Source organism: Narcine bancroftii, chromosome 9, assembly GCF_036971445.1.
Source record: "Narcine bancroftii isolate sNarBan1 chromosome 9, sNarBan1.hap1, whole genome shotgun sequence".
NCBI classification, from domain to species: domain Eukaryota; kingdom Metazoa; phylum Chordata; class Chondrichthyes; order Torpediniformes; family Narcinidae; genus Narcine; species Narcine bancroftii.
Genome location: NC_091477.1, coordinates 36,553,582 through 36,697,760, shown reverse-complemented (window position 1 = coordinate 36,697,760; position 144,179 = coordinate 36,553,582). Strand labels below are relative to the sequence as shown.

The following is a 144,179-nucleotide window of genomic DNA, read 5'->3' as shown; positions in this document are numbered from 1 at the left end:
TGGGCATTAACACATACCTAAGCAAAGATCTGCACCCACTGTAATTCACCTACCATCACAATCACTCCACAGCAGATGCAATATCGCTGGGTCTTCATTCAGCTCTGGATCACCTCGAAAACAGCAATTCATACATACGGTTGCTCTTCACCGACTACAGCTTGGCCTTCAATACCATTATTCTCTCAGTGCTGGTCAAGAAGCTACAAACTCTAGGCTTCTGTACCCTTGACATTCTCACAGTCAGCACAATTTGGAAACGTCTTATCCTCATTGATTATCAACACAATACAGTGGGTGCAGATCTTTGCTTAGGTATGTGATAATTCTGGCTATGACCAGCCTCTCAAAGCATTTCATCACAGTAGAAGTTAGTGCTACTGGGTGATAGTCATCGACATCATAGGCACCAGGCATCAGTCCATCAAGGACATCTACATGAGGTGGTGTCTTAAAAAAGCAGCCTCTATCCTCAAAGACCCACCACCAAGGCCATGCCTTCTTCACTCTGCTACCATTGGGGAAAAAGTACAGGAGCCTAAAGCGGCAAAAGGACAGCTTCTTCCTCGCTGCCATCAGATTCCTGAATAATCAATGAACCAAAGACACTGCCTTACTTTCAATGCACCTCTATTTTTATTTTTTTTCTTTATATTAATGTTGTAAGATGGTTATAATATGAATATTTGCAATGTGATGCTGCCACAAAACATTGAATTTCATGACTTCTGATTCTGATTATATGTGTACTTGACTGAGTCCAGGTGTTGCAGACATCTGGATGGCTGCTTTGAACAGTTCATTTAATAAAAATTTAATGTTGATACATTCACATTGAATCATGTAATGCAAATCAAATTAATCAAATCATATGTTCTTAATTGACTTAATGATGCAGCAGATTGAGTGACTGATGTAATACCTTTGTATACCACCATTTTGTAACCCAGTAAAAAATTAATAATAATACCCGTGTGATAGAGGCACACACATTTATATTCACTTCCGATCCAAGCAAAAAATAACAATGAACCACACCAGTTTAAACACAGTAATAGAAACATTAAAATATTGTAAATTGTCAAAGACAATTTCATTATTTTGTTAAATACGAAATAAAATATTTGGTTCTGAATTTTCAATTGTAAATTGTTGGGGTTCACCTGCATTATATAGAGCAACTTTAGGAATGTCACAGCTTGAGAAACCTAAAGTAGTTTCCAAAGATTTAGCTCTCCTTGAGAACTACATTTTTGGAGCCTTTTCCAATCAAGGGAAATAATTTGAATTCTTGTACATTTAAGATCTTTACAAACTAGCTCAAAAATGACTCAAATGCATATTTTGTTACATGTAATTTTTTTAATGATGTACTCAGCTTTATTTATTGATTGGCAAACTTTGTAAGTCTAAAGCCAAATGTTACCTTTGTGTATTTATATCACAAGCACATGGTTATAAAATAAAATAGATTTTAATTTTTAAAACGTAATTTACACAATATTTAGCTTTTACCTTAATCATGGGGCTACTGTATGTTCCCATCTTTTTATAGGTCTGCAAATACTTTAAAAAAAATTAAAATCTGCTTTTGTTATTGGTCTCTATGTGAATTCTTCAAAATAATTGCTTACACAATCACAAAAATAAAATGTTGGAAACATTCAGCAGATCAGTTGTGACAGATTATGTTATATTTTATATTGTATATAGATGATGTTTTAAATGAGTTAAATTGTGGCAGGTTTTTTAGTGTAGGTCACATACAAATACTTCATAACAGATCTCATTTAAAATGCCAAAGCTCTGCTCATTCTAGATAGGCCAGGCTCCGGGTGCCTTTGCAAAAACTTTGAAGGATGCCTATAAGGGAGTAAGTGTTAATTGGACATGGTGTGGAGTAATGGATTATTGTTTTGGGAAGCAAGAGATGAACAAACACAGAAGATTGGGTCTGGAGCCGCAGTCTGTCTGAGTGCAGTTGGCTATTCTAAGAGGGTCATATGGATTTCTCTGAGAGAGAGAGAATTCAGTTCTACAGTTCAGCAGCAGAAGCTGGGACTGGAACAGGACAAGCTGGCAAGCTTGTGGGAAAACCCCATTTTGAAGCCGGGTTGTGAGTTCTTAGTTCAGCCTGGTCAAAGCCCTTGTGGTCCATTCAAGAGGAGAGGATTGGCTGCCTAAGGTTTCATTTGAAATACGGGAAACAAAAAGGAAATCTGTGGTGACCTGAAAGAAAGAGGTTATCATCTGGAAAACCCATGAGCAACAAATCTCTCCCTGAAAACCGACAAGAACCTTCCTGACCGGTAACCATTTACCTTTCAAGCACCAAAGCCTGGTGAACTTCATAAATGTTAAATTCTGTGCACTGTATAAGAATTGCCTGATACCGGCGAACTTGGAGGAGTGAGAAGTGAGATTGGACTGTGAATCAAAGAACTTTTTTTGAACTTATACACGTGCGCTCAGAATTAGAAGGGGGGTTAAGTGAAGTTAATAGTAATAGGTTAAAGTTTGATCCTATTTTCATGTTTAAAGATAATTAAAAGCAACTTTTGTTTCAGTAACCATTTGTCTTGGTGAATTTCTATTGCTGCTGGGTTTTGGGGTCTTCTGGGCTCATAACACATGCAGCATCGGTGAATCTGGAAACAGAGTTAATATTTAAGGTTAAAGTTCTGACAAAGCATCTCCAACTCAAAATTCTCTTTCTCCAGAGGCAGCTGATCGACTAGATATTTCTGGCATTTTCTGTTCTAATTTCAGATTCACAGTATCAGCAATGAGCATTTTTAAATTTTGTTTTGTTTCTTAAGGACAAGAATTTCCCTGAATTAATGCTAGATAGCAATTGATGTTCTAAACCCCCTTTCCCTGCAGCTTCTTGCTATCCCTTTCATCGCCAAGAATCACTCGCTCGATTTTCTAAGCAAGCTCTAGCTTTTAAAGAACTTGTCATTGAAAGTGGATTGAAATCAAGTCAAGGATGTTTGCGTTGGATTGGACAGGGAGAACAGCTTGTGGTATTGGAGTTAGTGCTGTGGGGAGAGATGCTCACAGTTGTCATCATATTTCGGTGGGTGATGTGGTGGAAGCATTGGCGGAAAATGAAGACCCGAGGGACAAAGTTGCATCATTGAGTGGCATGGAGGGGTCATTTCTGAGGTTTGTTCGGGGATTGAGTGTAATAATCAGTTGTCATGGATTTGTGGATCATCAGAATGATGGCCAGATCCAGGCGGGATGAAAATATTGTCGCTAGCCAATGGCTGCATGGATAGGTTGCTGTAAACTTTCAAAAATAATATCATTGGGCTACTGCATAAAACTTGGGCAACCACATTTGGAAAATTTAATTTTAGTATTTACTTTGTATGTGATACATGTGATAAATTTGAAGATTACACAGAGACTGGAGATGTAGTGGACAGTGAAGAAGTCTCAAACCTTGCAGAGGGTCCTGGATCTCTTGGAAAAATGGCAGATGGAATTTAATGCAGACAAGTGTAAGGTGTTGCAATTTGGAAGGACTTACAAAGAAATGACATACATGGTATATGGTAGGGCACTGAGGAGTGTGGTAGAACAGAGGGATTTGGGAATACAGATACAAAATTTCCTGAAAGTGGCATCACAACAAGATAGGGTTGTAAAAAGAGATTTTGGCACATTGACCTTCATAAATCAAAGTATTGAGTATAGGAATTGGGATGCATGATAAAATTGTATAAAACATTGGAGCATTGTGTGCAATTTTGGTCACCTAACTACAGGAAAGATATCAATAAGATTGAAATATTTAGAGGGAAAGATTAAATAGGTTTGGACTTTATTCTCTCAAGCATAGAAGAATGAGGGGCGGTTTGATAGAAGTATATAAAATTTTATGAAGGATATAGATAGAATAAATGCAAGTAGGCATTTTCCACTGAGATTGAATGAGATACAAATCAGAAGACATGGGTTTAGGGTGATAGGGGGAAAGTTTAGGGGGAGTATTAGGAGAAACTTCTTCATAGCCGCCAACTGAAGTGGTGAATGGAGGCTCAATTTTAACATTTCAGAAAAGTTTGGAAGCAACATGGATGGGAGAGGTATGAAGGGCTATGAACTTGGACGTCAGTGGGAAGAGGCAGAATAATAGTTGAGCACAGACTAGAAGGTCCAAAGAGCCGGTTTTCTATACTGCAATGTTCTAAGGTTCTATGATAATATCTTTATTTAGAAAACCTTGTTCGGAATAATGCAAAGATCCAAGAAATGAAATTGACTTTGTATAGAAAGTGACGATGAACATAGTTTTATTGAGGAACATTCTATATCGAGAGAGATGTATCGGAAGACCTGAGGGACAAGGATGCATTACTGAGTGGCATGGAGGGGTAATTAAAATAACTGTGGGGATACAAGATATTTTATTTTAAATCTGGTTGTTCAATAACCTATTATGAACATTGCCATGGCTTGGCAATGTCACTGGCCATTAAGATGATCTCACAGAAATATTAATCTCACAGAAAGTGAATTTAACCACTAGGTTTGTTCTTTCAGTAATAGGCTAAGCCTCTGTAGCTTATAATAAGCAGGATCAAGAAATATGTATTGTTTGATGAACTACACATTTTAAGCATTGCATCACATTTTTGTTCCCATAGGAACCCCATTAAGCTTATGTCTCATTTTCCATCAAGTCAGCTTTTGGATTTTGGTCACATGCACGACTACATTAACAGGACACTACTTGTGTACCAACATTGACCAGATGGTTCACTGTATCACTCTCCTTTCCATGTTGCATATTCTGCATAACTTATTACACTCCTTGATAAGTTCATTGGCTTTATCACTCTGCACTACCAATGACCCCGATCACACTTTGAAAAAGGATGCCCTTCCCTCTTCCAGCCAGATACCTTTCCTGTTTTGGCTTATCTTGTATCTCTGCTGCAACCAGTGAAACATTTATGTGACCTGAGAAACCTCTGCTTAAAATAGCAACAAATCCTTTCCATTGCTTTGAAAGTAACAAATTAGAGGTTAAAATTCTGCAGCTCACCCAGAGCTAAAAGCGATGAGCTGGGATAAATTTGTAAATTAGCAATACAGTGCTTTTCATTGACATGTTTACATCTATTTTATTTGTTTTATGTCTTACGGGAATATTGTGCACCAAGGAGCTTTATATTTTTAATGAAAAATAGATTTAATTTTTAATTGTTGCCTAGGCTGATTGCGTCTTGATAATATATGCATAAAGTTCTTGTGTGTTCTGAATATAAAATAAGTTTTCTGTTTCCAATCCATTGACAATTTCCCTGTTGACTGCAACCATTTTTTTAAATATATTTACTAATAGTGGGCAGAAGAATAAAAAGCCCTAATTAAAATAAAATGTTCTCTGTACCACTCAAAAAATAATCTCATATTCTATTCTCCATAAACATTGACAAGAAAACAAATGTCACTTTGCATTTTAAATTTAAAATCTTCAGTGCATGTTATGCTTCAGTAAGAAGTCTAATAAATTATTATTTCAAAAATAGAATATCAGTCAAAAGATTTAAAGAAAGTCCTTCTGACAATAGCACAAAAAATAGTGCAGATGAATTTAGGTTTTAAACCACAGCAGAATAATTCGATTTAATACACAAAAGTGCTTGAGAAACTCAGCGTTCTTTACAGCAAAGATACATGACCAACGTTTCAGGTCTGAGCCCTACGTCAAGGTATGAGCAAGAGGCATGCAGGGACCTGAATAAAGGTGGGGGGAGGGGCAGAGGGAGGAGCACTGGCCCACAGGCAAGAGATCATAGATGGATATGGGTGGAAACAGGCAACTTAATCCTTACGTTCCAATGTGATCCTAATTGGCACTAAGAAGATATTTTCAGTTTCACCCTTCACCCCCCCCCCCCCCACCCAAGAATGATATCAATAATGCCTTTTAACCTTATTGGTCTAAAGAAAATCAAGCTCTTATTTATTCATAGAATAATCATCAATTACCAATACAGTTTCTCGAGATTCTCATTTAAAAGGCGAGATTGTTTCAAGCATTCCACTGTCTCCTTGCTTACTCTCTGTTGTGTTCAGACACAACACTGGCCCCTTTCTTACATCTTCAATGGCTTTTCTGCACTCTGAATTGATTGCCCTTCGAAATTTATCTGCACCCAATACTAGCTGTCATGAAGACTGACTTCGACCTGTGGAGGTCAAAGTCAGTCACTGACAGCTTCCTCATCTCAGCATTGTTACAGATCACTGCTATTGGTCTTTGCCATATCTCACTGCTGTATAAGAAAGTTCCTTGAGCTGCACACACAAGCAGGGAAGACTGCATCTACTTTTCCTTCAGCCACAAGAGCAAAATGAGCAGACATGAAGATTTGGTGTCATTGTAGGTTCCTCAAAATACAGGCAATCATAGGCTTCAACTGTGTGGCATTCCTCCCCTCAGAGATCTCCCTGACCTCTGAAGGAAATCTCTGAAGGCATTAAGAGCAACACGGCTGGTGTAGCTCTTAGTGCAATGCCTCTACAGCGCTAGCAATCAGGACTGGACGTGGGTTCGAATCCCATGCTGTCTGTACATTTTCCCAGTGTCTGCATGGGTTTTCTTTGGGTTTTTTCCCACTATTCAAAAACATACCAAAGGTGTAGGTTAATGTCACAGGCAGAACCTGCAAACACAAGACAGACCACATCCAAAGTCAGGATTGAATCTGGATCTCTTGTGATGCAGTAGCTCTAAGAGCAGTACCACGGCTTTCTGACACAACATGACCTTACACTGGGAAACGTACCCTGACTCTTCATGGAACCTCACAAACAGTCTGCAATCTTCACATGACCTTGAAAAATAGCATTAGAATAAGATTTAATATAGTTTTATAATTGCTTTAAAAAGTGGCAGCGTTTTGTAATAGGATTAAAAAGTAGGAGAATTTTGTAAACAGGAGGGATTTCTTTGACTGCAGTTAGTTCAAGGATTTCTCTGAGGTCAACATTATGATCATTGAAGATCCAGTTGGCTATGTTGGGCTTGACATGGTAGTCACATCCTGGTAACTGACTCCTGGAATTGATGCTCTATTCTGAGTTCAGTCATAGGAAAAGATTGCCAGGCAGACAGACAAAAATATTTCAAAGACTGGCTCAAAGCTGTGTTTAAAACAAAATGCAGCCTCCCCAGTGACGCCTGGGAAATTCTGGGCAATCAAAGTGAAGAAGCAGCTTTCAGGGTGATATTCAAAATCTCAAGCTAATGCACTGGGAGCAGAGAGAAACTGTGTAACTGGCAGAAGGGATCCACTAAATAACAAACTAGCCTTATTCTGCCTTATTAACCTCTTCCTGCCCCAGCTGAAGACAAGTCTACTGTTTCCACATTGGCCTCATTAACAACCTTCACAACATGTTCAAGTGTAGTGGAAGCAAGTTATCATTATATTACACACACCTATGCACTTTAATGACACTCCAAAAAACCCTTAACATTTACTCCCTCCACAACTTGTACAGTGCACCATTTGTCAAGTGCATTACAGTTGCACCTTCTTGCATTGTTGAATGTTAATACCACAAAAAGCAGGTGCACGAGAACAATAGCACCTGCAGATTCCACTCCAAGGCAGAGATCACATTAATTTGGACAATTCTTGCTCTTCCTTCAGTGTCACTGAAATTCTCTTCCCAAGATGATCGCTCAGACTGCAGTAATTCAAATAGACAACTCATTTCAAGGGCAACTGGAGATGAGCTTTGTCAGTCATTCTGTGAGTAGATTTTATAAAAATCTTCTATGACTCCCCCTGGAATTTCTAACAGCTATTTTATGCATTAAGCTGTCAGTGGTGACACAACAGTTACATGTGAAAAGATGCAAGACAAGGATTGTACTTGGTACTTACTTCCGATGAGAGTATTTGAATGCTTTTCTTGGGAACTGTACTGGGATAATCACATTTATTATTCTGAAATATTTAAAAAAATCAATATTGATAAATGGTAAAAGATAAGTTAGTAGATGGAAAAACATTTCCATAATACATCATTTTAATAATCCATCCATATCTAGTGTTTTGGAAGAAGCAAGTCATCTTCAAAATATTTTCTTTCCCTGTAACTAGAGGGCAGGACATTGACCTGCTTCTGAACTTTCACATGCCCTGCTTTTGAAGGAAATGGACAAATATGCCTTCTTCTTCTGAGGTTCCCGGTCCGATGAAGTGGAAACCTGTGCTATGCACTCAGCACTTTCAGAAAGGGCCTTGGGGGCACTGAACTAATCAATGGTTCAAGGCATGAGCCAAGGTCAAACGAATGCAGTCTGTCATGATTTGGACTCCATTTAATAAACATATTGTTCTGCTTTCCAGTACATTTCTTGTTTATAAAAGTCAAGATTCATAGTTGTGGAAAATATTTGATCAATATGATGGTGTGTATTGTTTCCCATATATGTTCATTTATACTGTACTAAAGAAGTCTGTATCAAAATGTCAACAAATCTGCTGTTTCTTTCCAGCTGTAATCAGACTCTCGAAGGGATCTTTTACTGTTTAACTGTATTTTTCTCTTTAACATTGTATCCTGCAATTCTGTTTTATTGTAACATTATCCATTGCTCCTTTGTACTTATTCTTGTATAATCTATTATTATAGAGATTGTATGCAAAACAAAGCTTGGCACGATATTACATTGCCCATGTGTTGTGTGTGGAGGAAATGTGGCCTCCCTGCCTGTCTGGAATGCGGGTGGTCACATGTCTTCCTTGTCTGGAACTTATTTGGAAGTCAAATCACCTGTCTATCAGGGTTGGACTCTAGCCACCCATTAGTGCACATCTTGCCATTAGCTACTTTAAATCATCTAGGTCATTATTGGCTAGAAGCACAGATTAGCACTTTATATAGTAACAGCACACACCACATTCTCTCTCTCTGCGTCGTAGTCCATGCCCCAGACACCGCTCCATGCCAGCTCACTACTGTGGACATTGCTGGAAGTATCACGGGTAAGGCGTGCACTACACTGAAGCTGAGCCATAGTATTGCGATAGATCAATACTTGCAGAGAGGTGCACCCCCGTTGGTAAGGGAACCAGATGTGTGTAAGAGTCTTTGTTTGTAGTGTGTGAGTGTGTGTACTTAAGTGTGTGAGCATGTCGAATATGTGTTAACTATTGATGGCGTCCAATCTAGGTCCAAGGTGAATGTCTACATCGTTGCTTAAGTGAAATAGTAATCGAGTACTGTTTAATGTTCTACCCTGTTGTGTTAATTAAAGTTACATATGATTGTAACACTTGTGTCCAGACTCGTCTTTCTGTGAACCCATCAAACCTGATACTGTTTCTCAACACGACAATGTGACAATAAACAATTTCATTCAATTTCCTGGTACTAAAATGCACATAGTTAAATTGCGCACAAGTTTAAAGAAGACATACCTTATTAAAAATGCAACCTTTCATAGGATTAGTCAAGAAAATATCAAAACAATGAAATTTAGCTTTATCTGACAAGGAAAGATGTTCTAATTTTAACAAATGTGCAAGATAAATGTGAGAAACATTTGCAAAGACACTTTTAAAGGTTTTACAAATTCCTATAATTTCTGCGTGTGCTCTGTCTGCTGACAATACAGGGCGGGCCAATGCTTCCGACTCATCCATATCCCTGGTTTAGATGGTTCATATTTCTGTTCAACTCGTCTCCTGTTCTTTCAGAAATGGGGTACCCATCAACTCTTCAGCTTGGCCTCTGTTCACTTCCCATTCTGTGCTATGGAAGACTTAACTTGAGCCTGGTTCTGGAGTGCTCTTGCTGTTGGCCTTGACATTATTTTTTGAGGGTTTTTTTTGATCAATAATACCGAGATGCAAGCCAACAACTTGCTCAGTGGAATCAAATGCTTCAGACCAAACACGCAAGTTCAGGCCCTTGCCGCACCTTCCCTGCACTGACAAATGGTGAAAGAGAAAAGAATGCACATGCATTGAGGGGCATTGCTAGTTCAGCAACAAGAGTGAATCGAAAATTTTAAACCTACCTTTCAGATAGCACCCCTAAAAGGCTGCTGCAGTATCCCATTCATATCCTGAGGTGCCTCGTAGAGCCCTCCAGAGCTGATGGAGGATGGGCGACTGTTGCACAGCATCACCCATCACAATACATGGCAGAGCAATGGTCATCTTCTCATGCAGCTGGAACTACTCTGTGGTTCCCATAACAGTTCCAGCTGAGTGGGGGATTATGGGTAGGGAAAACAGCCATTGCTCTGCCACATTTTGAGCTGCAGAGAGTGGTCCCAAAGGCCGAAGCTGCCCCTTGATGGTTCTTGCTGCCCCGACAGCTCCTGCTGTCTCGTCAGCCCCTGCTGACGGCTCCTGCTGCCCCGATAGCTCCCTCTGCCCCACTGCCCCAACAGTCCCCGCTGCCCAATGGCTCCTGCTGCCCTGCCAGTCCCCGCTGATGGCCCCTGCTGCCCCAATGGCTCCCATTGTTCTGACGACTCCTGCCCACCGCCCCTGCCTTGAGGCGATCATGCAGGGAGAGGGGGGTGAGTGTGGAGATGGGTTGTGGGCTGACGACATCATCAGCCCACCCCTAACCAGCCACTTGCAGCGGCTGTACATTCAGGTCAGGCGGCGGAGCGGTATTATCCTTCCCTGAGAAGGGTTGGAATCGGTACCTCAGAGCCGGCTACAGTGCATTCAGGAAGGTACGTCTTTAGCCAGAAGGGTGAAGAACCTCCGCTTTTCTAGATAAGTGTTTTCCCTGCTTGAAAGTGCCTTATGATTCTCATTTTGCCCTCTTCAGTTACGTTGGAACCCACAAGGAAGCAAAGCATCCTCAACCACAAGGTACCACGCAAGTGAAAAAGTCACAGGATATTCCTTTGATAATACTGTTGACTTGAACTTCTACAACAAACTCAGACATGATATGAGGGGATCGCCAAGGAGCAATCAAATTTATTTTAAGGAAAAAAACATGAGAATTCAAGAGTCACTAATGGTTACACAACTAATATTAATGCAAATTTAAGATTGCAGCTATGTCACAGTTAAGCAATATTTCCTCATGGATGCCAGTCCTTTGCATTGCTTAGATAGCTTTGCTTTTTTCTCTCTCCTTTGATTTGGTTAAATATATGATTAAGTAAACATTTTAAAGTTAATCCATCAAAAGTAGACATGCTGACATACACGGTGAACCATTCAGCAAAACAGTAATTTTATGTTTCAATACTGCAGAAGGCGAGTACATTATATCAGCCATAATTTAAAAATGTTAAAAATATATACTCCATCATGTTGATTTCTTTTTCATTTTCAGTGCTGTGTAGCGTGAAAGCAATAATCCAGTTCATTGATTCTTTATTCCGTGACCTGCATTGTATTCACACTCATGCTGATACATTGGAAGAAATCAGAACTTTGTGAAAATGTGAACCCTGTCACTGGCAAATGTAGTCAATGTGGTAGAGAGAAATATATACCCGTCAACAGCTGAGTAACACACCATGAAAGAAAATGACAAAGACCATGTAAATGTACAGAGATAAATGCCATATGGCACCGCACACTCTCCACTGCCTACAGCAATATTTTCAACTGGATGGTCTTTCAATTCTATTTTAAAATAATCTATTTTGAGTTCTATTTCAACAAGTAACTTATTACTTAAACTTACATAGGAATACAAATAGCTTAGGTAAGAGAGCAAAAATCTGGTGAACATGTATAATACAGGCTTTGCAAAATTATCCATTTGACAGGAAATGGTGGGGGGTGGGGGGGGGGGCAGGGAAAGAAGCACATTACCAAATTAGTGAGACATTGCAGAGTGCTGGGATTTAGAGGGATTTTTTTTTGTGTGGCCTGACATCTGATTCACCAAACATTTGTAGTCAAATACAGCAAATCAATAGAAAGGCTGTTTTGATTGAGCCTTACTATTTTATACATTGGCAATATATGGGATTTGCTGGCAAAAGTTCACCTACCTGAAAACAACATTGGACTACTTCTGTGGCCTATTATTTGATGCAGTTTAATGATTTACTGGGCCTCTTTGGACTATGTTGGTGTAAAATGAGAGACAGGACTCAGCAGTGTGAGATAAAATCAGCAAGTTTGTTTTCCTGAAGTATTCTTTAAAGAATTATAAAACTGTTAGAGCACAGGCAGTGGATATTCTAGTCATCGATTATTTGTAAGCTAATCTTAGTTATCCCAGACCCAGTTCTATCTTCAAAGACCTGGAGATGATTCTCTATCATCCAATTTCCTTTGAGATTCTGTACTACAAATCAACCATAAATTTTTAATGAAAATCATTCTCTTTCTTAGTTGTTTTCAATAACATCAGACTTTAATTATTTCCATGTCCACATTGACATTGGAAAGTACATACAACAGTTTGACAATGTTTTTGAATGTCTTCCACAATCCCTGACCCCAGATCCACACGCTATCAAATCTTGGCAGTTTGCCAAGAATGGTGTTAACATTTTCTATTTATCTTGAAGGATATGAAATAGGTATATATATGGGGACAAATACAGACACAATTGTGTAAGAAATAACTGAAAAAAATTTATAGAAAATTTTCAATCAAGTTGTATATTTAAAGTATATTTGATCTACATCTTAATATTCAATTTATTCCTTAGACTGTTTACTAAATGCACCACTTAACCAGTTATATATTCTAAAAGGGAAAATTTTATTGTCAGGCACCCAAGTCAACATAATTCGAAAATTACGGTACAGCAAGGAATTCAATTGCAGAGTAAGGATAGTTAAAATTAATTAAATGTACAAAACAGAATAATGTGGCCCAGAAATTCTGTTGGAAGGTGTAACTATACTATGATCCATACAAGAGAATTTAAGAGAAACTAAATGCCAAAAAAAAATTGAGTAGTCCTTGTGCAGTACTGAACAGATGTAAAATTACCTCCATAGATTTGATATGCTTTTACATGGAGATGCCCAGGTATGAATAGTGGACGTTTCTCATCAGAACATCCCATAATGTGGTTCAGTGTGAGTCAGTATTATATTAACGCTCCTGTAAAGCATCGAGGAATGTGCCAGAGATGCTTTAAAATGTGAGTTCTTGCTGACTAATAACCCAGAAAATGAGAGTTTAAACCTCTCTATGGATCAGTTTGGCATTTGAATTTAGTTTTTCAAGAAGTACAATATAACTCCGATTATCCAAAATCCTGAGGATTCTTTTGGATCTGGAAATGACATCTGTTTGGCTCAAAAAAATATTTTTTGAATAATTGAGGATTTCAGAAAAATCAGGTATCTTCCTTTATCCAAAACATTTCGAAGGTGAAATGGCATCATTTTGTCTCTGAAAAAAAATTTGATAAATGAGGATATCTAAAACAATCAGAAATCCTCAGTTACCCAAACTTTTTTCAGAGCTGAACTGATGGAAAAAATATTGGAATTCTGGAAAAGCCTCAGAGTAGAAGTTTGAGTTTTTGATGTTGGATTTATCTTATTTTGTTCAGGTTGTTTTTTGGTGAGAATTAAACATTATTTTGTGCTTTAAAAGCCCTCCCTTGTTGTTTGTTTTTGTTTCAACACTATTACAAGTGATTTGCTGTTGCTACTGGGCTTTTTAAAAAAATGTACAGTTACCCCAAAATATTGTTCATCCGAAATAGGCCCGGTCCCAACCATTTCAGATAAATCAGAGTTGTAGTGTAATTAAAATTTGTTTAAAATGTTGTGTAAAGTTATCAGATTATCTATGTGCAAAAACCCTTCTGATGAACAAACCTTTTGTTCAATATCTGGTTCCATTCTCACATCAGGTTTTTTTTATTCTCTGAAATGTATTAAAAAAGTCAATGCTGAAGAAAGTGTTTCTCTTCACCACATAGACAGCAGGTGTTCAAGACACACGACCACCTTTCAAAGCCATTAGGGAAGAACAATAAATGCCAGACACAGAAAATTATTTTTTGAAAAGGGCAAAATGTTTGAAAGGGAGCATTATAGCATTTTAAGAAAACTTAAATCTCTCTTTGATTGTCCAGCACACAAAGGAAAATATTATTTCTCCATTTATTATGGAGTGTTAATAGGCCCTTTGAACCACAAGAACAGACAATTATCATTTATCTTTTGACAGAGGGGCACCATCTTTGATGATGCTGACCTCTTGCAGAACTGTTCTATTATATTCTCATGTGTGAGATTTGAAATACAAAATCAATTAAATTGCAGCACTCACCTGAATTTAATATGCCTTGATTCATACTATTCTTACAAAATGGGCATCATTAATACTTACCACTCCACAGGCAGAACTGACTACATGGACCACAAAATAGTTGACAAGATATCAATGCTCATTATTCCAGCTGTGCAAATTCACCCAGATAAGCCAATCTGCTTGGCAATGGAAATTATTGTATTTTTTTGCATTATGTTCTAGATAATACAAAATTACTTTATCAAGTAATTATTTGAATTAATTAACCATATTCCTATTATAGATAAATCAAAAGAAGCCTTTTTCAACATTTATTTTGGCTTTGGCTCTCTTGGGATTCCGCTCAAAGTTTATGGGTCCCTTCCCTCTGAAGCAATCAAGTTTAATTGGTTTCTTCTGTACTCTCCTACTGACGACATAAAAACAATTAAAAAAAAATACGATTTCAGTCTGTGGCCCCTCTAAAATATGCCGTGGCTTCCCCAGCAGGGGCCGTATGGTCCTCATTGAGAATGGCTGATCAAAAATAATCAAATAACTGAAGAATGCAACTCAAATCACAACTCTTATGAAAATGATAACTGCATTCAGGAATCTTATGTATGTCTATGATCAGACATAGTGCCATTAGTCTTTTTACAGTAGAGGTGCTAAAGGTTTGATGGTTGGCTATTGTTGTATAACAGTAAAAATGCAAATAGGATACATTTGTTTGTTAACCGGAGAATGGAATATAAGAGCGGAAAGAATAAGATGGGATAGGGAACAATACTAATTAGGCCTCAGAAATTGAGTACTCCATATAGTTTGGTCACCAGATTATAGAGAAGATGGAATTGCGCTGGAGAAGTGTGGAGGAGATTTGCCAGCATGGCAGAGGTCTAAAACTTAACACAAGGGTGGAGGGTGGAGGTAAAATTCCCTATGACATTTCTTTCTTTTCAATTGTTTTTATTGAGTTTTAGAAAGCATAATAATAATAATAAGTATTCAACAAAGTAGATCTACTATTACATATGGCTATAAATAACCTACGATACATTGAAAAAAAAACAAAAAAAGAAAAAAAAGATGCAACATGTAAAAGTTATGCTAATAACCTAACCCCTCCTTGTGAAGTTATTGGTTGAACATATGTGTTCCACTAGTGTAAAAGGGAAAACAGCTAAACCACAAAAAGGAATCTAAATAATCTTATAATTATTTAAGATAAGGACCCCATAAAATGACAAAGTTTATTTCAGTAGTAGAACATCCAATTTTTTTTCAGTCAGGCATGCCATCACATCCGATAGCCATTGAATATGAGTGGGAGGGACATCTTTCTATCTCATTAATATAGTTCTTCTAGTTATAAGGAGAGCAAAGGCAACTACATGGGATTGTAGCCCGGACAAATTCAAGTCAGTTGGCTTACTCATTCCAAACGGGGCAAGAAAAGGATAAGGAATCAATTGAAGTTAAGAACTAAAGGCAAGGTATGAAAAATACTTTGCCAATAGATGGAAAGAGAAGAACAAGACCAAAACATATGAAGCAATGTACCTTCTTCAGACTTATATCTGTCACATTTTGAAGAAATATTCAAGTAGAATTTAGCCAATTGAACTAAGCATAAGTAAGCTCCATGTACTACTTTAAATTGTAATAATGAGTGTTGGGTACATAGAGAAGATGAATTAACCAATTTCAAAATAGAATCCCATGTAGCATCAGAAAATAATTGTTGAAAATCTTACTGAATTCCCTATAACATTTAAACTTGAGAACAGAGGAGAATATAAGAGTGACCTCAACGAGATATTGGATAAGATGAATAACTGAGTGAGAACTTTTCAGATTAAATATAATGTGGGAAAAAGTGAAGTTATCTTGTTTGGTACACAAAATGGAAACAGAGTATTTTTCAAATGGTGAAGGAAGATGTTCAAAATGTCTAGTGTGTCCATGTATACATGTCACTGAAAGCCAACATGCAGATACAATGAGTGATTTGACCATAGAAGCAGAAAGAGGTCATTCAGCCCATTGAGTTTGTCGCACCATTTAATCATAAGCTGATCCATTTTCCCACTCAGGTCCACTGCCCGTCCTTTTCTTCATACCCTTTGATGTCCTGGATAAACAAGAATCTATCAGTTTTTGCCTTAAGTGCACACAATGTCTTGGCCTCCATAACTGCCTATGGGATGTCAAATGACACATTGGTTATTACTACAAAATGATTTGAGTACAGGAATTGTATAGGGTCCTACTGGAATTATATAGATTATATTATATACATTATATTATGTAGAGACCATAAATGGAGTATTGAGTATAGTTATGGCATATTTAAACACAAAATTGATTCCAGTAATGGTGTGGGATAATGTTAGAAGCTGGCTTTGAGGGTCAAAAATAGCTGCAAAAATCTTGAGCAACACTTGAACAGGTTCAAGTTCCAAGTGAGATCTTCTTGCTCCTATTCCTGATGTTTTTTAAAAATTATTTTATTGAAGATCTACATCCTGCAGGCCTACGGCTTGTGCTGAAAGGAGATGAGGTTTTTTTTTCATCTAGCACAGACATAGCCTCCTTCTATTTAACTTAGTTAACTTTATGAACTTCTGCCTAAGAAAATACAGTTGTGTGGTGGAAATTGTGCTGACCAGATGCATCATGGTCAGGCATTGGGTCACCAAATCTCCCAGTTATCATAGCTTAGTACCCGTCTGGCGACTAACTCCAGTAATTCATTTTGAAGATCTTGTCCTGTTCCTAAAATATATCTTTAATTTTTCTGGACGAAGATCCACATCATAGATCCATAGAACATTACAGCACAGAAACAGGTCCCTTTGACCCTTCTAGTCTGTGCTGAACAATTGTGTTTTTTTGCCTCGACCCACTGACCTGCACCCCATCTATAGGCCTCCATACCTCTCCCATCCATGTATCGGTTCAAATTCTTCTTAAGTGTTAAAATTGAGCCTGCATTCACCATTTCAGCTGGCAGCTCGTCCCGCACACCCATCATTCTGTGTGAAAAAGTCGTGTGAAACTTCACATCAAATTTCCTGATCTCTCTTTGCAGGATCTCATCACCCTAATCAATATTGCAAGCATTTTGAGCTTGGGGGTCACCCCTGAGTACTGAACAGAAGCAACCAGAATTGGAAAAATTGACTTTAGAAGACAATGTATCTGAAAGTGGGAAAAGTAAATGCCTTGAAGATGGACAGTATTCCAAAAGTTTATTACCTGTTCCAATCATTACCAGTGCAAATCCTATGAACATATTTTAAGCAATTTGATAAAAATAATTAAAGCTTTATTTGGAATAGTAAACAGCCATGCTTGAACTACAATTTCCAGTTGAAAAGGGGACTTAGTTTTGCCAAAGCTAATGTACTGTTATTATGCTTTTACTGTTAAGCATTTTGCACATTGGTCTGTGACAGTTTAAAATCTTTTAATCCAATAGTCTGATATCTCTCAATCACAATTTTGGAGCCATCTTCAACTGCATCATGTGCTACACACAACTTTTGGTTCTACACAGCAATCCCAGCAAGTTGCTATGATACTGTCTACTGTACTGGCTGCATATGGTAAAAGCCATGAAGCCTCATTTTATTAATCAGCCTTAACAGAAATCTCAGGGGATAAATTTCCATTGGCTTTTAAAAGAACATGGGAAATAGACCTGAGCATGGTTTTTGACATGGAAAAATTGAACAAAATTTGTAAAAATATCAATATAATGTCAAGTGACCTGAGAGTCCGCCTAATTCAGTTTAAGATTCGGCACCATTTTCACTGGACTCCAGCAAGGTTATATAGATGAGGGTCAAAATGCTGAATGCTGGTGGTGTGAGGCAGATAAAAGGGACTTAGTACATGCATTTTGGTCTTGTCCCAGAATTCAAGAATTTTGGATTATGTATATTGGTGAAGTTTCAGGTATTCAAAATCCTTTTTGCCCCAGAGACACACTTGGTTTATTTGGGGATAAATACTTCTCAAATTTGGATTCAGACTAGAAAATGGGAGGAAGACAAATTATATTTAGAGGTTAGAAGAATTTGGGGGGAAACCATAATTTCAGGTGTCGGCCACAGAAATGGCCAAAGTGTCAGCATTTGAACACGTCTTACAAACGGTTTGATAAATTGGAATCTCTACACAAAAATGGGGCAAATATCTAGGTTTCCTGGGGATGGGGGAATAGTGGTGGATGTAGTGTTGAAGCATATTACGAATGGCAGTTTTTTCCTGTTATTAGAGGTCTAAATAGACACATATGGTTCTGGAAAAACAACCAACTGGAAAAACCTCACAAAGATTAGCGTATACAGAGCCGTTGTCATACCCACACTCCTGTTCGGCTCTGAATCCTCTACCGGCATCACCTACGGCTCCTAGAACACTTCCACCAGCATTGTCTCTGCTCCATCCTCAACATTCATTGGAGCGACTTCATCACCAACATCGAAGTACTCGAGATGGCAGAGGCCGACAGCATCAAATCCATGCTGCTGAAGATCCAACTGCGTTGGGTAGGTCACATCTCCAGAATGGAGGACCATTGGCTTCCCAAGATCGTGTTATATGGCGAGCTCTCCACTGGCCACCGAGACAGAGGTGCACCAAAGAAGAGGTACAAGGACTGCCTAAAGAAATCTCTTGGTGCCTGCCACATTGACCACCGCCAGTGGGCTGATATCGCCTCAAACCATGTATCTTGGTGCCTCACAGTTCGGCAGGCAGCAACCTCCTTTGAAGAAGACCACAGAGCCCACCGCACTGACAAAAGACAAAGGAGGAAAAACCCAACACCCAACCCCAAACAACCAATTTTCCCTTGCAACCGCTGCAACCGTGTCTGCCTGTCCCGCATCGGACTTGTCAGCCACAAACAAGCCTGCAGTTGACGTGGACATTACCCCTCCATAAATTTTCGTCCGCGAAGCCAAGCCATATGGTTATTATATCGACATTTTTTCCCTGCCATGTTTGTTTCCATTTTATGGATTAGTTCATGTTTTGTAACTTATGGTTTATACAACTTTAACAATGACTCAAACCTTTAGGGAATTTTTTTTAAAGAACTCAATAAAATTTAAATCATAAAAATTATGAAGTCCAGATTCATCACTTATGATGGTAGCTCATTCCACACTCCTACCACTCTCATTGCAATGAAGTTCCCCCCTTAAGTTTCCCCTAAACTTTTCTCCTTCACTCTTAACCCATGTCCTCTGGTTTGTATCTTACCTACCTCAGTGAAAAAAGCCTATCTAGATTTACTCTGTCTATCCCCCTCATAATTTTAAATACTCATCAAATCACCTCTCATTTTCTATGCTCCAGGGAATAAAGTCCTAACCTCTTTAACCTTTCCATGTAACTCAGTTTCTGAAGTCTGAACAACATCCTAGTAAAACTTCTCTGCATTCTTTCTATCTTATTGATATCTTTCCTGTAGTTAAATGACCAAAACTGCACATAATAAACCAAATTTGGCCTCATTAACGTCTTGTACAACTTTGCCATAACTTCCCAACTCTTATGCTCAATACTTTGATTTATGAAGGCCAGTATACCAAAAACTCTCTTTACAATCCGACTTACCTGGGAATTATGTATCTGTATTTCTAGATCCCTCTGTTCTACCACACTCCTCAGCGCCCTACCATATACCGTGTATGTCCTTTCTTGGTTTGTCCTTCCAAAATGCAAAACCTCACACTTATCTGCATTAAATTCCATCTACCATTTTTCTGCCAATTTTTACAGCTGGTCCAGATCCCTCTGCAAGTTTTGAAAGCCTTCCTCGACGTTCACAACAGCTCTAATATTAGTGTCATCTGCAAATTTGCTGATCCAATTTAGCACATTATCATCCAGATCATTAATATAGATGAGAAATAACAATGGTCACAGCACCAATCACTGAGTCACACCACTAGTCACATTTCTCTAATCTGAGAAGCCATCATCCACCACTTCTCTCTGGCTTGTTGAATCCAGTTCACTATTTCACCATGAATACCAAGGATCTGAATCTTCCTGATTAACCTCCTATGTGGGACATTGTCAGAGGCCTTACTAAAGTCCATGTTGACAACATCCACACCTTTATCTTCATCAACTTTCCTTATAGCATCCTTGAAAAACTCTTTTTCTTTGGCTTGGCTTCGCGGACGAAGATTTATGGAGGGGGTAAAAGTCCACGTCAGCTGCAGGCTCGTTTGTGGCTGACAAGTCCGATGCGGGACAGGCAGACACGGTTGCAGCGGTTGCAGGGGAAAAATGGTTGGTTGGGGTTGGGTGTTGGGTTTTTCCTCCTTTGCCTACAATATTGGTTAAACACAACCCACCAAGCACAAAGCCATATTAATGATCCCTAATCAGTTTCTGGCTATCCGATTACTTATATATCCAATCTCTTAGAATATCTTCCAGTAACTGATCTACTACTGATGTCAGGTTCACTTGCCTATCATTACCAGGGTTACATTTGGAGCCATTTTTTAAAGAATGGAAAAATATAAGCTACCCTCTAATCCTCTGGCACTAACCCATGACTAAGGACATATATATTTCTGCCAGAGTCTCTGCAATTTCTTCCCTGTCCTTCCTTAAGGTCTGTGGCAATATCTTATCAGGCTCTGGGGATTTAGCCACCCTTATTTATCCACCTGTTGCTTTAAACAACAGGCACTTCCTCCTCTTTAATTTGTATAGGTTCCATGACTTTGCTGCTTGTTTTCTTTATTTCACACAATTCTGTGTCCATTTCCAGAGTGAATATGATGGAAAAAAAACACTTACTATCTCCCCAGCTCATTTGGCTCCATACAAAGCAAGGCAATCTAATCTTCAAGGGGACCAATTTTGTCCCTTACTATCCTTTTGCTCTTAATATACCCGTAGAAACCCCTACAATTTTCCTTCTATATATCTCTTATTTTCCCCAAAATAAGTGTAAATGAAAATCATGTTTGGTTAAAAAAAATAATAGAGTGTAATATAATCAAATATCATCCTTGTTTATTAATTTTAATTTTTGAAGATAGGGAAAGTTTCTGTTTAATACCTTTTACTTGGGTACTATTAGCAAATAGAATGTTTTGTGCAAACTCTCAAAGGAAGATTGTGTGTACTTATTCAATGACTGCATATGATGCCTGATTTTGATGGCCATGCATTCTGTGGGTAAAAATATCACAAGTGTCTGCAACGTGTTGGCATGCATTTTCAATAAAATACTTTTCTTATGTGCGACATTATCAAAGGATGGCTATATTTCAAAAGGCTCTCGGGAGGATTGCATGTCCTGTACAATGAAAGGAGCTATTCGGAGATTGAGTACATGAAGATGAAGTGTAAATGTAAGGAAGCTTGCTATCCTCACATGGCTGTCAAGTCTGTGCACCATCATGTGTTGAGGATGACACAAATGCTGCCTCCCCTGGGTTTTCCAGATGCCAGTGTTCGGTCAGAGTGATGGAGGGTGTAGCCATTGGGCTGCAGTGCCATGTCTGGAATATCCACGTTTAGCCATGATTCTGTGAAACACACCACACAGCACTCCCTGATGTCTCTCTGATGTTGAAATCTGGCTTGGAGTTCATCAAGTTTGTTCTCCAAAGATTGTACATTGGCTGAGAGGATGGTAGGGAGCGGAAGCCTCAGGTCCCAGCATCTCAGCTTGACCTGTAGCCCTCCCATGCGTTCATGTCATCAGGTCTTCTTTCCCTAGCCCTTGGTGTTTAAATGCTTTGTGGTCTGTCCCTTTAAATCACCTGTGATATTTAAATGTGCTGAATGTCTGCTGTTTTCAACTCACGCAAAGTTTACATGGCCCAATCGCTGGCTGTTTAAAACTCCTGTGGTGTTGTTGTACTTGCTTAAGCGCCGGTTGTTTAAAGGTCCCGCCAGCTGATGGAGACTACTGCTGATTCCAAGGTCTGCCCATGATCTTAGGGCATCGATATTAATGGGTAAGTTTGACTTTGTGTTTCTGGTTTTGTGTTTGATTTTTAGAGCATGGCAACAGGCCATTTTGGCCCATAACTCCGTGCCACCCAATTTACACTGCACCCCCAGTATATTTTGAATGGTGGGAGGAAACTGGAGCTCCCAGGGAAAATCCATGCAGACATAGGGAGAACGAACAAACTCCTAACAGACAGTGCAGGATTCAAACCCCAGTCCAGATCGCTGGTGCTATAAAGGAGATGCGCTGACCACTACACCGAACATGCCCCCTTGAAACAGCCGCAGCACCTTTTCCAAAATATAACTGGCAAAGCACAACCACATAAAAAAAGGATTGGATAAGAATAACATGACTAAGTTTATAAATGTAACATATAGGCTAGTTCAATATAACTTTTTACATCAGTTATTATTTGGACTCTGAAAAAAATTAAACAAATGAAATCCTGCTGGATCAGATTTATGTTTTAGATGCAGATCTGGGGTTTGAACCTTTTTTTCATTTAACTTGGCAATGTCCTAAAGTTAGACAATTTTGCTTAGGAGTAGGCAATTTTTTGGGACAAATTACTGGTGTCAAATTCCTGCAGGACCTAATGTTATTTTTGCTGAGTAATATTAAGGTTATAAGGCCAAAATTACATTTAAATATTTATCAAATTGAATTTGTGTTCATTGCTTTAGCAGTTGCTAGGAAATGTATAGCAATATCATGGAAGTCAGAAATAGATTTAGGCATGGAAAGATGGCATGCAGAACTTTGTAATTGTATACCATTAGAGAAAATTACTAATAATCTGTGAGATAAATATCATAGTTTTTGCAAAATATGGAGCCCATATTTACAGATTTTTGGTTTGCACGTATGATTGATCTCACTTCTTGGTAACATCCATAGATTTACTGTATAAATGTTTTATTTCTTGGCATTCTCCAGTTTTTATCTTTTTTAGGGGTGGGGGGGGGGTTGGGAAGGTGGGTTGAGGAGGATGGGAGTATATAATTGAATGGTATGTAATTATAATGTGATTATAAATAAATTATTCAAAAAAACCTACAACCACATAAACCTCACCTGCAACTCTCCAAGCTGTCCATTCTTCTGTTGCCGGCACCACCTCCTTTGCTCTAACTGCCCCAACCTCCTTTCCTTCCATCATTGCTGGCCATGCCTGCTGACATAAGGAATCCTATGTGCCACAATGCCCTCTTTAAACACACTTTGCCTCTGAACCATTTTTTCCTCTATTTATTGTATTTTGGTAACACATTTATTTTACCGAGTGTTCAAGTAATTCTCTTATGATCTCCTTTATATACCTGGGGCCTTTATTTACAAGTTACAATCATGTGAAATATTTTGCTCCTTCAAAAGAGTAGAACTTCATCTTCCAAATTTAAAAATACTCGTTTCCAGAATTTGCTTTCAAAAACTTCAATGGAATTTCAGAAACAGAAAAATGGCGTTATGTCACATGTTCAGCACATAGAGTCATGAATGGATTTCTGCACCACTTCCTGGGTAAAAAAAAAAATTGTAGCATATGTATATAATTTAAATTAATGTCATTGATATTGAGGGTCAATTTCAAAGTGCTTGCAGAAAAAAACATAAATTCCTGATGGTTCATTCTGATTTATGACGCTAATGTATGCGCGTGATGAAAGGAACATAGCCAGAAAGTCAGAAAAGAAACACCAGAAAAGGAAAAACGGTTTCTGTGTCGGTGTGAATGATTGAGGGGCAAAGACTTAAATAAATCAGGAATTTGAAAATTCAAATACTTTTTTAATATAAATTTCGACGTAACAGCATGGTGACAGGCCATTTTGGCCCATGAGTCTGGTCCGCACAATTTCTCCTTCCTACTCTCAGCTTGATATCTCTGCAACCTTCTCATGATGCACAACAGCTCCCCAAAAAACCTATAGACTTTTGATTGGAACACAATATGTTTTGCAGCTTCAGTGTTGATCCCAGTTGAGTTAAACAAGAAAGTCTTCAAATGCTGGGGTATTGTACTAACTAATGATCCCATTTTCCAAAACAACAGATGGTTTTTAGATGCTAATTACCGTGCTATTGCAATTTGCACTTTCTCTGGAAACACCATGTTTTCTTTCTTTGGCTTGGCTTCGCGGACGAAGATTTATGGAGGGGGTAAAGAGTCCACGTCAGCTGCAGGCTCGTTTGTGGCTGACAAGTCCGATGCGGGACAGGCAGACACGGTTGCAGCGGTTGCAGGGGAAAATTGGTTGGTTGGGGTTGGGTGTTGGGTTTTTCCTCCTTTGCCTTTTGTCAGTGAGGTGGGCTCTGCGGTCTTCTTCAAAGGAGGTTGCTGCCCGCCAAACTGTGAGGCGCCAAGATGCACGGTTTGAGGCGTTATCAGCCCACTGGCGGTGGTCAATGGGGCAGGCACCAAGAGATTTCTTTAGGCAGTCCTTGTACCTTTTCTTTGGTGCACCTCTGTCACGGTGGCCAGTGGAGAGCTCGCCATATAACAAGATCTTGGGAAGGCGATGGTCCTCCATTCTGGAGACGTGACCCATCCAGCGCAGCTGGATCTTCAGCAGCGTGGACTCGATGCTGTCGACCTCTGCCATCTCGAGTACTTCGACGTTAAGGATGAAAGCGCTCCAATGGATGTTGAGGATGGAGCGGAGACAACGCTGGTGGAAGCGTTCTAGGAGCCGTAGGTGGTGCCGGTAGAGGACCCATGATTCAGAGCCGAACAGGAGTGTGGGTATGACAACGGCTCTGTATACGCTTATCTTTGTGAGGTTCTTCAGTTGGTTGTTTTTCCAAAAAACCTATAGACTTTTGATTGGAACAATATGTTTTGCAGCTTCAGTGTTGATCCCAATTGAGTTAAACAAGAAAGTCTTCAAATGCTGGGGTATTGTACTAACTAATGATCCCATTTTCCAAAACAACAGATGGTTTTTAGATGCTAATTACCGTGCTATTGCAATTTGCACTTTCTCTGGAAACACCATGTTTTACTATCCTTTTAATCACAGACATTCTCACTTTTTGTTCTTTCCTGCATAGTTTCCTTTTTCCTGGTTCTGTACTTGTTCATAATCTTTTACATCTTTAACTACTTTCAGTTCTGATGAAAGATCATTGTGTCTATGTTTTTTTCTGTACAGTTGGTCTCTGACCCATGGAGGGCTTCCAACATTTTTCTGCAATAATTTCAACAAAGAAAAACCATTGGCTTTAATTCAAGAGAATATTTTTCCATATTAAGGCACTCTTAAAGGTAACCACTTCATTGTTTCCTGATTATCTTGGACTTCTATTCCCAGTGCCATTATGGAGAATCGCAAAATCACGCTTTCCTTGGTCTTAAATCTGCTCTGCAATTAACATTGATGTTGGTTGGAAAACAGTATGCTCTGTTAAACAAGTGTACTGACAGATTAAATGAACTATCAAGTTGTGTTTTTAATGTTATAAACACATTTGTCTGATTATAAGACACAGGAACAACATCCACAAAATGAGATAAATCAGGTACGGGTCATATGACTCAAAACAGAACTGCACTGAAATAAGAAATTTACAATACCCTTGTTGTTGTGAGGTTTCTTCTTAATTCAGGAATGCATAACTCAGAAAAATTGCAATACTATTTATTGCAAAGGTCCCCTCCTGACAAAAGAGGAGCGACTGATTTATACTGAAATGATACTGATGATGTCTGAATGATATTTGAGTAACAAATGCAGATCCAATGTAAAAATAAAAATGCTAGTAAATGCAGAACCTTTGTCATTGAGCTGAAATGTTAACTCTGTGTCTCTCCACAAATACATCTTGATTTCAGTTTTATTATCACATGTCATTAAACCCTGAGATTCATTTTTCCTGCAGGTGTGGCAAAATTACCACTAATTCATAGTGCAAAAAATAAAATGTACATAACATAAAATGTAAACCGCAAAGAACTGTAAACAAACTGACTGTGCAATACAGAGAAAACAAAAAGAATATCAAAAAAGTGCACAAGGGTCCTTAAATGAGTCTCTGACTGAGTTTGTTGTTGAGAAGTCTGATGGTGGAGGGGCAACAGCTGTTCCTGAACATGGTGGTGCGAGTCTTGTGGCACCTACACCTCTTTCCTAATGGCAGCAGTGAGAACAGAGCATGTGTTGGGTTGTGAGAATCTCTGATGATTGCTGCTGCTCTTAGACTGTAGTGCTCCCTGTAGATGTCTTCAGTAGTGGAGAGAGTTTTGCCTATAATGTCCTGGGCTGTGTCCAATACCTTTTGGAGGGCTTTATGCTCAGGGGTATTGGTATTCTCATACCAAACTGTGATGCAGCCGATCAGCACACATTCCACCACACTTCTGTAAAAATTTGCCAGGGTTTCTGATGTCATACCAAACCTCCGCAAACGCCTGAGGAAATAGAGGTGCCGGCGTGCCTTCTTCATGATGCCATTAGTATGTTGGGTCATGGAACGATCCTTTGAGTTAGTGACTCCCAAGAACCTAAATGTGCTCACCCTCTCCACCTTTGATCCCCCAATGATCACTGGATTGTAAACCTCTGGCTTTCCTTTCCTGAAGTCAACAATCAGCTCCTTAGTTTTGGTGACATTGAACGTAAGGTTGTTATTGTTGCACTTTTCAGCCGTTTTCAATCTCCATCCTATATACTGACTCATCTCTTTCCTTTATACAACCTGCCACCGTGGTATAATTGGCAAATTTGTAGATGGTGTAATTGTCATTATTACCGAGCTACATTATTGTAGGTGTAAATTGAGTAGAGGAGGGGACTAAGAACACACCCCTGTGGTGCTCCGGAACTAATGGAGATTATGGAGGAGAAGTTTTTACTAATTTTCACTAATTGTGGTCTGGCAGTGAGGAAATCCATGATCCAGTTACATAGTGGGAGTTTGCTGATCAGTTTTGAGGGGATGACGGTGATAAATGCTGAACTGTAGTTGATAAAAAGCATCCTGATGAATGCATCTTTGCTGTCCAAATGTTCCAGGGCTTTGTATAAAGCCAGTGAGATGTCATCTGTGGAGACCTGTCACTATGATAGATGAAATGAAATGTATCTATGATAGGCAAATTGGAATGTATTCCTGACCTACTGAATATCTCCAGTACGTTCTTGTTATTTTCAGTTTCTCAGCGAATGTTTTCTTTCTCTCTTTTCTGATCAGATTAACTACAGGTACACAATCCTTTATCCGGAACCCCTGGGGGACAGTGTGTTCTGAAGTTTGGATTTTTCTGGATTTCGGAAAGCCCACCCGTATCCACTCCCAACCGCCGGTCCCCTGGCCGCCTCCCCCAACCGTCTGTCCCCACTTGCTGGATTTTGGAGCTTTCGGATTTTAGATGTCCGGATAAAGGATCGTGTACCTGTACCTAAAATAACATAGTAATGTATTCGAAGATACAAAGTGCTAGCAGCACACGTGCATGCAATTACTGTGCAATTTGAAAATTAGATGAGTTGTGACTCATTCTGCTGTACAAATACCAACGCAGTTCAGGTGGATCTCATTCCCAACACTTGAACTAACTGAGTAGTGCAATGAGAGCTGGTAGAAAACAAATCATTATAAAGTCTTGGCATCAACATGCAAATTTTTTTTTAAGTAGTCACTGCATTATCAAGCTATTTTTAGATTTCCTAACCAATTAGACTGAGTGATCATGAGAGCACAGTGAATGATGCAATTTCCTCAACTCAATTTAACTTCATTGCACAAAATTTGTAGCAATCAACCTCAGGCTGCATCAGTTCACCACGATTCTTCAAAGTCACGCTCAGGGGCTTTGCTTTCCGTTGTTGCTGTGTGACCTGCTCAGTTTCTCCAACACTTTTGTGTCCTGCATTAGACTTCAACATCTGCAACTTTTTTTGTTTACCTCCAATCAATATAATTTTTAAAATCTCCCCATCTGGTGATCATCAAGCTTCTCAAATGCAAAAAAAAACAATTTTTTTTGCCCCAACTATGATCTGTAGTATTGAGTTCCGCATTCTAATCATTCTTTGAGTAAAGATATGGACGTTGACCTCCCTATTTCATTTATTACAGGCTATCTTATTTTTGCGCTCATCTGTAAATGGCAATATATTTCTTATTTTATCTTCTATTATTTTAATAGTCTTTATGAGATCAACCCTCTGTATTTTCTCTTTCAGAAAAAAAGTTTGCCAACTTTATCAAAAAAGACATACCTTCTCAATTCTTGATTGCATCTTCTCCAGTTCATCAAAAATGTATCATCCAAATTGCCACAACTCTACAAAACAAATAAATTTGTTCTAATATTTTTTACATGTCCTTGGTTAATGCTTAAGCTTCAAACGTAACAATGGAGTGCATTAGTACAAGATGGCTTCTCCTTTTATAACACCTCATCTGACACCACAGATCCATCTTAATCCCAGGAACTATACATTTCATGGTACTCAGGAAATCAAGATGTACCACCCTCTACTTGGTTCTACTGATCAGCATGAAATCCAGTGTCAAGCGTGGATACTTTTATGTTCTTTGTCAATTAATATGCAAAAGTTCCAAAGCCTTGTATGTTAAGAATAAAAAAGGGAGAAGTGCTGACATCAGCAGAAAAAGCGACCAGAATCTGGACTCTCACAGGATGGTTATAAGTGCACCAGCATCTTTGCCGCTGTGCCTTATTTTTATTCACAATGACAAATTTTATAAATCAGTTTCTTTGATTGTATTTTATTAATGTTCGAAATAGATGTTCATCAAAAAATGCATGTTGGTATTTGTGGAATTCAATATAGGCTGACTTCTTTTGTTTCAAGTCATTGAGTGATATCGTGTGGATATGCTTGAGGATGCAAAAGTTAAGAGTTCCTATTCATACTTCCTGTTACATTTACAAGGGCTACAGACAAGATTGACACACAATTCAGAATCCCCACAGTCTCCTGGATGCGTTCAGTGCACAACCCTCAGCACCATTCTTTGAATGATTGCAATTCATAAATAAGTTTTGCAGCATGAGAACATGTGGAGGTAAGAAAATGAAGTGCTGGGATGGAAGAGCAATAATTCCTCAAATTGCAAGGGTCTGCCAATAAAATATAATGAAGTTGAAATTGAGCAACATAACAATTCTCCCTCTTAAACGATTTTGCAATAGCCTTTCTAAAAATTCACCTCACCACCATTTCAATCAATATTTTGAAAATAAATGGAACAAAGTTCTTCTCTGCTAAGGACTGGAGTTGATTGTTAGGTTGTGTTTGAGAGAATAAAATGCTGTGCACGATTGAGTACCATGTTTTCTATGCATGTTGTTTATGGAACAAAAGAGCAAGGGATTAGTGCTGGGATGGAGAAGCGCTACGGAACCTTTCCTCATAAAACAAAATTAGCTGATGGAATTTGCTCCATGGTATTACAATGTGTGGAAGGAATTAATTTTTACGGGGCAAAGGCTTATTTCTCATGTACTTTCTTGTATTACTCTCAGCTTAGCTTAAACCCTTCCTCTTTCTGAAGGATAAAAAAGAGATCAGATTTTGCGTAATATATATTTGCTTTTAATTAAAAATTATTGTCTCAAAACTGATGAGATAATAGCTGGAATAGTGAATTTGAAGTCATATTATTTAAAACAATGTGAATGTTCCAATTCACTATTAAAAACGAAACAGAATATTTTAATTAATTTTTGGATCATGGGATAAATTATTACTTGCTTTAAAAGTCAATAGTGGTCAGGCAGTGCTAGCTGTGAACAACTCACATTTTGCAATCCTTACGAAACCAACCTGTGTGAAGTTCATAGTTTCTCTGCAATATATGTGGTTATTTTGGTGTGAGTACAATGGCCAAAAGAGCAACAAACAAAGTAAGTATGAGTTCAATTAGCGTTCACCAAAAAGTCACAGGATCACAAGCTCTGAGAGAAAGGTCCTCAACACAGTGTGCTGTCAGCAAAGAGTGCGGTTTTGTGCTTTTTCCACTTTACCAAGCTGTCAGCAACATTTAATCTGCTGCGCAATATCATTTTATCCTGACGCCAAAGATAGCTGTATTTAAAAGTATATCAGGCTGGCAATAGTTTTACGCCACTTCCGTTTTTTTCAGAAGTAAGCCGTTAAAAGTTAGGTTGCTGCATCGATACCCAGACTGCTTCACAAAGCACAATGTAGTATTGATGTAGAAGTTTTACACTGGATGTAGGATCTTTTACAGTGTCTGATATTTATTTTTATTCAAGCAACTTTTTCAGCAACACACAGCAAACATTTTTAGGACATTTTTCAACCACAATCCATGATGGTTTTGATGTGTCCTTTAAACCTTCAGCCAAACTTTGGTTTAATTTTATTAATTCACACGTCTGAGGCAAAATAAAACATTGAGCTAAACAAGAAAATCTGCAGATGTGGGGTCTAGTGCAATGCACAAGTGCTGAAAAACCCAGCAGGTCAGGCAGCACCAATAAGAATGAAAAGGAAGTCAACCTTTCGGGACTGAGCCTGAGTTATTTCTGACAAAGAGCTGAAAACCAAAAAGTTGACTGCCTTTCATTCCCTATGAACACTGTGACCGGTTGGGTTTCTCCAGCAATTTTGGGAAAACAAAGAAATCTCTTGGTGCCTGCCACATTGACCACTGCCAGTGGGCTGATATCGCCTCAAACCATGCATCTTGGCGCCTCACAGTTCAGCGGGCAGCAACCTCCTTTGAAGAAGACCACAGAGCCCACCTCACTGACAAAAGACAAAGGAGGAAAAACCCAACACCTAACCCCAACCAACCAATTTTCCCCTGCAACCGTGTCTGCCTGTCCCGCATCGGACTTGTCAGCCACAAACAAGCCTGCAGCTGACGTGGACATTACCCCTCCATTAATCTTCGTCCGCAAAGCTAAGCCAAAGAATTTAGGTCTAGGAATGTTCTGGTATTCAAGGAGGGGGCGGGGGGCAGGGGGATCAGAGAGGAAGGCTGAATGGTGTCGAAGCAGTAGAATGAACGAGAAGAAGGTCAATCATGAAGGAGTACTTCTACATGAACTTCAAGGAGCAGTGAACCAAGTGACATTACTTGCCAAGCAGTCTGTCAGCAGGCTGTATCTAAGGAGGCAGTATATCCCACTTTTACCTCATTGGCCACCTGAGAATACATAAAATCAAAGTAATTCATCCTCTTTCATGAGGGGTTGGCTTAAGAAGAAGTCTTGACTTCTCTTTCTTTTTAATATATTTTTATTAATTTGAGAGAGAGTAATGTTACGTATCATATGTAGAACAGAAAATAGTCATCAGTCTTAAAGCATTAACATATAAAATATGAATTATAAGCTAATTGTGCAGAGTAATGTATACATTAATCATATTAATAATTAAAAAAAACTAAGGAGCTTCAGTTCACATTCTAAAATAAGTTGACTATATAAAGTAATCTCTTCTGTGTATTAAAAAAGCAAAAAGAAAATTGGAAATAAAAGGAAAGAGATAGAGAAAAAGAAAAAAAACACATACTAATCCTACCCCGCCCACTAAGCACAGTCAACCACATAGGAAGGGTTTGAGTTTTGACCTCCACACAATGAACAGATAGTACCCAGAGCACTCAAGCCTATATGGTCAAAGTGTGATAGTAATCCATGAATGGGTCCCATGATTAGCCAAAACCAATCATAGCTTCTTTAATAGTATATCTGATTTTTCTCCAAGCTCAAACAAGACATGATATTTTGTATCCAGCGCATTTGTCGGTGGTAGACCATTTCATTAAAATTGCTCGTCTGGCCATCAACAAGGTAAAAGTACCAACTCTTCTCTGAGTTAGGTTCAAGGAAATATATTTTCTGTTGAGAATAGCCAAATAAAGCAATACAGGGACAAGGATCGATCTCGATTCTAAGAATCTCTGAAAATGTCTGGAAAAAATCGTCCCCAAAACTCTTTCAGTTTTGGACACTCTCAAAACATATGAATCAGTGATCCTTCATGAATTCTACATCCATCACATATTGGATCCATTTCAGAATTTAAAAACAGAGATAACCTTACAGCAATGCATTCTAGAAACCTCTTTGATTTGTAATAAACAATGTCACGCAGAATAGTCTTGACTTTTATACGACAGCTTCCCCATATTTAGAAGATGGCTGCCTGAACAACTATCAATAAGTGATATTCATATTGAGGAAGTATTTTGAGAGGCTGATGTTGGATCACATCATCTCCTGTCTGAGTGGTGACATGGATCCATTACGATTTGCCTACCACAGCAACAGGTGGCAGATGCCATTAAACTGGCTCTTCACAATATCTGGACAACAAAGATCAGGATGCTCTTTATTGACTACAGTTTGGAATTCAACACCATTATCAGTCAACTCCAAGACCAGGGCCTCAACACCCCATTGTGAAATTAAATCCTGGATTTCCTCACCTCCAGACCCTGATCAGTATAGATTGGCAAAGTCATATCTTTTCACAATATCCATCAACACTGGAGCACCACAGGGCTACATACTTCGCCTCCTGCTCTACTCACATTTGATCTATGATCGTGTGTCTCAGTACAACAGTAATACCATATACAAGTTTGTGATGACACACAATAGTGGGCTGCATAAAAGGGCTTATGACTCAGCAATAGAAGAGGGACATTTAAAGCTTGGCTGACTGGTCTACTAACAACAACCTCACACTTAATGTCGCCAAAACCAAGGAGCTGATTGTAGACTTTAGAAAAGGAAAACCAGAGATACACGATCCACTGATCATTAGGGGATCAGAAGTGGAGAAGGTCAGCAACTTTAAATTTTGGGGGACCTATCTTGTCCTGGGTCCATCACATTAATACCATCGTGAGGAAAGCATGTTAGTGCTTCTACTTCTTCAGGGATTTGCAGAGGTTTGGGATGTCATTGGAAACATTGGCAAACTTCTATTGAGGTGTGGTGGAAAGTATGCTGACTGGCTACATCACAGTCTGGTATGGGGACACCAATACCCCTAAGTGTAAATCTCTGCAAAAGGTAGTGGACACAGCCCAGGACATCACAGGTAAAACTCTCCATACTATGGAGAAAATCTATATGGAATTCTGCCATTGGAGAGTAGTGCAATCATCAAGGATCCACACTGTCAGGACACTCACAGAACCATCCTTCTTCCTCTGTTTAATGGTGAGCCTTCCCTCCCTTATCCACATATTACCTCCTGCCTATGGGCTCTGCTTGCACCTTCCCTTCCATTTTGCTTGGGCCCGGCCTATATTTTTTCATACTTTGATGAAGGGCTTAAGCTTGAAATGCTGGTTGTGTATCTTTATCCTTGCTATATGAAGCACACTGTTTGACCTGCTGAGTTTCTCCAGCATTGTGTTTTGACTTCAATTATGGTGTCTGCTTCCGACACAATAATGGGATAAAGAGGATAAAAGATTATTTCTTAGGTTCTGTTTTCTTGCCTTTTGAACAAATGAAAGAGAAATACAATATACCAAATAAAACTATTTTTTCATACTATCAGCTTAAATCATATATTTTTTTTTAAATTAGGCATGAATTTTAGACTTCTGGAACAGAGCCCATTTGAGTATTTAATAATTTTTCATTTATTACTAATATGTATATACAATTATAAGACACAATGCATAAAAAGGAACTATACAAGAATATAAAAATGGGAAAAAGATTTAAATATACAAATTCATGATGAGGCCTGGTCAAGATTGTGCTGGAGTGCGTAATTAATACAATTAACATTAGATATCAGATGATACAATATAATTTTTTACATCCATTATACTACACTCTATATAAGTCACATGGACTTAATTCAAATGGTCTGTCAAATATTTCAGATATAACAGAGAAACAGGAACCTTATTAAATGCAGTTTGGTCTTGTGAAAACGAGGGAAAATTTTGGGAAAACTTGAATATATTATTGGGACAAATTATGAAGAATCAGATACCAAAAGATCCCAGAATATTTTTGCTTGGTGATTTATATGATACTGATACTAAATTTAAGTTAGACAAATATCAACCAAAAATTTTGAGTGCAGCAATAGCAGCGGCATGGAAATGTATGGCAATAACATGGAAGTCAGATAATTCTATAAGGTTGGATAGATGGCACACTGAAATTCAAAATTGAAAATCATTGGAAAAGATTACTTATAACTTAAGGAATCAACCTGAGAATTTTTGTATGATTTGGAAACCATATATGGATTTCATCAGTAAGAGTCCACCCACATTGTCCATGACACCCACTCCTCCCAATTAATATGTACAGGATAGAATAATATGTTCGGAATACACAAATAGTGAATGATAAATAAATTCAAGTGTTTTCTCTTCCTTTTTTCTTCTGGGGATAAATAGAAAATAATTATATATAATTTTGTATCTTTTTATTTCATTGTATTGTTATATGATGACAAATGATGTGTATTTATTGATGCAAATGAAAAAAAAAATTTTTAAATTATGGTGTCTGCAGACTTTTGTGTTTTACTACTGGTTCTTGAAACTGAAGCATTGCACATACATATCAAATTTCTTGACAAATATTTTTCCATTCAGGTGATCTGATCAAAGATTGATAACCTGGTTGCTAGAGATATTATATTTCTGTACCTGCGGAAGCTGAGAATCAGCAGTTCCACTCTGCCCTGCTCCTACAATTCCTGGTAAACATTCAGATGTATTTCATTCACTCTAAGGAAAATAGTGTGAAGTAGATATGTAAATCAATCTCTTTATCTAATTGACAGGACCCATCTCATTGAGGTAGCAGCTTCAACAGTGAGCTGAAATTTTGTGTCCACAAAGGGCGGCATGGTTAGTGTAGAGGTTAGTCCAACACCGATACAGCACCAGCGATTGAGACTGGGGTTCAAATCTATGCTATCTGTAAAGAGTTTGTACATTCTCCCCGGATGGGTTTTCCCAGGAGGGTCTGGTTTCCTCTCACCCTTTGTGGTTCGGGTTTGTGTGGGTCCCACAGGTTAAGAACCAGACCAAAGTTGAGGTATAAAGCACACGTTTATTTCAAGGATGCAAACGGGACAACAGGGTCAATATACTAGGCAAACCTCTACACACATACAATTCACAAGGGGTAAATATACATTTCAGATAACGAGGGAGGAACCGACAGAAGACTGGGGGAAATTACAGGAACATACACATTCAATAGTCAGGATCAAGGTAATACTACGTGCCCCCACACCTTGACTGGTACGGACATGGTTCTTGCTACCTAACCTAACCAGTGCGAAAGGTACTACTTATGTGTCACGAGGAATCCAAAGAAGCAGAACAAAGGGGCACATGTTCCTTTATAGTTCTGCAGGCAGTACTGGGGGGGGCCAATCACTCGGGGCAAGCTGGGCCCTTGTTGGCTGATGTGGCCAATGGCTTGAAGCCAAGTGCAGGGGATGAGTGGGGGTCAGCCAAGACGATTCACCAGGGCCAATTGGGTGAAGGTCAGGGCTGAGTCTGCGCAAGCTGCCTAGACTGCAGCACCTGGTGATTTAGGTGGGCCAATCGCAAGGGTCATCTCGATGACTTGGGGTGAGTCTTCGACCTTGATTGGCAGGTAGTGTGTCCTCTGAACAGGAGCGCAGCAGTGGCACCAGGTGGTGGATGCTGCCAGTCCATTGCACCATTCAAACTTTTGAATTTATAGTGAATCTATTGACCAATCTGTGCTGACTTTGGATTGCAAACCCAGTGGTGTATACTACTTTGAAATGAAATTGCTACAGGGCAACTGTAAAAATGATGTCCCTTTGGAAAATTCTACTGTACGCCAAATTAAATCTTTTCAAACCATAATTCTTTTTGGTTTGTGACATAGATTCTCGGTGATTAGTAAGTTCAATGATTTAACACGAATAATTCCCATCAGTAAAACAGTAATAATGTTCAGAAGGTTCTTTTCAAGTTGACCAAGGAAAGAGAGAAATCACAATTCTTCATTATTTTTACCTTAATTTGTGAAATTAATGCTTCAGGCTTGCCTTGAAGTAAGTATTATAAATGATAAAGTAGCTTTGGTAAATTTTATTTATGAATTTGCTCACTTCTCTTCTACTTGGCTTTTTATTTATGGAAAATTAAATGTTTGTACAGAGATATGCAGTATTGACAGTTCAAAAGTAGAATACAATTAATGTTCACCATGAGTCAAACCTTGCCCCACTTTTTGCCTTAGCCTATGCATCTGTGCTTCCTCATTTGTTAATTTACTTTTCTTTTCAGTGAGTTTATGCTTATCAATCTGGCAGCAACATTCACATTCTAACCATCCTCATCTAAAATATTTTTTCCCCCAATTTGCTATTCAATTTATTAGGGGCTCACTTATACTTTCTAGTTCTATTCTCGTCCACCCACACCTCCCACTGCCCCTTGAATCCACCATGTGAAAACTTTTCTTAATCTTAAACATTGATCAGATTGTTCTCCAGCCTTCCTTCATCTAGTACAATATATTGATTTAAAACATTTCCTCGATGCTGTGGCTTAATTCAAAATATCGCCTTTGTGCGTTTCCATTGGCTCTTAACCAACGTTCTTATGATATGGGGATTCATATCCATGGTGTTCAGGCAAACCCGAAAGAGTCTTGGCTCAGAGACTGTGTCAGGTGAACCAGTAAAAGGGAAAGACAGAGTGTGAAAGGAGCTCAAAGGAGACAATAACACGGTGCTCAAGTGGACCTGAAAGGAATATAGCAACAAAAAGCTCAGGCAGATAGGAAAGGTGAAGGCAGCACATTGCTCATGTGGACCTGAAAGGAATATGGCAACGTGAAGCTTAAGCAGACCGGAAAGGGTGAAGGCCCAGAAGACTGGTTAAAGTGATGCCAAATTGACTGGCTTTGTTCCAACATTATAATAATAACCATGCTTGAAAAGAGTACTTAATTGATTGTGAAGCAGTTTTGACATCCTAATGCAATGAAAGCTGCTGTTAAAATGCCAGTCTTTTATTCGTTCTATTTGTGTGATTAAAGGAAACATTACACAGACACCATGAGAAGATTTGCTGGACCTTGTGCACCTGGAATGTGAGTTTAACAGAGCTGCTCTGCTTTTAGCTTCCATCCTTTTAAAATGAATCACAGGATCATTTTTCCTTTTTTAAATGTACTCTTTTTAAATCTTTGGTTTCCCTTTAGAGGTTTATGTATCTAATTTAGGTATCGTTCTTCTGCTAACCTAAGAAATAATTACTTTCCATGGATAAGCCATCTTCTTATCTCCCTTCAAGACATACCTCTGACGATGTAAAACAATATTTTAATGGAAAAAAATCTATGGCATTAATTTCTTAAAACTTCATATGCTCCATATAACAATTATTCATCTCCTCTAATACAGTTTTCATAATTTATGTCAAAATAGTCAATAGAACCGATGAGTCTGTTTTGTAAATAGTCATGGCCACTTGCAACGTTTTTTTTGTTTTTTTTTCAATAACATCAGTAGAACAGAGGAGCTCTTTTTTGAGAAATGGCTTGTAGCCAGATGAAAGATTAAAAATGCAGACTACTATATTTATCATCAGAGAATTTAGTCTGAAACAGTACAAAAGCGGTGTGAAATATGTTGAGGAAAAATTAGTTAAATAAAATATTAATTTGGTCCATTAACCACAGCTAACAACAAGAACCAAATGTTATTATGTAACCTAATGAATGTTGGCATTGAAATAACATAGAATGATTTCATCAACAACTAAAGCTTTCTTTAAACTAAAATTTATATTTCAAATTTAGACATACAGCATGGTAACGCCCTTTCAGCCTAAGACCCCATGCCAGCTAATAACACCCAATTGACCTACACTGCCCGGTATATTTTGAATGGTGGGAGGAAACCATAGCTCCCAAAGAAACCCCAAGTAGACACGGGGAGAGCATGCATCCCTGAAGTCAGCGCCAGATTCGAACCCTATATACTGGTGCTATATAGCGTTGTGCTAACCATTACTTGGCTGCCCTATGCTATGAAATGTTATGACATAAATTTGCTGCTTTTTAATCCTTTCGGCTCCAACATTTTTTAACAAAAAAATACTTAATGTAATTTTCAAAGTGATGAGCAGTGTAGAGAGTTTTTCTAATGGCCATGTTATTTCAAATCAAATAGGATCAATCTGGATGTTTGTTTCTGATGTTTTTCTTATCTTTAATCAGCTTGCCTGCATCCAGTTCCTTGAATCAACATCCAATTATCCATGACATGGTAGCTCTGGCCTCTGAGAGCCATGAAAGCCTGCTAGGCTCCTGGAGAGAAATAGGATAGGACATAGTTACTTTTTAGCTTGAGGGCTCTTTTCAGTCCACTCCCTATTCCTGTTGTCATGGACAAAGCTCACTACCATACCTCAGTCAGAGCAGCAAGGAAATAATTATTACTCTGATCTAAATGATCCTGTTAAAACTGGCCTGCACATACAAAGAAAATATGTAGTTAGTAATGGACAAGTAATCCTGCTGCTGTCTGCAAAGGAAATATAAATTGGAGACTGTGCTCAACTGTACCAGGACAAGGTTCATTCATGTCCTATAGTAGAGCAAGTCTGCCATCCTTGCTTCCTCTGGCCGAATTATGACTCCACATCACCACATGTGCTGATTAAGAGGCTTCTGAAGAGGCCTATCAAGCCTCCTGGTTATCCCATTATTGTCATACTTAAACAGTGGAACTGCTAAAGACTTAGCCACCAAATCTAAGTATGGAAGAGCCCTTTCAGCCCTGTCAACCTTGCACATTTTGATACATTTGCACATTTCACAATTATGTACTTGTTTATATTTATGTAAATGTATGCAGGATATTTATATGCATGGTCGTGCATTATCTAACAATGGGAAAGGTGCTGGAAGGTGTTAAGCAAACACTTGATACTGGAGTGCATATTGTTTTGTGACACAGTGGTCAGGCAGTTTAATGCTGCACAACATTTGTGACCCAGACTCAGTCCGAATTTTGGTTGGTCTCTCAGTGGAGTTTGCATTTTCTTTCTATGACTACATAGTATTCCCCTGGATATTTTGGTGCCTGTCCATTTGCCAAAAGGTGGGAGGTGGAGAAATTGGGGATGTTAGTGGGTACATAAGAGAGAACGGGTGAGGGAAATAAGAGGAATAGGGACTGATGACATTTCACCGAGTTGGCGTAGACACTTTGGGACAAATAGCCTCCAATGTCATGAGGAAATATAAAAATATAAATATGAGTGACAAATGCTGCTATTTCCAAGAAGTGATTAAATCTGTGATGTGGTTCTACAAACTAAACCAATGGTTTTAAAACTTTTTCTTTCGACTCACATACCATTTTAAGTAATCCTTATGCCATAGGTGCTCTGTGATTAGTAAAGGATTACTTAAGGTGGTATGTGAGTGGAAATAAAAAAAGTTTGAAACCACTGGATTAAACTAATGGCATTGACAGAAATATCACTTACTTCTCTCTCCTAAATTCATGCAAAGAGAAAATCTGTTATGTTCCTAAAGAGTGAGGAAGTTTATTCAGTGAATGGTTCTGTCACTAAGACAAAGAAGATGGGGCACTGAATCACCTGTTATGATTCACTAAATGTCAGAGAAGTGTTACAAGCCCAGAGGTCTCAAAATCCCAGCAGCAATAGAAATTCACCAAGGCAATGGTTACTTAAACAAAAGTTGCTTTTAATTTTCTTTAAACGTAATAATAGGATCAATCTTTAACTTATTACTATTAACCTAACTTAACCCCCTTCTAATTTTAAGTGCAAGTGTATGTATTGTGTTCATGTTCAGGAACATTCTCTGTTTCACTGTCCAATCATTCACTTTCCATTTCTCCAAGTTCACTGGTATCAGGCAATTCTCATACTGTGCACAGAATTCCACATTTATAATTTCCACCAGGCTCTAGTGCTTAAAGTTAAATGGCTACCATTCAGGTTTCAGAGAGATATTTGTTGCTCATTGGATGCACACACAAACTGATTTCCTCCAATCAGTCACTTCAGTGTCCTGCTAAAGAAACTTGCCCCATCATGGGTTTTCCAAATGATAACCTCTTCTTCCAGGTCACCACAGAGTTCCTCTTGTTTCCTTTATTTCAGGAGTAACACTCCAGCCAGCCATTTCCTCTTGCAAGGACTACAAGGGTTTTCAACAGGCTGAACTCAGAACACAACTGTCTTCAAAATGGGGTTTTTCAACAACCCTGCCAGCTTGCCATTTTACAACCCAAACTGCTGCTCTAGAACTGACTTCTCTCTCTCTCTCCAAAAGAGAAATCACCCGTTTGTTTTTTCCTCTTTCTGCTTGCAAAAACCAAATGACCTCTCCAAAGGCACAAAACCCAATTTTTGAACTATCTGAGCCTGGACTTGATCAACATTATATTCCATTTGCACCTCCTTTTGAAGTCCTTTCCAAAGCAGTTCCATTGTCTCTGCAAAGTCACTGGTGACACAAAGTCTCACTTCAGCAAAGCTCTTGCATTTTAAATGAGATGTCTTTTGTGAAGTGTTGATCTGTTTGTGAAGTGTAATCTAAACTAAACCCTCACAATCTATCTCTTTTAAAGACATTTTACTACCCATAGCTGTTCTAACATATCCTGTAACGTAAGTGTTTCCCTTGATTTATAGCTTGGAGGAGGTTATTTAACATATCTGCATCTAAGTGTAGTTGGAAATTGTGGTTGGAAACGTGCATGCTTAGTTTTGATCATCAGTCAAGGAACGGGTTAAACCAAAATCTTTTTAAAAAAAAGCAATTACCTTTAGTTGCAAAGTGGCAAAGCAATTATAGTATGAAATGTCTTAAAGGAAACAAGTCAAGCATTTTACATATTAAGCAGAACAATTTATATTTATCAAAATATACAATTGATTTTTAATCACAAAACTAGCAGCAGGTTAATTATTAATTGCTGCAATTGGATTCCATTAACTTTTAATTCATTTATCTCATTCATCCCTGTGAGATTTAGGATAAGTTGCCCAACTATAGAAGGCAACTGTGATAGAAAAGCACAAATAAATTGCCTTGAGATGTAAACATTCAGAGATGAATTTGTCCTCAGTCTCATCCATTGCCAAGGGAGATCAAATGTAAACTTGAGGAATAACATATTATATTCTTCATGGAAACCTTTCAACCCAATGACATGAACATTGATTTTAGGTAACCCCCACCTCTTTACCTACTTTTATTCTGACTTTTCTCTCTAATTTTACCCCACTCCCAGTGGTCTATCCCTCTACCTGTCTCCACATCTCCCAACATCTGTTCAAAAATCTCTCCGCTAATCCCCACCTTATTTCTGCTGCAATATTCTTGATATCAGCCTTTCCTACTTCAGTCTCAATAAAGGGTCCTGACCTGAAATATTGATGGAACATTTCTACCCATGGATGCCATGTGATCTCCAGCATCTCATTGTTCACTCAGTTTCAGTTCATTAATAGGAATGGTACATGATCATTTATGTGACATTCTGCAATCCTGAATCCAAAGTCAACAGCAGTAATTATTGCACCATGTTAAATACTGGAAACAGAGTCTGGGGATAGCAGCAGGGGAATCGGGAGCACCAGCCTGTGGGCGGCTAGGACTGAGATGAAAACCTGCGATGAAAGTGTCAGGAGTTCCAGCCTGGGGGTGGCTAGGGCTGGGATAAAAACTGCATTGAAGGTATCGGGAGCATAGGCCTGTGGGCAGCTGGGGCCAGGGTGGCGACCCACTTCAAAGGATGCAGAGGCTGCAGGCTCAATTGTATCAAGCTATCAATTCAGTTAGTAAGAAGCAGTTAGAGAGAGAAGAAAAATCAATCAGAAACATAAATGGACAACACATCTGGGGAGAGAGGAACAAAATAAATGGCTGTGTGAAATTGTTAACTTTGATATCAAGAGCCAAGGGCTATATTATTACTAGATGAAAGATGAGGTGCTGTCCTTTAAACATATTTTGGTATCTTTGAGGCAGTGTGGAAGGTTGATGACACAAAGAACAAGGAGGATTAAAGTGACTGGTACAGCTCATTATAAAAGGTATAACATTAACAAAATGGTACCAGTGATTCAGGACTGTCGATTTTATACATTATATGTGATAATACACCATCACCAAAAAGGTATCACTGTGGTACAGCTAACAAGTTTAATCCTGACCTCTTGTGCTATCTGGATAGAGTTTGCACATTCTCTCTGCATCTGTATTGGTTTCCACCAATTACTCCAGTTTCATCCCACAATCCAAAGGCTTGTGCCTGGGTAGGTTAATTGACCATTGCCAATTGCCTCTAGTGTGTAGGTCAATGGTTTAAAAAAAAATGGGGAACATAAACATGGGATCAATGTAGCATTATTGTAAATGGATGGTCAGTGCAGATGCAGTGGGCCACAGAGCTTGTTTCCATGCAGTGTGTTTTAAAGCAGCATTTGAATATTTTTTATGTTGATTTGAGGCATGAATGAAACCTAACTGCCCACACTGCTACACAGCATTCACAGAGGAATCACAGCTGTTCCAGACACACTCCCTAGGGCAGGCAGGGACTAGCTATGTACATTTGGATTGGGTGAGAGAGAGAGATGAGAAAATGTCCTGGGTGCTGAAGGAACCAGGAATCCCACTAGGGTTGTGTCAGCAGGCTTAACCCGAAGTGCTGTGAGCTGGCACCTGGTCAGGTGGGACCCATTCAGTAATAATGAAACAAGTACACCAAATATTGTGAAGACGTGCTTCACCTGATTGTAATGAACAGTTTGTATAAAAAATACTGGTTGTGATATTCAGGAGTGAGTCAGGCTTACTAAAGTCCCAGAAAGGAAATCACAGCATGCAGAAACTTTGATTTTTTTATTTGGACTTCATTCTACATGACATGATCCCATTTCTGAACAATTAAATTAATTTAAAACTATTTTAGGTACTTATGTGGAAAATATAATTTCAGCCTTGATTGCTTATTTAAAAATTCTGTCAAGATTTGTTTTAGAATTGTCTCATTATACATTCATTAGTTACTTAGCTGCTCATCACATGGATGTGACTTTGCAAACCATTTTTCCGTTAAAGTGATTCATTTGTTTGCATTTCTAATTTCTGCTCCTCAATAGCTTGTCAATTATTGTAAGAATCAAAAACTGCAAAATATATTTGGAAAGTGTTTGAAATGTTTGACAAATTAACATTATATCAGACAAAAGATCAATGAAAAATATTCTAATAATTATAATATCTCTCTGGGTTAAACCTGAAAGTTACTTAAGAGAGAATGAAACAACAGAAGGCTACATTTCTTACAGTTCTTGTCAATAGAACATTAGTCTTTTAGCATCCTTGTTTCAGGAAAATTGGGTTAGTGAGTAAACCAAGGTTGTTGTTTTAATATCAATGAGGCTGAAATCATCTGGATTTATGACTATTTTGGTGTTGCAACACTGTTAATGTCAATTGGGGTAGTTTTAAACCAGAAAACCAAGGCGCAGGAGCAGATGAAAATCCCATTGAAATGTCAGGGGTTGAATTTCCTCCTTGGTGCTAAGATATCTAGAAATGGGCATAATAATGCTCTACCTGGATTAAATCTATTATCAGCTGCACTATTTAGTAGTTGTGCAAAGTGAAATTCTTGGCCATAAAGAATGAATACAGCATAATGGAAATACGTTGAACGTTAGACTCTCTCTTGTTGGAGATGGTCATTGTATGAAACTTTTGTGGCACAAGCATTGCTTTACAATTATCAGCCCATCCCCAAACATAATCTAGATCTTGTTTTATGGAAGTGTGCCTGTTTCTTCATCTGAGAAGTTGTAAATTGAATTAAACATTGAACAATCGCATGAACATACCCACTTCTGATCTCAAAAGAAGAAAGGACATTAATGGAATTGCTGAAAGTGGTTGGCCGAGGACACTGCCCCAAAGAGTTACTTTGATAATGACGTGGGTGCATTCAATGCTCTCAGGCAAACACAACCTTTATCAATGTATGATTCCAATTACTGGGTTTTTTTTTGTTTGATGCCCATAACATCAAAGACACCTTGACTTTTTGCTATCACAATCAGCTCTGATATCAAGGATAACCATAGAATAGCAAAAATTAGCTCTGCTTTTGGAAGACTGATAAGTAAATTCAAAACATATGAAGGGTTGTAGGTTCATTGGGTGTATTTTGGCGGCAAGGGATCCTGGGCCAGAAGAGCCCGTAACTGTGCTGAATGTCTAAATTTTAGAAAATTAAAGCATGGGCACAATGAAGAATCAGTCTGAAGACCAAGTTGTTGGTGCATTGCGTTGTCATTGTGCCCATCTTGTTTTATGCTTGACAGATATGCAGAAATGCCAGATATTGCATCCACTTACAGAAATGTTCACACAGAATACTTTATATCAAATGAAAAGGGAAAGTTCCCGTCACGCATATTCTGTCCCAAACAAACCTCTCCAGCACATTTTATGAATCAAAGATCAGACAGGCAGGGCATTTTCGGAGGAGATCTGGTGAATCAATATTAAAGCAGCTATTAAATTAAATCTTTAAATTTAGATATACAACACAATAACAGGCCATTTCGACCCATGAGTCCATGCAGCCCAATTTACACCCAATTAACTTACATCCCCAGTATATTTTGAACAGTGGGTGGAAACCGGAGCCCCCAGGGAAAACTCATGCAAACTCCTTACAGACTGCATGGGATTCGAACCCTGTTCCCGATTGCTGGTGCTGTAAAGGCATTGCGCTAATCACTATGGCAACCGTGCTGCTCCAGTTCATGGAGAACTGATTAAGGCAAGTAGTCATGTGGTGGACAGAAAAAGAGATTCAAATACTCTCTTAGAACATTCCTGAAAAGTCTCAACATTGATGCGCTCCACTGGGAACAATGAGTATTGGATCAATTTCGAAACACAAAGCAGATGCTGAAATCTTGAGCAAAAGAATTGCTGGAGGAACTCAGGAGGTCAGGCAGCATCTATGGGTATAAATGGTCAGTCAAAGTTTTGAGTCAGACCCCGTTATCAAAACTTGATGAAGACTTGAGTCTTGACAAGTCATTCAGACCTATAATATTGGTTGATCATTTCTATCCATGGATGCTGTCTGATTTGCTGAGTTCCTGTAGCAATTCTTCTCGCACAAATTGGATCATCCTGTTTGGATGCATGTTCATGTGAGGAAGCTAGAATAAAGAATTGAAGAGAAAAAAATCTTTCAAATCGAGAACCCTCAAACAACATCAACCCGATACCTCTGCCACCTGTGTGAAAGGAATTTTTGAGCCCAGATTGGTCTAGACATTCAACTTCATGCACATCATAATATTAAAAACTAGCTACATGGTCTTACAACCAAAATATTAAGTGACAAAGCATGCTCATCCTGAACTCTGTTTTAGATGGCAGAATTCATTGCGACAGATGTATTTAAAGCAGAGGTTGATAGATTCTTGATTTGCAAGGGCATCAAAGGTAATAAGCAAAAGGCAGGAGATTTGGGTTGCGAGAAAAAAACATATCAGCTATGATTTGAATGGCAGAGAAAATCAATGGGCTGAATGGTCTAATTGTACCCCAAAATCTCATACAATATCCCACTCCTGATAATTTGTATCAATGGTCACTTAAAGTCTAATACAGGGTATGCCCTCTTAATGCCTTCTCTGTCCTCTTTATGAGAGTTTCATTAAGGATTAATTAACATCCACATTCATTGATTTTCTCCCCCTGCATAGTTACAGTGGCAAAGAATCAGAATGTCTCATATTTAGTGGTCGGTTTCTATAATAGCAGGTTTTTTTCTCTCTCTGAAGGTTAGTTCTCATTTGAATTCATGCTTGTTCCATCCAGATAATTCCATTAGCCATGACAGCCAAATTATCCTCAACAAAGAGTAAAGGATGTTTTAGGCCATGGGGTTAGAAATTGTAAGGATGTACATTTCTGCACTGCTGACGGGCCACAACACTTCATGAAAGTTCAGTTCTTACTTGCCTGATGTGTTATGAATCTATTTCACTTCCCAGACCACTGAATAGAGGTTACTCTCAACATGAAGGGACACCAGGATTTCAAAATAGTATTTTCTAACAGTTTTATCATGGACAGATACATTTACCAGAGACAGATTAATGAAGATGAGATCAGGTTAGAGTCCCAAAGGATAAGCTATTAGTCATCGTGCTACAAAGATGGCCTTAATGATGGACATAGAAGTACCCCCTCTCTCCACTCCCACTGTACATTCTCTGCCCTTACTTCTTTCAATGCTTCTTTCAATGGTTGTTCAAAATAAACAGCACTGAGTTATCAGGTGAGGGAGGATAGTGGGTATTAAACAGGAGGAGATTTCATGATATGTTTGATCTGATAGGTGAGATTCCGTGGGGATTGCTGTCACTGTTGAGGATACTGAGGGTTACTTGCTCCCATCTACACATCACTGTGTTATAACTTTCAATCTGTCTTACAGGCTGGCAGGATGGGATATTCCTGGGATAGTAATGGAGGAATTTGGCAATATTGTTCACAAGTAAGACGATATCAGGCTGTTTCATGACTACTCCAAGGGAAAGCACTCACTTGTTCCACGAGAACGATTTTGGAACATCAACTAGGTTGAGAGAGAGTAAAAACACAATGCTGGAGAAACTCAGCAGGTCAAACAGAGTACTTTATACAGCAAAGATTTTCTTTGCTTGAGCCCTTCTTCAAGGTATGGGAGAAAAGACTTTGATGTGTTGGCACTCACTGTCTTTCTCAGTGCTAGGACCTTTCACTGTTTCATTCTTTCTCTTGTTCAATATAATGATCACAGGTACTGCTGAGTAGTTTGTTAACCTATTTTATAGACCAATCACATTGGTGCAATGAAGTTGCCAGACCAGCTAAAGATAGCAGATTTCTTACCCTGAAAGGCATTTTAAACCAAATGACAATTTATTAGTTTTGTAATGACTACCACTTCCCTTTTTTAAAAAAAAACAGCAAATTTACAAAACTTACATTTCACAATTTCTTTGGTGCGTTTTTTTCCCCACGGCTATCGGGATTGCTAGCCCAGGCCTCTCAATTACCTTTCTGGCAACTTAACCACTACACCACCACTGTACTCCAAATTATATGCTGAAAACTATAAAAAAGATGATTTTTTTTAAGGCCAAATCACGCCTGTCAGTTGTATCAAATCCAGAGTAAAAAATTAATACATAGATACCAAGTTGTCTTTTGACCACACTAATTGTTATTCCATTGTAGTCATTTCGGCTGCAAAATCCTTGTGATCCATCGTGCCTAAAAGCATATCCTGGCAGTGAAGATTAAAAATCCATAATCTTCTGGCCTCTCATGCAAGATTTATGTCCAAGATTTTAATAATTTTAAACTTTAATCTCTGCTCTCCATCTGAAGTCCTCTCATCACAAGAAGTGATGACCTTTTAAAAAGTTCTTCATCATCCTGAAGAATATCTAACTTAATCTGCTCAGCCAAGCAAGATAAATGTTGTTAAATGTTCCTCATTTCCTGGTAGAGAATAAACAATTTTCTGGTTCAACAGTGAGACCTAGAAGTGAAAGATGTTGCATTTGTTCAGCAGGTGTGGAGTCAGAAACAGCATGAAGATATCAAGTCAACAACCTTTTCTCAGAACTGAAAAACATGAGAGAGAAAAACAAGCCTTGGGCCACTGAGAAACAACAGAGGGGATGAAAGAATCTGTCTGGGAGCCAGGAAAAATCATCTGAAAAATAGGGATAATGGGATAATACCAACTGGAAAGCTCTGGTATGGGAAGTGTAAAGGGCTAAAGGAGCTGAAAGTAGGAATTGTGTATCGGCACTGAATCCAAAATTCATTGAAAAGTGAAGTCCTGGGAACTCTATTGCTCATTATGATATTCATGTGTGCCATCAGGACAAATGTTTTTGGAATACTTATTGCACATACTTTGTGTACCCCAAGGTTTGCGACATGAGAATGGCAAGGGGAGACACAGATACATGAAGATATTCAATGAGGTTTTTAAGAAGCAGATGCTCCTTGCCATTGTCTGAAATCTAAATGTTTAGTAGATGTGATGAAAATATACATCTGTATTGTGATGTTTCTTTTATTGTAATAAAGAAACATAGGTTCTTTTATGACAGCTATAATTTATTAGCTTTAGAACTCACAACCTCAAGGAGGAATCTATTTTGAATTTACACCTAGCTGCAATAATTCATCTGACTTCCTCTAATGGTCAGGATTATCACTAGAACTCAATCATTACATCCCTTTTCCTTGAGATATTTAATAGAAAAATGAGCCACATTAATACAGTATTCATTTTGATTTGAAGTTCAACACAAACGTAAACAAATCTCAGCAGCACAAACTTTTTTAAGGTGCAGTTCTTTTTCTTTTAGGGATTCAGTCTAGGTGCTTTGATAATGCATATGGATCTTCTTAACAGAGGTGCTTGTGTTGGCTCTGTGGTCCACTACTGTCTAGCACTGGTGGTGATTCCTCTGTTGCTTTACAGGTTGGATCCTCTGTATTAGTCAGTTCCTGCAGTGGTTTGTGTTTCATCAGGCTCTTTCAATTCCTCCTCAGTATTTGACCATCCTCTGTTCTGACAGTGTAGGATCTTTATTTGGTGAACAATGTTCAAACATCTTGATAAACTTGTTGAACTTTCCCTGCACAGTTGCCTCAACCAAAACAAATGTATTGAAAACCTCTAGTGCTCAAGGTCCCACCACAGTAAGCATCAGGATTGTTATAGAGACCAATTTTTTTCAAGTACAACCTCCACTCGTGGGCAACATTTCCAGTCCAATTTATAGCATCAGGAGGCTTTACACACTCCATATTTTCTGCTATGGTTGACTGATTCTCATTCTTCACACCCCTGGTGTTTTCCTCTCCTGGTAGCTCACACTCCTGGTACCATGTGATGTTTCTTTTCTTGTAATAAAGAAATTTGGGTTCATTTATAACAACTATAATTTATTTGTTTTAGAACTCACAACCTCAAGGAGGCATCCATTTTGAAGCTACATATAGCTGCAACAACTCATCTCCAACTCCCTCTCATGATCAGGATTATCATTATTACACAAACATTTGTTTCAAGATGATTTACCAGCTGGATACCACACTCCAGAGCTATTAGCTGAGCAGAAAAACTACAATATACACGTTTAATGCTTAACCCAAGTAGCATGGGAAGGTGGCTATAAAAGCAGAGTGGTTGACAGATGCAATTTGATGTAGAGCCATGATATAATACTTTGAAAGGAAAACATGGAATGGGAGCATAAATTAAAAACAAGATGTTGAAGCTTGTGGAGAGAATTGAACTTTATTGTAAAATTGTAATGACGTTTTGAGTTTTAATAACGGATTTAGTATACAAGAGCTAATGACACAAAATAATTTTGGGGGAGGAATGCCACCACCAGTCCATTTTTGACCCTTCCAATTTTCTTTTCTCTCAGTGTTACTGAAAAAGTAAATGTATTAGGCTATAAAATAGGGTGCTGGATTGCTATAGTTTATTTGTGTACCAATTCTATCAAGGCAAATTTATAAATGACAATTGTTAAGAATTTAGAAATTTGGGTGTAATTTTATTAATATTTTTCATAATATATCATCCAACCAGAAGAAGTGAGAAATGCAAGAATAATAAACTTGAAATACTTCAACTTTTTGCATTTCAGTAGTTAAGGTTGTTCAATTTAGAATTAATAAGTTAGTTTGGGCACGAAAAGATCATTTCCACTGAGTGTCAAAAACAGCATACCAGCTTTTTTTATTGCCCCAGAGAAGAGTAAGAAAATATTTCCAGCAAATAACCAGGAAGTGGAATACATTTTCAATGCTGAAATCCAAGGCTAGGGTAAAACATCCAGACATCTCCATAACTTGCATGTCTCCTATTATTTTCTTTGATTTATGCTCCAAAGCTTTGATGCAAAGCAGAGATTTTAAAAAAAATCTAATTCCTGTTTGGCAGTTTGTGCGGGGAGCTGTTTTAACCAAACTTAGAGTCATTGGTCAATAATTAGTTTCTGCTTTAGTTTTTATGTTTACAAAATTCAATACTCCAGTCTTGAAACTTCCAATGCAATTTATTTGCTCATTATTAAAAGTAAGGCTTTATTATGCTGAGATACTTTCTGTACCATGGGCAAACCTCCATCAATTGAGAATAAAACAAAATACAAAAAGGAGCATTCATTTAATTATGATCTCTGTCAGAGTTATTTAGGGTTAACCGTATCATCTGATATGGAAGGGTGGAAAAGTAATTTTAAAATGGCAAAATTCAGTGGAATGCTTGTGAGATTACATCTCATTTCTCACCTACTGCCTTTAAATTCTGGATAAGAAATCATCTTAAAACAAGATAAGCTATTTAAAATGTAGGTTCTTTGCACTTCTCGATTCAGTTCTGATCGTTATGACTGATCCATTAAAACCCTTAGCACAAAGGAGGAGCTGTATTTCACCACTCACAGCTCTTATCCAATTCTCTAATCAAGAAGAAAATTGCATGTGTCTAAAGGCTGTGTGGCTCACAACAAAAAATTGCTCCTAATTTGGAATTAATTCCACTAGATTGCTCGTGTTGTGCAAAGGGCCACTGACTGGTACTGGAGAAAATGGAAAACTATCAAGTTGGCTCAGTAGGAGATGTCCTAAGTTTAGAATGGAACTTCACTGTGGAAGCGGTGTAATGTGAAACTTGTGTTTTCATCTAGTTTCTTTCTGTTGTTACCAAAATGGAAAAAAAAAACTTTTCTGATTTTTATTAAGGAACAAAATCTCTAATGGTAATACATGTTGATGACTGAGAAACTTCAACTGAAATTGAGACTGCAGTGATCCTCTCTGCCGGTCTTATGGCCCTGTGGATTGACCTCCAATCCAATTATCTACATCAGGGCTTCCCAAACTTTTTAGCTTACGGAACCCTTGGAAATTGCAAAACCCCAATCATCAATTGCAGTTTAAAATACATATTCAAGAAAGCAAATAAACTCACTATTCTCCACATTGAAATTATTTGTTGCCTCCAATTCATATTTAATGGGATGATTGAAATTGTTTCTGGTCTTCACAGATCTTTTAGACAGCTGTATCCTTATGTCAGGAAGAACATCAAGCTGGTTTCTGTATTTTGTGCTCATTGCTGCATAGTACAAAAATCCAACCTCTCATATACAAGTCATGGAAAACTGTAATAGGCAATACACAGCAGATTTGCCAAGGATGGATATTATTCACTCAGGCTAATCTAGAACTTAGTCACTGGAAAATCTTTAAATCTTTGCGACAACTGAAGTCGGATGTCTCGTCAATGAGATTTTCATATTCTTGCGCTGATAAATCGGCGGGTTGTGACAACAGAAGGATTTTGTACCCATCTCTTGTTCTTACTAGAAATGTTGGGAAAATACTCATCATGTGTAGAATGTAAAGTAATTAGGTGTTGTATCATTTCATCACGTAAATCTTCATCAATACTCACATCGTGGCCCATCACAAAGTTTTCCAGTGAGAAAAAAACAATCATAGTTTTTTCCTTTCACCTTTCAAATCCACAAGTCAATTTTTTTTATAGAAAGTGATGAAATTTTGTCCTTCACATGAAAAACAGTTATGTTTTTGCCTTGTAGGCCCATGTTAGTTTAATTCAGTTTTGTGACTATCTCAGCAAGATAAGCAAGATGCATTAACCAGCTGCCACTTAACAGGCACTTCAAATTTTCATCATAACTTTGTTTCTTTATTATAGAACTTGATTTTTCCGATGTGGTGGCACCTCTGTATTCTCTTCAGATGAATTATCCAGTCTCCTATACTTACTAATACTTTTCCTCGGGATAACCATCTCACTTCTGTATGCATAAGTAAGGCTAGGAGTTGGCTTCCCATTTCTTCAGAGTTTTCAACAAACGGGACTGTCGGGGCCGACCTTTGATATAATCAACAATTTTGACTGCTTCGTCGAGCACTTAGATCAGGTGCACAGGCAATTTTTTTCCACTACAAGTGCATGTCTATGAAGGACACAGTGAGAATTGCTACAATTTGGTACAACCCATGGCTCCAGCAGCTTTCCCTGTGGAGCTTTAGTTCCATCTGTGCACACGTGTAAACACTTTTTCCATGGAATGGCATTCTTCATCATGTTGTTAATGATGTAGTTAAAAATTTCTTCCCAATTGTGTGTCCTTGCAAAGTTTCATAAATAAGCACATCTTCCTCAATATCCTTCTCGTGTACATATCTAACGAAGACTAGCAGCGTTGAAAGACCTGCTACATAGGTTGACTCGTCCAGTTATAATGAAAAAGCATCACATAACAGCAAACGACCAATTAATTACCCTCTATGTCCTCAGCTAGATCTTTACCATATCTTGCAACAGAATTATTTTACATTTTCCTGCTGAACTGCTCATTGAACATACACTTCACCATGTCCTTTGTACAAGGCTTAATGATAGATTCTCCAAGAGTGTGGGCCTCTCCAGCAGGGACAATTCGATAACTTTCCCTATAGGAAGCTTCAGTCGCATTCTCATTCTGTCTTTGCTCTCTTTACGGTTTCCATCGTAAAACCTTTACTGGTTCCAAGTGAATCTAGTTTTCTTTTACATCCTTATCTTTGTGCTGGGGATGATTGGTTTCCAGATGTCTTTTTAATTTTGTTGGGGCCAAAGAACTATTAGACAGAATTTTACCACATGAAACACATGGTGCATCTGCTGCCTTTTTATTCAGGGCCGAGGTGAATCCAAACAACTAATTTTCATCATAATTTTGTTTCTTTATTATAGAACTTGATTTTTCCAAAGTGGTGGCACCTCCGTATTCTCTTCAGATGAATTATCCAGTCTCCTAGTTTATTTTTTTAATCCAATGATCCACAGCTCTTAATATTGCAAACGTGGAATATCTTTAAATTTCACGCCAAATGAAATCAAATTTTCATTGGTTGAAAATGATGCACAGTCCTGACATCTGCTCTGCTGATTCAGGCCTCATGACACCATTTTGTTTTCTTAGGGTGGAGGCAATTGTTTTACTGCTGTCCTGGAAACAAATTGAATTAAAGACAGAGGTAAAAAGTAATTTCATGAAAAACAGGTAGATTGTTATTACTCCCTGTCATTTCTTCCACGAAACCCCTACACCTTACCATGGAACCCTAGGGATCCATGGAACCCAGTTCGGGAAACCCTGCTCTACAGCCATATTACCACACCGTGATGCATCTGACCAGTGCATTCTTGATAGAGCTCATGTAGGATGTTGCCAGGATGGTGGCCGGTTGCCTTGCTCTCTCCCCCCCACCCCAGTCTTTTCGGAAGTACAGTCACTTTTGTGCCTTCCTGGCAAATGAGATGTTATGTGTCCAGGATAGATCACTTCTTAAGTGGACCCCAATGAACTGTGTTCTCTACTCTCTCCACTGCTGCAGTATTGAAAATACAGACCTAGTGTACTATTTCAATCATGGCCCCCAAACCATAGTGGCATGGTTGGTGTCGTGGTTAGCACAACACCTTTAGAGTGCCACCAGTCAGGACCAGGGTTTGAATCCCACACTCTCTGTAAGGAGTTTGTATGTTCTCCCCGCGCCTATGTGGGCTTTCCCTGGGGTCTCTGGTTTCCTCCCACCATTCAAAACATACTGGGGGTGTAGTTTAACTGGGTGTTAAATGGGTGGCAGGGACTCATGGGCTGAAATGGCTTGTATGTCTAAACCTTTTTTTAAATTAAAAATTAAATTTAAAAAACTCTATTCCCATCATCAAAATTTGTCTACGAGACCTTTCAAATCTCTATCCCTTCCTCATTGAGAAGATAACCTCCCACCTTGGTAAATCACAAAAAGGTGTAGATCCATGGTTGAAGTAACCTCCCACTTTTGCCTACCCCCACCCAACCCCATTCCCCAGCCCCTCATCCCTGTCAATACACCTGCCACAACTTTCAAATTGAACCAATGCCGATTGTTGTTCTTTTGTGCCATAAAGTGAGAGAGGATAGAGAAAGCTCTTTGAGCACCTTAATTGCTTCAGGCCAAGTCTTGTGCACTCTGGCTTGTACTTTATAAGTAACTGCAGAGGGTTGTTAATGTTCATGGTGTACTCCCAATTTATTGAACCTTGCCAAGCATATTTATCGACCAGCCCATTTTTATTTATTTTTCTGTCTGACTATTTTCTCTAAACCTTTCATAAACTTATCCCTAATCTTCATTTCACTTTCTGTGCAAGATTTCAGTCAGATTTAAAAATGATTGGTTTGACCATTTTGATTTAAACACCACAGGGGAAGGGAGATTAAGTTAGCTCAATGTTTAAAAAAATGATTTGTTTATTTTAATGAATAGTTAACTCATCCTCATTGTGTGTCGAAAAGACATCCTGTCAACCTTGTGGTTCTTGTTAATTATCATGGTCTTCGCATGCTGTTCAGTGTATGTGCTTAGCAACTGAGTGCGCAAATTTATTACCTTGAACCATTTAAAGCAAGCTTGTAGCACATTAAAGTGAACAATATACCTTGGAGGTTGTTTATCATGGATACCAGATAATAAATCAGGAGGACTGAAGATGACCACCCTCCACTACACATTAATAGTGCAGTAGTGGAGAGAGTAGCGAACACTGTTTATTGGGGTCCACCTAACCTGGACACATAACATCTCCTCATGTCAGGAAGGCACAAAAGCAACTGTACTTTTGAAAACACTGAGGGTGGAAAGGCAACCAGCCACCATCCTGTCAACATTCTACATGAGCTCTATTGAGAGCATCCTGGCCAGATGCATCACAGTGTTGTATTGCGGCTGTAGAGTACTGGATTGGAGACCAATTCACAGTGCCATAAATGTGGCAGAGAGGATGACTGGAGTCTCCCTCCCCCACAATCGATGTGATCTACCGGGATTGTTGTTTGAAGAGGGTTCAGAAAATCACTGAGGACCCCTTCCACCCTGCATAGACCATCTTCCATCAACTCTCACCAATTTCTGTTTACCCCCTTCCTCAGTCAGTCTCTTTCATTCATGCCTGTCTCCATTCCTCCAGTCCCCACCTCTTCCTTCCTTTTCCAATCAGAGAGCTATCTTTCATAGTCCTCAGGCCTCTTCCCCTATCACTTCTCATTTTTTCTATTCTACCCTCTCGCCTGTTAGCCTGTTTTCCTACATTGATTCCACCCATCCCCCCACCATTTTTTTTAAAATAAATTCAGGTAATCTGCCTGAGTTTTGGCACTCCTGAAGAGTAGCTTAGGCTCAAACGGTCAACTGCTTTTTACTTTATGGATGTGGTGTGACCAGAGTTTCTCCAGCACTTTTGTGTACTGCATAAGACCACAGCATCTGCAGATTTTCTCGTCTTCCTATCAGTTTGGTCTCTGATATAGCATTCACTGGCATCATCTTTCTTTCCTACATATTGTTCTCCAGATTAACACACAGTCTAATAGATTTTTCAACCATAACAGCTCACCAAAACACATGCAAGGAGCACTGATAATTTTTGCAAGGAAAACAGAAGAGTGCCAGGTGGAGTAAAGTTGTGCATTCTAGAGAATGAGTTAAACTGTTTTACTGCCTATGTATCTGATGTTAATTGGACACAAGCAGTCTATAGCACACAGCAGCTACATGCTGAGTGACATGTAGGCTGAGTTCATGAAGCATAGGTTCAGAGGAAAAAATGACTCCCTTAACTATACAGAAACCGACAAAAGGTTTTGCTTGTTCTGCCTGGTTTTCTCTGCAAATTGTGAACCTGACATTTCATTCCTTTTTTGCCAATAACATTCCTTTCACTTCTCTTGTACATCTGCATATCATCAGCAGGTCCATATGGAATGGCCAGCATTTGCCTCCATAACTCTCAAGAAGTATAGAACTCATTCAGACATGTGAATAAATGTAGAGGTGCCAGTGTCTGTCAGTTTTTCCACTGAATCCGTCTTATGAATTACTGCTGAGTCCTTCTGGACACCAACTCCCTGCCATTTCCCAATTATGCCAGGAAATATACCCATTGAACTGACATCAGATCAGATCTGATGCAGACTCGACCATTCACAAGATCTTGAATCAGAAGTAGGCCATTTTAGTCATGAGCTGATCCATCTTCGCACTCAGTCCCACTCCTTGGCTTTTTCCCTGAACCCTTGATGCCTTAACTAATGAAATATCCATCAATCTCTGCCTTAAATACACCCAACAACCTTGCTTCCACAGCTGCCTGGGACAACATTCCAGTTTCATGATCCTGTGACAAAATATTTTTTTCTGTATCTCTGCTTTACATTGATGCCTTCTCACCCTGAAGTTATGCCCTCTTGTGATAGACTCCCCTACCACGGGAAAGAACCTTCCCACATCTACTCTGTCCAGGCCTTTCAGCATTTGAAATACCTCTCCGAGTCCCCCTCATCCTTCTGCACTCCAACGAGCACAGTCCAAGAGCCAACAAACATTCCTCATATGCTAACCCCTTCATTCTTGGTATAATTCTGGTAAATCTTCACTAAACTGTTTTCAATGTCAGCACATCCTTTCTCAAATAAGGCATTCAAAACTGCACACAATACTCCAATTGAGATCTCACTAGTGCTTTTATAGTGTCTCAGTATTACATCCCTGCTCTTATGTGCTTTTCCTCTGGAAATGCATGGCAAAATTTCACTTGCCTTCTTCACCACCAACTCAACCTGGAGGTTAACCTTTTGGATATCCTGCACAAGAACTCAAGTCCCTTTGCATCTTAGAATTTTGAAAATTTTCCCCCATCTAAATAATAGTCTGCCCATCTTTTTCTTCTACCAAAGTGTATGACCGTACACTTTCCAGCATACCACCTATCACCTCTTTGCCCATTCTCTTCATCTATCCAAGTCTCTCTGCGGCCTTTCCGTGTCCTCAGCACCACCTGCCCTATCATCTATTTTGGTATCATCTGCAAATTTAGCCACAAATCCATCTATTCCATAATCCAAATCATTTATATATACACCTTCATTTCAAATGAATGAAGTGGTTCCAAGGTAATTTCTGGGAAACGTACAACTTTTCTCAAGTCATCTTCACAGAAGCAAACCATGCTTTTTATGCCATGCTCTGAGCTTTGAATTGTGGTTGACCAATTTCAGTAATGATCCTCCTCAGTGATAAGCAGGCAACTCAAACAGTAATTGTTCAAAGGATTTAAAATTGGACAAAAATGTAAACAATTTTTTCACTACAAATAAAGCATGTAATACATGAAATTATGTTTAAAATGAAGATTGTAAAATAAAAATACAGTATAAAAATGTAAGCACAAGTTATTTAATACAAAATAATTAATTATTTCATTTCAAATGTGAAGTTAAATAAACAAATATTTATTCATTCATTTCTGTGACAAACTTTATCTACTTTAGGATCCATTACTATGAGTTTGTAAATTCATATGCAGTAATGGTTAAATGGAAAGAGTAGTACACAAAATTATAGTGTTGTCACAGTTTGAATGCTCATTTCAAAATGGCGAGCGCATGGTTGCTTGCTGCCACTGTGCATCTGGGACACTTAACGCATGCACACAAAAGCACGCTAAATTTAAAAACTGTCAGATTTTGAAAAGTCCAAATTCTTTGGTGGTCTGGATTTCTGTCCTTTGGATTTTTGGACTTCTATTGTATTCAGTTCTGCATGTTTAAAGAAGGATCTTAACTGGAGCAATGGCCTCAAATCAATAGCATAATTTAATGCGGACATGGAATTTAATGCGGACAAATGTGAGGTGTTGCACTTTGGAAGGACTAACCAGGATAGAACATATATAGTAAATGGTACGGTACTAGTTTTCTAAATCAATGCATAGAGGTACCATCCAGAGTGAGTGCAATACTGGATCTCCTATAAGGGAATGAAATAGGAGAGGTGACAGAAGTATGCTTAGGGCAGGGCTCCCAAACCTTTTAGCTCCAATCAGTTGGAAATCACGGAACTCAGTAGTTACAAACCAGAAGCCAAACAGTAGTAGAATGGCATCAACTTCCACTTCAAGCATGGTTGAGTCTAATTTGAATTAAATTATTTTTTTCTTAAATAGTAAGCAATATGAGGCAGTGCTTGCAAAATCCCATTTCTTCATAACTTGATTATTTTGTTTCAACTGAATATTAACCAAGTTGCAAATACAAATATCACGAACATCACCGACCTTCCAGAAGTCGGTTTCCAACACACCCTCAGTCGCCCACAGGATGGATCTCCCAATGCCTCCAATGCAGGTATCCACCTCAGATCTGGCTGCTTGCAGGTGGAGGTTTTGATACTTCCAACATGGGTTTGCATCCCAACTCGTTGCCCACAGGTCTGAGCTTCCAGCATCTCCATCATTAACTCCCATCCCTCCAGCCAGGTGCTAGAGCCACCATCACCACTGCCAGTGATCCTGACTGCAAACATGCCATTGCTCCCAATGCCTCTATCGATGCAGGTCCTGATCCCGACCAACACCATTCCAGCACCCACATAAACCATCACCAGTTCCCACACAGCGAGAGGGAGGGGAACACAAAAAAAACCCAGAGACTCAGTAAAAGTCATTCCCATTGTACTGCTCACATAGAATATCTTGGTTTAAATCTTAAAAACGTGGCCAGCCTCCCACCAAAAGAAACCTGAGCCTCATAGGTTGAAAATGCCATCTTGAGGCTTGACGTCTGTGCGGATGTCTGCGTTGCTGACGTCAAGCCTCAAAATGCCATTTTGTTTTGTAGGGTCAAGGCAACAGTTTTCTGCCATCACAGAAACAGAGATTTAAAGGTACAGGTAAGAAGTAATTTCAAGAAAAATAGTTATAACTAGTTATAGTTATTACTACCCATTTCTTCCGTGGAACCCAGTTTGGGGGATGCTGGTGTAAGGGAACATTTTGGGTCCAGTTATCATAATGCCATTAGTTTTAAGTTAATTATGGATAGGGAATCAGTTTGGTATTCGGGTTGAGATTCTAAACTGGAGGAAGGCCAATTATGAGGAAATAAGAAAGCATCTAGAAAGTGTGGATAGAGATAAGCTGTTTTCTACAAGGATGTGTTTGGTAAGTGGAAGGCCATCAAAGGCCAAATTTTGAGAGGTCAGAGTTTACACATTCCAGTTAGGATTGAAGGCAATGTTAACAGGCATGGGGAACCTTGGTTTTTGAGGAATGTTTGGGATCTTTTTATTAACAAGAGTGGTGTATAGCAGGTAAATGCAACAAGGATCAAATTAGGTACTTGGAGTATAAATATGCAAGAAAAACTCAAGAAATCAGGAAGACTAAAAGAAGACACGAGGTTGCTTTGGCAGACAATGTAAAGGAACATCTGAAGGGTTTCTACAGCTATATTAAAAGCAAAAGATAGTCAGGGATAAAACCAACTTTGAGCCTTGGTAAAGGATAATTATGGTTGAGAGATGAATTTACCTACTTTGTCAAAATTTGAGTCTTTGATTTCCTCTGTACCAAAGAAGGGTTACATTTTGGTTATGTACAATTTGTTACAAGATAATATGGATAAATCGGATTGGGATAAATCTAAACTTAAATGGGAAAGTGATTTAGTGTTTATTTTTCCTGAACATGATTGGGTGGATATGTGACAGGACAATGTAATCAAATTGACTAATGTAAGATATGGAATGGCTAATTATAATTTTTACATCAATTATATTTGACTTCAGAGAAACTAAAAAAAATATTGATTTAGTAATTCAGACTTATGTTTTAGATGTGATTCATGTATTGGAACTTTTTTTTTACATGTAGTTTGGACTTGTGTTAAAGTTCAACCATTCTGGCAATGAATTAAAGTGGTTTTGGAAAAATTGTATAACTTTACATTACCATTAGACCCAACGATTTTCTTTCTGGGTAATTTGATTTCGTGAAGGGAATTAGGTTTGGATAAAATTCAAATTGCTTTTGTACATTTGGTGCTATCAGTAGTGCGCAAATGTGTTGCAAGTACTTGGAAAGACAATACAGAGATTAATAAAATACGTTGGCAAAATGAATTGAAAACTTGTATTGTTATGGAAAAAATTACCTATAATTTACATGATAATTATTCTTTTTTTGTTAGCAATTGGTCTCCGTATTTGGAATATATACATTTAGATATACTTTGAATTGTTCTTAACATTTATAATTTTTTTTTGTATATAATTTATATTTTTGGTTCCCCCTTAAGGGAGCTGGCTGAAGGGATGGTAGGGCAGGTTTGAGTTTTTAATTTTATTTTTCTGTCTTTTAGTTTTTTTTAGGGTTTTTTTGTTTTTTATATATTTGTAAAATTAATTTTTGACAATTATTGGACTGTATGTTATGTTTATTCTATTTTTAAATGAAGTTTGAAAAAAATCTTGCAGAGGTATCTAGGCCAGCTGGGAAAATGGGCTGAATAGCAAGAGATGGAATTTAATGCAGATAGGTGTGAGGTTTTGCATTTTGGAAGGACAAACCAAGAAAGGACATGCACGGTAAATGTAGGGCACAGAAGAGTATGGTAGAGCAGAAGGATTTTGGAGTACAAATATATAATTCCCTGAAAGTGGCATCATAGGTAGACAGGGTCATAAAGTGAGCTTTTGGCATATTGTACTTCATAAATCAAAGTATTGAATATAGGAGTTGGGATGTTATGTTAAAATTGTATAAGACATTGGTGAGGCCAAATTTGGTGTGCTGTATGCAGCTTTGGTCACCTAACTGTAGGAAAAATATCAATGTTTGAAAGAGTGCAGAGAAAATTTACTAGGATATTGCTGGGACTTCAGGAACTGAGTTACAGCGAAAGATTAAACAGGTTATGACTTTATTCACTGGAGTGTAGAAGATGTGGGGAGATTTGATAGAGGTACACAACATCATGAAAGTTACAGACAGTAAATGCAACTAGGCTTTTTCCACCGAGGTTAATTGAGTTACAAGCCAGAGGACATGGGTGAAAGGGGAAAAGTTTAGGGGGAATATGAGGGGGCACTTCTTCACAGAGGGTGGTGGGAGTGTGGATCAAGATACCAGCTGAAGTGGGGAATGCAGGCTAAATTTTAACCTTTAAGAAAAATTTGAGCAGGTACATGGATGGGAGTGGTATGATGGGCTGTGGACTGGGTGCAGATCAGTGCGACTAGGAAGAATAATAGATCAGCATTGACTAGAAGGGCTGAATGGCCTATTTTCTGTGCTATATTGTTTTATGCAGTGCAACAGAGGGGTCTGGGTTCAATTTTTACATTTAAGAAATATTTGGATAGATACATGAATGGGAGGAGTATGGAGATCTATGGATTGGGTGCAGGTCAATGTGACTGGGCAGAATAATAGTTCAACAGAAATGATGAGCTGAAGGGCCTGTTTCTGTGTTGCAGCGTTCTATGGTTCTCTGTCAAATCAGTCCAATAGGTTGTTTGGCAATCATGGCCTGTCTGTGGTGCACACTTCAGGAAGACATTCCCTTTACAATGGTGCAGCCATCATCCAAAGTAATGAGGTGCCACAGATCCAAATATTGTGCCCCATGTCTTTATTTACTCACAAGTGCAATAATACTGCAGTCTGCAAATATTAGTTTGCATTTCTAATTTTAGATTTGGATTATGAATCAAAGAATGAAAGTCAGAAGGTGGTTGCCTATGTGCATCAGTATTTTGGTTCATTATCTTATTTGATGTTGAGCTTTAACTGGGTCCAGAAAGAAGAAACATTTGTCAGGATTCTCAAGTCTATTCATAATTGAATTTGTTATCTTGAATTTTTAGATAAATTTTGGCAATAGTTTTCAGCCATTGCTTTGATGTCAGTAGTTCATAAACATGAAGCAGCCCTCTAATAACCCACCAATGTTGTTCCCATGCACTGGTCATAAATCAACACACAAAACTTCTTTGAATGTTCTTGATGAGACAGAGGCTGTTGTGGATTACGATTACACACCTTTCAAATATTGTGCATGCATACAAATATTTCTAAGACAGATAGACTCAAGATGACTGATTTTTTTGTAGTTTTTAAAAAAAAAATATCCTGTGAGAAGACATTCACTTTGTCCCATAACCATCTCCACAGGTTTTAGTATTTCAAAGAAATTTTAGTTTGGCAAACATCCCAAATTCACAATGTTGAAGATTTCTTACCTGCATGTGATCATCTTAACGGAATGTGAGAAGCACCACATTGTTAACGGATGATCTTCTTCAGGTATTGCTGATAGGGTAATGGCTTTTAAAAAATGCTGAAAAGGGCAAGTAATGCAAGGAGGTTGCTTGAACATTAGAACACACATTTAATAGCAATTTTAAAAAACTGAAGGAAAACCTACGTTGTCCAAATTCTGGAACACAAGTGCATTAAATCTTCTGTGAAATCTTAACCATGTAACCATATAACCACTTACAGCACAGAACAGGCCAGTTCGGCCCTACTAGTCCATGCTGTAGCAAATCCCCACCCTCCTAGTCCCACTGACCAGCACCCGGTCCATACCCCTCTAGTCCCCTCCTATCCATGTAACGATCCAGTCTTTCCTTAAATGTAACCAATGATCCCGCCTCGACCACGTCTGCCGGAAGCTCATTCCACATCTCCACTACCCTCTGCGTAAAGAAATTTCCCCTCATGTTCCCCTTATAAATTTCCCACTTCAATCTTAAACCATGTCCTCTAGTTTGAATCTCCCCCTTTCTTAATTGAAAAAGCCTATCCACATTTACTCTGTCTGTCCCTTTTAAAATCTTAAAACACCTCTATCAAGTCCCCTCTCAATCTTCTACGCTCCAGAGAAAAAAGCCCCAGTCTGCACAACCTTTCCCTGTAACAGACCCTGAAATCCTGTCAACATTCTTGTGAACCTTCTCTGTACTCTCTCTATTTTGTTTATATCTTTCCTATAATTTGGTGACCAAAACTGTACACAGTACTCCAAATTTGGCCTCACCAATGCCTTGTACAATTTCATCATAACCTCCCTACTCTTGAATTCAATACTTCGATTTATGAAGGCTAACATTCCAAATGCCTTCTTCACCACACCATCTACCTGAGTATCAGCCTTCAGGGTACTATTTACCATCACTCCTAAAACCCTTTGTTGCTCTGCACTCCTCAGTTGTCTACCATTCAATGTATATGACCTATTTAATTTTGCCTTTCCAAAATGTAGCACCTCACATTTATTTGTATTAAATTCCATCAGCCATTTCTCAGCCCACACCTCCAGCCTTCCTAAATCACCTTTTAATCTACGGTAATCTACCTCACTGTCCACAACACCACCAATCTTTGTGTCATCCGCAAACTTGATTATCCAATTCTCCACCCCTACATCCAGATCGTTAATATATATAACAAATAATAGTGGACCCAGGACCGAACCCTGAGGAACTCCACTAGTCACCAGCCTCCAATTGGACAAACAATTTTATACCACTACTCTCTGACACCTCCCATCCAACCACTACTGAATCCATTTCACTACCTCTTTATTTATACCTAATGCCTCCACCTTTTTTCCTAACCTCCTGTGGGGAACTTTGTCAAAAGCTTTACTAAAGTCCAAATAGACAACATCCACAGCCTTCCCTTCATCAAACTTTTTTGTAACCTCCTCGAAGAACCCAATCAGGTTTGTCAAGCATGATCTACCCCTGAGAAAATCATGATGATTACTCCCTATCAATCCCTGTACCTCCAAAAATTTGTAAATAGCATCCCTCAGAACACTTTCCATCAAAAATCAAACCAGTATGGGCAAGCTATAGAGGTCTAAAGAAATTTTAAATGTTAGCATCCAAACACAGGACAGCTAACTTCAGTGAATATTTGTTTTTCTCTGATAATAGATTACAGAAGATTTTTTTTATTGATACATGTTAGTTCATGCTAACTGTATAGTTTAAGACTTGGTTGTGTTAGACCAGAACCACCAGAAACAGCAAGTTTAAGCAGAAAAGCTTAGTTTTATAGTTTCACTTTACGATAGCCAATTTATCAAGTTAATGATGTGTTGCCAAAATATAATGGTCCAAGATACTGTGCCATTGAACTAATGTAAATCACAGATGAATGATGAGCTTTTATTGAAGCCCAAGGAGGATACAGAGATTAAAATAAAAACTTCAACTGACCAGTGAAAGTGCAAGCATTTATCTAGTGTCTTTGTAACCTCTGGATGTTTTAAAAAAGGTTTCATATTCTGCCTCATGACTATAAGACATGCTGATTACTTTGAAGCAATTAAAGGATGATGTAATTAAAAATTTGATTCAGTGTAATTCTGCAAATAGTTAAATGAAAATACCGATACACATTAACCCCTATTGACAGTATTAAGGAAGTTGCATTCTAGCAATAGTATTTGTTCTCAATCTTTGATATTTTGCTTTATTCTGGAATTGAACTCTGGAGGTAAGATGCAATGCTACTGTGGTAAATCACTATCTGTATATTTATCTGTCGGGGCAACACCCATTGGCCGGCTGTACTTGTGGAACCACCCACAAACTCCTGAATGAAGGTGACTGTTCCACAGCCCCCTCCTCAGCCGACCAGCATGGACTTGCCTCCATTCTATTATGGATAAAAGCCCATCAGTTTTGCAGAACTTCCAGTCTTTTGGAGTTACTAAAGGTGCATCAGCTACCAAAGGAGGATGAATTTGAGGGTTCAGTAAAAAGTCCTAAAATCTGGACTGCTCGGGGATTGGGTCGGTCTGGATTTTCCGTATTCTCCGGCAGCACTTTTAAAATTCAAACTCAAGGAGAATAAAGAAGAGATGAAGAGGTAAGTTTTGATATTTATTAATCAAACATTTTTCATATAATACAAAGAACAAAAAATACTTCCTCATTTCTGAGAATTCTGTGTATCTGTAACACTTACTCATGCACACCACACGCAGACACACACTCAATTTAAAAAGTTTGAGAGTTTTCAAAAAGTCTGGATTCTCGAGTGGTCCAGATTTCAGACATGTGGATTTTTGGACCTTTATTGTAATACAGGTATTTCCTTGGTGTTAGCTTGAAAATAAAAAGCTAGGCAAGTTCTCTGCCCATCTCCCGAAAGGATCACAGAATCTTTTGTTTCCACCTGTGTGAGCTCTGCTGTGCAAATGATTCGGACTCAAATTCCACAGTCTACACAACAGGCTTTAATTAGGTTAAACTTGTACACCAGTCAGCATCTTTATTGGCTCCACGTGTCTGACTGGCCCCCTGAAGGGGTCGGCTTGAGACTTTACATGGGCCAGTAATTGACAGATGGCAGGTGGGCCAGGATGCCTACCTGCAGATGCAGTGGTTGCCCCCTGCAGTAGGCTGGTAGAAATGCAGCCAGCGTAGTGGTTGCCATCATCACAACCTGACCATGTTCCAGGCATCAATTTAATGTTTCATTTAAAGTTGGTTGATAGGACAATACACTTTTCGTAGGTCAATTCAGATCAAGTTCTCATCCAACTGTTCCAAATATTAGATTGACTGTAGATAATCAACAGGCTTTAGTGATGTTGTTATGAACTAACCGACTCTTGCTAGTGCAAACACAGTAACAGCAATGGAAAATTCACCAGACAATTAATAATGTAACATTTCTTACTTAACTCAAAATTTAACCCCACTATGTGCAAATGTGTGTATGTTTTAAAGCCCAAACTATTTCAGTTTAAACTTGAGTTTGAAAAGGCCATTTTAAAGTCCACTTTCAAACTTGTTGTTGAACATCATGATATTTTTAAATTGTGGTTCATAAGTAATTATAAAGCAAGAGAGAAGCACCCGATTTCTTTCAAACCCTCACACCGTTTGATGTGTTGATATTCAGAGAGATATTCTTCTTGCTACTTTCCCCCTATCTTGTTAGGGTTGCTTAACTGATCATCCTGTTGATTTCTTTCTCAAACAGGAGTTGAAAATAAGGCTGCCTCCCTTTTCTTAAAAGGGAAGTCAGAAGTGGTCTTACTTATTTAAAAGCCACTGGTCTATCTCCTATGATAAGGAGGATACAATCTCCCCCTCTTTCTAGAGGTTACTTCAACTTTGCCTTTTACAGAATAGTCAAGTTTCTTCAATTCTCTTCTGCCTTCTGATTCAAAATGTCTGATTTCTTCAGTAATATGGGTCACTGACATCATGCAACTTGACATCAGCATGGGTTCATTTTCATTTCTGCAAATCCTCTTGCCTTTTCCATGATTCCACCAAGTCTATGCACATCACTCAAATGGCACCGAGTTTGCAACAGTTGCTATCATAATGCTTTAAGAACCACGCATTGTCCTGGATTAAATTATGGCCTTGTTTATGCTAGACTCTACGTCCCCCAAGCTGACACCTTTTCTCTTAATGCCATGGAGTTTTTGCAAATGTGCTGTTGCCTGTGTGTAACCCTGTAACCACCCATAACTTTACTAAGACATATTTATTAAATCTAGCTCATCATTAACCCAATTATTATTATTAACGCAGATCCATTTCAATGTCATCCCATTAATCTATTAACAGTCTTCCATCCCTTATGTTCAAGATTTGAAATTTACCATCAATCCAAAATAAATCCAATTTACCAGCACAATATTGCAAGTCTATGACATATTAACTGAATATAATAATTTCACACTGCCCTCATGTTGGACCGAAGGGCCTGTTTATATGCTATACTTGGCAATGATCAAGTCTCTTTCTCCAATATTTTGATGATTGAATTTAAGATTGCACCTCAAGGGTGAATGTTTTTACAAGCCTATAATTGGAAGTTAAGGTCAGTGGCTGAAATCCCTCAGCTTAAGAGTTGTTCTTTGAACCCAAATGTCTTGCCTGTTGTGAGCATCTGGGCTCTGCAAAAACTTTCACTTCCCTAAAAGTTGCAAGAAATTGTTGAATTTGCAGGTGAGCTGGAAACGAGTTCTCTGAAGATTACTAGATATCTTAGAGCCGTTCTTAAATTGAGACTCGCGTCCCTGAAATGCCACGCGAATCTTTGACACAGATCAGAACAATGTGGTCTTACTTTTCTAAAATTTTAGAGATTTTAATTTTTTTTTCAAATATTCATTTTGATTTATTTTTTCTAATTAATCAAATGTATTTTTTTATTTAGATTTTTCTCTTCCCTTCCTTGATGATATTGAATTGGACAGTTCAAACTGAAACTCATCTCAGTTTTCAAAATGTCAATTTTACATTCCTTCAATCAGATTGATTTGAGGCAGAAAAAGATAAAGTGTAATGTACAAATGATATATTGAACTGATTGTGGACCTAACAAAATATTCAACTATTGATAAAAAGCAGGTCATAAATCAGAAATTATCAACTTAGCAAATCTATACAATTATATTTCAGCTAGTTCTGCTGCACACACACTAATTGAATAGCAATTGAGCACAAGTTTTATATTATTCTATGATCTACCTCACATTGTGAAAGGCAAATAGTAATAATATTAATGGCAGACTTGCAGCAAATTTTGCTTTAAGGTTAGCTATTCACCCTGCACTGGAACACACATGTGAAATTTGAGCCGGTATTATTGCATTCTTCAGAATGTTGCATTGGCAGATGTGCGAAAAAGTCCTTGCCTGCCAGGTGTTTTTTTTCCCCTCTCATGTTGGCCCAACAATTTGGTAAAATCTTCCCTGAGCTAACAACAACAGTAAAAATAATATTTTTGCTGTCTTTAAGATGGCTGCCATGTTTACTTGCACACACTCCCACCTCTCCATTAATCCCTCTTTTCACCAATGTGGTGAAGACAATAAAAGCATGGTTGAGGGAGTTGGAGGAGCGCCTGAAAGACTGTTTTGAATCGGTGGACTGTATCATATTCAAATAAAACACGCCCAAATGCTGAAGGAACTCACCCGGTCTTTTCAGCATCCAATAAAAAGTAAAGATATATTGCTGATGTTTCAGGCCTGAACTCTTCAAGACTTATTTCTCCAGCATTTCAGTGTGTTTTTAACCTCAATCATATAATCTACAGCCTTTCGTGTTTTACTTCAATCATATTCAAGGACTCATCTTCAAACTTGAATGACTATCCCATGGCTGTCACCAACCTAAGTGGATGATTGTGTGCCCAATCTATGCGACTTACGATCATCTGCACATACTGTGACAGAGTATTTTGAGGTGGTTTGGGAGGAATTGCAAGAGCAGCTTGCACACACACATTTTAAAAACAAAATATTTGCAGGACTTTGTGTTTTTTGCAGAAAAAACAACAAAATTGCAGAATACAGCTGGCCTGAGAGAGCATGAGATTTTTACAGGCAGGGACAGAGCTCAGAGAGGGAGGGTGTGAGAGAGGACTCACAGAAATCAGTTCCAGAGGGACAAGCTGGCAAACTTTGGAAGGCTGCCTGGTCAAAAGAGAAGACTGGTGGTCTGAAAGGTGACCCGAAAGAAAGAGGATCATCTGGAGAACCCTGACAGGGGCAAGTTTCATCAGCAAGACTGATTGAGAATGAATCAGTTTTGGATGTCCTGGAAGAGGAATCTCTCTCTGAAAACCAGCAAGAACCCTCCTGAGTGGTAATCATTTGCCTGTTAAGCAGCCTGGTGAACTTTGTTAATGCTAACTTCTGTGCACAGTACAAGAATTGCCTGCAACCAGTGAGATTGGATTGCGATCCAAAGAACTTTTCTAATCTTTTCTGCTCTTAATATTAGAGGGGGGATTAAGTAGGTTAGGTAAGTTAAGTAACAAGTTAAAGTTTAATTCTGTTTTCTTGTTCAATTATAATTAAAAACTACTTTGGTTTAAGTAACCCTGTGTTGTGGTGCATATCTAATGGCTGTGTGCTTACGATAGTGACCATCTCTCAATTGCCATTCGGTAAGCACACCAAAGAAGATGGCGAGCACAATGGGAAATGCCATGATCTGCTGTAGCAGTGGCATTTTCCACTTGTTTTCCTTGTCAACCTGCCTCGAACAAAATAATAAAGATCTGGAGTACTGTATATTTTTGTAAACTGAAAATTATTTAAAATATATTCAGTTTAAAAGAATTTCATATAGCTGCATTAAAATAGAAGTAGGTTTAAGATATATCATAAATTCAATGCAACTGAATAGGTTGTTTGATATATTGTGCTATAGGTACAGTAAATAAATCCTTTTTCCAGGTTTCAATGGATTAGAATGTTCTAACTCTCCTACACCCAAGTTACAGAAATAACAGCAGTCCAGATTTTGAAACTCAAGCTTTTTCTGGAGCATTAACAAAATAGTGGCACTGAATCATACAAGGAGTTATAATGGAAAGCAACTGAAATCTGACAACAGACAACAAAAGATATTTTAAGAATCTTCTGAAAAGCATGAGCAGAGGGGTAATGTGGTTTAGGAAGGGAGTTTCAGAGTTGAGGGCTTAGTGAATGAAGACATTAAATCCAAACATATGACGACTAAATATGGAGCTGCTTAACATGTCAGAATCAGATGTATCAGAGGTACACGGGAATGTCTGTGTATTAGTGGGGAGAGGTGAGGAAAGAAGTGGAGGATTATGGAGGTTAGAAAAATGGAGGTGTAATCCCACAGACTGTCCAAAAAATTAAAAAATGATTGCCTAAAGTCACAGCAACACTGAAAAAGTAGCAAGTGGAATGGAAGTGAATGGATGGAACTTCATGAGAGTTTGGATGCAGCAAGAGAAATATTAGAGTTCAAGACGACACAGGGTGAGGAAAGAGAGGCTGACCAATTGATCACTGGGTAGTCAAAATGACAGAAAAAAACTAGCAATATGATAACCGATGAAAAACAAAATTACAGTTGTTGCAAGCTAATTTTTGTAGAATAGAAAATCCACAAGAAAATCTTATTGGAGCACTGACATTTCTGAGACATTAATTAATCTACTTGGCTGAAGAACATGTAGAATATTATAATGTCAAACCACAGCTGAACCTCTGGTGATCAATGACAAGATAAAAAGGTTATGCTGGAACTCCAGATAATGGATTTTACCTCAGCAGTTAAAAGGGCATCAGGTCAATAATGCTAAATTTGTTTTCCAATGAACTTGTTTCAAAATTCTATGAATAAAACTGACTGCAAAAAGTCTGTACAAAGAATATTGGAGCTCTTATTGATAATGGGACATGCTTATTTTTAAAAATCTCTTTTGCATACTGCATCAATTGTCTTGAACTTGTACCATTTTTCTCATGATGGAATAGGTTGACTGCTTTAAGCTTTACAATTTAAAATTCACAAGTACATGAAATTATGTGGTGCAGACTTAAGTGCAAAATTGACCTTTATGTTTTCTGATGTAGGAACTAATATATAAAGGAACTACAGATGAACGCATTTTGAATTTTAACTTCTCCATGTCTTCTCAGTAGTATTGGCTAATTCAAAGTTCTGGCTACTTTTTGCAAATTAAATGATGGATGCATTTTGTTGAAATATTCTAATCTGTGAATGTGCAATTTAAAAAATATATACATATATACACACACAAGTATGAAGAAATAAGCAGATGTTGGATGAACCCTGAGCTATTGGTATTGTGAAGCTGCCTTGGAAGACAATTTCCTCCTTATGTGTCTCATTGAAATAATTTTTCAGAAAGTCATACACTGACAAAATGAAGCCCAAAAAGAATTAATCTCTGAATACATAGAAATTGGTTGTAAAAATCTATTTCCTTGTGCTCAACAATTCATGCATTGTATAATCTATTGCTGATGAGGAGACAAAGTATTGGTTTTAGAATTTAAAGGAACTTAATACTACAGAAGATTTCTTTTCAATGTACAGGTACTTTACAGCATCAAAATTGATTGACCTAGTACCAGTTAAAAACAAATCTTTCTCAATATTTAGAATTAATGAAAACCTTGATGTTGAATGACTGAGATCATTTGCTTTTATATGAATTATAATTTTGTCAAGTGAATTAATGAAATAAATTCTAACATTTTTAATAAACAATTATTTATTGATTCATCTGCCAATGAACTAATATTATGAAAAAAAAACAAGATCGTTTTCTGCATTGTCAGTGATCCTCGACTAAAATACTGCACTTGTTGGAACATGGAAGCTTACAGGGTCTGTAAGACTATTAGACTTTAACTAAAAATTCCACCTTTTTTCAAGAATGGACTGCATGGTTAGCATAGCAGATTGGCCAATGGTTAGTGTAGCAGTTAGCACAACACTGCTGGTTTTCAGAGAGATTCCTCTTCAAGAACATCCGAAACTGATTCCTTCTCAATCAGTCTTGCTGATGAAACTTTCCCCCTTCAGGGTTCTCCAGATGATCCCCTTTCTTCTAGGTCACCTTTCACATCACCAGTCTTCTCCTTTGACCAGGCAGCCTTCCAATGTTTGCCAGCTTTGTCCTTCTGGAAATAAGTTGTGACTCTCCTCTCTCTGTTTCACACCCTCCCTCTCTGAGAGCAAAACTCTTGTCCTCTGCCTGCAAAGATCACATGCTCTCCCAGGCAAGCTGCTGTCGATAGTTTGTTGCCTCCTGCAAAAAGCATTCTGCAAAAGTCCTGCAAATATTCTGTGTTTTAAAATATGTGTATGGAAGCTGCTCTAACAATTCCTCCTAAACCACCTCAAAATACTCCGGGTCTGCATGGGTTTCCTCCCACCATTCAAAAATGTCTGGGGGGGGGGTTGTAGGTAAATTGGGTGTAAATGGGTGGCACAGACTCATGGGTTGAAATGGCCTGTTACCATGCTGTATGTGTAAATTTTAAAGAAAAATACCTACTTATGGACAAAGCACAACTCGGATATCACAGCGACCAGTATGTCCATCACCCCAGTGTCTCAAATCCTGCATCTGAAATGGGTTAGATACCTCATGCATTTGAGGTCCATGCCATTTCTGAAGGGCATGTTCATGCTTATAACACTGCAGCAGTGATGTCAGGTGTGTGATGCATGTTAATTCATGACTTTTGCCTGGTGGGCTTCATCCATAGGTGATCCTTATGCACAGAGAATTGTAACACTAAATGCATGGATCACTTTTCAAATCCAGTGTACCAACTGTAAGTAGTAACTGGAATTATAGGTGTTAAACAAAAACAATTCATGGAAGTATTAAAATATAATCTATGGTGATGAACAAAGTCATATTTTCCATCTATCAACTTGGAAAGTTTTTTTTCCACTCAATTACCACAAAATGTTATTAAATTTATTTTCCTCAATTTTTTTGGAAGGGGGTTGAATAATTTTACAAATGTAAAATGACATTTGAAGTTGTTTTTATTCCTTTACTAATACTTGTAACCTCAGTCCATCCCTTGACTGCAGTTTGCATGTCTGTGATGCTCAGGATAGCAAGAGAGAGTCTAAACCTTGAATGAAGAGCTGGGTACTCCTGGATATGGTCTAGGATTCAAATTCACCACGTCCAAACAAACCGATCCCCATAGGGCGGTCAGCCTGAGCTGGTTCTCAATTCCCAAAAATCCTCTTAGGAAGGGCAATAAACAAAAATCATCATGGATTATCCCAATTTTTTTTGTCTCACTGGTAAGACCTCTTCATTGGGGCAGGGTTTGCAGAAGGACACAAACACAATGATCTTGTCTGGACATCTACCAACAATGAAGCAGTAGGAAATTTCCCTTCAAAACTTACACTTTCCACAACTTTTGAAATCAATTCCTTGTTTTCATATGCATCAAGACAGAGTGAAAAGCTTTCTTTGGATACTATCCAGGCAAGTCAACCCATACCTAATTCAGTAGCGTACATATATCATTTTTATTCAGATATTAACCCTCTGTGACAGGTGTAAAAATGGTGATGCTTCTTTGGTTCACATGTTCTGGACTTGCCCTAGCTTAGAAAACTTTTGGAAAGATGTCTTTCAAACATTATCGGTGATTCTCAAGTTCAAATTCGAACCTTGCCCTTTAATTGCTCTATTTGGATCATTTCAAGATGTTTTACTGTACCGTCCATCTCCAGGTTGTTGTCACTTGCTTCCTACATGTCAGCTTTTAACCTTGCTTAGTGGTAGGGGTTCTGAATTATAAGTATTTTTTAAATGTTTTTCTTGAATTTTACAACACAATATATAACTGCATTGTTCAATTGTGCATAATGTAAACATTAATAAAAATATTTTTAGTGCAATAAAAAATGGTATAATGCAACAGAAAGGAAAAAAAATGTAGGTTTAGTCTTACAAAGGACAGAATGTGCAAAAAAGTAGTCAAGTCAGGGCATCCCCTTTCACCAATGAAAAGCCAGTTCAAGAATCTGCCAACAGCAGGAAAGAAACCATCCTTGAATCTGGAAATTTTCATTTTCAAGCTCGTATTTTCTACCTGCTGGAAAGGTGGAAGAGGAGCATGACAGGATGAGAGGGATCCTTTCATGTATTCATACCTCTTTCCAAGGCAGGAGGTATAGATGAAGCTAACTGGGAGGTTGGTCTTTATGATTGAGCTGTGTTTGCTTTCTACAGTACATTGTAAAAATTATTGAGTTTTTGGGGACTTGCCAATTTCCCTCAAGTTTCTGAGGGAGTAGATGCTGTGCTTTCTTGGCTATCGAATTAAAGTGGATGGATCAGGGCAGGATGGTGATATGAACTCCTCAGAACTTGAAGTTCTCCACCTCAACGCCCTTGATTCAGACAAGGGATCATGCTTGCTCCCCCACCTCCATTTTTCTTGAAGTGTATGGCGACTAGGTATAATTGGGCTGAAAGAACAGGATTTGAGATATTTACATAATGGATAAATTGCACATTGACTCAAGAAAAAATGGCATTAATATTACTTGCAATGTCACTTTCAGGTATGTTCAAGTCTGGAAAAATTTCTAACTCCATTTGTTTCTGCCATCAACAAGCAAAACAATTTAGAACATAAGGCAACGGGCTTTTCTGTACTCAGCCCTTAGTACATTTTAAAAGCTAAAAGAACTGGGAATAGTTGGTCTTCCAATCATGAAAAGTATTCAAATCTTATTCTAAATAAGAAGCATACTAAAACCACATGCATGGTCAGGAACAATGACCGAACTGAAGAACATTCCAGCACAGAAACAGGCCTCTTTGCTATCCAGATCATAAAGCTGTCCCACATCTTTGGTTTCAGCATAAACTGATCTATTTCACAGGCAAACACTTGGAAGACAACTCGTCTCTAAGGAAAATATATTGAACTGGAAGCATTTCTTTTGAGGTGGACTCAGCACGATTCTCAGAATTGCAACGTGATATTTAGATTGCCTTCGTATTTTAATTATTTTTTAAAATAAATGATAGGCATCACATTTCATATTCAGCACACGTCAGGTTGTTTGCACATTTGAGGTTGGAAGTAGTACCTAAAATAATAAGACCATGCTGTTCGGCTTCAAGCATTGAAAATTTCACCAACATGGCCATTTCCACCACACATCCCCCTCCCCCCCCCCCCCCCACCCCCCAAGGTTGGCCAATAGAACCAAGAATTTAATAACAGGTACCCACCCATTTAAGCTGTTCAGACTGATCTGTAATTACTTGTAGGTTTTTTGCTGGCTGGTGATAAGAGCACACAACTTATTTTTGACGGGAACTGTAGTTGGCTGTGTGGATCAACTAACTAACAAACAGGATTGGGATAAACCAGTCATTTTCAGATTGTCTTTATCAAACAGCAGGTTGCACATGGATTTGTGCCAAGGCCTCAACTATTTGCAGACCATATTAATAACAGGTTAGTGCACTGAAACTAAATTTACTGATGCAACAGATAAGAAGGATGTTAAATACAAGGAATTAAGCATAGTTTGCAGTGGATTTAAATATTAAATATTGTGAAGAAACAATGATGGAGAGATGAGAAAAAATGATATTATTTTGATAAATTTGGTCAACAGCACATAACTGGGAAACTATTAAAGTGATTTCATATTAACAGAGTGAACATAGTTAACTTTGTTACTTCAGAACAGGCAGAATATGTTTGAACTGGGAAAGTGGCTCAATGAATGGAAGATCAAATTTAAGTCTGACTAAGGAGAGCTTTTGCCCCTCTTGAAGAGGGCATGACCAGTATGGAGAATGGCAGGGTCCTGAGAAGTGTTGCACCTCGTTCCATGAAAGTTGGTAAGCAGGGAGACAGGGTGAAGGTAGCATTTGACACTTTTACCTTCATTAATCAAAGCAACACGTGCATGAGTGAGCAGAGACATAATTTTACAACTGAAGATATTTGCTCAACAGCATTTGGATTGTTTCGTGCAGTTTTTGTTACACAGCTATCAGAATGATGGTTAATCCAGAAAGGGTGCAGAAAAGATTCAAAAGAATGTCACTAGGATTAGTAGGCTTTAATTATAGAGACCCTGAGAGGGTCATAATTAAGAGACCCTGAGAGGGTCATAATTAAGAGACCCTGAGAGGGTCATAATTAAGAGACCCTGAGAGGGTCATAATTAAGAGACCCTGAGAGGGTCATAATTAAGAGACCCTGAGAGGGTCATAATTAAGAGACCCTGAGAGGGTCATAATTAAGTTACCAGTTTCTCTTCTAACAAAGGGGAATTTAAAATTAGAGGGCAGAGATTGAAGGGAAGAGGGGATTAATTTAAAAGAGAATTGAGGGGCACATCTTCACAGAGGTTGATGGGTGTAAGGAACAAGCTGTCAGGAGAAGTGGCAAAAGCAGGGGCAATTGTAACATTCACGGATAGAAAAAGTTTAGAGGAATATGGACAGAATACAGGGGCTTAATCCTGCTGTAGAACTCAATAATAGCTGTGGATGAGGTGAGGAGAATCCTATCCAAGATGAACATGCACCAAGCAGTGGGACCAAACAACATACCAGCTCGGATACAGAAGGTTTCAACAGACCAATTGAAGGAGGTCTTCATGAACATTTTCAACACCTCCCTATGTCAGTCCATCATACCCGCATGGTTCAAGATGGCCATTATTATCCCAGTATCCAAAAGGGCAACAATTACAAGTCTCAATGACCACTTCCTTGTGGCACTTGCCTCCACCATGAGGAAATGCTTTGAGTGTCTAGTGATGGAACACAACATAGCACACCTCCCAGAGATGCTGGATCCATTTCAATTCACTTACAGAAATAAAACTATTCCATAGCCTTGTCCCTTCACTTCATCCTGACCCACCTGGAAAATGACGCTAATATACCAGGCCACTGTTCATCGACTTCAGCTCGGCATTTAATACAATCATTTCCCAGAGGCTGATGGAGAAGCTGTCCTTGGTGGGGCTCATCCCCCCTCTTTGTAACTGGATTCTGGCTTTCCTAATGAAAAGACCACTGTTGGTCAGGGTCTTTAGCAGAACATTGAGCACCATCATGCCAAGTACTGATGCGCCTCAAGGCTGTGAGCTCAGCCCTTTCCTACTGACCCATGATTGCATCGCCAGATCCAGCTCCAAGTGTCTCATTGTTTGCAGATGGCATAACTGTAGTTGGCCTCTTCAGCATCAATGATGAGTCGCACTACAGAGAAGAGGTGGTAAATCTCATGAAAAGGTGTGAGAATAACAACCAGAGTCTCAACATGGACAAGATGAAGGAGATAATTGTACTGTGAAATATCGGTCAGAAATGTTGCTAAAACCTGGCATCAAAAGAATACTGAAAGTACCTAGCAGATTGGATGACATCTATTGAGAGTGAGACACACTCACAGAGAGGGAGAGAAATTCATAACCTTGGAGCAGAAATGAACAATTCAGACACGAAGAGAGAAAGTTAGATAAAATTGTTGAATTCAGTATCAAGTCCCAAAGCCTATGAAGTATCTAGATGTAGGATGAGTTGTCATTCCTCAAGCTTTTGTTGAATCTTCTTGGAAAGATAAGTAGGACAAAGAGCAAGTCCCCATGAGATGCAAAAGGTGCAAACATTTGCACCATTTTCATCCCAAACTATCTTTCAGGTGAAACAGCGATTCATTTGTATTTCTTCCATTGTATGGCAGTCCGGATATTATCCCCTCTTCAATCGTGAAAATAAAGCAGACCTTTTTGCAGTGTGTAATGCGTGTCGAAAGAACCAAAGACTTGTTAATCCAAACCAAGGCTTAACTAAAAGACTGGAGCATATCACAAGTAGGCCGACCAGTCCAGAATGACCTGGTCTGGCTAGGAGCAATCCTTTAAGACCTGCCAGTAGGTGTGGCTACGCTCTCAGCCAATCACAGTCATCCTACACTACCATCTGTACATATACATATTGGTGATAGTACAGATTCTATCACACAATGTTTCCATTCAGTTGGCAGGAACAAGCTTGACCATCAGTTTAATTTCACAATGCATTCCCACCTTGACCAAGCTGCCAACCTTTGTTTGAAAAGAATGTACTATATTCAAGAGTCAAAATGCAAGTTTGCCTCGGGCTGCATTCACAAAGTGAACTTATATGCTTCACATTCTTGATTAAAGTGCCATTAAGCAGAATCCTAACAGTGACATAAATCTTTTACATACTTCAATGCTGGCCATTAACAGTGCTGGTAGCCATCTTCTATCAGTAGGAATAGCAAGATACTTTACTTTTAGTAGAACAGAGTTCAATAATCCTATCCAAGACAGTTCCCGATGAAATTGTGCTTTGCCACTTGGTTATAAAAAAACTAAGTTTCTTTGAAGACCAAAAAAAAAATCAGAAGTTATTAAAACAGTGCTGTGGAGGGGTGATTAATTTCTGTGCAGATAATGACGAGAAGCATAAATTTCTCTAATTTCTATATGAGCAAGGACAGTCAAATGATGTGTTCGCGACCTATTAGTTTGTGAGAGAACCTATAAGTAAATAAACTTTTTTTTTATTTTAGAGATACAGGATGATAACAGCCCTTCTGGTCCACTAGCCCAAATATACCCAATTAATCTCCCAACCCTGTATGTCTTTGGAATGTGGGAGGGAACCAGAGCAGCCAAGAAAACCCCATGTACACTTGGGGAGAATGTATATAATCCTTGCAGTCAGTGCCAGATTCAATTCCACATCACTGGCACTGTTAGAAAATCATGATTATTCTTCTAGATTGTTGGATGCCACACATCACAAAAGTAAATGTGATGGCAATTAGTCCCATAAGAGTCACTGGAATTGAGAATGAATCAGGCATTCTCATGTTTACAACGCAAGTGGATTGTGGAGGGACATGTGACCTCTACATCTGGAACCTAGTCAGAAGTCACCTCACCTGCTAATCAAGGTCAAACCCTGCCAACAGGTTAGTGCAGGTCTGGTCATTAGCCCCTTTAATTGCCCAATACCTGGGCCAGACTTCAATTGATGGCACTATAAAGCCCATCATGTGTGAACCATTGACCTCTTTCTCTACTGGGATGAACCCTAGTTCAACTCCAGGTTGTGAACCATGGGCAATGCTGGAGAGTCATTGGTAAGGTGAATTCTTTAGCTAATAAAGTATAATTGTTTTAAAAGAACCCAAGTTTCTTTATTACAATAAAGACACATCACATGCTACTAGGAGTGAAAGAAACACCAGGAGTGTACAGAGTGTGTATTAATCATTATCAGCAGAGAAATGGAGAGTGTAAAGTCTCCTGATGCTGTAAATTGGACTGCAAACAAGCCATTGGAGTCAACAAGAAAAACTGATGTACAGAAGATTACACTGCTATATACTGTGGTGGAATCTCGAGCACTAGAGATTTTCAACACATTTGTTTTCGCTGAGGCAGAAGACCAGGGCAAGTTCAACAAGGGTTTTGAGATGTTTGATGAACACTTAACCAAAGAAAAATGAAGCATACAAGAGGTACACATTTCACTCATGCACACAGCTGCAGGACAATTTTGTATCACTGCAAGATTCAATGATCTGTGATCAAAATGTGTTTGAGATTATTGACAAGAGAGAGAGGATGGCTTGAGAAACAGAGCTTACCTTAGCTGGAGCTGTGAAAATATGCCATGCCAATGAATTAGCATGTGAAAAAAGTTCAGTGGGAATGCATAAACCAGTGAAATTGAAGGCAGAGCTGTAGTGGCAATGTGAGTTCACACACAAACAGGGAATGAGACAAGAAACAATAAAAAGATGGAGGGATTCAATTGCAAACAATGAAGCACTCAACATGCACCAAAACAATGCCCAGCCTATAGAAAAGTCTGTAATAAGTGCAAAGGGCAGAATCATGAAGCAAAGCACTCAGTCATGGCTGTTTGAGAATTTTCCTTATTCAGAATTTTTATGAGGAAAATGTAAAGTATGTGGAATTAGAGATAAAAAAGACAAGAATTTGTGATAGGGCTCCCTTGACTACCATGAAAGTCCTCAGCTGCTAATTCCTGCTTTGAAATGGGAATCCAATTGTATGATTAATAAGATTAGTTTCCACAATGATTGTTAGTGGACACGACGGATTACTTTAATAATCGTGGACCAGGAAGGAAGATTTAATATTTGTCTATTCGCTGGTTTGATAGCAAGTTGGGGGTTGTCTATAGCAATAATAAACAATGTCACTTATAAGGTTTTTTTTTGCTGTTGTCCACTTTCAATACATTTATTCAAGTTAATTTAATAGGCAGCTTACTTCAGTGACTTTTCCAACGGGTATCCCTTGGAACGCACCACAAAAGAGACATTTATCTCCTGTTCGTGGAATATATTCAGTGTTGCTAATTGGCAAGAGAGAAACAATTGGGAAGCAATTTATTTGCTACAAACTTGCATATTTGTACCTGGAGAGAATCAAGATCCAAATCCTGATTACATTTTAAGATCAAATTCTGTTCCAAAGCTGGCAAAATTAATTTCTGATTGGTTGAGCAAGAGCAAACTTGGCAATAGAAGGCAGCCACTAGGACCTCTGGATCAATAACAAATGTGGCTACAGAATCTAGGTTCAGATTCCATCCAAGGAAGTGGCTAGTGTCAGCACAGAAAAGTTCAAAGTTCCGATATATTGCCAGCATACATTCATGACATCTCATATCAGCCTGAGATCCTTTTTCCTGGAAGCCAGGCAGAATTTTTACTTGTAGTGTGAAAAATTGTATTTAAGATACAAAAGGGAGAAATGTGAACAAGAAATGTAAACAAACTGACTGTGCAATACAGAAAGCAAAATATTCAATGATAAGTAATGTGCAAAGTAAGTGTTCTTAAATGAGACTGAGTTTGTTGTTGAGTCTGATGGTGGAGGGGTAGTAACTGTTCTCAAATCTGGTGGTACAAGTCTTGTGGCACCTATACCTCTTTCCTCCTGATGGCAGCAATGAGAACAAAGCATGTCCTGGATCCTTGATCATTGATGCTGCTCTCTGACAGCAGTGTTTTATGTAAATTTTCATGGTGGGGAGAGTTTTTCCTATGATGTACTCGTCTGCATCCATTACCTTTTACAGGATCTTCCATCCGCTCAGAGGTTTTGGTGCCCTTCTGCCCACTATGCCATACTGTCTATGCCAATTTCACTTGCCTACCTGAGGGCCATATCTTTCTATGATTTGTCTATTTAAACATCTGTCTAAATTTCTCAAACAGTGATAGTATCTAATTCAGAAGTCTGCTCTGGTGGTGCATTCCAGATGTCAATGACTCAAAGAAATGCTTACCTTGAATACTCTTAAAATCTTTTCTCCCCTCAAAATGATCCCCTCTTATTTTTTGAAACTCCTCATGAGGGAAAAAAGATTTTAACCATCTACCCTATTTATGGTTTTCAATCTTGTAAGGTTCTATCAGGCCTCATCCAAACTTCCTTCACTCTGAAGAAAACAAGCCCTGCCTCTACAATCTCTCCCCGTATCTTAAGCCCACTGATCCAGGCATCATTCTGGTGAATTTCATCTGCACTCTCTCCAGCACATCAGATATTTCTCATGGAGAAGCCACTGCTGCTCTGAGCTATTGAAATAACAACCTCTGTCAACATCTGACCAGGGTGACTTGTTGAGCTTGGGACAGAACCAAACTACCCATTCGTTTAAAATTCACAAGGTAAAGAAGTTTCTCCCTTGGCTCTGCTAGCTTTTGTCTAGTGAGCCTTGTCAAATTGAAGTCCCCATGACACATTGACTGTCCATACTTGCATTGATCTGTAGTCTGGGAGGTGAAAGATGCTGGAGTACTCCACATGGCGATCAAGCCTTTTTAATGGGCCTTCCTCCAAAGAGAAACCACTAATCTCAACTTCAAAACATTCAGGGCTTCTGCTAATTCATCTAATTAATAGATTTCTGTTCAAACATTGTCTGAAAATTATTACACTAGCTAAGCTTTGTACATCTAAGGAATACAAACTTCTGCAACCAATTTGTTTAAAACCACCCGATTCTCAAGCAGCGGGTAATTTATGCAATTTGTCCTGGGAGTAAAAAAAGGTTTAAAAGCTGTTAAATTACCACTATTATCAGGATACTTAGTAGTAGAGGCTCACAGAGAATAATGAAAAAGACGATTAAAAAAGATCATCACAGGTGATGTTTCTAAAAAGTGGGGGGGGGGTTCTTCAACACATTCTTTGTATCTCAATTGTAAGATATGTGACATTTATCCTGTTTCCTTGAGGTTTATATCAATCATCTTCCCAAGTTTGTAGATGAGCAGATGGTCCCTTGTGGACATTTAATCCCTTATGAAATCATTGGGACAAGTTGCTGTATTGGTGATTTTAAATCACTCTAATGAAGTTGTCACAGGAAAGCAGTGCTGTTCCACATGAATCAATAACCAATCATCTATGTCACAAGGCAAACATGGGGTACTTTATTCAGCATCACAGCAGGCCACAGAACCAAAATTTTACTCCATTCTTCTGAAAATAGTGCACTGATAAACCTTTTCCTATATCTAAATATGCAAAGCACTTGGGCGAATCTGGTTTATTATGCTTGTTTACTTGCAGTTTTTTTTCCCCATAGGGTTTTGTATTCAAGCTTGTACTAATGAAGGGCAATGTGAAAGGTTTGGGGACAAACAAAGGTATCAGCCCCAGGTCAATCACCAAGCAATAGGTAATCCAAGGATGTCGGCACAATATATGCTCCTCCACAATCCAGCAGATTTAAAGACGGATTTGAAAATTCATCGACCATGCACCATCTACAGGGGCGTGTGTCATTTAATCAAGTCGGGGAAACTACCATTGTAAATAGTGGGATTTTCTGGCTGTGCTACTGTACTTTAAGGGAAATAACAAAGGTTGACCCACCAATGAAAGTGTTTTATTGAAAGTCACACACATTACCAATCTGAGGAGCAGCAGCTTGTATCAATGATTTCATAAAGAATTAAATTTCCACATGAGACCATCTGATCATAGACACAACTTGAGTAGACCGTTGGTAGAAATATCAAGGAAAATCTCTCACTTTTTTTGATACAGGACATTGAAGTTTTAACATGCGATATGTGTGGGTTTTGATACGGATTAAGGTGAATAAATCAAATGCAATTTCATTGGAGAATCAGCTCCAACCATCTGACTTTACTTCAAGGTTTTGTAAAAATTCCCAAGAGAAAATGGCTTGGCAGCAAATATTTTATTATGCAATTTAAAAACTCCAGTATCCAGCAGCTGTAGGGATTGGTAGATGCCAGATAAGTGAATTTTCCAGTTCCTTGAGATTGTGCACGAATCTGGATTGGCGAAGTGCCAATTTTAAAACTTGCATATTTAAAAAAAAACATTTTCCACAATTTTTTTGCTGGTTGCCTGAATCCCAGATAACAAGGATTTTTACTGTAGTTCACTTGGAGAGATATTTAATCACATTTTCAAGTTTACCTTTACTCCCTAGGGTTACTGCAATCTGTCATTGAAATGAAAACAATCCATAACAACTGACGGGCCGTGGAAGTCATCAGTATTTCCAAACGTTTTCTTATCCACTCTTCATCAACCTTATACATCTATAAATCATGTCAGGGCAGGTGGAGCATTGACTGCTTTGGTTTGGACCTCAAATGTGGAGCAATAAAGCAGCAGAGGGTGTTGGAGAAGCTGCAACCGACAGAGGCAGAGTAGTTTGCAGGACTAAATCTACAGGCACAGGCTGAGCTTCCATAACACTTCATGTTGATGCAATCATGGAGAAAGCACACCAGTGGCAAGACTTCATTTGGAGTTAAAGACTCTTGCAAGCTTCTCCAGATGCACTGTGGAAAGTATACTGAGTGGCTGCATCACAGCCTGGTTTGGTCATGTGAATGCCCAGGATCACAGAAGGGAAAATAGCAAATTTAGCCAGCTGCATCACAGGTTCCAACCTCCCATCCATTGAATATATCTGCTGTATGTTTATACTCATGTAATTGTCAAGTTTTATTGGACCAAGTTTTTGGGTCAAATTTGGGGAGTAGAGTTGACTTTTGTCCTTGGTAAGTACCTGCCGCTGTGTCGTTCAAGTGTTGGGAGCTCGGATGGGTAGGACTGGGTGGTAAATCTGTGCTTGGAGCATTGGGAGCTCCAGTGGGTGGGCTGCCAGGGCAAGGATCTGCGGTCAAAGTGTCAGGCACTTGGATGGGCGAGCATTTGGGGTATCAAAATTTTGGATAGGTGGGCCATTGGGCACTCGAGGGGAAATGTTCGAGGCATTGAGAGCTGGGGTGAGGATCTGCAGTCGGGGCATCGGGTGCTCGGATGGGTAGGCAGTCAGGGCATCAGGAACTCAGATAAGGTCGGTTAAGGTTTAAACCTATGTAAAGTAATTCAAGTCAATTCAGGGCATCAGCAAGATTCAGCTGAAGTTCAGAAATCTGTGGAGGTTTTTTTTTGTTCCTGCTCTTTCTTTTCCTGTTTAATCAGCAAGTTCATGAAGAGTCACCAGTAGCAGATAATTTTGCTGTTGCAGTTGCTCAACATGATAGGGCACTATGGTGAGAATCACTTCCGAAGAACTGCTTACGTCAGCAGAACCAACTTTATCTTCACAAAGAAGATGATTTCTTTGCACATCTAGTTCCATCAAAAGCACCCTATTCTGATGGATATTTGATTAATGTTTTATTCATTTTTTTCCTGTAATGTTGCAAACAAATATATTTTTTTAAAATTTTTTAAATGCACCCAATTCTGCTGTGAAAGATCTGACCCTTGCGTTTTGTATCTCTGATTCTTCTTGTTGAGTAACAAAGAATTCTCATCATCAGAATATTTTTATAAACAGCGAATTTCCTTCAATGGCATCTTCTAATTTAGCCACAGATTTTTGTTCATATTCTTCACGCTGGAAATTGTCATTGGAAGTCAACTGAAGCAGCTCAAGGAAAATAAAGTCGGTCCAGTGTTAAACCCGCATAAAGTCATTCTTCTTGAAGACGGGCATAACAGGCATAAATGACCCTAGGTAATTTAAATGAGCTAACAGCAATATGTGCTCTAATGGGTGGCCAGAATCCAACCTAAATTGACAGGTGATGTGACTTCTGAGTAAGTTTCAGACAGAGAGGACACGTGACCACGTGCAATCCACTATATTCCAGACAGGCAGGGAGGCCACATGTTTTTCCCACATATAACAGCAGTCAGGGCATCAGGAGCTCCAGAGGGCAGGTGGTGGGGGCAAAGATCTGTGGCCGGGGCATTAGGACCTTAGATGTGCAGGCAGGGAGAGGATGGGCAGGCAGTTAGGACCAAGAAAGGAGGGAGGGTCCACTCTTAGATGTCATACAAAAACATGCGATGTTTGGAGCAAATCTGTGGGGGGGGGGGGTCTACTATTACATGGGACAATTACACAAGTATATACAGTTAATGAGGGGTTGCCTCAAGAATGCAGCCACATCATACAGGATTATCACTACCCTGGTGAGAATCTCTTCTCACTGCTACATTCAGGCAAATGGTACAGAGGCCTGAAGACCAGCACCTCTAGATTCAAGTTTCTTCCCAACAGCTGCGAGGGTCTTGAACCTTCCCAAGTTACACTAATCAAGGTCTGCTCCAACACTACAAAGGGACTGTCTGCAGTATCCCAAAGTCGTTTTCTTGCATTAGGATAACTGAATATTTATTATTTACCTACCTTTTTATTTATTGTCTCTTTTTAAGTTCATGTATACTACTATAGTTTTTTTTTATATATAAAAAAAATAAACAAAGTACCTGTTCAGCTGCAGCAATAATTCAGAAAATAGGACAGTGCTATTACAGTGCCAGCCACAAGGGTTAGAATCTAATGCTGTCTGCAAGGAGTTTGTATGTTCTCCCCATGACTATCTGGGATAGTTTTGAGTGCTCCAGTTTCCTGCCACCCTTCAAAAAACATATGGGGGGGGGGATATTATTTGTATTGTGTTGGTGTATTTGAGGGGCATGGGCTTGTGGGCCAAAAGGTTCTGTTACTGCTTAGCAATGTCTATGACAACCTCATTATTAACATCTTAATGCACATCTTCAGTCTTGTATCATCTCTTAGAAAATCTATGAAGAAAGATAAAGGATCAGGAGAAATTAACAGCACAATGGTGCATTTAGAAGAGCCTTTGCCACAACTCCAATGACAATGTCCAGTTCTGATCTCTGATGCCATCTATGTAGAGTTTGCACATTCTAGCTGTGACCTTTTTTTTGCTGGTTTGTAGTTTCTTTCCACATCCCAGAGATGTGCAGTTTAGTATGGTTGACTGATCACTAAATTTTCCCCAATTGTTTAAGATCCAATCCAATTCACCTACTGCCACAATCACTCCACTACAGAAGCAATATCACTGGTTCTCTACTCTCCTAGTAAACAGCAGCTCATACATATATCAGCCCTCCATCTCAGCCTTCAACATCATTATTCCCTCAGTGTTGGCCAACAAGCTCCAAACCCTTGGCCTCTGCAACTGGATCCTTGACTTCCTCATCGGAAGACCACATTGGAAACAATGGCTCCTCCTTACTGATGATTGACACAGGCACAACGCATGGGTGCACGTTTAGCCCACTGCTCCACACCCATGACTGCGTGGCAAAGCACAATTTAAATGCAAGTTACCAATTTGCCAATGACGTCAGGTTGTCGGCAGAATCACAGACAGCAATGAGGAAGCTCATACAGGAGGGAGACAGATCACAACAACCACCTTGTATTCAATGTTAGCAAAACCAAAGAGATGATTGAACTGCAGAAGGAAATCAGGAGAACATTAACCAGTCCTCATAGGGGTCAGCAATGGGGAGGGCCTTGGAGTATCAAGATCTCCAAGGATGGGTCTCTAGACCAATCAGGAATAAGGCTCCCCAGTGGCTATACTTTGTGAGGAGTTTGAGGAGATTCAGTACGTCTATGAAGACTCCTGAAAACTTCTACAGGTGCACTGTGGAGAGCATCCTGTCGGATTCCATCACTGTTTGGTACAGAGGTGTCAATGCTTAGGACAGGAAAAAAACTCCAGTTAATTCTGCCTGTGATATCACAGACACCATCGAGGACTGTAGTGACGACTTGCTATTGGTTATGACTGTAGATTGGCTCCACCCTACTGGAATAACAGATGGTGTAATGTATCCCACTGACCAATAGAGGTGGCTTCTTCTGTTAATAAAAGCCTATAGTATGATACAAGTTTGGTCCATGTCTCTGGCATACCAATTTTATTAACAGAAGAAAAATTATGGATACTTCCCTCAAACCTGGAAGACTCAAAATAGATCATGATGTCACCCGAGCTGGAGAAAAGTTCCACCACTGAATCCAGTGCTTTGAAGCTTACATGCAGAAGAATAATGTTATGCAAGACGCTGAGAAAATAGACCATTTTGTGGCTCTCCTCGGAGACATCCCCTACTCCGTGGTCAGAGAGATAGCTGGCTATCAGAATGCAGTGAATCTCCTTAAAGCCTACTATGATAGGCCTCAGAATACTCTGTATGCAAGACACCAGCTTCACATTCAGAAGCAACAAGCAGGAGAGAGTGTAGACGTATTCATGCTCACCCTGAAAGGTGTCTGCGCCACCATCAGTGCTGAAGCCCACCGCGAGTCCCTGATGTTAGACGCATTTGTAAACGGTCTGGAGTCTGGATACATTAGACAGCATCTACTGGAGACTCAGGGCTTGACTTTTAATGCGGCTCTGCAACAAGCGAAGATGCTCCTAACTGCATTACAAGGGGGTGAAAGCATTTGAGCAAGAGGTGTGAAGTGGCACCCCCTCAAATCGACCCATAGTGAAGATTCACTACTGAGTTCAACGAAAATACGACGCAAAAGCTGGCCCCCGAAGTGTTATTTCTGCAGTTTGGCACTACATGCCCGCAAACGGTGCCCTGCAAGCCAAGATACCTGCACCCAACTGCTGGAAGAAGGGCCTTTAGGCAAAAACGCCGAGCTAGAAAGTCAACATCTGGCACTCACGACAAGCAAAGAAAAAAGGAAAAGTGCCCAAGCGCTGATACTAAGCAAAGTCACCGTCATAACGCCATGATGCTGGGCTGGAGAGTCAATGACTCATCTAGCCCGATTTCGGCTTCTTCGACTTCTGAATCATCCAGCGACGAGGCATGGCCCTATATGCCAATGCCAAAAGGGGATCCAATCCTGGCTTCTATGAAGGTAAATCAAGATAAATCCTATGACCTGCAGCCGTCCACGATGAAAGTGAAGGTTATTGGGCAGCATATTAACTGTTTATTTGACTCAGGCAGTACAGACAGTTACATCCACCCTTCGACCACTAAAGCACTAAATCTTGCGTTTTACCCATCTAAATGCTCGATCACGATGGCTTGCTCAGGACTAGAACAAGATACGACAAGTTATTGCAGAATTAATTTAAAAAAACATGACAATGAGTAATCTGATTTCAAGATAAGCTGTGTACTCCTTAGCCTATGCGCTCCTATCCTTCTGGGTCTAGACTTTAAATGCCAAATGAAAAGTATCGAATTGGCATTTAACGGCTCCTTCCCATCAATCACTGTCTCGTCAAAGTAGTTTTGCGGTTTGTCAACACTAAAGATTAAATCCCCTTGTCTCTTCAATAATTTGACCTCTGATTGTAAACCAAAAGCTACAAAAAGTAGGCGCTACAGTAAAGAAGAAAGACTCTTCATTAAAGACAAGGTTAAGAACTTGTTAAAGGAGAATGTCATCGAGCCCAGCACAAGTCCTTGGCCCGCTCAAGTAGTAGTGCTTAGAAATGGCATGAATCGTAGAATGGTCGTGGATTCCAGCCAAACCATAAACAGATACACTCAACATACCCCTAGCCTTGCATTTTAGACACGGTCACTCAAATTGCTCAATACGAGATATACTCTATTATTGATCTGAAATCAGCTTCCAACCAGGTTCCCATCCATAAGGATGAAAGGAAGTTTACTGCTTTTGAGACAGATGGCAAACTCTTCCAGTTTAAGAGAATTCCTTTTGGTGTCACTAACGGAGTATCAGTTTTTCCAAAGAGAAATGGATAAGTTAGTAGACACCTACAAGTTGCCGGCCACTTTACCATATTTGGACAACGTTACCATCTGTGGCAAAGACATGAATGATCATGATCTAAATTTGCAAAGGTTCCTACAAGTAGCCAAATCCTTGCGATTAACTCTAAATGATGACAAGTATGTGTACCGCACAAAGAAACTGCCAATATTAGGCTATGTAGTAAGTAAGGGAGAAATTAGTCCAGACCCTGAGAGAATCCGACCACTCATGGAGATGCCCTCGCCATCAACACAAAAGGCCCTCAAGCGTTGTTTACGATTTTTCTCAATGGGTACGAAGATTTATGGAGGGGGTAAAAAGTCCACGTCAGCTGCAGGCTCGTTTGTGGCTGACAAGTCCGATGCGGGACAGGCAGACACGGTTGCAGCGGTTGCAGGGGAAAATTGGTTGGTTGGGGTTGGGTGTTGGGTTTTTCCTCCTTTGCCTTTTGTCAGTGAGGTGGGCTCTGCGGTCTTCTTCAAAGGAGGTTGCTGCCCGCCAAACTGTGAGGCGCCAAGATGCACGGTTTGAGGCGTTATCAGCCCACTGGCGGTGGTCAATGTGGCAGGCACCAAGAGATTTCTTTAGGCAGTCCTTGTACCTTTTCTTTGGTGCACCTCTGTCACGGTGGCCAGTGGAGAGCTCGCCATATAACACGATCTTGGGAAGGCGATGGTCCTCCATTCTGGAGACGTGACCCATCCAGCGCAGCTGGATCTTCAGCAGCGTGGACTCAATGCTGTCGACCTCTGCCATCTCGAGTACTTCGACGTTAGGGATGAAAGCGCTCCAATGGATGTTGAGGATGGAGCGGAGACAACGCTGGTGGAAGCGTTCTAGGAGCCGTAGGTGGTGCCGGTAGAGGACCCATGATTCGGAGCCGAACAGGAGTGTGGGTATGACAACGGCTCTGTATACGCTTATCTTTGTGAGGTTTTTCAGTTGGTTGTTTTTCCAGACTCTTTTGTGTAGTCTTCCAAAGGTGCTATTTGCCTTGGCGAGTCTGTTGTCTATCTCATTGTCGATCCTTGCATCTGATGAAATGGTGCAGCCGAGATAGGTAAACTGGTTGACCGTTTTGAGTTTTGTGTGCCCGATGGAGATGTGGGGGGGCTGGTAGTCATGGTGGGGAGCTGGCTGATGGAGGACCACATTATACTGACAAAGCACGACCATTTTTTAAAACCACCAATTTTCCTGAGTGATGAGGCTCTCTGAGCTTTTTAAAAACATTAAGCAAAATATAGCTAAGGCCTCCATGTCTGCAATTGATGAGGATTTACCTTTTCAAGTGGAATCGGATGCATCAATTTTGCTCTAGCTGCCACATTGAATCAGGCTGGCAGACCTGTAGCTTTCTTTTCCCCACACACTGTATGGGCCAGAATTGAAACACTCATCCATTGAAAAGGAAGCACAAGCGATTATAGAAGCTATCTGCTACTGGAGGCATTTTTTTTTAAGCTGGCAGGAAGTTCACCTTGCTAACTGATCCTTTAGGGATCTTGCTTCACCAGGGGTTCTGCTTACAGCTTCTAACCATTTCCCCGCTCTCACTTGTCTTCAGAACATGTACCTGTCCCTGAAATCCAGTCTGTAATACACAGAGACTTACCTCAAACAACACCTGCTACTAACCAATCCTCATCTCCTGAAAAGGAGGCTTCTCCTGTGAGTTTACAGGAGCCCTCACCAATTATTCTGTGTCAGACTCAAAGTTTCAAGGCCACCCCAACGGCTTACTTATGATAAATTTTAATTGCAGCATTTCTCAGTTTTTTTTTTAAACTACTGATTTTCTCTTTTCTTCTGTAGTGTTTTATCCCTTAGATTTTTTGCTATTACTTAAAATTGGTTAATTTTAGGGGGTAGTGATGTAATGTATTATGCTGACTACTTGCTATTGGTTAGCTCTATCCTACTGGTATAACAGGTGGTGTAACATATCCCACTGACCAGTAGAGGTGGCTTCTGCTGTTAATAAAAGCCCATAGTATGATACAAGTCTGGTCCATGTCTCTGGCATATCAATGCCATCTGTAAGAGGCAGTGTCTTAAGAAAGCAGCCTCTATTCTCAAGGACCCCCACCACCCAGGCTATGCTCTCTTTACTCTGCTATCATTGGTAGAAGGGTAAAGGATTGTGAAGATGAACACTCAGTGGTACAAGGACAGCTTGTTCCCCTCTGCCATCAGATTCCTGATTGAACCATGAACCACAAACAGTGCCTCATTTTGTCTTTTTCTTGGACCATTTTTATTTTGTAAGATGGTTTATAGAAATTTTTGCATTATGACGCTACTGTAAAGCAACCAATTTCATGAGAATAAAATCGGATTCTGAAGTGGTAGAATCAGTGGAGGGTGGATGCAAAGAATAAAACTGATTTCATATAATGGGTGCTTAATGGTTGATGTAGGCTTCTTCACTCAAAAAGCCCACTTCTATGCTACACAATTCAAAGGATGAAGCAAAGCATCACCTGCTCTCCATTTTTCTTCGGGGTTGGCCTTCTTCATGGAGGAGTCACAGAAGTCATACTTGTGGTTGAATGTTCAACCTTACCAATCGACTCACCATCTCACAGATATAAACATTGCAAAGTATTTGGATTAACTAGTCCAACTTACTCCTTATGAAAGTGAAATTCAATAGTTTTAACATGATTTTTAATTAAATCTAGCCTATTTTGAAGCAATTATTTAAACATTCTTAAAGATTCTCCCTTGCTTAACTTTCAAATCTAATAGCCTCTATGGAACATTTTCTAACATTATTCACAGGTTAAAAATGTTCTATTACAACCCTTGATTCTATTACATTAACAGGAATCGGGCACAGAACAGATCCTTCTTGAAGGGAAATAACTGGTTTCAGTATCAAAATGTGAGAAATATCAAAATTAAAGGGATAAACAACCATTGAGGATTGGAATGGTGACCATCTGTTCCTTGTTTTTTGGGGGTTTACTTTGGTTCTGCTTTCAATCACAATAATGTTTCAGATAATGTAGCACAGATATTTAAAAAAGTCAATTAATCTGGCTGAGGTTCTCTTATTCCACTAAAAATGATTTAATTTCCAGTTGAATTTTTTTTTTTTTTCATAAACAACTTTGGGCATCTTTAGATCCCTGGCATTATTTTTGAATTTGCATACTCATATACAAACACTGCAAACATAATCAACCTCCACCCCCAAATTATAGTCTTATGTAATTTTATTTATTTCCTTCCACTATCACTTTCTCCTATTCTAATATCTTTTCCGCTTATTAATTTACTATTTTGAACACACTTTCACTCACTCATATCTTAGTTTACCCTCTCCTCTCAGAAACCCTGCTCACTGTCTCAGCCCATGGATAGTAAAACCCATCATTTGTCTGTGATATTGCTAAATATCTCATTTTACCAGGTTCCCAAGAGCACAAAGCCTTGCCAATATGACTTTTGCTATAAGGAGATATAGTGCAACAGCTTGGTGCATTCAGCATGCAAAAATAGGTCTTTGAATCATTAACCAACTTGAAAAAAGATGGTGAGTATTCAGTAAAAAGAACACTCCTAATTATAAAGATTTATGAAAGCTTTAGTGTTAAGGTTGACCATAACAAATTGGTTAATGGAGCAGAATGTACTTTATAAACAATAATGAGGATAATAAATTGGGCAAAATCTTCCAGTGAGTACAATTGCTCCCACGCGAACTGTCCAACAGTAGATCATTGGTTCTTCATTTGAATGAATGGAACAATGCAAGAAATCTTAATTTGTGCCAGCAACTTCTTTAGCACTAAAGATTCAATGTTCCATGTGTAGAATTTCATTACTTTGACATGTTGGAATTTTTTTGAAAACAGTCCCTCCCCCCACCCCCGTCCTACTTGCCTATGCCGATCAAGTTCTCCACTTCAGCTCATCACATTTGTTTGCATTTGACCTATATCCCTCTAAAGTTCACCCATCCATGTCCCTGCTAAATGTCTTTGCAGCTGGACCGCCTCTACTACTACCTCCAGCAGTTCACCCCACACACACATTATCCCGTGTGGGGGGATAAAGTGCCGCTCAGTTCCCTTTTAACAATTTCCCCTGTCTCCTTAAATCTTATGCCCTCTAGTTTTAAACTCTCAACATTTTCTCTCTCTTTTAACCCCCTCCTTAGAAACACTTGGAAGTGCAAGCCAGACTAGACAACAGACTTTTCAAACTTCACATCTAATTCCATGTTGTTATTCCCTTTAGTTTATGAAATTGAACAGCTGGTTAAAAAAAAAATATTTTTCTTAAGTCTGACATTCAAATGCATCTTGTCACCTTCCTGCAATGGTCTCCGCCCACATGTAAATTTCCTTCATTAAATGGGAAATATGTTTCCCAGTTCAGTGGCTTAAATATTACTTTCTAAAATTGTATCAAATTTAAATTAATTCACCTAATATTGGATTTAATGCAGTTACTTTTTAGTGATTTTTTAAACAACATTGGTTAAGTTTATTCCTGCCTAATGAGGAGAACTGAAATTCACAGTATGCAATCCATGCAACAAAGGTTCAATAAAAAAATAATTTCTAAGCTTGAGAGCAAGTATTGCTTTTCATGGTGAACAAAGATTGCTAAGGTTCACTTAAGGCAAGAGTGTCTTTTGTATGAAATAAATCTAAAAGGAAAGCAAGTCAAAATGGAATGTGCTATGTAAATATTAATGTGCCACAAACAAGTTTTTTTCTGTAAAATAGCCTTAGAACGTAATGACTAATAATTTGAGTTTCATTGCTGTTTGATATGTCATTTTTAAAACATTGTCACAGAAAGGTTATCAATTCAAAGATGCATTATGTTAAAACTTGTCATGCCTCTGAAGAAACTTTGGATCATTTGCCAGCTGAAGTGGTGAATGATGATCAATTTTAATTTTTAAGAAAATTAGACAGGTACATGGATTGGAGAGGTATGGAGGGCTATAGTCAGAGTCCAGGTCAGTGGGACTAGGTAGAATTTGGCACAAACTAGAAGGGCCAAAGGGCCTGTTTCTGAGCAGTATTGTTCTGTAGTTTTATGATTCTGTGTTTACTTGTACCTTAAAACCTGCCTTATTTAGTTACTTTATTTTGTTGTTCATTTTTTAAATAAAAGTTTGTGTTAGATGACTTCTGGCCACTTTCCTTGCTCCATTGGCACACATCACAGGATCACAGCATTTTATGACTTTTAATCATAATATAAAAGTAAAAAGAAAATAAAACATACTTTTGGTGATTTCAGTAAATTGGGGAGTTGTCAGCCCTGGCTAAACCCAAATCAAATATTGGTATGCAGAATGAGAATGAATGATATTCAGCTGCAAGCCAGGTATTTTATGGGTGAAGTTGGGAGGTAGGTGTGGGTTGAAGTGAGCCACTAATGCCATAACTCCCTAGAAACTAAAGTGGGAAAAATAAGATGAAACATCAGAATAGGTGGAATGACAAACTTCAGTTCAATTATTCTGGGGTACCTGGCTGAAAATTTAAAAAGTAATAGATTCAAAATTCCTTGATTGCCATGTGATAAAACAGGCATAATATTACATGAAATTTCCTTTAGTCTGCTGTAAAACAGACAGATTTGCCATCAGCACAAATTACCTGGTGCCTCTTATAGCCAGAGAAAGGGAACCAAATAGTGTCTTTCTCCTTCCCCTCACCCTCCACCCCCCCCCCCAAGTCACCGCATGCCCATCGTTTCACTTCCAGCATTACTCCTGTAGCCTCCGCGGCCACACAAACTCCAGTCCAAACCACTGGCAACCTGAGCGTCAGCCCCAAATCTCTAACACAATCAGGGAGCCTTCAGAGCTCTCAGCTCCCTCTCATATCCTGATTCCAACATCTGAATAAAGGTGATAAGAGACAAAGAAACAGTCCAAGAATAGTCCTAGACATTTTTCATCTTCATCCCACCAACAAACAGATTCACAGTGGAGCAGTGATGCGGATTTGATTCCAAAATGAAAATCTACTGGCGGAGGTGCAGGGAATGAATTAAATACTCGTTTACTTCTCATCAGTAATTACCATAGAAGAGAACTTTGCTGAAGCTGTGATAAACGAGGCTGAAGGGAATGAGTTTGAGGCACATTAAAAAGAGGAAAAGCTAGAAGGCATCACAAATAGGACTGAATTTCAATCCTTTGTCAAGGAACAAATGGAGGACAAATCTAACAATTCAGCATAATCAGTTAAACGAAGGATAGGTGAAATATTACAAAACTATTATAGTAGAGAACTTCAACATCTTGCAGAAGCAATAAAATTAGAATTTATTGTCAAGAAATTTGTTGTTTTGCAGCAACATCACAATGCAAAAATTCTTTAAACCACATTTCAATAAGATGCAAGAAAAAGAAAGCAACATAATGTTTGTGGTTCATTGAGAAATCTAATGGCAGAGGGGAAGAAGCTGTTCTTGTACTGCTGAGTGCTAGTCTTCAGGCTCCTGTACCACCACCCCCCTTGCAGTGGTAGCAGAGTGAAGCATGCATCCTTGAGGTGCAACTGTATTAATTAATCGTGGAAAATGAAAATGGATTTAGTGCGGGCAAATTATGTTTGAAAATCCTAAGTGAGTCATTTGATGAAATAACTAAGAAGACGGGGAAGTGACTTTAGAACTACCAAAAGGCTTTGCAATTAGGTTCATCAGCCAAGCTTGAAGCCTTTGTTATATAAAGGGTGGTACCCTGTAATAGTGGTAGTTTTTTTTTTAAAAATTGGTTAAGGATAGAAAAAAAGAGATGTGGTGATTGACATTTTTAAAATGGAGTAGTATCCCTTGAGGTTCAATATCAAAATAAACACCTTCGTAGTGCATTTTGACGACACAGGTACAGATAATGTGAAACCCATATCTAACCTCAAGAGGATACATGCTAGTACGACAGGAGGATGAAATTGAACACGCAAAATTGTGAGATGATATGTTTTGATGGGTCAATACAATTTAATTTGTACAATTTTAAGAGGTGCAAGTATAGATTACAAAAAGCAGCAAAAACTGACTAGTACTAATCATAACTTTTGGGTTTGGAGATTGCTGATGTTTTGTACATTTTTATTCATTAATGGAAAGTGAGCATCATGGGTAAGACCAGACTTTATTATCTTTCATTGAATATATTACAGGTTATTTTGGAGGGCAGATAAAAGTCAATATCATTAGGAGTGGAGTTACATGAAGGTCAAAACAGTTTATAGTTACCATGATAAACTGGTGGATCAAATGGGTTTACAACTATGATCATTTAATAGTTATTATTGATACCAGCTTTATAACTAAAATTAATTCAATTGGGCAAGAAATTTCTGCTCTATTACTCTGCGACAGACAACAGAATAACCTAGTTGTTAAAATATTGTACGTTTAGTTCAAGTAACCAAGGTCATAGGCATACATCACTGAATTGAATTACATATCTGGTGTGTTGGGATGGAAATGCATTCCTCCACCCAATCATTAGTATAAACGACAATAAAACCCCAAGTATTGGGGGTTGTTGGATGCTAGCCAAGGGAATTTTCTGGCTTAAGATAATGTGTTGCGTGGTCGGCAAACTAACCACTTCTTGTTTGGCAATGTGGATATTAATATACTTGTGCTGACCAATGTATTCATTGATATCTTCAACATCTCTCTCCAGCAGGGTGAGGAAGCCATCGGTTTCAAACATACATCAATCATACCAGTATCCACGAGGAGTGTGATCACATGCCTCAATGACTATTGACCAGTGGCACTCACTTCCACAATGATGATGTTTTGAAAGGTTGAAGCATATCAACTCCTGTCTGAGCAGCAAAATAGATGTGCTCCAATTTGCCTCCCACAGTAACAGGTCTAAGGCAGAAGGCATCATATTGGCTCTACACAAAGCCCTGGAACACCCAGACAGCAAAGATGTGTACATCAGGATGGCCTTTTATCAACTACAGTTAGACATTCAACACCATCATCCCTTCAAAATCGAAGGGCAAACACCAAGACTTGGGCATCAATACCCCCAATGGGTAATTGAATGATGGATTTCCTCACCTCAAGATCACAATCAATGAGGATTGGTAGGAACATCTCCACATCTCCATCAGGACCTGAGCACCACAGGGCTGCATTCTTAACGCCCTTCTTGACTCGCTATACATCCACAACTGTGTGGCTCGGTATGATAAGAATATGTTTAGGAATTCACTGAAGCTACATGGCAGAGGTTACTACCAAAAAAAGGTGATATTTCAGCATACAAGGAGATTGAAAATTTGGCTGAATGTTGCACCAACAAGAACTTTGCAGTCAATGTCACCAAAACCAACAAGCTGATTATTGACCAGGAAGGGAAAATTACAGGTATATAATAATGGCTGGGGGGGGGGGGGGGGGAGAGAAGAGGGGAAGTCAGAGGAAGAGAACATGAGAAATTTCAAGTTTTGGGGAGTCACTACAGTACATTGGGGATCTTTAATGGATACAACACACTAATGGCATCATGAAGAAAGCATGTCAGCACCTCTACTTCCTCAGGAGTTTGTAGAGATGTGGTATGATATTGGAAACCCTGACAAATTTCCACACATTTATGGTGGAAAGTGTGATAACTGGTTGCATCATGGGGACACTGAGCAAAAATCCCTACAAAAGGCAGTGGACACAGTCCAGGATATCACAGAAAAAAACCCTTCCCATCATTGAGAACATCTACAGGGAACACCGTCAGAGAGCAGCAGCAATCATCAAGGATCTACACCATCCAGCAGATGCTCTGCTCTCGCTGCTACCATCAGGAAAGAGGTATGGGTGCCACAAGACTCGCACCACCAGGTTCAGGAACAGCTGCTACCCCTCCACCATCAGACTCCTGAACAACAAACTAATTTAAGGACTCTTACTTTTACACTTGATTTTTTTCCCCTCTGTATTGAACAATTTGTTTACATTTCTTTATTTGTTAATATATCTTCTCAAGTACAGCTTTTTTTGCACTTCCAATGTGGTAATTCTTCCTCACCCACAGATAAGAATCTCAGGGTTACATGTGATGTCATGCATGTACTCTGACAATAAATCTGACCTTTAATCTTTGAAAAACAAACTAGAAGATTTTGACAATTATATTTCATGAAATGAAGTGTAGTTCGTACATTTTAAATCTTGAATACTATCAAGATTAAACTTGGCAGGAAATAGATACAAAGATTACACTTTCTGCTCCATCAGACACTGGAGACTTCTACACAATTTACTGTGAGTCTAAATAATACTTCGATTAAATACAAAAATGCAGATTACTTCAAATTCTGGGAAAGTGGAAAGAAAAGTGGAACACACAAGAAATGTGAAATGGGTCAGACACGAGGAGAGAACAAGGGTCAACATTCCAGCTTTCATCAGAATTAGAGAAAGCTACAGATACAAAATTGTTTCATTCACTTTTGAGTCCTTAAGTTACATCCTTAACTTTAGGAAAGCATGTCATAATGTTTATGAAATTGGTCTGCGAAGCACAGGTTAGTCTTTGGTCTTCAGTGCAGAAAAACAAAAGGAACAAGAAAGATTCTGAAAGTCCACACTGCCAGTTTCTGTTAACAGACAACAGAGACCAGATGACAACCAAATAAGAGGGCCTATTAAAGATCGATGGAGTGGCCTCCTGACACATTTTATTCTCATGTTTCTTGGAAGAACGTTCAACTAGGAAAACAGAATTCCATCAGTAGGTAATCATAAAGTCAAAGGTGTTCAGGAAACTAATTACCATGGGTCAAATGAGTGAGTGGAAAAGATGCTGTAATTGCATATTTGATGTGAACCAGTTTGATCTGGTAGAAAACTCTCTCAGCATCCATTCAACCTGTCAATAAACCTCCAGGAGGCCCAATTGATAGTAACCAACTAGTGATGATTGAATAATGTCTACAGAATCACAAGAAGGAGAAAGTGTAGGAAACCAATCTTCCTTCATATCTTTTTTAACCAAGCAGGTTCTTTTTTTTTAACCTTGAAGAAAGTCTCAGACCTGAAACACTGGTTATGTATTTTACCTCTGATAAACATTGTGGGACCTGCTGAGTTCCTCCAGCATTTCTAGGTTTTTAACTTGTATTTTCGCAAGAAATTGAGGCTTCTTGTATCAATAGGACCACTGGCTTCAAGTGATATTTGCTAACATCTGGAGTTGAAGATAGGAAGAGGGCAATCAGCAGTTATGTCTGGAGGGGAGAAGGGTAGTAAAGGTATGAAAAAGGAGGTGACAAAAAAAGCCAAGAGGGAAGTGGTAAGTGAAGGAGGGAGTTGAGAGGCATGGGGAAAGTCCATGAGAAGGGGCAGGTAGGGAAATGAAGTGAGGAAAGAAAGATAGTAAAAAGGAAGGAGACAAAATAAAAGGTAGGTGCATGCATCTGTATCTCCAGAGGAGAACAAGCTAAATATGTGCCACAAACCTAGATCTCCAGTTATCATTCGACCTTTGCATGTCTGTCAAATCATTCTGGCAGCTGCCACATAAAAAACCATCTCTTATTAAAATAATTCATACTGACATTCATCTTTCACCCCTTAAGGACTGGAATAGAACCAACAGGTGCCTCAAGGAAAGTTACATTTCTTAAATTATATGATCTTTGTGCAATGAAAATGGTTAAAAAAAATTCATAATTTATTATTATTGTTATTTTTTTTAAGTACCATTTTTATCATTCTAAATCACCCAGAATAGAGGTAAGAGGTAGATAGCTTTTTTTCAAACTTGGTGTTTGGACAAAATGATCGACAGCTTGACTTGGTGAGAAGAGCAGCAGGCAAGTTGTGAAAAGCAGAAGTGGAATACAGAACAAAAATCATCACATGCTTAATTATTACTGTCACCCAGGAATACAGGTCAAAGGTTATCATGTGGCGGCACACGTCCTCATGGCGAACTGGCCCCGCTTGTATCGCCACGTGGCAGGGCAGCCATGGGGAAATGCCATTGTCAGAGGTTTCTCTCTGACTCCAGCATCCCTTCCAGCGCGCACCCTGGGCAGCGATTATGATGTCACAATGCACCAGGTAACTGAACTCATGCTGCCCTTAAAGGGACACACTGAATCTGAATAAAAAGTCATTAACGACCCTCAACATGGTGGCTGTGTTTCTCCCACTGCTCACACCCCCACAATCACTTCATTATCAGAGCTACTCAGACTGATTTTTCATTTTGTACCTCTCTTCTAAAAGAAGTCTCCTCAAATATTTAATTCCCAACCTTTGTCATTTTGCAACCACATTTCTGCAATGGTTATTAAGAAATACTCATTTATTTCTATCCAAGCGATTGATTCACCTACTCTGTTACAAACATTATGCACAATCAAATAAACAGCTTCAAATTTTGTCATCTCACACCTAAATCCTTTATGCAATACTCATTTTCTAAACACCCCTCTCAACTTCTGCATTATAATCCTGTCACCATTATCTTAACCTTATTTAAACATTTCACTTACCAAAGCACTCAAACCAGGATGTACACACAAAAAAAATGTGCTTTTAGCTGAGACTTTGCATGTAGTTTTCCAGGAACTACCTCTTTCAAGTCAGCTGATTTCAATTAATTAGTTCCAGATGGTTTCTCAATTAACTAAGAAATTAAAGGCAACTTGTTTACCGGTTATTGTCACTGCAGATTAAAACTACAAGGTGAAAAGTTATTTGCAAATGTACACAAGTAAATTTTTAAAACAAAAACAAAAGTCCCCTTTACATGGAGTTCAGAGAACATGGAGCTAAAAATGTTATGCTTTTTGCAAGAACTACATTTTTAGATTTAAGTAATGTTCTAAATATTATTGATTAATACTTACAGGGTAGCAAAGGATTTGTGGTTATTGTTCCAAAGATCAATATTCTATTGCAAATTTATACCATCAGTCGTGATTTTCTATGTAATGGAGTGAACCACATAAAGACTTCCATCTTCTATCCCAAATTTTCTTCAACATCCTGTTTGCCTGCCCAATAATCGTCACACTTCATGTATATGGTGAGTCATTGCCACCCTTTGCAATCAATGGAAATAAACATTTTATCCACCAAGGTCACACTAAATTATTTAAAGTTGCATTGGAGTTTCTTAATGAATTCATCATTTTGCATCAGGATGCTTCTGGTTTTGACCTTCCACAAAGGTGATGGGCATCTCTCATTTGCACTCATGTAGTCTATGGCCCAAGTCCTTGAACCTGTTTAACAGTTACGTGGGTTTTGGATTCTTGGTGGGCTAATGAAAAAGCAAAACCTGTCCATTATGGAACATGCCTTTTCTCATTGCTAGAACAATAACATAATATCTATGGCATAATTACAAGGTTTCAACTTCAAATGTTGCTGTTCTCTAGCTATAACGGTTATAAAAAAAGAAGGGGGATTCAGATGAAAGGAAAAGTGACTGATTTAAAATTAGTTAGAGGAAATGACTGAAAGAGACAAAAACTCAACTTTATATTCTTGTATTTATCATAAATATTTAAAAAAATCCTTGAATCAACTAATAAATTGTAATTGGGAAAAAATATGTAATACATGGGAACACAAGAAACCACTTTCTAAAAATTCATAATAAAGAATTCATGTTAATAATGGAACAGATACAGGTTCTCGGCAATTCTACATTTGCTGAATAAATTTTATCTCAATAATAATGTAATAGTCTAGGATCCACATGTTTGAATGAATTAAATAAAATAGAGATAGGCTCAAAGCAAATTTAAAAATTACTGGATTGTAAAATAAAAGCATCTGGTTCACTAACATCTGAATATCTGAAATCTGACATCATTCTCTGGTTTAGGTATGACTTAATATCTACTGAAAAATAACAATTTCTTTATGCCTTCTGAATTGCCTAGAAAACTTTTGATGCCATGAAAATGTACCCTGAGACTAAATGATAGAACTTCCTATTTGTACTGTGGAATGAGATCTACCAAAAATGATTGCAGCAGTTAGAGAAAATAGCTCATTGTGACTTTCTCAAGTGCATTTAGGGATGGGCAATATATCTCTGCTTGCCATTGATGTCCACATTCCAAAAGTGAACACTATTACCACCAAATCAAATACTGACAATAACAATGTCCTTCAGCAAGGTCAAAATCCTTGAATTCTATTATAGTAGTGGTATTGCCTCGAAAATTGCAGAGGCTTCATGAGATAATCAACCATCATCTCTTCAGGGCAGACAGAAAATGCTACAATATCCAAACACTTTGGAAAAATACTCTGCCATCAGGTGAACACTTAAACAGTAACAAGTTAGAAAAGTCAAACAGAAACTCCACACAATTGGCATCAATTTATTTCAATTTTAAACAAAGTATAATGAGAGTCAGAAGAAAATACACTTGGAAATAGTATTCCTCAAGGAGCTCACCGGGTTGTTGCTTACGAGTGGCCAGGGGATGTCTGGCATAGATTGCATTCGTCCTGGGCTTGTACTGGCTCTCGAGCTTGTTAATGGCCTTCTTGTATGTCATGCAGCCCCTGATGATTGCGTAGTCGTGGTGGCCGACCCACGATCGTAGCAGGCGTAACTTGTCGTCGGCGGCACCCACCGCTTCAGCAGAGCAACCAGTGTAGCCAGAGCTCGAATCGAATCGGTCTGGTGCTTTGGGTGATTGCAGATCCATATCCAGCTTGTCCGGACTTAGCAACATCCATTGCGGTGAAAAGCTTTATGGTAATAAAATTGATACACTATCAATAACACCAAAAGACTGGAGTGACTAGTTGAAAAGAATTCACCACATTGTGGGGCTCTGACACTCTGTTGGCACCATTTTGATAACAACAGAGCTCTGGTGTACAAAGATATAATTGAAAACATGCAAAAAGATAGCACTATGGATGACTGTATTAAGAAAAAAGAGGAAGTGTTGATCTATAGAACAGAAAGTCAAGCTGTTGATGAAACTGGACATCCATGTTGTAAATGTGAGACATCTTACAGAAGCGTACAGTGTTGGAAATGACCACCATCCATGACCTGAAGAAACAGAGGGATAAAATGTTGAAGTTTGATGCTGAAAGGTGATGAACAGAAGTTAATGAAAAGTAGAAAAACACTGCATAAAGCTGAAAGTGAAGATCTTGATCGTGTATTGATGCAGTGGATCCCTCAGCGTCACAGTGAACACATGCCACTTAATGGTGCACTGATCATGAAACAAGCAAAGCTCTCTCATGATGAACTCAAAATTGAAGGGAACTGTGAATATTCAATAGGATGGTTGAATAAATTTAAGAAAAGACACAGCATTAAAATTTGAAAGATTTGTGGTGATAAAGCATCTGCTGATCATGAAGCAGCAGCGAAATTCATTGACAAGTTTGCCCAGATCATCGCTGATGAGAACAAGTTTATAATGCTGATGAACCATCACTGTTTTGGCATCATTTCTCCAGAAAGACACTGACTACAGCTGATGAGGCAGCCCCTGCAGGAATGAAGGATGCCGAGGACAGAATAACTGTGCTGGGTCGTGCCAATACAGCAGGCTTGCTTAAGCATAATAGGCAAAAGCTTGCATCCTCGTTGTTTTAAAGGAGTGAATTTCTTACCAGTCTATGACTATGCAAACAAAAAAGCACGGGTCACCAGGGATATCTTTTCTGATTGGTTTAACAAACATTTTGTCATGCTCACTGCAGGGAAGCTGGACTGAATAACGACTGCAAGATTTTATTATTCCTCAGCAATTATTCTGTTCAATCTCCCGCTGAAAATCTCAAAGATAATGTTCATTTTATGTACTTTTCCCCAAATGTGACTTCAATAATTCACCCATGTGACCAAGGTATCCTCAGATTTCTTGAACAACATGCTGTCAGCAGTGAACAGCGGCTTGGGTGTGGCAGATTTCCAAAAGGAGTTTAGCATAAAGTAAACTGTATATGCTGTTCCCAATGCTTGGAATACAGTGACTAAAGACACAGTTATACATGACTGGCACAACCTCTAGCCTGGAACTATGTCCAGAGATGATGAGCAAGATGGTGATTTTGAAAGATTCCGTACATCCGGTGAGTTGTGTGACCTCCTGACATATGCAAAAGATACAAGTTCAGAGTCTGTCAGTAAGCTGGAAGAAGTTTTTAACATCAATAATGAGGTTATCCGTTTGTTCGTTTACTGACTGATGGTAAAATAGCTGAAATTGTTCTGCAGCAAGGTGATCGCGATGAAGACGATTTAATACGGCAGAAAAAGTGCTTATAGATGACGTGTGTGATGGACTTATTGAAGGACAAGAAATCATGGCAGTTTATAAAATCAAACAGAGACTTGTAAGACAAAAACCATTGTTAAAGAGGTCAACAACACTGGAGGAAAGATTTGATAAAAGCCATCGAGGAGAATTTCTAGTGTTTGGTGGTGCATTTATCTTCTTTTGAAAGCAGATATCAAGTTTTTTTTGGTACGTATTAAACATTATTTCACGTGAATTTTACACTTGTGTCATCATGTCATTGTTTGTTATTGTTGTTTAACCGCTGATACAAATATTCTGATGCTACCGTGCTGTTTTGGGGTTTTTCAGTTTTGTTCCAAAAACCAAACAATGTCTGGTTCCAAGCATTTCGGACACAGGGTACTGTACCTGTACCATGAAAGAAAAACATACTGCAACCATAATATATACTTTAGTACTGCCAGTCTTTCTTATGTTATTGAAGAAAATCTAGAAAATAATATTGAAATATAAATGCCCTGTACTGCATTTTGCAGGAAAATGCAAGTTTTAATTGATCAATTCTTGTGGGTTTTGGAGTAGAACATCTGGATATTAAATAAATCTCAATGGGATCACCCGATTTCTAAGGGGAAATTGAATAGGGAATACTTGGCCATCGACATTTCCTTCACAGTGGTCAGCCAAAAAGCTATTTGATCCTGTTTCTTTTGGCGACTGGTCATGGGAAGGCTGCTTTGAAGGACAGGGCTAACTTACCTGTAAAATGAACAAATGTGACCATTTTCTGATGTCCAGCATATGAATTAACCTATTCCAAGAAAGATTTCAGTGTGCAAAAATCAGCTTGATGCTGGAAGACAGAACATAATAAATAATGACCATAGTAATTAGATTAGCAGCATATTATTTACAAATTCAATAATATGTAACTTGAAGCAAATTATATAATGGGGTAGGTATTCATTTTTAATGACAGTTGTTAAGTACCTCCTGGACATCATATAAACATTGATCTGGTAGGATATTTACATGTTGAAAATAGAGCATTCCTGGTTTTTCAACCTTGAAAGGAAACTAGAAATATTTTGTTTGGTTGCATGCAAATTTTTCCTTTTGTGTTTGGCCTAGTGGATGCTTCATAAATGCAAGTTATATTAATGTTCAACAGCATCATTTATTCACCAGACTCAAGCAATTTCCCAGGTATCTTCATTTTACACTGTGGTGTGAAAAGGCCTAGTGAATTTCCCCTCTTGTGTAGAAAGGGAACTGAAGTTTTCTAAAAAAACTTCCATGTTGGCAATTCTAGGATCTTTTTCTTTTACCATTTTTTTTCTAAATTGACACAATCATTAATGAGAAATAGATTGAGAATATGGGTTCAACTTAGAAAATTATTTGGGTTTAATAGTTTTTCTCTGGCTAGTCCCATTATAGATAATCATCTTTTCCAGCCGTCTCTGCTGGACTTTATTTTATTGCCTCTTTTGAACAATTATCAGCAAAATTTAATCTTTTTAACATACATCTTTTAGATATTTACAAATTAGACATTTTGTTCAGTCCAAGGTTTCTGATTTTCCTCGACTCTCAAATACTAATATTCCTGATTCATTTTATAAATTATGTTTTTTTTTCCCCCACAGTGGATTAATATCATATATTTATATTGATTTATTGGATTTAATATCAGTCTCAATGTCTGGGAATAAGAATGATTGAGAATGAGATTTGAACATAGCATTTTCAGATGAAGATTGGTACTCCACTCTCATTTTGATTAATAATTCTTCATTTTGTGTAAGGAATTGCTTATTACAATTTAAGGTGATACATAGAAAATATATGTCCAAATTAAATTAGCTCTTTTTTTTTTGCAGATATTGATCCATTATGTGAGAAATGTAGAATTTTGTGTGTGCCCGAATTTAGAGAGATTTTGGAAAGACATTTTTCAAACTCTATCAATGATTTTTAAGATTAAAATAGATCCATGCCCATAATTGCTTTGTTTGCTTTTTCATATGAGCCAGATATACCTCTGTCTGCAACTCAGGAGAAAGTTTTAGGCTTCAACACACTGATAGCCAGACAAGCAATTTTATTGAAATGGAAAGATGACTCTTCATTTACCCATACACAGTGGTTACATTAAGCTTGAAGAAAATTAGATACAACATTAAAGATAGAAAGTTTAAATTTGTAAAGGTGTGGGGCCCATTCATAGAATACTAACACGATTAGAAGAATTACCAATTTTGAATGTTCTGGAGATTCTATGTCTGATATCTGGAGGTCACCATTTGATCCATAAGTTCCCTTTTCTTTTACAAGGTTACCTTGATTAGAGGGAGGGGGTAGATTAGATTTAGTTTTTAGGGTTTTTTTTGTTTGTTTTTTTTTCTTTTTATCAATTTTTATTTGGATTAATTTGTCAACCATGGGTTTAACATGCTTATCATAAATTATTTCAATAACTTGCTTCTCATGTGGATTATATGAGATGACGTTATGTTTTCCTTAAAATTTTGTATGTAAGTTTATATGTTAACCTCAATAAAAATATTTATAAAAGAAAGAAAAGTCATTTAAAATAGGTAAAATCTTTAGATATGCAATAAAGTAAAGTTTCACATTTTCTGGCTGTAAATCATGGGAAAAGGTTTGGTGGGGGAATAAGAAAAAGGACAATCATTTCACTAAATTACTGTGATAAGTAATAAGTATTCCTCAGCAATCTTTCTTTAATATTTCATAAAAATACCTCTTGTGAAGCTATTTGGTGGACCCAGCCAAACAAATTATGATGAACAACATAGGGGAAGTTGTAATTTCAAAGATTCAGATCTTTAGCTTCTCCTCAAAAAATACTGACTTTTAGGACATGCCTATGAATGGACATCCTTGACCACATGTCTTCCAAAAATGTCAAAGTTGTAGGAATTGATGCTGAGAATTTCAACATTTCCACCCAAGATTTCAAATTACTCTGCAAAAGTTTTAATGTCTGTTCATTCTTTTTTTTGTCCTCAACTCCTATGAGAATAATTTTATCCTAAAAGAATGATATACCACTATCCATCAATTCTGCACTCTAATTAAAGAGGGTGGGGGCGTGCCACGTGATTATGTGAGGTTAGACTGGTAATCCCTGCTCTCCTCGAAAAAGTGTCAAAAAAAGTTACAGAAAGTACAAAAAAGAACTGTCTAAAGAGGTAAGAGATCAACATGCCACCAAAGAAAGATAAAGCTATCACTGTAATACAAGAAACAGAGCAAGAAAAAGAACAAGAAAAAGATGAAAGGATCCTGGAGCTGTCTACAAGTTAATATCCAAGGGAGAGAGGCCAGATACCAGGGAGACCTTGGTCACTGCTGTGCAAGTTCTCCCCCAACAATGGCCACCAACATCGAGTGAAGAAGTGACTCTGCGCATGGGTGAGGAGTTGTGCATGCGCAGAGCACATAAAAAATGGAGGAAATTTTTAAAAAGCTACAAGACACCCATAGCTCTAGCGATCATGAAGAGGACCTGGAAAAGCAAAGACCAAGAATGAGCTACTATTAAGAAAAAAGCAGAGAAGGTGCAGAAGTTTCCTTATCTTCTGAGGAAATGAAACAATTTTTAGTCTTTTCATCAATCTATGGTGGTGTTAACTGATGAAGTAAGGAAGAATGGTGACAAGATTGAAAGATTAATGCAACAGGTTGATGCATGATTTGAAATAGTGGATGGAAAAATTAAAGGAAATGAATTTGAGATTCAGAATATTAAAGACCAAATGAAGAAGGTACAAGCAGAAGCTGCTGCTAAGAATGATCATGCAAAAAAATAGACATACTGGAATATTTTAGTGGACGGAATAATATCAAGATTGTTGGACTTAGAGAAGATGATGAAAGTCAAGATATGAAAAAAAAAATTCTGCAACAATGGATACCAGAATCTTTGGGTCAGGCTGAATTCCAGGCATATTTGGAGATTGAGCAAGCCCCTCAGGCACTGACACCTAACCCTCAGCCTGGCCAAAGGTCCCATCTATTACTTGTCAGATTCCTTCGATATGAAGTAAGAGAGAAGATATTGGAGTTGGCAGCTAAGCAAGATAAAGAAAGATAATCACCTTTGATTTATAATGGAAATAAGATTCTCTTTTATCCAGGCATAAGTTTTGATTTGTTTAAAAAAAGAGTTTAATCCAGTTTAAAATGTGCTATGGAAAAAAGGTTATGCCTTTGTTTTGAGATATCCTGCTTTGTTGAAAGTTTTTGTCCCATGTGGGAGAAATAGATTTTTTTACAGAACGTAATGAAGCAAAGGTATATGCCGATTCATTGCCTGCTAAAGAACAATAAGTGATTGTTGATTCTTGAATTAATTATATAACTGAAAGAATTTTACTGTAACTGAAATTATCTTGTCTTTCGAGAGAATTGAAAAGTGGAAGAAGGTTTAACTTATAATGTACATGATCTAGTATATTTTGTTAAGATCTATGGATTATTGTTGAAAAGTCTATAATAAGGGATGGTATGGTATATTTAGGGTGTTAGTGGGGAGTATTAAGCTGACTACTGCAGAATCATGACTGTTCTATTATTCGCATCCTGTATAGATCAAGGGATTAGAGATGTTTTAACATCAGGCACCTCTGGGGATTTTCTTTACTTCTTCTTACTTCCCTTCACTATCTTCTCTTTTTATGTTCAAATCCTGGATTGTTTAAGGATGTAGTATGTTATGTAAGTAATATCAAGGGTGAGGGGGGGGGGGGAGGAGGAGGGGGGGAGACACTGGATGGAAATATGGTTTAATATTGGTGTTTAATGGCAGGGAAATTGAACTTTATTAATATTAATAGAATTCAGAATCCGATAAGGAGCAAAAATGTTATTAAGTTATATCAAAAAAGTTAAAGTGGATGTAGATTTTCTACAAGAAACTCATTTTACCAAAATAGAACATGCAAAGTTAAAGAGGGATTAGATAGGAATGGTATTGTCTTCTTCATTTAATTCTAAAGTCAGAAGGGTAGCAATATTAATAAATATAAGTTTACCAATTAAAATATTGGATACAACTATTGATAAAGTGGGAAGATATGTAATGATAAATTGTCAAATTTATTCAGAATATTGGGCATTAATGAATATATTTGCACCGAATACAGATGATGGAAAATTTATACAAGACATTTTTATGCAATTAGCTAATTCAAAGGTGAAAATAATTATGGGGGGGAGATTTCAATTTTACATTTGACTCAAAGTTGGATAGATCAGGTGGAATTATGGTTAAAAACAAGATAGTTACAACTGTGATAAATTTTATGAATGAAATGAAGCATTGATAGTTGGAGGATGATATACCCTACTACTAGGGATTATTAATTTTATTCTTTTAAACCTCAGACATAGTCACACATAGATACGTTTTAAATCTCTTCACAACTATCAGTGAACCAGTGCGGACTCGAAAGGCCAACATGGCCTGTTTCCGCTCCGTAAATGGTTATATGGTTAAAAAAGCATAAACTACAAGTAGGAGTTCAAAAGATTGAATACCAAACAAGAATATTACCAGAACATTCACCTTTCATTATGTCAATTGTATTGAAAGAAGAGCAGAATAAAGGTTATAGATGAAGGTTTAATACTGCATTGTTAAAAAGGCAAGATTTTTATGAATTTATAAGACAGCTGATTAAAAAAAATTCTGGACACTAATGAGCACTCTGTAACCGATAACATTTTTTTTGGGACTCTATGAAGGCTTATTTAAGAGGGCAAATAATAAGTTTTTTAAAAATGTGTGAAGTTAATCAAATGGAAAAATAATAAATTTGGAAAAAGAATTACATAATCAAGCAAATGATGAGAAATGAAGAATATTAGAATTTTTTTTAAATGAAATTTAATGAAATACAAAATATAAAGTAGAAAGAGATACAAGGCAAACTTGACAAAAATATTATGAGTTGGGGATAGAGCCCAAAAGGTTTTAGCATGGCAATTGAAGACAGAGCCATTGTCAGGAACAATAATAGCTGACAAAGAGGAATCAGGTCAACTTACACAAAACACAGGAAATAAATTATGTTTTTATTAAGTTTGATAAAAAATTATATCAATCGGAATCTTTGAAGGATGGAGATAAAATTGATGAATATTTATCACGAGTTACATTGTTGGAATTAAATATTGAAGAAAAGACCGAATTGATAACAGTTATTCTAAAAAAGGAAGGATCCTTTGCTTCAATCTCCACTTAGACCAATATCATTATTAAATACAGATTATATATTTTTTCCTAAATTATTAGCCAATAGATTAGCTAAATGTTTACTTAAATTGATAAATATGGACCAAACTGGTTTTATTAAAAATAGAAGATCAGCGGATAATATTGTTAAATATTTAAGTTTATTAAATGTAGCTCAAAAAAGAAAAATACCATCAGTAGCTTTGCCTTTAGATGCATAAAGAGCATTTGATAGATTAGAATGGGACTATTTATTTAAAATATTGAAGGCTTTTGGAATTCCAACAAATTTTATAAACTGGATAAGAACATTATGTTATCACCCAAATGCTAAAGTAGTTAACAAATAGACAAAAATCAAAACCTTTCTCATTGGAAAAATCATCTAGACAAGGTTGTCCATTATCATCTTTTTTATTTGCTTTGGCTATGGAGCCTTTTGCAAAGGTGATAAAAAGAGGTAATGAGATTAAGGGTTTTAAGATAGAAGATAAAGAAAAAATTAGTCTTTTTGCAGATGATGTTATATTATATCATACAAACCCTGAAATTTCATTTAAAAAAAGTACATTTGGTGGAGTATGGTTTAATATCAGGTTATAAAGTAAAAAAATTATGAAAGTGAAGTAATGCCAATGATTGAGACATATTATACTCAAATTAAGAAAGTGACAAGATTGAAATGGCAGAAGAAAGCAGTCAGATATTTAGGAATCAACATTGATAAGAATTTGAATAATTATTCAAATTGAATTACCTTTATTGAAGCAATTTTTTAAAAATGATTTAAGAATTTTACAAAATAAACAGATACAATATAATCTATCAAAAAACCCTACTACCCCCCCTCCCACCTCCCACTTAACCCACCCTCAACAACCCACCCCCCCCTTCAGAGCTTTAACAAAAAACACAATTATATTGGGTTTTAAATGGTGGCTGTTTGATGTACCATCCTTTTACATCTTTTAAAAAAAACATTTACTTAACCTTCAAACCCATACACTCCAATACAAACTCCATGTTTTAACAAAAAAAAGAATAATTATTCTGCAAATTATTAGTTATTTTTTCCAAATAAATACAGAATTGTATTTTGTTATGCCATCTTTGTATATTCAGTTCAACATCATTTTTCCAAGTAATAGCTATACATTTTCTAGCTACTGCCAACCCTAAACATACAAATGCAATTTGAGATTTATCCAATCGCAAACCTGTCATTAATGTATTCATATAGACATACCCATGGGTCAAGCTGTAGATCTATCTTAAATAAATCTCGCAAAAACTTAATAATTTTTCCCAAAAAGGTCTGACATTTGTACATTCCCTTACTGAATGTAAGAAAGTATCTGTCTGTTCTCCACATCAAAAACATAAATCTGATGAACTAAATTCATATTTTTTTCAACTTTTCAGGAGTTAACTACAACTGATGTAAACAAATTATAATTAACCAAACTATATTGTACATTGATTAACTTCATAACACTGTCATTGAAGAAAATTAAAGAAGATTTAAAAAGATGGAAGGAGTTACCAATTTCCTTAATAGGAAGGATAAATTGTTTGAAGACTAATATTTTTCCTAGAATACAATATCTATTCCGATCATTACCACTTTCTGTACCAGCAACATTTTTTTTCAAGATTTGAATAAAGATGTAAGAAAATGTATTTAGTGAGACGAAATGCCCAGGATAGCATTAGAAAAATTAACATGGAAATATGATCGGAGGGACTAAGAATGCCTAATTAAAAAAATTATTGTAAAGCAGCTCAACTTCGATTCTTGTCTTCCTGTTATCAGACTGGTGAAAAGATAGCATGTGTATACATTGAAATGAGTAAAACAGGAGAAAATAATTCTGAAAATATTTTGTATAAATGGCATGAAGAACTCTTGAAATGGAAATTAGAAACACCAATTTTGAAACATATACTTAAAGTATGGAATGGAATCCATATGGAAAGAAGAATGAAGAATTATCAAATAGCCAAAATGTAATTAAAGAAAATCCCTCTTATTCCTTTATAGTAAATAACTCATTTTTTGATATTTGGCATAACTGTGGAGTAAGAAGGATAAAGGAATGTTTTTTAGGTTCTGTTTTTTTGACATTGGAGCAATTGAAGTATATGCCAAATAATACTATTTTTTTCTTAGTATCAACTTAAATCAGATTTAAAAAGGAAGTTAGGATTGAATTTTAGATTACCTGAACAAAGTCAATTTGAATATTTAATAACTGATACATTTATTAAAAGATTTATTACTAACATTTATATAAAATTGCAGAGAAAAGACCTATTTAAATCTAAATTAAGATGGGAAAGAGATTTAAATACACAAATTTAAGAAGAAGTATGGTCAAAATTATGTCATAAAAATGTAACTAATACAATTAATGTCAGATATCAAATGGTGCCATTTAATTTTTTTATATCAACTATATTATACTCCAGTTAAGTTACATGAACTTAATTCAAACTGCTCTGATCAATGTTTTACATGTAATAAAGAGATAGGAACTTTCTTAAATGCAGTATGGCAGTGTGAAAAAATTGGAAAATTTTGGAAAGATATGAGTATTTTACTGGGACAAATCATGAATATGAAAGATCTAAGAATATTTTTATTAGGTAATATACATAATTTGAAGTTAGATGTTTATCAGAGGAAATTTCTAAGTGTAGCAATAGCAGTAGCAAAGAAATATATGGCAGTAACATGGAATAACAGACAATAACGTAGGGTTGAATAGATGCCATGGAATTACAAAATTGTAAACCTTTAGAGAAAATAACGTATAATTTACGGATTCCTTTATAAGATTTGGAAGCCATATATGGGTTTCATTGGCAAAAGTTCATTCGCAGCATTCGCTAATCCCGCTCCAACTCACCCTAGTTAACTTAGATTTTCAAGGTAATTTTTGTTTATTTGAAATTTAATGAATTAATGACTGATATAAGATAAATTCAGGAAGGCCTTTTTTCTTTTTTCCTACTTTTTGGGAAAGGAGGGGGAGGGTGGAGGGGAGGGGGAAAGAAAAAGAATTTTTTGAAAAAAGGGTCTTGTACATTGTCTTGTGTCTCATTACCCATCTCCATCAGAGCAGGCTGATTGAAGTCCAGCACATGATATTTGACATATCAACCTGTATCCAACTTCATCCTTGCCTTCCCCCACCTGGCTCCATCTGCCCATCATCCTTCAATCCTCCTCAACCCATCTATCTCCCACTGGCCTTTGTCTTATCCCTTCCTTTTCAAGCAGCTATCTTTCCTTTCCACTATCAGTCCTGATAGAGGATCTTGATTTGAAATATTAACAATTTATTTCCCTCAAGAGATACTACTCCACCAGCTGAATTCCTCTGCAGTTTGTTTATTGTTTGTTGCTCCAGGATGAAGCATCTGCACTCTTGCATCTCCATGTCAGCCATGCTGCCTTTGTCAATTTTCTTAGTTAGCTCCTCACTCAGATGCATGACATCATCTCCCCTGTACAAACTCATCCTGACTCCCAATCAGTCCCTATCTTTCCAAGTGAGCACAAATCCTGATCCACAGAATCTTCTCCAACAAATTCCCTCCCTCTAATGCAAGGCTAACCGCCCTATAGTTTCCAGGTTTCTTCCTACTTCCTTTTTTGAAAAAAGGAGCAATATTTGCTTTTTTTAAAAATCACCTTCTTGTCCTTCAAACATGGCTAAAAAAAAAACAAAAATCCCACCAATCTCCTCCCTTGCTTTCCTTATCATCCTGGGATAGATCCCATCAGCCCTGTGGATTTACCTACACCAATGTCACCATATTTATAGTACTTCCTCCTTCCTGATACATACATGTGATAGTACAGATTCTATCACCAATGTGTATATGTACATATGTACAGATTGGAGTGTAGGATGACTGTGATTGGCTGAGAGTGTAGCCGCACCTACTGGTAGGTCTTAAAGGATTGCTCCTAGCCAGACCAAGTCATTCTGGACTGGTCGACCTACTTGTGATATGCTCCAGTCTTTTAGTTAATAAAAGCCTTGGTTTGGATCAACAAGTCTTTAGTTCTTTTGACGCACATTACAATACATGCTCCAGACTATCAGTGCCACCCTCCCTTAACTCTTCAGCTTTGACATCCCCTGATTCCACACCTCAATCAGCCTTTTATCCCTTCCTTCTAACATACTTATCAAAAGTTTTAGGGTTCTCCTCAAACCTATTTGCCAAGATCATTTCAAGGCTCCTTTTTGCTTTAAATTCCCTTCTTTATTACCTATAAACCAAATGAGACTCATCTGATTCCAATTTCAATTTTCATTAAAATAAGGTTATTACTCTTACAGGAACCTGCTGATTCTGAACTCTCAGCAACTCGCTTTTAAACTTCTCAGATGGTCTCCCCTTAACTGCTGCTCCCAATCTACTTCTGATAGTTGTTCTCTCACACTGGTGAAATCTGCCTTCCCCCAAGTTTAGGGCCCTAACTCAAGGGCCAACCTTGTCTTTTTTCCATGATATTCATGAAGCTTTCCAATCCAGCTGCGCTGGATGGGTCATGTCTCCAGAATGGAGGACCATCGCCTTCCCAAGATCATGTTATATGGCGAGCTCTCCACTGGCCACCGTGACAGAGGTGCACCAAAGAAAAGGTACAAGGACTGCCTAAAGAAATCTCTTGGTGCCTGCCACATTGACCACCGCCAGCGGGCTGATATCGCCTCAAACCGTGCATCTTGGCGCCTCACAGTTTGGCGGGCAGCAACCTCCTTTGAAGAAGACCGCAGAGCCCACCTCACTGACAAAAGGCAAAGGAGGAAAAACCCAACTCCCAATCCCAACCAACCAATTTTCCCCTGCAGCCGCTGCAACCGTGTCTGCCTGTCCCGCATCGGACTTGTCAGCCACAAACGAGCCTGCAGCTGACGTGGACTTTTACCCCCTCCATAAATCTTCGTCCGCGAAGCCAAGCCAAAGAAAAAAAAACTGTGGGAACTGTTCACAAAGGGGCTCTTGCACAGGTAAAGGAAGAGGGAGGGGGAGAGAGAGAGAGAGGGGGTGGGGTCCTAACAGAAACCGGAGTAGTCAATGTTAATGCCATCTGATTAGAGGTTAATCACAAAAATCTGTACTGTGGTTGAAGTAAAAACACAAAATGCTGGAGAAGCTCAGCAGGTCAAACAGTGTCCTTTATGTAGCAAAGGAAAAGGTACAGAACTGACCTTTTGGGCTTTCATCAAAGTATGAGAAAATGCCAGCAGGCATCCGAACAAAAGAGTGGGGTGGGGGTTGGGGAAAGGGGGGTGGCAAAGGCAGGAGATTATAGGTGGCGAAAGGAGGAAGGGAGCAATGAGGGGGGGAGGATGAAGAGGGATGGCGAAGAACTGGAAAGACATGAAAGTGGGAGGGAAAGGAAAAGGCAAGCAGGTTTGGTAGAAAGCAGGAAAGTCAATGTTAATCCCAACTGGCTGGAGGGTGCCCAGATGGAAAATAAGGTGGTCAAGGTGGGATAGTACACAAGGACATGGACAGACATGTGAGCGCAGGAGTGTGACTCGGAATTGAAATGGTTGGCCACTGCGAGGTCGCTGTTGTTGCAAACGGAGCTGAGGTGCTGAGTGAAGTGATCTCCCAGACTGACCGGTCTCACCAATGTAGAGTATGTCACAAAGGGAGCATCAGATGCATTAAATAAGTCCTCTGGATGCATGAGTGGTTTGCTTCATTTGAAAGGCCTGTTTGGTGCTCTGGACCGTGGGGAGGCAGGAGGTGTGGGCGCAAGTGTTGCACCTCCTGTAAACACAGGGGAAAGTGCTGGTGGGAGAGGGGTAGTGGGAGGATTGGTGGGGAGGGATGAGTGCACGAGGGAATCACGGAGGGAGCACCCTGTCTAAGGCCAAGAGGGGAAAAGGAAAAATGTATCTGGTAGTGGGATCCTGTATAAAGTGCCAGAAATTCCGCGAGAATGCTTCATGTTGGATGCTGAGGCTGGTGGGGTAGTAGGTGAGGGTAAGGTGGATTCTATGATTTTTGCACCTGGGACAGAAGAGAAGGAAATGGAGGAGGTGCAGGTGAGGGCTGAATGTCCAGATAGAATACAAGGCGTTGTTCCTCCAATTTGCAAGTGGTCTCAGTCTGGCAGTGCACAAAAGCATAGACAGATATGTGAGCAAGGAAATGGGGTGGGGAATTGAAATGAGTGGCCACTGGGAGATCCCCACTATTGTGGCGGACTCAATGAAGTGATCTCCCAGTCTGCATCCAGTCTCTCTGAAGTAGAAACGACCTTAACGGGGTCACTGGATGCAGCAGATGACCCCTGCACATTCACAAGTTGGACTGTTTGGGGCCCCGAATGGTGGTGAAGGAGGTGTGGGCGCAAATGAAATTGGAGGGGTAGGTGGAAGAGGACAATGGATGGGAAGGGAGGAGTGGATGAGGGAGTCATGGAGGAAGCGGTTCCTGCAGAAAGTGGAGAGGGGAGGAGCAGGGAAGATGTCCTGAAATTATAACCCTGGAGGTCCTGCTTTTCAATTTTCTACCCATCTCCTTAAATTCCCTTTGCAGGGAATATTTCATCTAAATTCATCCATATTCTTGCCTATGCTGTTGGTACTAATATAGACAACAAACTCCTGATGTCCTTTCTCCTGTTTCAGAATATTCCCTACTTGTTCCAAGACATCACTGACACTGCCCCTAGCAGGCCACAAACCACCCTCGAGTTTCACTCAGCCACATAAACACCTGTCTATTCCTTGATTATCAGGTTTGTTATCATTACTGCTCATCTAGCCTTTGTTCTTCTCTGCTATGCAAAAGAGTTAGCTGTGGTGATGCATATTTGGCTGAATGGTAAACTACCATCCCCCAACAATTATCAAAGAGCTATACATTTTGAAAAGGAAAATACCTACAGGAGTCTTGTAGAGATCACCTGCCCTTTCTGGTAGTCACCTATCGACTATTGAACTTAACCTATGTTGTGACCACCTTACTAAAACTCCGATCTATACCCCTTTTCACACTGGCTAACCTGTAAATTGGCCATTCAATGAACTGGTTAAAGAAATCGTTTTTGCCATTCACACTAGACCACTGTTAAATAGTTCTTTGCGTCCTTTCACACTCACTGCCAGGCATCCCCATGGAGAGGGACGCCTATCTTCCACAGTGACAAATCAAGCTATGGTGGACCTGCCTCCCAGAATTCCGTGCGGCAGAGAAGTAAGGGTTTCTCTGCCGCATGGAATTCTGGGAAGTAGGTCCACCATCGCGCCCCCTCTCTCTTTCTCTCTCTGCAACTTTCCCAGTCTTTATAAATTGTGCACCTATGTGTTTTATTGCCACGATCACTTTCCCACAGGGCTTTATAAATTTATAAAGGTTTATATGGGTCGGCACAACAACAGGTGCTGAAGGGCATTATGTACTGTGTGTACATAATGCTTAATTATGTTATAATTAGGCATGATTGATTTTGTTTAAATACAAGATCATAATATATTGATCAGGATTTAGTAAATTGGATACAAACTTTATACCTTTTTAATCTTGTTCCCTTCACGTTCCTGCACTCACGCAAAAACGTCATCAGCGTGCCACTATTTTGTCCCTGGATAGTCCATGTCCCTTTCACACTGGGCTAACTGGCACACAGGCATCAGATATCCCAGGAGATTATACACCCGACCTAGATAGTCCATCCTGCGTGCCGATTCACAAGTATTCACCCTGACCCTTTAACTGGTATATTACCTGTTAATTACTAGTCTGAAATGGGCTTATGATGCTTTATGATTGCTGTCTGCTCCTCAATAGGTCCAACTGCTGCTTCAACCAATCGACGAGGTCTGAAAGGATCTATAGTTGGATGGGTTTCCTCCAAATATAAATTCCAGGACACTTCTCCCTAATTCCCCACATTTCACAAGAGAAGCAGATCACTCTACTAACTATCATTTATAACCCTTTTAATTACTGATACAGATATTTTAAAAAAATTGCACTTACCTTGCCTTGTCTTTTTGCCGGACAGCCTCTCACCAAAGCCTCCTTCATCGATGTCTCTGCACATTGATCTCAATCACAGTTCTTTGACTTTTCTCAAAATGGTCACTTCAATGTTATAGATTCTTCTTAGTTTCTTGGTTGGCTCCCGGTATGACCACTGCTGCCTGTGTCTTCTATAAAGGGGAAAGTGAGGTGATAGCTGAATGACATGACTGGAGGGAATTTTCAGCCATTCTGTTTGGATAAAGTAAGATGAGCAGAACAACTTTGCTTATTCAGAATCATGTCACATTCTCCATGCACATGGTACATATACCAGTCCAAAGGGGTAGAAAGAGACCACTTCAATGACTTTAGTACATTGAAGCATTTCTAATACCTCCAACTCATTTACTACTTAAAGTAATTCAAATTCAAATTATACTGCAAAACCTACAGTGTCTTTGATAGACGATGGACAATTTCAAAATGCAGTTCAATTAAATATTATAACAAGTTGCGGCCCCACAATCTAAAGGCAGTAGTAGTGAGAGAAGCCTTTCTCAATTTGCAGGTACTACAATTGCAGTCAAATAATTACTGGTTCATGATTTTGTAACCCATTTTCCATCATATTTTGCTAGATAAATCAGTCCTCCTCACTTACTAATTATATTCACTGATTACCATATGGCATCACAAATGTTAAGCATGTAAATGTCCTAGAAAATTCTTGAAATAAAGAATGGAAAATTAAGTACATCTCTGAAGAACAAAAAAATCACAGCCTGTGATTGGAGTAAAAATTATTATTTTACATATTATTTGCACAGTTGTTTTCAAGGGGTATGTATTTATCTGCATTATAAGATCTATGTCCTGCTACTACACGTGGAATTATTGACAACATCAACAACCATCAGTGAAAGAGCAATATATTTATTTCATTTGGTGATCTTGGTTGAAGAACCAATACATTAAAAGAACTGCCTGATACATTGGGTCTTTGACCTGTGTGGAAGAATCATGGTTTTATTTAACACCTCAGGTATTGCAGCCCTCCTGCACTGTAGTAAAACTGTCCTAAGTAATGGTTCCAGTAATGAGCCTTTTATTGTGATATTATATCGTTAAAGTAATTTTCATTCTGCAAGACTTTAACACACTGTGCAATTTTTTTCTGGGCAGCTGTGTGTAAAACCAGCTGAGATACAATTTCAGAATGGCTGACTGAATTTGGATAGGAGAAGAATAGCCCTCGAAACTGTTTTGTAAGCTTTAGGAGTGGACGTTTGCCCATGCAAATGAGTCTCCAGTGTGAATCTTTGTATTTAAAATACAAAATGGCTGGAAATACATAGCCACACATGCATCATTAATGGAGAGAGAGAAGTTAAGCTAGCAAAGGCAATAACTTGGAAATGGGAAAAATTGAGATGCAGTGGATTTTATGCAGGACAAAGGGGAAAAGAAGGAATAAAACAGAAAACATGTTCAGCTGCAAAGAAGGAGAGATTAAATGAGAAAATTATGTGAAGTGAAAGGGAATGAGATTGGAAGTAAAGAAATGAAAGGTGAGCTCAAATGGGGTGTTTATCGACTTATCACTTTTTTCAATTTAAAACAACTTGGAAATCTTAACATTGCTTCTCTCTAAAGATATGTTTTCAGCATTATCTATTGTTTTCAGATTTTCAACATTTGCATTATTTTGTTTTGGTATTTAATTTGGCTTGCCATTTGTATATTAAACTACATCGTGTCTTGATAGCTTAACTCTTATCCACCTTAATCAACACACGGATTCTGTTTCATACCTATTTATAAAAAATTTACAGTAGCAAAATGATTGAAGCTGCTCAACCCCACTCAGCCTTACATTAAAAAGTGATTAATTGGTGGAATGGAGTGAGGTTTGCATTAGTAGGGAATCTCGTGCTTCGTGCTGATTCCATAGGACTACTGAGTTTAGATTATGGCTGCCTTACCACACAATCTAAAGGCAGTAGTAGTGAGAGAAGCCTTTCTCAATTTGCAGGTACTACAATTGCAGTCAAAGCTGCAGTTCCAACAAAAGAGCGTGTGTCTGATCAGCTCTCATGATACATGTTGGTTGACATTTTCATGAAGTAGAATTGCTCTCACCTCACCAAGTTGACTTGTTTTTTTTATTAATGCTTCTGATGAAAGAGGAGTTTGCAAACACAATCTTCTTATATTCATAGCTGTTTGATTTGATGCCGAGTTTGAATTCATTATTAAGATCAATACACAAATATGTATATTCCAGTGGGAGAAAGATGTTGGATCCACCTCATGATGTGCAATTTCACCAAATTTTAGCCACAATCTGAGGTACTTTAAATGAAACAGATGTTAATAGCAGTGGGAGATGGTCTACTGGAAACAAACAGCTCAAAGAAAAGTGATTTAAATATATTTATTTATACACGAATAACAGTCAACATTTACTCCAAATAATAAATATTCAAAATGTTTGATTTGTTTTCCCTTAATAGAATCCATATGAAAGACCAAAATAACTTTATGTTTTGTCTTCACGTTGTGCGAAAATATATTGACCAGGACATCAAGTAAACATTAAATTGCTCCATGCCAATTCAGCGCTAAAAAAAACCGAGCTGTATTGCACATAAACCCACAAATATCCGCTCCCAACACCTCGATACAGGAACGAAACAATGCCACAGGAAACCAAGATAGGGTGGAATAGCTTTTTTTAAAAAGAGATTCACATTAGTTAACCATTAGCTATGAAAACCTGAAAGGTTTTGAGATCAGTATTGATGGTGACAGCATTCATGTCATGCGAATTGCAAGGCAAACCTACCTTCATTTAACGCGAAACGTGGATCTGAATGTGTAACGAGAACCACATGCAGCTAAAGATCACTACAAGTCAACACACAGGCAACAGGGACGCACAAACATGTGGACACACCGGCCCATTAACGCGCGCGTTTGTTTTGCATTTTTGTTAAAAAATCGTGAACACATGAAGGAATTCTCCATTTGTTTCCTTAATTGTATGCACGAGGTTCTTAAAACTCCGGTACACGCTTTCATCGACAACTGTTCTTCGCCCACAAATACCGCCCGCCGTCTCACCCACATGCACACAGCACAGGTCAGTCTGATCACAGACCACGGTCACAGCAACTTGATACACACAGCTCGGAGACTCGCGGGAATCTCACTCTATTGCACTTTTTTAAAAACTTCATTAAAGTAAGCTTTGCCAACTTGCTCACAGACAGAGTACCCGTTTATCATTCAAAGGCGAGCAGTGCGAAGGGAAATGCTCGAGTGGTGGGCAGGACGCTGGCTGTAAACGTTTAGATATTCACTGCTAATGCTCACGTTCAACATTCATCCGTCTGCTCTCTCTCTCTTCAGCCTGGAGGTCTCACCACATTGCATCGTCTTTGCACAGCAGTCATGAGGTAGGTGAATGGATGAAAACTGAAGTGGCCGAAGCCACTTTTGCAAAAGCGACTTTGTCCCACTGACTTGTCCAGGTGCCTTATCTTCGGCGAAGCTTCAGATGACCGAATCCAGCATCTTTCGATCGTTTCCGTTCGTGTCGGGGCTGCATGTTGGAGGGGTGCCCGCGACCGACGCGGACCCTTCGAGCCTGCAGGGCAGGGGGCAACCGTTGTCGGCGCGCTCGTCGCTCTGCAGCGCGATCGAACAGCCGCCGTGTTGGGTGGAGGGCAGCGTGTCTCGGCAGCCCCACAGCACCGTCCGGAAGGCGTGCCTGAAGTCCGAGCTGCGGCAGTAAATCATCGGGTTGAAAGCCGAGTTGGAGTAGCCGACCCAGTTCAGGAAAATAAAGACCGGGCTGGAAATGCTGTCCTTGAAGATAACGTTGACGATATTTACAACAAAGAAGGGCAGCCAACATAGGGTAAAGATGCCCATTATAATCCCCAGTGTCTTCAGGGCTTTATGCTCCTTCAGGTTGAGGAATCGAGACGTCCTTTTCAATCCCTGTTTGCCAAACTTCCCGTTCGCAGCCGGGACAAGGTTCACGTTGTTATTGAGATAATGAAAGCGGCCTTGACATTTGTTGATCTTCTTCAGCTGCTGCCTCGCTTCCTGGAAGACCCTGGCGTAGAGAAAGATCATGACCAACAGCGGGAAGTAAAAGGAGACGATGGACGAGGTGATAGCGAACTCTTTGTTGGTAAGGAACTCGCAGCACCTGGGGTCCTCGTAGCACTTCAGCGATTTCTGGTCGTCCAGCCGCCACCAGCCCATGTAGATGGGCAGGAAGGAGGTGAGGGCCGCCACCAGCCACACGGCCAGGACTGCCAGCCTCGCCTTGCCCTTGGTCAGCAGGACTTGGTATCGGAACGGAGACGTTATGGCCAGGTAGCGATCCAAGGCGATCACGCACAGGGTCCCGATGCTCGCCGTCACGCAGAGCACATCGAGAGACGTCCAAAAGTCGCACCAGAAGTTTGCAAAGTACCACACCCCTGTGATGTTACGGACGCCCCCGAAAGGGACAACCACCAGTCCCATCACCAGGTCTGCGCAAGCCAGAGAGGTGATAAAGTAATTGGTGACTGTCTGCAGCCGCTGGAACCTGGCGATGGCAGTTATCACCAGGACGTTTCCAAAGACTATCGCCACCACGATCACCGACATCACGAAGCTCACGACAATCTTCAGGCCGGGGCTCAGCTCCTTTCTGGCCGGAGCGTTTTCAGTCCCCGGCGCTGCACTGGCATTGAGCAACTCTGCGCTCAACAGACTCTCCCCCGTGCCAGTGACCTGTGATCCCATTTCAATAGCGCGTCAAGGAAGGCAGAAGCTTCCCGGGGTCGACGCTCATTCACGCTTGTGGCTGCCTGTGGCCCGTTTCCGTGTGCCCCTGGTGCACATCTGGAGTTGTGGTTAACGAAAACAGGTTGGCAGCTTTGGTTTGTGCACTTATAGCCACACGGGGACGTCACGCTCTTTTACAGCCAATCACACGCTTCATATCTTCGCAGATATTCTATGTCAGGAAACTAGTAACGAGCTGGTGTTCGCATCGATAACGCGCAGGTTCAACAAGTTGGATAACGTCAACGCGAATAGTTCCACACTCTATTCCGCCAATTAATCAATTCACAGATTAAACTAATAAACATTCTATTTAGAAACTAGCCCCAAAACATGAATGAGCAAGTTTAAGCCTCGGCCGAAGAATCAGACATTCCCCAAGATCAGAGAAGTCCGGTGGGAGTTTTTTTTTAATATCCAAAGCTCACTTGCTGTTCCTGTCGTTCTGTCTGGTCTGGGGGTTATTCGGGTTACTCGTGTGCAAGGGAGGCCGTTTTCACTCACCCCCCCCCCCCCCTGTTTCAATCGGTCGCAATTCTTCTTTCTGCCTGGAAACTTTCCATTGAGAGTCTGTGAGGATGGGGGCCGGGGTCACCAGTGGGTTTGGCGAGTTGTCCGCGTTCAACATAGCGATGTCGCCACGGGAAGGTCAGAGTCCGACACAACGCGGCATTGCTCAGGTCAAAGATTGGCGCACCGACCGGGCTTGAGCCAACTCTCCAAACTTAGACAAATGCAGCTACAATTTAAAACCGCCAGGAATTATTCTTCCAATAAATTCAAGATTCTTTAGGTTTCCACTCTGAAAGCTTGCTACTTTATCAGTAGTTGCTACTTGTTGTCAGAACAGTGTTTCATTACTTTGAGAGATTTCTATGACTTATAGTCACACTCTGCAAATATTTTCTACGGACGCTGGCTCGCCCGAGTTATCACCTCGTGTTTTGATTGACGTGAAGGGATCGTCCCAGCATGTAAACTGGCCCCTTGCCCTTCCCAGTCCGTGCCAACTATCGATACACGAATCAATCAATCCTCATGTTGCATACTCCCGCATTCTCAATCGCTTCCACCCCCAAAATACATTATACCACTCGCCTAAATACTAGGGGCAATTTATAGTGGTCACTTAACCCACCAGTCCACTCGTCTTTCGGATTTGGAGTGAAAACGGAGCATCGGGAAGAAGTCCACGCGGTCACAGGGAAGGACGTGCAAACTGTATATAGACAGTACCCGAGGTCAGGGTTAAACCCGGGTCTCTGTGCACCCCCCCCCCCCCCACCCTTCTCTCGTTTAAAATGTCAGTGCAGACAGATATTGACTGCATCTATATTCCAAAGAAGCCGCGGTTTTAAAATGTATGATGCATCCGAAGACATACTCCCGTGGTAGCAGACGTCTCCCATTCCCACGAGAAATACAGTAGTAAATAACATAAAGAAACCACTTATATTTTGAAGGAGCATGTTACAGCTTTTAAAAATAGCAAGAATAACCACATTGATTTAATTGTAACATTATCACCGCAGACTCATAATGATTTGGTTCTAAATCCTGGTTCAGGATGTTTAATTACATGCGACTGGCCTTGCATCGAGAGAGGTGGGAGATGCATCATTTAACTCTAGGGTAATCTGGTGACGTTTTCTGGAGACGGATAAGGAGCTCCCGATGGACCTGGTTCAAATTACTCCAGAGAAACGGATGAATTAATCAGTTGTCTCATTGCTCTTTTATCACCAGTTTCGGCTCTGCAGATTAATTAATTGGAACTGAAAGGGATCAGGATTTCTGTGAGTTTGAACTAGTCAATTTTTTATAGGTGGTTAATAAACTGGTTAAAGTTTTTACTGTGGTCGAGAAACGTCCTTTCAAGTTCTCTAGCTGTTGCATTCCTGGAAGGTGTCCCACGTCCTCCGTTCCATAGTCGAATTACCGGATCAACAGAAGCTTTACGTTGTTCGTCCATGAATTGCATTTTGACAGCTTCAGTCTATATCATTTGGTATTATAAATATAAAGTTCAGAAATTATTCTGTTCTAACACTTTAAAGTTCTGTATTCCCATCTTATCCTTGATCATTGGGGGATCAGAGATGGAGATGGTGAGCAGATGACAGTTCTTGGGAGTCACTATCTAGGAGGATCTTTTCTGGGCCCAACACACCAATGACATCATGAAGAAACCAGGTCAGCACCTTTACTTCCTCAGGAGTTTGGGGAGGTTTGGTGTGACACCATAAATCCTGGCAAATTTCTACAGAGGTGTGGTGGAATGTGTGCTGACCTGCTGCATCTGGGTCTGGTCTGGGGGCCAATATCCCTGGGTGTAAAGACCTCCAAAAGGTCATGGATACAGCCCTGGACAAAACCCTTCCCACTAACTATAGGGAACGCTGCCTTTGGAGGGCAGCAGCAATTATCAAAGACCCAAGTCACCCAGCACACACTCTGTTCTTCCTTGCTGCCATCAGGAAGGAAGTATAGGTGCAACAGGACTCTCACCACCAGGTTCAGGAACAGCCACTACCCCTTCACCATCAGAATCCTCAAGGATAAAGTCAATCAGAGACTCACTGAAGGACTCTTACTTGTGCCTTTTATTGATTTTTCTTTGCTCTCTCTGTATTGCACAGTCAGCTGTTTATATTTGTTTCCTGTTGACGTTCTTTTGGTGGTTTACATGTTTACACTGTGCAGTTTGTTTTGCACTACCATTTGGTGGTAATTCTGTGCGTCTGCATGAAAAATGAATCTCAGAGTTGTATGTGATGTCATGTATATACTCTGAGAATAAATCTGAAATCTTACGAGTTCCAAGTTTGTTGCACATACACCAAGATGGAGTGACAGAGGTTGTTTGTGTGCAGACCAGTGGTACAAGACACTGAAAAAGTACAAAGTTCTGATCAACTGGTAGAGAGAAGGGGTGGAGAGATGGTTGCTATAGAGCAATGTCAACATAATTTTCCTATTTAGGGGTTCATTTAGGTGTCTGATAACAGCGGGAAATGAACAATCCTTGAATCTGGTGATGCTTCAGAAATATGCTAAAGCCAGAGGAAATACATGAGAAAGAAGATTCCAGGGAGAAATCTATTGTCATCTTTTTAAAACCAGAATATGGAGGAAATAAATGTGGAAACTAAGCAACAGGTGGACAATAACATTTTCAAGAAACCCTTCATTATTTTTTAATCATTTGAACAGAGAATTTCCTCGAGCATTCTGTTGCACTTAGCAAATTCAAGCATATGTAAAAGCTCATTTTCTTTTGATTGACAATGAAATCAATAACTGATGTGTTGTCACCAGAGGGAAAACAACATTAACCAGTAACAGTGGCAGGCCTCAGCAGAAGAATCCAAGTGATGTTATATCACCCATGACGCCAGTAAGAAACAGATGACATTCACAGCATCGCTGGGTGTATTTGAACACAGCCTCTCCCCATCTCTTCCCACAAGGACCCCGCCATCCCTGTGAAAAGTATATCTTAATTTGAAAGATGAACAATTCCTGCAAAATTAAAACCCTGACGTGGATATATAGAGTTGGGCATTTGTCCTCATCTTCTAGGGGAATATATGGGGAAGAAATATTATGCATTTCAGAATTATTATGCTTTTTAAATAAAGGTATAAAGCATAATAATTCTAAAATGCTTTATGTTTATATATCTGTATCTATACTATATGGTGTGTATGTGCGCACGTGTGTGTGTACATAAAAATGATCCAATCTCATATTTTATTGTAAACTCCAACACATTAAGATTATATAACAGTTTGAACATTCTCAGTTAATCATCACTAGTAAAGTTTGACCTATTGTAATGGCTAAAAAAAAACTGTTTTTAATCAGAGATACTATATGCTGCAGATGGTGGAATTTGGAACAAAAAAAAACTACTGGAAGAATTTTGTAGGTCAGGTAGTATCTGTCGACATTTCAACCTTGCATCAGATCTGTAAACAGCATCTCGATCTTAAACGTCAACAGAATGTCTCTGGCCCTTTGACTTCTTCCAATGGTTTATTTTTGCATTTTTTCCAGTTGACCTTAAAAAGGGAAAGTTTGTGAATAGGAAATCAGAACCATTGCTTTCCCCCTATCTACTTGCTTTAGTATAGATTTCTTAACTATTTGAAAAGTTAATCATTGACTAACTCTTCAATTCATTATGGATCAAATGCACGTAATTGGAGATGATAATCTTGCAAACAAAATAAAATTAATATGCACCATTTAAAATCACAACAGGTGGGTGCAAATTACATGCAGAATTGTTAGTGTACCCACCCGACATTGGAGTTCTCTTTAATATGACTGTGCAGCTCAGCACATGTGCATTCTATCATTAATAAAGGATACTAGCCAAATGCACTGATTCATCAATAGTAAACAACTGGAGCTTGCGCACGCCGACTCGCAGAGGGGGCAGAAATGTTCTGAGATATTTATAGAACAATTACAGGTTATTTATAGGCTGAGCCTAACTGGCTGACGTCTGAGAAGAAAGTGATAACACTTTTTAAAAGTCCATCAGAAAGAAAAATTCAAATGGTGTTTATGGTAATGCATTCTCATTCGAGGGCAAGGTATTTTTCATTTACAAAAATTGATCATATCACTAAAGATTCCGATTTTTTTGTGGACGTCAACAGATTTGATGGATTAATGGCTTAATTTAAAAATCCATGGCTTGTAGGTTAGGGAACCCAGTATTAAAAAAAGGAAGTTAACAATTCATAACTTTGGTCACAAGTTTAATTATGGCTACTAGAATGAAAGAAAATTCAAAGCTTTCAGATGAGATTTATTCAAGATAATAAGAAGCGTGGGATTGTTCTTCTCAGATCAGAAATGGTTGAAGGGAGACAATCAAAATAATGAAGGACTTTGATTTTTTTTTAAAAAGCAGATACATTATTTTCTTTTATGTTGGCACAAGCCAATGGTTACAGCATTTTAAAATAATTGCTACAGCAATATCTTCCAAGGAAGTCCCTCAGCATCAAGGTTGAATTTATTCTCAAGCAGTCCTAAGTATTTTGAGGTGACAAAGACTCTGTCACAGTTGGCAAAGCAAATAGATGAGCAGTTTAGGAGTTGGTGAGCTCCCAATGCATGGGTGGGCATCTCAGTGTCATGTTAAATGCTCTTCACTTTAAGAAATTCCCTGGATTAAATGGGTCCATTCTGGCCATTTAAAGTTAGTTTGAAGGACATACAGTAATCTTTTCCTCTCTCCACCTGATAATCTGTTGCAATATCAATGCTTGGAATAGAGCATCCATTTTGGACTTAATATTGGCCACAAGAACACCTTGGCCTGTCCTGATGGAGTATAATTAGGTGGGGTTGGCCTGGAAGATAACGCTGACATTGATTTACTTATCATTAGAGCTGAGAGACGCTATGGAGCCTTGATGTGCCATATCTCTGGTGTTTTGAGATGCCCGCTGTATGTAATTTGAGTTTCTCAAGCATTGAAGGATGGAACCTGCTCTTTTGATCATGAGATTTATGCTGGATTTCAGGTCTTGATCTTTAAACATTAATGAGATGGCCAAAGAGCTTGCTGGCTAACTGAAAGTGATGGTAAACCTCATCTTTAACATTTGCCTTCATTGTGAATGGCTTGCAAGAAATGGGAATTATTCGAATCTCATCAAGGATAGTGTGGTGTATTACGGCTGGTTGGTGGAAGATCTCTTTCTGGTGATGTTATGTTTAAGGAGATTCAATAAATATGTCAATGGCAACTCACATCTTGACCTCTGAACATGGGCATAACAAAGATATTCTGTGTATTGCGACTGGACAACTGAAGTTGGAGTGACCTTTTTCAGAATTAAGGCAACATACAGTAGTTTTAAGACCTTCTAATGAGTAATTTAGATTTCTTCCTCTCCAGTTAGAAACTTGATGGAGAAAAGGTGAAGATTGATAAAAGTGACGAGGCCAATATGCAGCATTGCTCAGCAATGCATTGGGGTTGCATTTGTTGCTAACCTATTGACTGAGTTGCACACCATCACGATGCAAAAGTAGGATGGTGATAAATTTCTGCGAAAGACAAATTTGAGGAAGATGCTCCACAATTTGATTTAAATCAAAGGCTTTTATAAGGCAACACATGGTGGTTTGTTTGCTCCCTGCATTTCATTTGAAATTGCCACATGTATAGATCATGTCCATTATGTTTGTAGATGGAGGGAATCCACATAGCAGCTTATGGAAGAGGACCCCGACAATAACTTCCCCATGGTAGACAGCACAGTGATCACCTTGGATTTACTGCTGATAACTTTAGTTCCGTTCACGGTGGGTCTTTTATCTCTGAGGTATCTAGGCACCTCTTCCTCTTCCTAGATGTAGGAGATTGGGTTTAGATTCTCATTGCCACATTTTAGAAATTCAATGAGGATTTAATGTGCTCCCAACGCCTTGTGTTCGAATTGAAACATGGTCTTTTTGCCGTCTTGTGATTCAGGAGTCATAGTGAGATTGAACATGCTGTCTTGTAGTGACAGAGAGTAAAGTGTTGCCACATGAAGGGTAGAGTCACAGGTGAGTCATTTTAACTAGTGCCATAATTCCAGAACCTAACAACATATTCTTTTAATACAGAAAAGTATCTCAAAGCAACGAGAGGGGAAAGAAAATCATCCATTTAACCCAAAGGATATAAAATGTAAAAATGTTGGAAAGTTATGAGAGGGGTGCAATAGGATCTATCTGCATTTGTGTGTGAGAAATCATGGCTCATGGATTTAACTTAGTTTTTTGAAAAGGTGACCTAGTGGATTGCCCATAGACAGAGGTCATTAGTGAGGGTTTTGGCAAGGTCCCTCAGGGTAGGCTCATCCGGAAGTTTAGATAACATGGGATCCAGCTAATTAGATATAAAATTGGTTTGGTTGAAGGAGACCAAGGGTGGTAGTGGAGGGCTTTTTGCAGGCTGGAAGCTTGTGACCAGTGGTGTGCCTCAGGGATTGGAGCTGGGTCCACTGTTGTTTGTCATGGATATTAAATACACAAAAATCTATCACTGAGTCAGGTAATGGTTGGTGTTAAATTAGTGTTTGGACACGTTGGAAGCTATCATGCCAGTTAGGATCTTAATATGCCTTCCATTGGACATAAGAGGGAGGAACAGATAGAGTTTAAGTTCATTGACTATTCAACAAAATTGTGGCTGAACTTAAAGACAATATTATTGCACTAGTACCATATTCACAGAAGTCTTTTAATCTGTTTTGAATGGGCACAATGGGATTCATAGTCTCCTGAATGGATAATTCCAAAGGATCGCCATGCTCTGAGAGAAGACATTTCTCTTCTTTGACATTATTTATCCTCAAGAAACATCCCTCCTGAATCTACCCTCAAGATATCCATGCTCTTCCTTATCATTGATCAATGAAAGAAAGGCATTTGTTTCCAAAAGAGTTCTTTAAAATAATCTTGTCTTTACTTTGGTGTCCAATTATGCAGCAATTTCTTTTCAGAGCTGTTTACTAGTAGTAGTTCACTCATTCATTCATTTAAATGGTTATTTTCACTTGTTATGGAAATGTTGATGTTTTACTTTGTTATCAAATGTTACTAAAAACATTACAGATTTTGCATGTGTGCTATTTTCATCATTTGTAAAATATAAACATGGATCTTCTCTAAATGTTTGCAGCAACTGATTGTTTTTTTTCTTGCCATAACTAATCATTTGTATATCCAGTTACAACTTGGGAGGGTGATTAGTCTATAAGGGACCTATCTAAAATAAGTAATACACATGACGTTTGGGCACCACCTATGCAGTGGCAAGACTTCCAACCATCAACCAATAGTAATTGGTATATTTGGTAAAATTTTCCCTCCATCATTCAAAGCAGAGCCACAACCCTAACTATACACCTACTCAACCATTACCAGTACAATCTGCAAAATACTGGCTTATTTTCTGACTGACAAAAGAGGAGATAAACAATACAGAGGTATTCCAAGCTCAGAGAGAGAGAGTATAACAAGAGAGAGTGTTCCTTCCAAAGCATTGGAGGGAATGAAAACAACCATCCTTTGCTTGAGAGAAAAAAAAATACCTTGATATATTTCATGAATGCCTTTTCTTATGTTAAAATAAACATTCACCCACATTTTCAATATTTGATGCCAAGAAAAAAAACTCAAATCCTTCTCCTATTGGACAATGCAGCATGCCTTTATCTCAGATTGTTTTTGGGGATTCTTTTTTTCCTGCAGGCGAGGCTTATTGATAGTGCAAAAAAAAAACTGTACACATGTAAACAAATAAACAAATGTAAACAACTGATTGTGCAATACAGAGGGGAGAAAAAACCGAATAAAAGGCAAAAGGGTCCTTCAATGAGTCTCTGAATGAGTTTGTTGTTGAGGAGTCTGATGGAGGAAGAGGTAACAGTTGGTCCTGAACCTGGTGGTGCGAGTCTTGTAGCACCTATACCTCTTTCTAATGGTAGCAGCGAGAACAGAGTGTGTTGGGTGATGTGGATTCTTGATGATTGCTGCTGCTCTCCGATGGCACCATTCCCTGTAGATGTTCTCGATGGTGGTCACTGGGAAGGCATTGCCTGTGATGTCCTGAGTTGTGTCCATTACATTTTGAAGGGCATTATGTTTGGGGTTATTTTATTTCCTTGATCTCGTTTCCAATGGCTTTGGATTATTCCTATTGGGAGGAGTGTTTGGCGCCACAATGATGAATCACATCTCTAATGTTAGAACTCTGCCACCAGATCTTAACTGTGTGGTTTTCTAATGTTCACATGCAAATGAAATGAGCAGCCCCATTTTTAAATTTTTATTAGGTGGACACAAAATAAATCAAGATTTTAAAAAATCAGATGCAAAGTAAATAAGTTTCAATCACTCTGATGAATTTTCTTGTGCTTCTAGTTCTCACTTAATTACAATCTCTTTTTGTTTCTTTTTTATATTATTTCCTCCCCCTTTCTCTGTTGTGCCATAATTGGTTAAATTATGAGCTAGACTTCCTAGTAGTGGTTGAGAAGCTGCGTGGTTAGAGTTTCAGCCCACTCTTGAATGGCAGAGGTTAATATTACTGAAGATAACAATCAGCCTTATTTGAGCAAAAATACACACTCAAGAATTTTTCAAGTACTTTGCACCAGTCTCATAAAAGGACATGTTAATAGTTTGCTTAAAATTACACTATACTTTTAATTTATTTACAATACAATGATCTCTATCATTAGCTCAGAAAACGAGTCACCTTCTTGAACTTCTAGTGAACATTCCCTCAGTGATGCTGAGTGATGCTAAAAGAAAGACAAAATATTTCGATGGCAACCTGGTGTGTGACATGAAGAGGAACTTGCAGGTGATGGTGTACTCTTACAGCTTTATTGGGAGATGCTGGCAAAATAACATCAGCAAGTGGCTGTATTTCATTCAGCGGAGTACACACAAAAGCTTAAGCGGGAGGGAATAACTGTCTCAGTGATGACTAGGGTTACAATCAAGATCAGGTCCTGAATGATCTAGGTCCATGCAAGTAGAGAAGGTGCATCACATTCCTTGCATGTGAGAATGTTGATATTTATGTTGAAGCATATAGAAGGGCTCTGCCCAAAATATTGGTTATACAGGATATCTTTTACCTTCTATGGACGCTGAGTTTCCTGCTGAGTTTTTCCAGCATTTTGGTGTTTTTACTACAATCACAGCATCGGCAGATTTTCATGTTTCACTTCAAATGGATATTGTTATTTGGTAATTATTAAAATGTTGAATGAATTAATTCACTGGTTCAAAGAATGTTTCTGTCTTCATTTAATTATTTTTGAGCTCAGTTGCAATAATGTTTGCTCTTACTTTTTCCAAATGATTCTTCTGTTCTTGCTGCACAACAGGTGGTTTGTTCATCTTGTTAGCAAGTACACTCTTTCTTGCACCTTCCTGGACATCTTCATTGCAATGTAGACATCTTCAATGCATTGTTACATTGGGTTTTTTTCTCCCCTCTGTATTGCACAATCAGTTGTTTACATTTGTTTATTCGTTTACATGTGTACAGGTTTTTTTTTGCACTATCAATAAGTGGTAATTCTGCCTCGCCTGCAGGAAAAAAAGAATCCCCAAAAACAATCTGAGATAAAGGCATGCTACATCGTCCAATAGGAGAAGGATTTGAGTTTTCTTTCTTGGCATCAAATATTGAAAATGTGGGTGAATGTTTATTTTAACATATGAAAAGACATTCATGAAATATATCAAGGTATTTTTTTTCTCTCAAGCAAAGGATGGTTGTTTTCATTCCCTCCAATGCTTTGGAAGGAACACTCTCTCCTTGTTATACTCTCTCTCTGAGCTTGAAATACCTCTGTGTTGTTTATCATGAAGACTTCAAATAATTCTGACCCAAAATCTAGATTTCTTAATATAAAATCAAAGAGTACCTCGTTTAGCCATTAATCAAATTGAAGCATGCATTTTGTTTCACAATTTCTCCCAATTACTTGAGATTATTACAAAATTGGCCTTCCAATTAAAATTAAAATAAATAATATGTAAAAGAAATATATTATTTGAGAAAATGATGGAAAAAATTTCTAAAGAAGCTTTCATAAATTGTGCTAAATATTTACAATTGAGCTAAATGTCACAACGTGTTTAATAACTTTCAAATTGTTTTGGGAGTTATGGTCTGCTACTTGGTAAAGACTTCATTGTTGCTACTTGTTTATGGGCTGATGTATGATGGCCTGCTGCATAAATTTCTGACTATGTTATTAAATGAATAATCAGATAAACTACTTCTGGTTTCTATGTTTTGTTAATTCAAATTCCAACATCATCAACCATTCTACAACAAAGGGTCAGAAATTAGACCCCAAACCACCAAAAGGTTTCCATTGTAATTCGAAATTAAATTGGCTTAAATCAGCTCTGCACACAAAAACCACCTCACCAGCTTCCAGAATAACCCTGCAAAGTTCTTGTCACTCATCCTGCAGTGCACACTACATTCAAAATGCAAGATTCATCCAACCATGCTGGTTTGGGGAGACTCTCAAATTGGTCCGACCATCCTGGGCACACAGGAGGTGATTGGTATTTATCTCAAAAAAAATTTTATGAAAAAATGTATTACATAGAATTTGGCAAATAAATAATTAAGTGATTCAGTGAAGATACTTTAAACTGTGATAAGGTTCTTAAAAAGCTGGTCAACCCATATTGAGAACATTTATTTCACACTCATTTTGAGTTTTATTAAATAACTATACCACATTGCCACACTTAATCACATCATGGGATGAACTCCAATTGAAAATGAAACAATTATGCCACTGCTGCTCTGTACTGATTCACAATGATTTCACTTCTGTGATTCTGAAAATGAATTTTAACAGATTTGAAGCTTAACTTATGAATGCGACTTCAAATGCATTTAAGGCAACATTTTCTCATCCCACTTAAAATGAAACTTCTACCAAAAGTATGTCTGACACTACTTTTCTTATCTTTCTTTATATCAAATCTGATTTGCACTATATTTCAAAGAATATTATGATATATTGAACGATTTTTGTGCTTATGGTTTATAATGAAATAGAATAGATTACAGGGACATCAGAATCATGTTTCCTGGGTCCCCTCCTAGAAGGACAAACTGTTCCAACCTGTTCAATATGAAGACTGAACATCACCAGGCACTTGGAACAGAGCATAGAACAACACAGCACAGTACGGGCCCTTCAGCCCTCTATGTTGCGCTGACCCATATATTCCTTCCTTTAAAAAAGTACTAAACCCTCCCTTCCCTATAATCCTCGATTTTTCTTTCATCTTTGTGTTTGTCTAAGAGTCGCTTATTTTTTTAAAAATCCAAATGACTGTCCAATTTTGTAAACTTTAATTTGAAATAAATTTCTCCTCATATTTTGTTTGAAGGACTAGCTTTCTACTACAAGTCTAAATCAATTTCTGTTCTCTTGGGATCAATTACTGAATGGTGGTGTGAAATAACTGACCCACCTTTGCTCAGGCTCTGTCTAGGACTTGAGAGTGAAGTAAATCTTTTTGGTTGATTCACTGAATCATAAGGAGTTGTACAGCACCGAAATGAGCCTTTTGGCCCACCATGCAGACCTATTTGCCCATCCGCATGTTTCCCAAGTGAGCCCCATATGAGCACATGAATTGATTACACTTGTCAACTAGGATTTTGCTTCCTGAACACTTTTATGGATTTTGCGCTGCTGAAAATGAAAATCACCTTAAAAGTTTCCTATCACATACTGTTTTCTACATATAATCTATTTTTGTGATTTCCTGTCATATTTTAAGTCAATTCAAGCATATAAAATCATGAACTGCAACATGTCATTGAAAATTCATTTTCTACCTTCACACTTGGACTTCCCTGCTGATCTTGGTCTAGTCAGTGACGAACACGGCGAAAGGTTTCACCACGGCATATCAGGCTAACTGGATTCCATCAATACTAGGTGACTATTGTTGGACATTGACGGGAGAAGCATCAGATGCTGAGTACAAATGAAAACCGGCGGCAAAACTAATGCAATGTGTCAGCATCATTAAGCAATTAAATGTGTTAAATTCAATAAAAGTTCATTTAATGTTTCTCCAAAATCCTACATGATCCAGAAAATCTGAAATTATCTTTGTGTTCAGCTTGGAGATTTCGAACATAATCCCCATTTTTTTTCAGGAAGCAAAGCTTTTGAAAATATTTGTTGTTCAGTGTCATTGAAACATCATTAAATAGAATTTAAATTTTGGTCTTCTTTCGACGCTGACACATCTTGTCGACTTTATTTAATGTTGGAGAAGAAGGTTTCAGTAGCTAATTGTATAATTACTCATGGGAATGCTGTAAAAATATCCAAGAACTGATAGATGCAACTTGGAAATCTTTATAGTTGAGAAAAACACGTTTTGAAATACCTGTCAGACTATACTAATAAAAGATGGAATGCTAGAATATTATGCTAATCCTATGTAATAATTTCCACGACCTTCGCAATCAACTGAACACTATCTTATCACCATCTTAAGTAAACAATTTAAAATTAATCTTGACTTCCTTCACAAATATTCACCTCCAGCAATAAGCTGGAAACAATGTATCCTGGGGATGCACATAATTTCTGGGGACTTCAAATAAGCCACCCTCAGCTACCTAAACTCCTCCATCAGTATGTCTTCTGCTGCTTCTGACACTATGGCACATCAAATCATCTGGATTGATGCTAACTCCAAATGTATAAACAGAAGCTGAGAAGGGCACACCCAATGGTGAAAGTCATTCAAGGATGGTCTGACATACTACACAGCTGCTGGAAGCCAGTGAGAGGTTCCCCAATTGAAATCACAGGTGAACCAGGAAGTTGACTCAAGGTGAAGGCCAGGATAGAGGCATTCAAGACAAGAGACTTGGGCTTCTACAAGACATCCAAATGTGATGTCTGCAAAGCCATTATGAAAGCCAAGAGAGTAGATAGCTTCATGTTCTTAGTATCTCCAATGACCTGACCTGGGACAAGCCTGTTGAGGTGACAGTTAAGGAAGCATACCAATGCCACAACTTTCTTAGAAGACTAAGAAAGTTCAACATGTCCCTCACGTCCCTCAACAACATCCATAGGTGCAGCATCAAAAGCATACTTGCTGGATGCATCACAGTGAGGTAAGGGAGCTCTGCTCAAGATCGGAAGAAGTCACCAAAGATCGTGAATACAGCTCAGAATGGAAACCCAAACTGTGCCCTCTGTGGATTCCAGCTACATCCCCCTCTTGGAAAGGCAGCCAACATATTGAAGGATCCATCACATTCAAGACATACTCACTTCTCCCTTCTCCTGTCAGGAAGATGACTTAAGAGTCTCCTCAACGAACCTCATAATGATGCTCTCTTGCTCCCTTTGCTTGATGCTAACTGATTTTTCTTTTCATTATAATCCTATACTCTGTAAATTGTGCTCCATTAAAGGCTGTATATAATACTAAAGATAACCTGCTAGTCTGCTTGCAGAAGAACTCTTGTCAGTATACTAGGTACTTTGTGACAAACTTAAATATTGCCAAACATAAACACTATCTTTCAGACAAATCAGTTCATTCACCATGTTATTAAAGAATGTCTGTGCACACTGGTCGCAATAAAAAGATATGGGCACCATCAACAAGCTGTCTGTATTACTGAAGACTAGGCCCTTGAACTAGTTAATCCCAAGAAATGATTAAAATTATGTGGCCAGGCCCATCTTTTTCGAACACATAAGTCTTCAGAGGCTGCAAAAAACATTTCTGAGTTGATAGGACTAAACATAATATTTAGTAATATTAACATATTACTATTATTTAACTGAACTAAATGTTGGAAGCAAAATGTAATGGGGTGATCTAAGAGCGTGTTGCATTTAATACCACCAACCTGGAATGTATTTGAGATTTGAACTATGTGGCATAGCCTCACAACTGAGACAAGAGCCATTGGGCAGAGCGTTAAGATACAAGGGAAGTAGATTTGGGACTGAGCTGCGGAGGAATTGCTTTTCACAGAGTGTAGCATATTTGTAGAATTATCTGCCTTTTTAAAAAAAAATTTTCACACTATCTACCATATTAATCAAAATACACACAAACATTTCCCTCTTGAATATACACAGTTTCATTTTCTCCCCTTTTCCCCCCTCCCTTCCCTCCCTCCTTCCCACCCCCCTCCAAACTCATTAAATGTTCAACATATACAATGCAATAAACCCATTAAACAATGTCATCACACAGTGAAAATAAACAAGAAAATTGTGCCATCTACTTTTACACACTGGGTCAGTTCATTTCATCTTCTTCTCATTCTATCATTCTAGGGGATGGAGGTCCGCGGTAGGCCCTCTCTGTTGTGTTCCATGTACGGTTCCCAAATTTGTTCAAATAATGTGACTTTATTTTTTTATTTTATATGGTTTTTTTTTCCAATGGAATACATTTGTTCATTTCCATGTACCATTGCTGTTCCAATTTCCAAGTTGACATTATACATTTTTTTGCTAAAGCTAAGGCTATCATAATAAATCTTTTTTGCACTTTATCCAGTTTGAGGCCTAATTCTTTACTTCTTATATTACTTAGAAGAAAGATCTCTGAATTTTTTGGTATGTTGCTTTTTGTGATTTTATTTAATATCTGATTTTGATCTTCCCAAAATTGTTTCACTTTCTCACATGCCCAAATTGCATGTACTGTTGTTCCCATTTCCTTCTTACAGCGAAAACATCTATCTGATAATGTTGGATCCCATTTATTTAACTTTTTGGGTGTGATATATAGCCTGTGTAACCAGTTATATTGTATCATGCGTAACCTCATATTTATTATATCTCTCATAGTTCCGGAGCATAGCTTTTCCCATATTTCATTTTTCATCTTTATGTTTAGATCTTGTTCCCATTTTTGTTTGGGTTTATAGCTTATTTCATCATTTTCTTTCTCTTGCAGCTTGATGTATATGTTTGTTATAAATCTTTTAATTATCATTGTGTCTGTAATCACATATTCAAAGCTGCTTCCTTCTGGTAATCTCAGTCTGCTTCCCAATTTGTCCTTTAAGTAGGTTTTCAGTTGGTGGTATACAAACATTGTACCATGAGTTATTCCATATTTGTACTTCAATTGTTCAAATGATAATAAATTATTTCCCACAAAACAATTTTCTATTCTTTTAATTCCTTTTCTCTCCCATTCTCTAAAGGAAAGGTTATCTTTTGTGAAAGGGATTAGTTGATTTTGCATGAATAATAATTTTGTTAGTTGGTAATTTTTTTTTTCTTTCCACATGAATCATCTTCCAAATGTTGAGCAGATGGTGCAGTACTGGTGAACTTCTATATTGCACCAGTTTTTCATCCCACTTGTAAAGTACACGTTCTGGTACTTTCTCCCCTATTTTGTCTAGCTCTATCTTGGTCCAATCTGGTTTTTCCCTTGTTTGATAAAAATCTCATAAATATCTTAATTGTGCTTCTCTATAATAATTTTTAAAGTTTAGTAGCTACAAACCACCTTCTTTGTACCATTCTGTTAATTTATCTAGTGCTATCCTCAGTTTCCCTCCTTTCCATAAAAATGTCCTTATTATTCTCTTTAGTTCATTGAAGAATTTCTCTGTTAAGGGAATTGGTAATGATTGAAATAGGTATTGTATCCTTGGGAAGATATTCTTATCAGTTCTGCCAATGGTTCTATTACTAAAGCCAACAGAATTTAAATTGGTTCAATATATATCCATTTACTGTCACCTTTGCCATTGGTCCCTTATATAATGCTTTAACCCAATTAATATATTTCTCTGGTAGCTTGAACCTCTGTAATACTTTGAATAAATAATTCCATTCTACCCTGTCAAAGGCTTTCTCTGCGTCTAAAGCAACCACCACTGTTGGCGTCTTATTTCCTTGAACTGCATTGATTAAGTTAATGAACTTATAGACATTGTCAGTTGTTCGTCTTTTCTTAATAAATCCAGTTTGATCTATTTTTACTATTTTTGGTACACAGTCGGCCAATCTGTTTGCCAATAGTTTTGCTATTATCTTATAGTCTGAGTTAAGTAGAGATATTGGTCTATACGATGCTAGTGTTAGTGGATCTTACCCTGTCTTTGGTATTGCTGTTTTACATGAATCTGGCAAGTTTTGTGTTTCTTCTATCTGGTTCATTACTTCCAGGAGAGGAGGAATTAGTAACTTTTTAAATGTTTTATAGAATTCTATTGGGAGTCTGTCCTCCCCAGGCGTTTTATTGTTCGAAAGCTTTTTTTAATATATCTTCTATTTCCTCTAATTCAAATGATTTTATCAATTTGTTTTGCTCCTCTTCTTGCAATTTCGGTAGTTCAATTTTAGCTAGAAACCCATCTATTTTGTCTTCTTTCCCTTCTTTCTTAGTTTGGTATAATTGCTTGTAGAATTCCTTAAAGTTTTCATTGATCTCTGTTGGGTTATATGTAATTTGTTTGTCCTTTTTCCTTGATGCCAAAACCGTTCTTTTATAGCTTGTTCTGTTTAAAGCTGCCAAACTAGTATTTTGTGCATTTTTTCTCCTAGCTCATAATACTTCTGCTTTATTTTCATTATGTTCTTCTCCACCTTATATGTTTGTAGTGTTTCTACAAACACTATATGTTCTTGGTGGGATGTACTCCATTCCTATTGCTAATAACAGGGGTGAGTGATCAGATAACAGTCTAGCTTTATATTCCGTTTTCCTAACTCTCCCTTGGATATGGGCTGGCAACAGGAACAGGTCAATCCTTGAGTATGTTTTATGTCTACTCGAATAATGTGAGTATTCCTTCTCCTTTGCGGGTTGTACTATTCTGTTAATTTATCTAGTGCTATCTAAAAGTTGCATTTCCTGCATTGATTAAACCATAAATTTGTCTACTTTGTTCTTTCTGCTAGTCTTTTGTCCAGTTTTATCCATCTTTGAATCCAAATTAAGGTTAAAGTCCCCTCCTATCAATATATTCCCCTGCGTATCTACAATCTTCAAAAAAATATCTTGCATAAACTTTTGATCCTCTTCATTAGGTGCATATATATTGACCAAATTCCAGAGTTCTGTATATATCTGTCATTACGTATCTCCCTGCTGGATCTATTATTTCCTCCTCTATTTTGATTGGTACATTTTTATTGATTAATATAGCTACACCTCTGGCTTTTGAGTTATATGATGCTGCCGTTACATGCCCTACCCAGTCTTTCCTTAATTTATTGTGTTTCCACTTCAGTTAGATGTATTTCCTGCACGAATGCTATATCTATTTTTTCTTTTTACAGTAAATTTAATAGCCTCTTCCTTTTGATTTGGTTATGTATTCCATTAATATTTATAATCATATAGTTCAACATGGCCATCTCATACTCTGTTCACATCCCATTTCCGCTTCCTCACCACCACCTTTCCCCTTTTCCCTATTTTCATTTCTCAGTTTTCTTTTTTGAACGCACTGTATGACAACACTTCTAGAACATAAAATATCTCAACCATTCCCACATCTAAAATTCCCTTAACCCCAAGTGTCATTCCCTCCCCCCCCCCCCGCCACTCTGAGCGCCCCCTTGTCCCTTGCCAGGCAACCACAACTCCCCTCTCCATTCGGACTGAGAATCTGTTCGCAAGTGTCAACTGATTTTGCAGTGGCTGTTATTCTCTCCCACCCAACCCCCTCCAGAAAAGAAAGACTTTTATCTTCACATTAAACAAAGCTCCCACTCTTTTCTTGTCCTTTTTTTCCTATTTATCTATTTATTTATTTAGTTAAAACCCCTCCTCTTTTACCCCCCTTCTCCCTTCCTTCCCTTTTATTCCCTCCTTTCGTTCTTACTTTTACATTATTTTTACATCTTTATATGTAGTTTGTCATGTTCTTTGTTCTTGTTACATCTCTTCATCTCTCTTTCTGTCTTGCAGGCATTCTGCAAATTCTCGTGCTTTCTCCGGATCCAAGAACAGTCAGTTTTGCTTCCCCGGGATAATTATTTTAAGCGCCGCTGGATATCTTAACATAAATTTATAGCCTTTTTTCCATAGGATTGATTTTGCTGCATTAAATTCCTTCCTCTTCTTTAGGAGCTCAAAACTTATGTCTGGGTAGAAAAAAATTTTTGACCTTTGTACTCCAGTGGTTTGTTTGTCTTCTCTAATTTTATTCATTGCCTTCTCCAATGTATTTTCTCTTGTCGTGTATCTCAGAAATTTTACTAAAACGGATCTTGGTTTTTGTTGTGACTGTGGTTTCGGGGCTAATGTTCTGTGTGCTCTTTCTATTTCCATTCCTTCCTACATTTCTGGCATTCTCAGGACTTTTGGGATCCATTCTTTTATAAATTCTTTCATATCTTTGCCTTCTTCATCTTTCTTAAGGCCCACTATCTTTATATTGTTTCACCCTCTACAGTTTTCCATTACACCCATCTTCTGAGCTAACAGCTCCTGTGTTCTTTAATTTTTTTGTCACTTTCTTCCAATTTTCTTTTTAAGTAATTCACTTCCATTTCTACCACCATTACACGTTCTTCCACATTTTCTAATCCTTTCCCTACATCTGTTATGACCAGCTCTATTCTACTCATTTTTTCTTCTGTACGCTTCATTTCACTAAATTCTAGTGTCAACCATTATTTTAATGCTTTCATTTGTTCTTGAATTTTTTTTAAATCTATGTACTATCCATTCATTTTACCTCCTCCTCCTGGGTTTGTGTCTTCTATTTCTCTTCCTTGTATCTGTGTCTCTTCTGGCTTTCTTGTTGAGCTGCTTGTCTCAGTTTGTTGGGTTTTTTTTTTCATGGTTTCTTGATGTTGGTCCTCTTCTTCTGGGCTGGTTATCTGTTGGGTCTCCTGCTTCCGTTTTTCTTTCTCACCCCTCCCTTTCCCATTGCTTTCTTTATCTTCCAGTTGGGAGCCCTGCTGTTGGGCCTCTCTCAGCTGTTCGTGCTGTGGAGTGAAACTCCACAGCTGGTTCCCCTTCCTTGTTCTCCTTGTCGTGCGCATTGTGCAGTTGCGCACCTCTGTTTGGCTCAGTGAGCTATTTTCTGCAGTCCCGCGGTCGGTAGGTCGTGACCCTGCGGGGTCTCCACTAACCTCGGGGAGCGGGCTCCACTTTCCATGGTGGGTACCTGCTTTTTTGTGCAGGTAAGGCCTTCACCTTTCTTTTCGGCGTCTTTCCTTTTTTTACCCCGTTGTTTTTGTTTTTTCTTTCATAGGTGCCATTTTCTCCACACCTTTATCTTTTATTTGTTGCGTTTTGTGTGTCTGTGGCTTTGCTTTTTCTTCACTTTTTTTCTTCTTTTCTGGAGAGGGTTGGTATTCTCCTACCGGCCACTACTCCATCGCGTGACTCCTCCAATTCTCTGCCTGTTGAAGCAGTCGAGGCTGCCTTATTCAATAGATTTAAGATGGAATTAGATGGATTCTTTTCATAATAATATATAATTAAAACAAATAGCAGCACTGCCAGTGGTCTGTAATGGAGTGCTGCCGCTGGGGCAGATTCAGGAGAGCGGAGAGCAGAGAGAGGAAACACAGCACTGCTCTAAAAGTTTCACCTATCCAGTCCTAACGCTGACAGTTCTGTACAGGTTTTAATTATCATCATCTTCATTTAGGTGCCTTGCCATTCAGCATGGGCGACCATGTCTCCCTATCCATCTCAATCTCTGACCCTCTGAATTGTAGTTGTTACCTCCCCAGTGAAGGTAAAGCCTTCGGTGAAGGCTCACCTTTGAGCTGAGACCATAATCGATGTTGAGTGGTTTCCCCTTGCCTTCTTCCGTTGCGGTGTCCATTCTGGATGGATAACCCTGGCCATTGATCAGCAGATCCATCTGCCCAGTGTTGTTAGTTTTACAACCATAAACTACAATATGTAGAATATGCATGTAAAACTATCCACCATCTGCAATCCATGGCTTCCTGTGGCCCTGACTGGGAAGCTAAACAGATATCACACCTTGACCAAGAGCACCTTTTGCTAAGCAATTGGGCAACACTGACACTGTGACTTTAAACTGCCTGTTAAAGGATCCAATGGAATTTGAAAGTAAAATCCTGCAACCGCAAGGTCTATGACCAAGATGTCGCCTCCTGTGCTTGGCATCAGCCACAAGGGGTTGTAGATTTCAGGGAATAGCAGAATGGAGCAGGACGCTGAAAAGGGAGAACATCCCCTGTTGAGAAGGAGAAGCATGGGAGCCAACCCAACAGTGGACCAGCAAGGGGCTTAGCGGCTGAGAGACTGTACGTTGTTGGCAACTTGTGGTCAGGGAACCTGCAAAAGCTGCAGGCTGCTGGACACGGCTTCATGAGTATCAGGTATTGAAGCCTAGATTTGAGAGGTTGCTCTGGGCAAGAAGGGCTCCCAGAAGGCCTCAGGCGATGAAGGCTTCCTCATTGTGATGAAGGATTGGATCTTGGGTTACCAATGAAACAAAGAAGAGTCTCTGCGGCTGCAGAGGCTGTGGGAGGACT

General features: G+C 38.6%; 1 protein-coding gene across 9 annotated transcripts; it reads right to left on the bottom strand.

The window, feature by feature from the left end:
• Positions 1-24,570: 24,570 nt before the first annotated feature.
• LOC138743429 (beta-2 adrenergic receptor-like) lies at positions 24,571-123,196 on the bottom strand. 9 transcript variants are annotated; one of them, XM_069898808.1, is made up of 7 exons: positions 121,636-123,196; positions 120,400-120,612; positions 118,276-118,448; positions 104,748-104,841; positions 62,490-62,587; positions 28,468-28,532; positions 24,571-27,303 (listed from the first exon to the last, which is right to left on the bottom strand). In XM_069898808.1, exon 1 carries the CDS (start codon positions 123,064-123,066, stop codon positions 121,816-121,818), a length of 1,251 nt encoding a protein of 416 aa, XP_069754909.1. In that variant the 5' UTR covers positions 123,067-123,196; the 3' UTR covers positions 24,571-27,303; positions 28,468-28,532; positions 62,490-62,587; positions 104,748-104,841; positions 118,276-118,448; positions 120,400-120,612; positions 121,636-121,815. The 9 variants fall into 9 exon arrangements, with proteins under 9 accessions (XP_069754909.1, XP_069754912.1, XP_069754910.1 ...); XM_069898809.1 differs by lacking the exons at positions 24,571-27,303; positions 28,468-28,532 and adding exons at positions 35,275-38,546; positions 51,319-53,374; XM_069898805.1 differs by lacking the exons at positions 24,571-27,303; positions 28,468-28,532 and adding an exon at positions 35,275-38,546.
• Positions 123,197-144,179: the final 20,983 nt, after the last annotated feature.

Coding starts and splice junctions, on each gene's coding strand:
- LOC138743429 (XM_069898808.1), bottom strand. CDS start 123,066: ATGGGATCACAGGTCACTGGCACGGGGGAGAGTCTGTTGAGCGCAGAG.